This window comes from Pleurodeles waltl, chromosome 3_1 (genome assembly GCF_031143425.1).
Source record: "Pleurodeles waltl isolate 20211129_DDA chromosome 3_1, aPleWal1.hap1.20221129, whole genome shotgun sequence".
Lineage (NCBI taxonomy): Eukaryota > Metazoa > Chordata > Amphibia > Caudata > Salamandridae > Pleurodeles > Pleurodeles waltl.
The window spans coordinates 790,725,328-790,869,506 of NC_090440.1; the positions used below are offsets into that span (position 1 = coordinate 790,725,328).

The window sequence follows — 144,179 nt, forward strand, 5'->3', positions numbered from 1 at the left end:
TTGCCAACTGGAGTGGATAAAGACAGACAAATTGTGGTGCCTCCTCCCTACCTGCCTTCAAAGAAGTTATCAGACTGGATATATTACATTATATTGAAATGAACACTAGAATGATGGAGTCCAATGGTACACTTTGGGCACCCTTTAAAACCATGATCTGAGAAAAGCGTATGGCAAACGGACATGGGAATCTGAAGTCCATAGGCACATGGTGATAAAACTAGGGCACAGCTCCAAATCCTCAAGGCCTACTATCATACCTAGTGCACTGATAAAGCACTACATAATATACACTCCAAGCTCAAAGAACTCAAACATGAGGCAGTTAGGGAGATAGATTTTTTCTCAGTAAATATGCTGTGGCACGCACATATGGGGAGGGAGACAGACTGGGACACATGCTAGTGCTGCTCCAGAGACCCAACCATGTGGCCACAACTATAGTCTCAATTGAGATTTCTGATGGCCAAACAGTATATGCCCCTGATGAAATAATGCAATAATTTACTTAGTACTTTACCACCTCGTACAAGTCTGAGACCACCCATACTGTGGTGGAAATTATCCAGTATTTGGAGAGGGACACTTTAGCGTGGGTAGAGAGACCTTATGCTCACCGATTACTCTGGCCGCTGACCAAATAGATATTAAATCATTAAAAAAATTACAAGGCTCCTGGCAGTGACGGACTCACCTGTGAGTTCTATAAGATATGCATAGATTAACTTTTGTTAGTGCTACTAGTGGTCTAAGAAGAGGTATTGACGATGGGATGCCTCCCCCATATGATGCAGGAGGCAACTGTAATTACCCTCCTAAAAGCTGACTAACCCCCATGTTTTCTGTGGTTTGTACTGCCCTTTGTCCTTACTCAACAGACAATCCTGGCAAAAATTATTGCTGCAAGATTGCTTCCACTACTATATAGAATAACACTGATGGATTAGTCATTCTTTATTTCCCGCAGATCCGCTGCAGATAACCCGCAAACCTTATTTACAAAAACCCATCAAATAAAACCAAAGTTGGAGGCTGTGGCGGTATTTCTTCATGCAGCCAAGTTTTGATTCTATAGCCAGGTCATTCCTCTTTACATCCCTGGGTCGAATGTGGTTGGAGAGGGATATGGTAGGATGGATTTGGCTGCATACACTTGGCTGATCGCAAGAGTAAGAGTGAATGAACAGCTGTCTACTCCCATATCTATACAGTGAGGCATGCAGCAAGCCTGCCCACTGTGACCAATCTTGTTCGACCTGGTGATGGAGCTACTGGCAAGTATCCTGAGAGAGGCACATGGCAAAGTAAGCATACAATTTGGCAGACGTAGAACACTGGGGTCACTTTATGTTGATAATATTATGCTATTGATCAGGAACCCCGGAATTTTTTTTAAAACCCCATTATTAGAAACATTGTAACTTTTGGGGGCTGGTCTGGCCTAACAATAAATTTGGATAAGTCAGTTATGATGCCATTGACAGAGTACAAAGAAGGTCATGTTTGACCATACTTTGACCCAGTCCAATACCTAGGCATATATTATCATCAAGATAGGCATACTACTGCACAACAATTATATGGTTTGTGTATGGAATAGGAATGATGAAGATGGTACTCCTCCCACAGCTGCCCCACATCTTCCAAAACCTACCAGTACCACTCACCCGAACTATTTTAAGTCACTAGACACTCAGATGGCGCAACTCGCATGAGCGGGTAGGCCCACCAGAAGAAGCTGAAAAATGATGCAACTGGATTATAGGTGTGAGAGGGGATTCAGTTTCAAACGTTGAACTGTACTATTTGGTGGTGCAGGGCAATATGAGCATCACTGGTTTCACAACACTAGACAAGTACCACATCATCAGATGGAACGAGGACTGGTAGTTCCTCGCCCCTGAAGACGGCATTCCTCGAGACCGCCAATGGGCCCAGGGTAGAAATACACTCTGTGGAATTAACAGCGTGGTCAGGACTGGCGGCTATCACTGGCGCTCATGTGATATACTCACCAGGACTTCCCCTATTGAATAATCCACAACTGGAGGTGACATGCGAACCAGTAGCCCAAAATAGACTGCTCGCGAGGCAACTCCACACATATACAAAAGAGGGCTTATTCATCACATTGCAGGCCTACAAAGATTTGGGGGATAACGCCGCCCTAGACATATTCATTTACCACTGACTGTCCAGATCAGTTCGGGAGCCCTACACAGAGTTCCCAGCTGAGACAGCAGAATGGAAGTTGTTAGACCACTCCTCCTCCTGCCGACGTCAAAGGCCGATGTGCTGCGCTGTGTGCATGCCTGTAGGTCCGGGCTCGTGCCTGCCGGTATGCCCTTAGGCTGTGTGCCTCGCGCTGTTCCATGAGCTACGAGAGACGAATATCGTGACGGCAGGGCATTTCCGTGCACGTGGTTGGGCGGAGTGGGGGCCGAAGGAGTGCGAGCCTTGAAGCCCTGAAGTTTGTGGGAGTGCGCTCCGGTACTTAATTGGAGTTCGGAGCTTGGCATTCATCAACTGGCCACCCCCTAGCGTGGTGGCATTATTGTCAGAGCTCACCGGGTAAAGGGGAGGTGGCGGCGGCGGCAGTGGCGGGGCAGCACTATACAGATGAAGGCTATAATTGCTAGAGGAGGACGTAAATTATGTATTTTGTGAATTGTTAATTTTAAATAGCAGCCACATGCTTCGCTGTGCACGAGAACTACCTAAGATGTCCCCTTTGAAAAAACGTGTGAAAGATATAGAAGAGAATCATATGGGAGCCAGTGGTACTCTAGCAGAGGGCAAAGCGCACTTATCAGCAAAATCTCTGGTGGTTTCGATTAAAGATTTTGTCGGGAAGCATTTTAAACCTCCTGTGCTAACAAACACGAATCATGTTTCTACCTTAGACGGAGGCTCGCAGGAGTTGTTGGAAGTACGGGAGAAGGAAATTTTGGACCTTTTTGGAACCCCTGGCGGGATTTGCCCTTGGCTTTCCTCCTCTCCATGTATGTTCTGCCCCAAGGGGCTGAGCTTTTCAAGCTCCGGTGAGGAGTCCAGGTCTGAAGAAGGCCTTCCTTCAAGTGAGTTAAAATCTGCGGATGGGCAGCCGAAGGGTGGGCAGCTTGGAGCACCTGGCTTAAGAGACTGGGGACCCCAGGATGGTAATCAAGGGGCTTTGCAGACATCCGCAGCAAATGTTGATTCTGTACTATCAGGTCCTTCACCAATGTTGGATGTCCTCCTGCTAATGCAGAAACATTACATGGGCTATTTGAAGATTCTCTTACTGCAAATAAATCCATGAGAACAGAGGCTGGACTGTTAAAAGAGGTTTTGTTCGAATTAAAAGCAATGAATTCTTGTATCCCTCATTGGTAAGACAGGTACGTTCCCAATCTGTGAGTAAGGAGGTACCACTGGGTCAAGGGGAACAGGGTTGTCCATCTGTATATGTATCTAAAAGGCCTATGCTGGTGGGTCGGGTACGCGCTGGTGTTTGGGTCAATAAAAGGAACTTGAGATAAAGACCTCCTCCTAAAGTCCAGACCAACACAAGCTCAATCAGTGCAGCCTCTCCCCTAAGAGAAGCAGCAAACGATAAGAGACGTAGGTCTAGAGAAGAGGGGGGCATTGAAAAAGATTAAACGTAAGAGTCCGATGGGTCCTACAAAAGCCAATTTAGCGTATCAGGGCTAAGAGCAAAGGTAATGGCAGACAACGGTACTAATGGAATGAAGCTCTTCTGCCAGGGAATAAGGAGTCCTAAGAAATCTGAAGGCCAAGTACTGCAAACCTCGGGCATACAGATGAAGACTCAGTACAAGATAGCGTATATTCTATCTGTAGTGTGCCTGGGGTGCAATACGTGTATCTGGAGGTGACCCGAAAAGGGAAAAAAGCTAGCAAATGGAAACCATTAGATAGGTCAAGTATTCTGTCAGTATTCTCATCTTGTAAGGTACTAAAGGAGGTTGTGTCAAGAGATATTGAGTACGTAGCCTTCGTCCAGTCCAAAGTAGGAAGAGAAGTAACAAAAATTAGTTTTTGTAGATCTGGTATTAGAGGCTAGTGATGCTCTTAATAATCTAGGATTAAGAATAGTGCAGGTAATTGAGGTAGAACCTCTCAGGTCAGAACTTCCCCTGCTCGTAAATCTTTCAGGCCTAAATAAGGAACAGCTACATCTGGTGATGGGGAGAAAGCAGGGGGGGGGGGGTGGTAAGCTGGTCCCAACCCCGGGTGGTGGGGTTTAAACGTGGTGCCCTAAAGGTAACTTTTCAGTTTCAGCCAAGAGAGAGAGTGATAGATCAGATACCTCTGGGTATTAGGTTTACATGCTTAAGTTTTGATAGAGAGAGTGACCTTTCCTGGGAAGGAGAAGTAGATTAGATAGTTTCGCACCCACCAGTTTGAGGGTTGTCTTCTGGGATGTACGTGCATTGGGGAACTTGATAAGATCGGCAGACCTCGCACAACTATGAAAGCAGGATGACATATTTTGTTTCCAGGAGACTTGGTTGGTGGGTGATATATTCCATCAGAGTGGCTAAATGCAGTTTGTCAAAGGAGGCACCAAGACGGGGTCCGGGAGGGTGCGAGGCGGACTTATGACACTAGTCTCAACCAAATGTTATAAAGGGGCAAGAATTATTGAGGCAAGTTGTGATTGGCTTCTAGTTTGTTCATTGAATCTTTATGAGGGCTGCTTATCGCAAAATATGGTAATTGTAGCGAGTGTAAACATAAATCAAGAGGCAACCTAGAAGAATATGTGGGAGGAATTCTAGAGGGATCTGGTGGGTTTGACAGAGCTCCTAGGGGGTCCCACGATTCTCCTTCCAGGGGACTTCAACCTTTGTCTCGTTCCTTGTCAGGTGGATACTAGGGCCCCAGATTTATTAGAGAGTTATGGAATCCCCAATGCAATTTTCCCCAAAAGTTTTCAATCCAAGTTTGAAGGGGAAATTACATATGATCTTTTTGAGTTATGGTTTATATGCTTAAATGGCCGTTTTAACGGGGATTCACCAGCAGCACAAACGTTTTTTGTATGGGAACCAGCAGTGTCCAATTGAGTATAAATTTATACAGGCATAGTTCTTTGATCTTTGTATGGAATTTAGCGTGTTAGGTATAAGGGGTAGTGATCACTAGGAGCTACAAATGGACATAGCGACAGCACCAACACCCAGGGAGTGAGTGATACCAATGGTAGTAGATTTTCCAAAACGGCTGACAACGAGGATAGATGAAGTATACATGGACCAATTGAAGCAGTATCAATTTACCCACGAGACAGGCCATGGTAGGACTGTGGAGAAATCAATCTTGGTATGGTATTCTAAAACCATTGCAGAAGTAGTTGACCGCTTGGAACCAGTAGTGAGGCAATGTAACTAGAAAGTAAAAAAGGATCTATCTTATCACCCTTCTAAGCGGCAGAGGTTTGATGAGTATTGTGTATGTGCCAGAAAGGAGCTAAGAAAGGCAGGAAGGGTGAGGCACTCTACGAACTCCCTAAATGTAAATGAGGCCTATTATTGTAAGAAAGGGGAGTACGTGGCTCTGCTTAAGATAAAGAAGCAGGCCTCCTACCGGTTGAATTGGGTCCTTATGATCAGGAGCCTACAGGAAAAGGATATGAGGAAGTTGGTCCAAAAGGGTTGTGGTAATGCGTCCTCACCGGCAAGAAGTATGGTCCCAGAAACTGACTGGGTAACCTTTTTAAGCAATATTTATAGGGCTACAGAGACAATAGCAAGGGGAAGTTGGCCAAATGTGGGGGAGAAAGTTTTGGAGTCCTTTTCTGTTCTTTCCTTAACCAAGTTGATAAACTCCCTAAATTTAACAAGAGCAGCAGGGCCAGATAACTGGCCAGCTATTGTGGTTAAGTCAAACCAATGGGGTGGGCAATGTTTTTTTCAAAAGTTTTTATAGCCATAACCAGGACAAGTGCATTCCCAACTAGCTGGAAGGGAGCAGTAATCAAACCAGTATATAAAAAAAGTGAAAGGAATGTACCAGAGAACTATTGTTTGATAAGCCTGCTGGATGTAGGTGCACAACTATACTCCAAAGTCATCCTTAGTTCCCTGAAGAATTGGATAGAGGGCAACAGAATTGTATCAATTGAACAGGGGGCCCGAGTTCTCAACTATAGATCATTGTTTTAGTCTGTGGGCTCTGGGGCAGAAGGCGAAGGAAACAACTGGGAGTTTATTCTGCTGTTTTGTTGATTTTAGCTCTGCTTTTAATTTGGTAGCTCGGAGTATTCTCTGAGCTAAATTAAAGCAGCAGAAAACCCCCCAATGCCTATTGATGATCCTGCAGGAATTGCACTCGGAAAATTGGCCCCAAGTGGAACTTGATTTGTAAGGGACCCTTCAAGAAATAAAATACCTTTAAGTAATGGATTAAGGCTGGGGTATTTTGGCACCTATGCAGTTCTTCTTGTTCCTAGTTGACCTTCTGGGAGTCTTGGGGGAAACTCAGTCCTGCTCACTTAAAATAGGGGGTATACAGTACATGCCATGCCTACTCTATGCAGACGATTTGACAATATAGGCAAGCCTCCCAAGTAGGCTAGCAGAGAAAGCTGATTAGATTTAATAATTATTGTGAGGCCAAAAAATTAAAGGTGAATTTGAAAAAAAACAAAGATAATTCCCTTTGGGAAAAAAAGCCACATTGTTTAAATGGCTGTTAGGTAATAGTAGGGTTAAGGTGGTATCATCCCACAAGTATTTTGGTATGACATTTACAAGACAGTTGAACTGGGCCCTTCATAAAGAAATGGTAGAGATGCGAGCAGTAGCAACGATTGGGGGCCTAGTCTGTTTCAAGAATGTCTCCACTTCTTACAGCTTATTATAATGCAATGGTCCCTATTCAATGTCTTTATGTGGTAGAGGTATTTTCTCTAAGCTCAAAGGGAAGTTGGGAGAAATGTGAGAATAAGTGTTTTAAAAAACCGTTAGCCCTCCCAAAGAGTGCGATGAGTCAGGCTATAAGACTGGAAGGGGATTTGCAGGCAGGGAAATATTTAGCTTATAAAGCAACTCTGCGATTTTGGAACAAACTTTGGTCCTCAGAGGGACACAAGATATCAGCCTTAAGTGCTGCTGAGATAGGAAGGTGCAAGTTAAAGTGGGCAATGCAGGTCAGAAAAAGGTTGGCAGCTATTGCGAAGGCCCTAAAAATTGAGAAACTTAAGATAATGGAGACCTCCCATCTTTCGAAAGCTGAACTTAAAATGGCCTGTAGAAGAGATTCTAGATTGGCTGACATGAAGTATGGAAGGATCAGGCCCTCTGCCAACTACATGGTAGAATCATGGGAAAATAGGAGGGCATTTCTGTACTTATCAGCATTTCCAGATTCCCAGCTCCGCTCGGCCCTATTAACATTTTGGTTGGCCTTGAACTTCCGTTATTTAAAGGCTGAACATTTTCAGCCTTTTTCAATGCAGAGAATAATTGCACATGTGGATTGTGGTATAAAAATTTCAGTGTTCATCTGATGATTGATTGTCGTCATTATAATTGGATTCGCCGTTTGATTTTAAAGCCATTGTTTATAAGTTATGATATATAACATAATGAGGCACTTGCACTTTTGTTGACTATGGAATTTTCAGATATCGCACGAGCCATAGCAAAATGTTTTAAAATTTGTTTGGACCACTGATGTAAGAGGATTGTTTAAGAATGTTAGACTTTTAAAGGCCGGTGTGCTTGGGGAGAACTGTTTTATGTACTAAACGTTGGGTATTAAAATTATAACATGTATTAAGAAGTATGGAGGGGATGGCGGTACTGAGGTAAATTAATTAATTTTATTTGTAAGTATATTTAAAGACTGTGTCTAAACATTAAAAAATGAACACTGTTGACACACTGTGTTGTTGCATGTACTTCCAACCATACTGATCTCCTTGTTGTATACCATAGCAATGCAGACTATTCCTGGCATGGAAATACAATGGACGAATTGGAGCTGAGACCTAGAAGAAGACATGAGGGATGTTATATTGCTGTACACAAAAACAAAAAATGTGCTAATGGTAGACACCCATTGACGCACTACAAATATCTACATCGGATCAACCACACCCCGCTTAGCCTATTTAGGAGAGGGCTTGGGACAGTTACTACATGCCACAGATGTAGAGGCCCTGATGGGGAATTTCTGCACTTAGTGCAGATATGCCCTATAATCCGCTATATTCCTGGAATTTAAACTATGATCAAGAACCAAATAATTAGGTCACCACTGGTGGCACTACTGGGGTACGTGTGAGATATTACTAAAGCACATAGAAAGTTTTCTGTGATTGCACTGTTATTAGCTAAGCGAAGGATAGCTATGTGTTGGGGCAGAGGTAGATCTCCTAAAAGTGAAGATTGGGTATACAACATAGAATGGTGCAACACACAGTGAAAAAACTAGAGTGTCCTACTGCCACAGCAATCAAGACTCCGAGATATATGGGGTCCATTGAGACAGTACCTACTATCAGAAGGGTGTAACCCAGACAGCAAATGGACGACGGTAAGAGTATCCTTGGTGGATTATATTAAGCTTTATGTAAACATTCTAAGAACTAAAGGCCTGATTTATACTTTTTTAGTGCCGAATTTGCGTCATTTTTTGACACAAAAGCGGCGCAAACTTACAAAATATAACTGAATTTTTTTTAGACCACTGGAATGAGGAATTTCTATGAATTTGTGGTTACCAGCAACCATTTGCAATGTCATATTTTCGCAAATATAAAAATCTTTTCAGCCTCTGAAAGTACAGAAGGAGAAGCATAGCAATACAGTATTCTGAATCTGGAATTACAAAAATAGCAAAGAAAAAATACAAGCATTTACAATGCAACGGGTCTCGCGTTTGCTCATGTTAGAGCTGATCGCGTTGTAAACTCCTAACCCGACTTTTCACCTATCGGGCAAAAGTGCATTTATGTACATAACCCGAAAAAGTGAAATTAACTATGTAAAGCGCTCGACTTCTGCCAAGCGAGATCGCGCTTGTAAATTAGAGAAAAAGAAGTCCACGAGGTGGACAGAAAACAGCGAGCCTCGCATGTTTTTTGTACTTGGTCGCTGCGCTCGAGGAGGGCTAGCCACTGGAAAAGGCATGACGTATGCCTGCCTTCGACTAATGAAAGCAAGCAGATTTTATTAGGGAAGCCCACGAACCAATAAAAAACACTGATATGAAGTTGACAGGGCTCCGAGCCCTTTTCTAAATACAAAAGAGTCTTGCTGCGATACGCATGCGTGAGCGCATGCAACGCAGGCTCGACCCTAAAAAGACAAAGGGGTTAGGATAGTGTTTCTATATTAATAGGAGGGCATTTGAAAACTATAAATCAGGAGAAAACTGTGAAAAAATTAGCTTTTTGTGCCAATGGTATTTGTTACAGTAGATAACATATAACCATTACACAAGAAAAAGCGTCCATTCGTCCTTTAAAGGCTTGGCCACTCCTATTCATAGTGGAAGCCATGCCTATGTGGTAGCCTTAGTGATAACCAAGTGTTTTAGAACAGCCAAATTACGCATTTTCGTAGAAAAATTCCACAACTAGGTGTGTTTTTTTAAAATAAGTTTAGATCGAAAACTTCATAAGGCAGACATAAGCGGTAAAGTTCAAGATTGCAGTTCAAGAAGACAGAAAAAGATCAAGAATGTTAATTGAACTGCAGCTTAAAAGGTGCAAGGGATGTGTGTCTCATGCTCTCTATTACTATGCCGAAGGCTACTGCCTAAAACCACTTGGCAATTGAGAGGCCTGGGTACTGCAGTCCCCACTCATGAAGCCCAGTTACATATTTCTGGTGTGATCTCCAATACAAACCTGGAGGTGCAACCTGTGGTTCTAAAGCTTTTTAGGGGCTGGAGGACACTGCATTATCTGGAAAAAGAATACTTTCCTACGTGTTGAATAGTGGAGCAGTGATGTGCCACATGAAGAGGCAATGCTTTCATTTGTGGCACAGACATTTAAAAGTTAGCTAATTACAGAACTCAGATTTTAGCTCATTGACAAATCCATCCTTAAAGAGGCAAGGCTGGACTGTCTTTGAGAACATAAAACCAAATTCCTGGGGACTGCAGCCTGGTATGTATACTTGCTCCCACTGACTAGGTGTGGTAAAGACCTGCCCACATATATATTTTCAATGTTTGTCACATGCTGATGTCGTACACACAGTCAGCGAAGAGACTTTCTCACAATGTGGGCACAAAGGTGCACTGGAAACCCCTACACAGAGTAGATTTCGAGCTCGTTTGAAGGCTCTTCATTGCAATTCATTATGGGTTTTGAAACCATCTGGTGACATGACCAGCTACGCCAGGCTCCTTTGTTGGTCCTTTTGAGGATGGCAGGTTCAGCGTTTCAGCTGGTAAAGCAGTACCTATATGTAAATATTGCTACAAAGCTGGCAGATCAGTTGATGGACAAGGGGGGTTGTGCGTAGGAAGAAGATTAGTGATTCCTTGAGCTAGCTTGATCCCATTAACCTTCATTTTGTTCTTAAAAGAATCCTGAGCAAAAGCAAATAGTTCCACCGTTTGCCATGTAGTACATTTAGCAGCCCACAACCTTGCTCTATCCATTCTATGCGAGGCTAAATAACTAAGTCTAGGATCAGACTCAAAGTATCAACAGCCTAAACCATGCTGTCCTGTTGCCATTTGCCAGGCCTCTCTTCCAGGTCTCTGAGGTGGACTTATCCTCTGAGCTCAAATGTCCAGGTTCTTCTACAGGTCTCAAAGTCATATGTAAATGAGGGAGAGTACATCTGGCAGTTCCCTAGCTTCTTCAAGATTTAGTTTGTGCTGTGTAGGAGAAAGAATTGCAGACTGTTGTGAATAGGGAAGAGGAATGGCCTGTCACTGTATTCTTCTAGGCAAAATACTAAGAACAGCCAGAAATTGTGAAAAGGTGAGCACTCTTCTTTCATACTAAAATGACACAAAGGCAGAGGAGACATATCTCACCGTCTGGTAGCACACCAATTCTGGTCCAAGGACTTAACTGACACAGAGAGAGAACACCTAGCAAAAGACTAATCTGGCGGTGAGGCAGATAAAACATACATCCCATACAGCTGGGGCACTGAGTCAGTGGTGTTTCACACACTGAGAACACACTTACACTGCAGTGTGTCACAATACCTCTACCCAACAAGGAATTGATCCCATCATTCTAAAACAAGATATAATGGCTTATTTCTTTCAATAAAAGAGCTGCTACGGCCAGCTAACTAGAGCCCTGTGTTAAGGAGCTTTTGAATAATGAAAATTAATACAATTAACAGGTTGAAATAACTTGTAGGCCTTAGACAAAAAGCCACATTTTAAAGCAAATGACAGCACTAGGCTATCACATTTACCTGTATTAGGTTTGAATAGCTGCAGAATGCACTTTTTACAGAAGTTGACCTAGGTTTAGAATGTGAAATGCTAATTTTCAGTAAAGCTGACAGGTTAAGAAATGTCTGAATTAATGAAAAGATGTTAGATTTGACCTTCCAATAACCTTGTTTTTCATAGAATTTAAGAATGTACTAAAAGGTTTAGTTTAGGTTCCAGAGTGTTTCTACATGAACATTGGTTTAGTCAACTGAAATACTTGAGAAACATGTGGTCTAATAAAGGGATGTAAAGGCCTAATCATGAACTCTAGTGTTCTTGTACCAGACTAATGTTGGTAACTCTCTTGAGTTTCTACAAAATATTTCATTCTAATGTTGATGTCTGTAGACTATTGATATTTGACTGCTTAGACAACAGGAATGTTCATGTTACCATGAAGACACTGCAAGCTGATTGGATGAGCACATGGAAGATGAAGATAACTTGTTTCAAATGTTTGATATGAAAAACTTAGAGCGGAGGGAGACTTTTCCAGACTTCTCTTAGATCTCTGCAGAGCCCTTTGCTGAGACGCTTCTCAGATTCATTCTGAGAGACCCTTTCATTTTTCTGCCTGAATCTATGCTGCTACGACACTCTACTGAGTTTGTTGAGCCTCTCTTTATGGGAAGTTCAGTTTTCATTGAGATCTGATGCTAAAAGCTTCATGCTTTCATCTCTTGATGTCAGAGCTCTTTATGGGTTCTAACTGACACTTTTCGCCAATCTTAGGATAGGGACTTTTCCTTTATAGACAGAGCTTAAATGCTACCATTCTATTATTAATCATTTATGATTGCTGTAATTGATCTAATCAAATTGATGAGATATAATATTGATTCTTCTAACAAAACTTCAATAAACATTGAGACTTTAATAAAGCTCTGAAACTCACACCAATTCTCATCATTGACTCCGTAGAGATTGAAATTGAAACTTTGATGACTAGTTGATTTGATTTGCAGCTTCCCTATTAATTCTCACATAAGGCCAAGGTCTGTTGACCTAGCCCAAGTAAGTGGGGACTTCTGATTTGATGAGTTGGTAAGATTGCATAGTAGACCAAATATTTAACTAATGTCCCCACTCCACCACTTATCTCGAACTTCCCCTTCATTGGCAAGATTATGGAAGTGGTGGTAAAATGACATGGCAAGACTTCGTAGAATTGAATGTACTTATGCATGACAGACAACCTGGTTGCAGCACAGGGAATACTGAGGGACCACACTTTTTGACATTAAGAAGGATCTGCTGTCCTGCCTGTAATCAGGTCTGACAAATCCTCCTTGATCAGTGCACTGTGTATCACACAGTGGATCACATAATATTACTGGAGGGCCCGGAAAAATACACATCTAGCTGCAACTGAGGTCCAGTAAGGAAAACATGATCACACATGCCAGATTTAACCAAAAGACCTATGAAGGCAAGTCAATCTACGTTGTCACCAACACTACAAAGTGTCAATCAGCATTTTATAAAAACAATTTCATAAATAGAACATATATTTTAAACACTGGGATGGGAAGATTTGAGATGAAAACCGTAACCAACTGCAGGGCCCATCATTTGCACTGTGAGACATTTGATGGAATGTCCTGTGACCCACATGGAGACATTTCAAAATCGAAATTAGCTGCCCGGCTTCTAAAGTCATCAACCTAACAACTTAATGCCCACACAATTAGCTTGCAGTCCTTAAGAAACAAAGACTCACTCTAGGTTGAACAACCAATTAAAAATGCTTTGAAACAGTCCTTTACTAGCACAACAACCAGTATCTGGTGCTTACTACCGACACAGTTGAGAACTCAACCATCTGTGCTGGCACTGGAAGGGATTGACAACATTTATTTTATCTGGATTATTTTCTAATTTGCCCTGGTTTATTATTACAGATGACTTCTCACAAAAGCTGATTTACATTTTTGCATTGCTCATTTCCCCTACTGCCCCTACACACACACCACATGCAATCATCTAGCTCATTAAAAGAGCATAGACCTATCCTCACATTCAAAAGGATCAATTGAGAAATCACAAACAACAGATTACGCTGCCTTAGCTAACGTGGGTTCAGTGGAAAGCCACAAACCTCAAACTTAATTTGCCTAGCACAACTGGAACACTTAACACTCACAGTGATTAAATTGGAATGTTACAAAATAGTTCCTTTGTCAGCCCCATTATAGGGGGAGACAGTCTCCCTACAAATATACCCAAACGTTTGCGGGTTAGTATATGGTCTGTCCATCCCACCTTTCTCCAATGAAGACCATGTGTTTGTTAAACCCACATACACAACCAGCAGTCCACCAAGAACTGAAAGCACTAATTGGCAATTAAATATTAAAAAAACATGCATAACCTAAAATGTTGGGGCCTCCAGCCAAGGTAGGTTGAGGGGCCCATGAGATTTGCCCACCCAAGGCATAACTTCTCTACAAAAGGTGTTCCAGTTTTTTTCACAATTTCTAGTTGTAACCAATTGATTTCCTGAAGTTCAAAAAGGTACACACACAATAGCATAAGACTCCAGGGAAGTAAATATCTGTAGTGCATCAGGTGCAAGGCACCATGGGTCTTAGGGTGTGGGGTGGCTGCTTTTTACTACCATACCAGGAGAAGGTAGCCAATGTCCTTGCTTGGAGTAAGACTCGTGGCACCCTTGCTATGCCACTGCACCGTTTTTTCACATTTAGGAAATTAAGGGACAGTGTATGGGTGGTAGATTTTATTAGAAATAGCTCTTGTGCTGTATCATATTGGCACTCATGTCTATGTTTCTTTAGCCCTTCTATATACATGCAAAGACAAAACATTCATTCATTTATCTACTGAAAACACTCGCATTTTAAAATGTTTCTGTGCCCCCTCCTCCAGGGACCCCTAAAATTCTTTATCCCCCCACACTGCACTTACTCACTATCCCCAAGCAGTCCTAGATCTGTCATACTAGAGCATGAATCTGCACTCTGTTTACTTCCACTAGTGAATGTTCCGAAGTGTGAGCGTATGTCCCTCTCAGATGTAGCTCTAATTGGACCAGGGTCAAAGCTGATTTGCATATGGCTGGGTCCGAACTGGAATGGCATGGGTAGCAAAAAACAATGGATTTAGGCCCAGATCTCTGTACTGGGGGTGAATGTTTGACATTGTTCAGCATTCTCTCCATCACTTGTTCTTTTTGCATTTGTTGCCCTAGTGGGAAAGGTATACCCAGATGTGGGTCCTGTGCTCCCCATGCTGTTGAATTCAAGCTAGCCTGGCTGAGGAGTGGTGATACCCCGAAACTGGTACCAGGATGCTTGTTTCCAGTCTAGAGGAGACCTGACCTGGGAGTTCGGGCTGGACTGTTCCCATGGGGAACAAGGTCAAAAGTGATTTGCATATGGTTGAGTCCAAACTGGAATGGCATGGGTAGCAAAAAACGATGGATTTAGGCCTAGATCTCTGTACTGGAGGTGAATGTTTGACATTGTTCAGCATTCCGTCCATCACTTGTTCTTTTTGCATTTCTAATTGGACCTAGAACATAGGGGCTTCACCACAGCAGGCACCTAGGTAACCCAGGATGAAGTGCTGCACTCTATCAGCCTAGCACAGGCTATCTTATACCAGGTGAATGTCTGACATGGCCCTCAGCATCCTGTGGAGCACTCCTGCTCAAACCCCAATACCTCTGTCCTTCCATTAGTCTGAGAAAGCACCTATGGGAGTGAAAAGGAATGTGCCTATCAATCCCAGCGGGTGCAGACAGTGCCAGGGGGGAGAAAATGTCACCCTATTAATTTTGTGCGATTCTCTTGGACATAGTATGCCTCCAAAAGACGACTTTTATATTTTACTCCCTGCACCTGAAAAACATTCCCTGCTACACAGAAGTGCACACAAACACACATGCACATCCCGCTTGACGATAATTTCCTATCTCTTTATCTGCCTTTCCCTTTCTCTAATACCCAGGTTACCCCGCTTTGCATCATCCACTCCTATCTTCCTACCCAGCAAAAGCCTTTTCAAATAGAATTAAGAGTGGAAAGAGCAACTCTTTCTTGGTCGTGAAACATTTTTCATTTCAAATGTGTATTTTCCAACCACACATTTAGGACACTCTGATGCATATTTTAGTCCTCGATTGTCAACATGGGTATTTCATCCATACCATGAGGCTGGATGAGGGTCACATATAATTTTGATCATGTTCTCTGAATAATCAAACAAGTAAATTTTTTTATAACAAACCGGTTGCATGCTTTTTAATTTCTGTCTTAGTTGTTGCCCAAGTTTTATTTTCTATTAGACAGTGGATATTAAACTTGCTGGGGCTGATTTGTATTGTGCTACAAAATGAAAGAAAAACATTTCTGTTCCAAGTAGTATTCCTCTAAACCCCTAAGTACAGCAGAATCAGTTCTATAGTTTCAATAACCCAACATTGGGTTGGTTCATGTTACTATTTTTTTAACTATAGATCAACGATATACTAGTTGAAGAGTTTTTGAGACAGTCATTTGAAATCGGTGCTGGTAGAAGCTGGTGATCTCTGAAGTTGGTGGGGCACAGTATCTACCCCTTAAAGCATCAAAGCTCTCCTATGAGAATGTTTTTAAGGGTAAAATTGGCTATTCCTGTATTTTCATAGTATTCCAAGCAAGCATGAGCCTTCCCGTTAGTGGCATAGCTTCACTCCTACTAAAATACTTTTGAGGAAAAGGTGGAAAAAGATGCATTTTTTTCAGCTTCTAGATGAAAGTGCCCAATCACGTGCATGTAAAGGTTTTACTGCAATTGAAAGTGCTAGGACAACATTTTGCGACAATTCTGTTTCTATATATTTTCTACTGAACATACATCCTTCAGGTAGATAAAAGTTCATAAGATTAGAATTTTTTTAATTGAACGAATAAATGGTCTCAGCTTAAAAAAAGCAAAGCAATTAAAATATTTTAAAAAGCTCTAAGATCATTAGGATCATGATTATAATAATTTTTCAAATGAGAATCTTTGATTTTTTAGGGGCTACAAATAGAAAGTTATATAAATATGTATGTATTCCTGAAAAAAACAAAGGTTACAGGGGCGTTATAGTCAGGAAATAGAATTTAAAGAAAACATAGAAATTCACTAAAACCCAAAGGTTACAGGGACATTATAGTTAGGTTCTGAATTTACTTGTACAAAACCACAGAAATTCAGCAGTTATAGTTAGTTATTTTAAGTAACTATAACTCTCACCCTAAGATAACTACAATTCCCGCCTCCACCATGCACAGTTTTTTCTTCAATAATTTGACTGCTGTTTCATTTATATTTTTAATGAAGTTATAGAAGTTGTCCTAAGTGCTGTAATATCTGGGGTAATTGGCATTGCATGGCGAGGGCGCGAGTTATAATTACCCTAGGGTGTGAGTTACTTGAAATAACTAACTATAATTGCTGAATTTCTAGGGTTTTGTATGAGTAAATTTAGAAACTAACTATAACGTCCCTGTAACCTTTGTTTTTTTCCAGTGAATTTTGATGTTTTTTTAAGGTAAAGATACTATACCTTAATCCAACAACCACTGCACACGGCCTTTGGCCATGTGCGACGAGGGTTAGCTGCAGGGCCTGCAGCCAATCCCCTATAACCACCCAAGCCCACGCAGTGCACGTCCGAAAGGTCTGTCTGGGTGTGAGAGTGGGTGCGTGAGGGTCTGAGTGGTTCTATGAGTGGATGTGTGATGGTCTGAGTAGGGTCCATGAGTGGAAGCGTCAGTGTCTGAGTGGTCTGTGAGTGGGTTTATGAGTGTCTGTGGGTCTGTGAGTGGATGCATGAGGATCTGAGTGGGTTTGTAAGTGGGTGAATGAGGGTCTGTGAGTGGTGGTATAAGTATCTGTGAATGGGTGCATCAGTATCTGAGTGGGTCTGTTAGTGGGTGCATGAGGGTCTGTGAGTGGGTGTATAAGTGTCTGTGTGGGTCTATGAGTGGGTGCATCAATGTCTGAGTGGGTCTGTGAGTGGGTCTGAAAGTGGGTGTATGAGTGAGTGGGTCTGTGAGTGGGTACATGAGTGTCTGAGTGATCCTATGAGTGAATGATTTAATGTATGAATGAGCCTGTCAATGTTTATTTTTTTTTTAAATGTCATCCTATTCACGAATTTGTCGCAACATTACGGGTGGCGGCCACACTGAGTATCGTGACATATTCACGAATGTCACACATTGTGAAAAAAAATATTTTACGGTCATAGTGGTCATTAGGGACCCCTATATCAAACCGCTGGGGTCAGGGTACCTCCACCCTGAACCCTTATGCCACTTTTTATTTTATTTTTCAACCCTGTGGACTGCGACCCATAACCTAAAATGGTGGTCCCAACTTTCTGGTCAGGTTACAGCCAGCCAATCACAGCATTCCTGTTCGTGCGTGCATTCACAAATTTGCTGTGACCACTGCAAAAACATTGCGATGGATACACGGCCCTAGATACACAAATTTATTTTCCCTTTAATTTCTCAAAAACTGCTGAATGGATTTACACCAAATAACAAAGAGCACAATCTGCAGAACACAATCTAGTTTTCTGCCAAATTTGGTGTAATTCCGTCCGTCGGTTTGGACTGTGGTCGTGTTCAAAACTCCTATGGGAATTGACATGGGAAATGCATGGTTTTTGACCACCCCTTTTTCTCAGCCCCCGCTTGACGGATCACACCAAAACTTTCCATATGCAACAAGAATCATGAGCACACGTTTTTTGGAAAATTTTGTGAAGGTCTGTCAAACGACGCCAAAGACATAGGCAAATCAAAAAATACTTTTTCCATGGAAACATGGTCCTAACTGTAACTACCTACTGGTGACCGCCAGTAGTTTTTTTACACATTTATATATATATATATATATATATATATATATATATATATATATATACACACCCCACACACATATCCTTAAAACTCTGCCAGTAATTGTGGCTTTGCGAGAGCAGAATAGATATGTATCACTCATAGCCATAAGGTTTTGTGACATCATTGAGAGGCGCCTCGGATGGGAGCTTTAAATCATCGAGGCACAAGGGTTCGGTCTCTTTTTCTATCTGCTGCACTCCAGCTTACCGGATCAGACACCCACCCACCCACTCCTAGAAGGCAGAACTGCTAGTAACGGAAAAAGTGGGCTACCAAAACATTTGTTCTCGTTTACTGAACTGACCCCATGGAGGTGTGTTGATTTGTGTTATCACTTTGCAGGTAGAGGGTGGACTGACCTGGTAGTCCTGGACCTTTCTGCCCTACCCCGGACGCCTGGAGTTAAACATTTTGGGGGAGGAATTTGTTTGGTGACAGGTACCCCGGCAGAGATGGAGTGCTATGCGGTGCCCTGGTGTATGTGTTGGTATGGAACTGCAGGTATTGCCCATCACTCTATGAGAAGGAGGAGAAGTTGGTAGTAATCCCTGGGATGTCCTTTGTTGATGGCCTGGGTGATGGACAAGGAATAGGTGCCTTCTAGCACTATGCATTCTGGGGTGTTGCGGTGTAATGGAAAGCGGAGACGTTTGTATGCTTTTTCTAAATGCAGAATGTCAAGCAAATGCCTTTATATACTTAAATATCCATACCGTGACCAATATTAATAGATGGCCTAATGTGACTAAGGCACAGGTGTAGCACCAGGAATGTGCTATTTGCACACTGACTAGTGTACAAAAGGGAGTTTAGTTTGCAATGAGACCTATGTACCAATAGCTTTTATCGCAAATTATCTATTCGCATAGGGTTGCATGACAATCTGCTAATGATTATTGATTTGTCTGCTCACTTTTTGTAACCCCTGTGAATGGCTACAGGGTTGAATCTGAAAGTCTGAAAGGGACAGCAGACCACCGTCCCTGCATTTGCTTTTGAAAACAGGAAACGTAGCTCATATCCATTAAAGGCATGTGTGCTAATTTAAAAAAAGAAATATTTTCTATTTGGGAAGATGTAGGGTGAGCACGCATTGGTTCTCTGGACCACTTCCTGCCTACCCACAAGGCCACTGTCATGATTCACTTCTTCCTCTTTGTGAATCAGTTACCACCCCATCTCGTGGGTCAGTAGCTCATCAGTGCTTTGCAACCACAGTCGCAATGAGACGGTACAGCCGGAGCTGCTGACTTAGGAACTGGGCCACTAGGTTTGTGTCCCTGCATCAGCTCAACATCCTGTGATACTGGGCAAATCTCCTTGTGCCTAAAAAAAGTAAAAAAATGAATGTACCCTGGGTAATGTAACTGCTGCGCACGTAAAGTGCGTCAAGATTGCGCTATATAAAACTCCAAAAATAAACCATTAAGCTTTCCTTTCCAAATTGCCCTCTGAGGATAGATGCCCCGTTTATGCCCCTTGCTTTTAATGATGCAGAAATTATTGCTAAAGCCCTTTTACAAGTAAAAAATCGTTTTCCTACTTGTGAAATGGCTTTTGTACATTATAGCGAGTGCTTTTGCTGTTGCAAGCTCTGTGAAGTTGTGAATCGCAGGGTTTGCAACTGCAAAGAACTTTGGGCCAGATGTACAAAGCTTTTTGAGAGTCATGAGACTGTGACCTCGAGCCACATGTATGCTGTCAACAGACAAACTGTGCATGCTCTAGCCCGCACAGAGCATCGGTTTAAAGCATGTAATTTTTGGTATTTGAAGTGCTCCCTTTGTGTGCTTTTAACTTGTGGAAGTGTTTCCCTTTATTTAGAACATGCGTTCATATCACTATACTTAGAGGCATGTATTAACAGTTTTAATAAATGCCTCTCACTATAGTGATATTAACTGATGTACTAAAGCAAAACTATCACGTAAGCAGCGCCAGGATTGCTGTGGAACCTGTGCTGGTGTCCCAGTGAATGCTGGGACACCACATGGTGGGAAGAGGAGCGCGAGGCAGCAGGAGACAGAGATGGCAGGAAGATACGTTTCCCCCCCCCCCCCCCACCTCTGTCCCCTTCCCCCCACCCCTCTTCTTGAGATTTGCAGCCGCTTCCGCTGATACTGAGAGGCATTTAAATGCCTCTCTGTATAGTGATATGAACAGATGTACTAAAGTTAAAAAACACCCGCATGTTATAAGCAAACACAAGAGCACTTTTAAATATACCACTTCTGGATGTGTGCATCCTGAACTAACATACTTAAATGCTTTTAACACACAGGAGCGTTTCACTTTAGTACACCAGGTTGTATTACTATATTGAGAGGCATGTATTAAAACTGCTAACAAATATCTCTCAGTATTGTGATAACAATAAATGCACTAAAGCAAAACACTCCCGCATGTTTAAAGCATCCAAGAGTCGCTCCTCTTTTTAAAATCCCACCAGCGGCCCCTGGATAAACCAAACTCTGGTTGTTTGCATTAGCGCACCTTTCTATACCCCGAGCACCGTTTGTTATTTGGGACTGTCATGTGATTTCCGGACTGTTTTAAAATACTTAATAAACAATCTAAAAAAATAGATTTACCTTTATGACTAAATCATACTTCTTCATAATTATAAGTAATCTACAACACCAATTGACAGTTCCCTAACCTAGACAGAGTCCTGCCTGGGCATTAGAGACGATGTGTATTTCAATCATCCAATCTAACATTCCGTGTAGTGGTATCCTACCAAACGCCATACACCCGCATCAATTAGTGAGATGAGGCAGTAGTTCAGGTTTGATTTCGATGTCGTTATGGATTTTGATGGTTATGAAAGCCTTCCAACTGTCAGAAGTTAATTGTATCTGCCCCACTGCATTAAACATCTAATCAAAGAGCTACTATCCAAATTGCTAGATGTTCAGAATACGGGCCAGAGGCAACACAGTCACAGTAAGGTGCATTGCCTTTGCTATATGTTTTCAGAATAATTTCTACCTCTTTTAGTGTGAGAGCGTACAGTGTGCTAATTTAATCTTTAGACTATCCAGCAACTCAATATTTATGTTCAGCATAATTTATACATACTTTCTGTGACTGACTATACTTGCCTCTGTTATTTTATATTTCATGATATGTGACGTTTTGTTTATTTTATGTTTTCTTATGTTTTATGTTTTGTCTTGTGTTTTATTGTTTGCGTTCTTGTATTTTTTACAGTTTGTTTTATATTATGTTTTATGTATTTGGTTTGCTTTAATGTGGCTTAGCTTTTGTCCTGTAATGTTTTGATATGTTGCTATATTTCATAGCTTGTTTATTTTATGTTTGTTGCATGTTTTATTTGGTTTATAATTTGTTGTATTTTTTGTTTTATCTTATCTGCTATGTAGTGTTGTTTTATGCGTTTAGTATTGCTTTGCTATTTTATTATGTCATCTGCACTTGCATAATGCTGACAACCATTTTCATGGTATAATAGTGCATTCTCCCTGCACACTTTTTATACCGAATTAGTAGTTTGAAGTTTTTTGGCTTTTGTGAGACTCTAATAGGGCATATGTACATTGTTTAGCTTACAAGTAATATGTGCAAGTTAGTGAGATGCACAATGAGTTTGATCCAGGGATATTTGTAGAGTTGTATATGAATAGCAGTATATACTAAAGAACTCTATCATTTGTATGTATTGCGAGGTTGGTTGACTATTTATTAATTGGAGTAAAGTGTTTTGTATCTAAGCCCCACAGTCCCGGTGCGAAAGTGTGATGCATATGTTATGCACAAGGCACATTATTTATTTGTGCTAGATTTAACAGAGTGGCTTTGGTATGTTTTTGTGATGCATGATGCTGTAGCCATGAGAGAAAAAGCACCTTTTAGGTCATTATTGACCAGTTGCCAAAATGCACAAGCATCATTAACATTTGTGGTCTTGTAGATCTTACATGTCCTTGATACACCTATGGGTGGATAGCTGAACCCAGTTATTGCTCCACCAGCTTTTGGGCTCTGATTGAACTATCCTTCACTCTCACACATTCTGTATCAAATGAAGACATGTTGGGTTTTAAAATAGTCTCCTGTTTCCAGTTAACGCAGACTTTGACAAACTTAGCAAAAGGTTGATCTGTTCTTAAAACGATTTCTGATGAGCCAATTTTTTTGCTACAGAATTCCGGGATACATTCTATTACATTTAGGACGTATTGCTATTTTCTGTCAGTTTGATAACATCACACCACTCACTGGCTGACTTGTTCTGATTAAAGAAAGTAATCTTCAGTAATGTAGCAGGGGATTTGCGGGCCTGTTATTCCAGGGATAACCTGAAATTCAATCACTTGAGGTCAGAGTTTGTTGGTAACCACCAAATAATCAATGAGTGAAGACATTCTTCTATGCTAAAGGTAAACTGAGCTAGAACGTCTCTGTCGACTGCTCATAAAGCTCTTTAAAGATGTTAGATTGCATTAGCATCTCAAGAAACTTCCCTGCTTTTGATGTTTTGCATTGAGCTAAAATGACCTCTGGTATATTTAGTATTTCAGACTTACAACCTACATTATTTATATGCTGTCCTGAGATGGCACCATTAAAACCACACAAACAGTATAACAGGAGCCTCAGAGTTAAATTTGCCAGGAGAGAGCCTAGCTGACATAACACAGGTGACATTCTCTTTCAATCCCTGGGTTACACTTCTTAAGATGAGCCCCAGTGATTCTTCTCAGTGTAATCATAATCAAATATAGGTTGTTTAACAAGACACTGTAAGCTGACCTAACCATGCACTCGCACCTAGTCAACAAGACACCTAATATCACACCTTTTGAATAAGATGTAGCAGGATTGAGATAACTTACATATCCTTCCTTGTGGACACCCTCAATTCCCCACTTTTTACAGTAGGCAGCAGATGAGATGAGTTGCTGGGTATTCCCAGCAGTGCAAACCACCCGTAAGCAACCTCTCAATTCGTCTTTACTGATAGAAAATGGTATACTCTTTTGAGGGAACAGCAGCCGAAAAGTTGGGCTAACTGGCCTGGGGGAGAGTTCTGGCATCCTAAACAGGACTCCAGAATGTCTATCAACCATATATTACAACTGATGATTGTTATCTTCTTCAATGGCCTTTATACTGTTCTTTGCTGACAAGAGTTTTTTCACTGCAGAGAATTTGCAATGTCTACACCACTTGTTCCCAACATTTTGACTTCTGTGGACCCCCACTTTATCATTATTGGAACCCGAGGACCCCCACTGAATCATTATTGGAATCCGGGGACACTCCACTGTGTCATTGCTGAAAGCTGGGGACCTAATCTGTTAATATTATTTAATTTTGTAAGCAGTGGTGGATCCCCTGAAAAAGCTTCACGGACCCCCAGGGGTCCCCGCACACAGGTTGGGAACCACTGGTCTAACACTGGATATTTACTTCTTCTCCCACCATGGATCTGTGTCCCCCATAACAGCAATCCTTTGGCCAATACATGGGTCACTGAAAGTATCTTGATCATGCCCCAGTGTACTGAGGAGGTGTTCTCAAAATCAGGTAACTGCACCAATACCTGGCACAATGATCAATACACAGCCTCTCTTTTGGCCAATCCTGTGTTTAGCTTTGTTTTGGAGTGGGGTACATGATTCTCTAGCTTTAGGAGGATGACTTTCAACATTAGGGCCTGAAACAGTCATACCTGCTGATTCAAGTTCATTTTTACATGTCCCACAATCCTAAATAGTGCATCAGGAGGATTCAATATCAGATAAGAAATGCGGGCAATCATGATCTTGGGTCACTTTTAGTTCATTCTTATCATGTCTTGAATAAGTGTGCTCAGCAGAATTGCCCCTGAGAGAGGGCTTCATTGCTCGAGAGCCTAAACCCCAAATAAAACGCACACAGTCTAGGCTCCTAGACTGCCACCTTTTCCTTATGGTGTTATTATTCATTTTACCCCTCGGGAGTACCACTTGCACTCCTTCACCTCTCCCTCTAGAGGAGGGCCTCAGTTTACGGAGGCTTTTACAGTTCTTAGATATCCCTTCAACCATACCTCAAAGAGGCTCAGATATTGATGGGAAAACAGTAGAGCAATAATGTAGCTCAAGTGATGGTGATGTTAAAAACAAGACATTTTGAGGAGGATGAGTGTGTCCATTAGTCATCCGACAGTACTTCAAATTAATTACAAAACGCAAAGCTAATTTCAGGGCCTCGCTAATGTAGTCTCACCTTTTATCAACAGCCTCATGTCTCCAGCTCTAGCATGGAGGGAGTTAGGGTGTAATGTTAAGGGGGCAGTCATTCAGGCGACAATACCTGTCATCAAGGGGGACATGTGGAGTCCAAGACCCCACCCATGGACTGTCCTAACCAAACATTGGAAACAAATCCATTCTATAACATGCTTCACCGTGCCTTAAGTTCAAGTGGTTGGATGTCATGTTATTTGGAGGGGCCAGGATAGGAAGCAAAACTCAGCTTTTTCTGTATTTTGACTGGTGCAGATGGGCCCATCCTTGTCCGAGGTGCGAGTTGACTCATTAAATTGTCTGGTTTAAAAACTACAAACACCTGCCCCTAGCACAAGATGAGATCAAAAGTCAGAGAACTGCACCCTGGGCAATGTAACATTCTGGGTCCAAGAGCAGCAGAAGTAGTAACAGGAAGGACAGAGGTCTCACTTCTTGAGGCATGCTGCCTCTGCAACCCAGATGGTTTATAAGCTCAAGGACCTGCCGCTTACAGCAGAAAGGACGGAAGCAGTAAGATGGTCTGTTGAGGCAACCAGTGGTAGTCACCTGTCCTCACCTACCTTCTATGCATTTGGCCTAGGGGTGCAGAGACAGTAGCGTGGAGCAGCAGAAGCCTTTCCTCTTGTCACATGTTCTATTTCATACGTTGGTGCTCTGGTGGGAAGTGACTAGTATTCATGGAGTCCTTGGTGGCCTTCTCTAGGTCTCAGGTAACAATGCCCCGAGTAATCAGTAAATAAGTATCCTGTAAAGAATGATGCTGTAAAGACATATTTTGTCAGTGAAGAAGAGACCCAGGTAGTGTTTTTTTTTAGACTATGTCTGGAGGCGTGCGTTCAAAATAAACTATTTGGAGAAGAGTGTTAGCAAAATGTCTCTCACAGTGGAGTTAGTCTTAGTAAAAAGTAATGCCTTTATTTTAAAAAGTGCCTGAATTAGATATGACTGGAAGGGGTTTACTGAATTGGACTGGACCTGAATTGTTTGGACTTTCACAGGGCAATGAACTACAGGAGCAATTTGTTTCCGAGACAAACACCTATTTGGTACGTCCTCATGTCCTGCATGAGATGAAGGTGGAGAAATTTAGAAACTATCCGACTGCAAGACATACGTAAAATATCTGCTAAATGTCTTAATTATCTGCAAAATTTCTTCATAGACATGCCAACATTCTATTAGTCACCAGAAACTAAATCACACTGCCGGTTGCTTTTACAAAGAGGTTATTTGTGTGCAATCTAATGGAAACATTGGCACAACTTGTAGTTCTTTTCCCACATTTGAAAGCTTGAGGTGAAGATTACTGATCCACATTGGAAGAGTAATAGTTATGGGCTATCTACTCACAGCGTTTGATGGGATGGTAAAGTTACTGATCACCCTGATGACCTGATGGTTTGGGAGTACACTGAGTGGTTGGTTATCTATGCCTTGGAGACATGGAGGGGTCAAATAGCACATTTTATAGCAGGATCCCTATTTTTAAGTCCTCTTGGGAGGGGAATATGTGTTAAGAGCGTCACGTTTGGCACTCTTAAATATGTAATCTGCAAGCCCAGTAGGGTGGGCAAAATGACAGGTTTGGGAGCAGGAGTAAAGTAATTTGGGTGTGCAGGTCATACTGTCCCAGTGTTTTGCAGGGGAACACAAAAATAAAGATGGAGAAGAACGCTGACCGGCAGGAACGCAGGGTTACGGATAACATGCCCACGGAGTAAAAGCCGGATCTGCAATGCAGAGTCCAGTTGTACTATCGTATAATGCCTCAGCGAGGGCACTGAGCTGGCCTGACTTCAATTTAAGGAGTAGACCGCATTCAATAGTTCTAGAGCGAGCAGTAGTTTTATAGACTGGTTTATTCACTGGCTGTTGTCTTTGGCGTTGGACAATCTGAAAACTGTTTTCCAACTTTACTTTGAACAGAAAGGGATCTGCAACTTGAGTTCAACGGTTATTCATTTTCTAATGCCCAAGCAGTGCTTTCACCCTAGTGTATTACTTGTGGAAAACAGGGCTACTCATTGCCAACGGGCATAACAAAGGTCCCACAGTCCCCACGGTGTTGGGGAGGGGTGGGGGAGCGAGTTCCAGGCCCCCCCGCAGCACAGTACACTGTGCAGGGGCGGCAGGCCCCTGACTGGTACCAAGGGGAAGGAGGCCCACCTACAGATACTTTGCAGGGGGGGGCTTTACGTTTCGTTCTACCACTGTCACTGCCCTTATTGAGAGCTTTACAAACGTAATCTTTGAAGAATTTAGTGCCACCTATACTTTCATTCAACATTACATTTGACTATAAAGAAGGGAATATTGATGCTTTTCAGTTTGCAAATTACGACCTGGCAGAGAACTCTAAATAAAGGTCTGGGCTAAACATCATAACAGCACAGCGTTCATCTGTATCCAAACCTTACTGCTCTTTTTCGTGCAAGTTTCTTAATATCATTGTCTACTGGAAATCATCATTTTTGTTACAGAGAATATGAACTGACTCTAAAAGGATTACCAGAAAGACACCAGAAAGATAGCAAGATGTTACAAACTATGAGCAACTATGAGCAACTGTGAGTCGAGGTTACCGAGCTGGACCTACAGTCTGGATCAGGTACGGGAGTGCGAAGATGCAGATGGATGAAGATTGGTGCACTCTGTCTCAGCATGGCACACCTGAGCAAGATGGCACCGAAAACAACTCCACAAGTGGCAGGGCCTCTGTTGCCCCAGTTTTGTGGTTGCCTGAACTAAACTGAGATGGGAGTGTGGGAGTTAAGTATCCAATAACTGTCTTACAGGGAGTTTTACTGCCTTTGAATGGTTTATTTATTAGGGGTGGCTAGACAGCACAGCTCTCTGAATAACCTTACCAATTCTTTAACATACAAACACAGAGTGGGCTTTGGCTCCGACTCACAGGGTTATCTCAGTCTCTCTCATGTACTGGCTCCTGGGTATCTCATTCACCTTCTATGTATTGAATGCATTAGAGGTTATTTTCCATCTTAAGACAGACAGAAATAGAAGGCCCATGTTTTGGGTTTTTGCCTTCCCTGGACCCAGGCCTGGCAGTACTTGGCTTATTTAGATAACTTTGACAAAGACTTCTAAAGTCACACACACTGTAAGCACTTGATGTCCCAAGCAACTGGAATACTGCCAAGAGATTAACACAAATTCACCCAGGTAGGGGAAAAAAACGACACAGTGGCTGACATCCAGTGTACCTGTCACCTGAGACAACTTGCTGACCTCCAACTAGGTGGTGGGAAGCATTCCCAGGAAGGGGAACAACCTGTTCTGCTGGAAGGAGAAGATGTGAACTCCTCCTGACGGGATGGCCCAGGAGTGGTGGCCACAGATAGTCCAGCTTCAAAGAGGCTGCCGCCTCTGAGGGACAAATGTGAGTTACACCTTAGCCTGCCCAAACCTCTGTTTAGGTAGTCAGACTGCCACCTCCACAAGAGGAGGAAACCCATTGCAGAACCGGTTTTCCAGGGAGGGTGATTAATTATACTGGCCCAACTCAGGGGAGTGTTCATAGCTCTGACCCAAGGAAGAAGGGTCCTCACATTTTGGATTTGGGCAGAGAGATACACTGTGGTTTAGTGGCAACTACACAGGAAATTATTTCAGAAGAGGTAGGGTTGCCATGTTGGAATTGTAATCCCATTAGCTATGGAGTTGTCCCCACCCACAAGCTTGAAATTGAAATAAAAGTGGCACCCCTGGCTTCCAGCCTCAGAACACTGCTGGACCTGAAAAGGCTAGAAGAAGAATTTCACCTGCTGAACCTCTGGACTGCAGAAAGAAAAGCTGCACCAAGGAAGATTATGCCAGCTGCACCGGCTGAACCAAGTCAAGACTTGCCCCCACTTGTGCCGATGACCAGTGAGTGGATTCCAAGGTCTAGTTGGCTAGCCTCCTGTTAAGCTTCAGGGACATAAAAGCTAAAGAGACCTGCACCTGCAAATTGCCCAGATGACAGATAGCTACTGGTCTTGCCCTGGACTCCGCTGGTGTAACTGTGAGATCGAGTCCTAGCCCCCAATAGGTGACTCCCAGGTCCAGAACCCTTGGCTGGTGCTAGAGTGTTCTGTTTTTCCCTACAATACTGCAACTTGCAAGCCAAAGGCGAAAGCTAACATTTTTGGGCACCCAATCTGAGGAGCATAGACTGCCATAGACTTACCAGTTCATGGGTAGCCTCTAACGCCATCCAGGACCAGGGCTTCACCAGACCACTTGGTTACATTTGTCCATTGATGTTGAGCCCAGCATCGGATCAAGCTGCATAGGACCCCGCCAACCTCCCCGTCGACAAGGAAAAGAATCAGAAAAGTTTCAAAGTGTGAAGGTAAAATGCTGACCACGACTAACCCAGTAACTGTATCCAACTCAGACTTCCATTGTAGGTGGTCTGAAACTTTGACTTTTCCCTGAACCCTTGCATTCGAGACTCATTGACTACTGCTAAGAGTGAAAAGCAGTGATTTACAAACTTTTTTGGAGACAAAAGCATTGATTTATGAAACTCTTGCAAAAACATAACTCCAGTTTCCCCTGCCTTTTTTATGTTTTTGGTGTCTATGTAAAGATAAAAATAGATACTATTTTTATGAATTGGTGTGGGATTTTTATTATATTGTACTTTTGACTTATTGACTGTTTTGTTACTGATAAGTGCATTACAATTGGTTTCTTTTCAGCTAAGCCCTACTGCTCTATCCCACAGCAACCACGGACTAAACTAAGGTTTGATTTAAAGAAACTTAACTGGACCTGATATTGACTAGTGACATTCTTACTTTGTGAAGTCTCACACCCATCCCAACTAATAATCCACTTTCTCACACCAATGTTGCCAGTAACTGGGATTACCAGCAGAATCGGGAATCACATGTTCTGAGGGAATATTGCACCCCCAATATTTCCCCATGTACATTTCAGCAGGTAAAACATGCCAAAAATCTATGCAAGTAAAATAAGCCAGAAAGTGAGGAAAACATATAGGAATCAGTGCAGATACATTGGTTATTCCTCATTCCAGGCAAAGCGATTTTTAATTGGGAAAAACTATTTCACCATGTAATTACCAGTTCTCCACAGAATTGGTAATCCCTAGGTGTGGGAATTTCGACCTGATCACCAGCCACTTGTAATTGCACCGTCAGAGCTTTTCTAGTGCGAGGTCACAATAACAGATAAGGTGCTAGGCTAAATGGCTTCCCCTCACCATTCGCGGTATGGTCACTTAAACCACCACTAACCCGACCCATCTTCCTTTTCCCCATTAGCTAGTTAGGATACTTAGATACAAGATACAATTCTGTAGTAGATACCTATCTATCTATCTATTTATATCTATATATATATATTCACTGAAAAACAAAGGTTACAGAGATATTATATTTAGGCTCACATTTCACTCGTACAAAACTAGTGAAATCCAGTAGTTATAGTTATCTGAACTAACTATAACTTACACCGCCGAAATGCACTGCTTATGACCTCACATATTACATCACTCAGGTTCCTTCCTCTTATTTATATGATGTAAGTGCTTCTTTGTTTTGTGGAGCTGTCCTCATCTTCCTCAGTATCATGAAAGTGCCACCAAAATCGGCATGAAACGTCCTGGGATGGGGGTGCTTGGTAAGCTTGGTAACCTTGGTAAGCTGTGCATCATTCTGGCAAAAGACGGTAAGATATATGCATAGTACTAAGGGGGCAGGGAAGCCCGCATAATTATTAGAAGGGGAGGCAGCGTGGCTCCCCTCTCTGGGCCAATTTTGGCCCAAGGGACCCCATCCCCTGATGCCCACCACAATTCCATGGGGGAGGTCACCCGCCCCCCCCCCTTCCCAGGTGGATTTTGACCCCCGGGACTCCATCCCCCCAGGCCTTACCATCGGGCCCTGGGTGCCTAGGTCCCAGCCAGGGCACCCATTGTGCTAAAGGACTGCGGAGGTCTTGAGACTCCTGCGGAAGCTAGCATTAAAATTGCACACAGAGACCTGTGCGCAAGAACAATGATTTCATCTCTTTCCCTACGTTCAGGGAAAGAGATGACACCTCTGCTTCAAGCGGGTGGGAGCACTTTGACAGCTACCGCCTGCTGGAACCAGAGTGTTCGCCAAGCAAAAGCAAACAGCTATGTCTTGGGGCTGGGTCAGTCCACCCTAAGCATTTTATTTGTATCCCCGGATAGGTGGTAGTCCTCTGGGTTCTGCGCAAACCCCCATATTTTAAATGTGTAGCCCCGGGGAGGTGGTGATTCATGGGGGTTCTGCGCTAACCCCATCCTTTCCCCTAACTATAAAAATTAGCCCTGGGGACTTGGTGGTCCCTTGGGCATTTTTAATCCTTTGGAGGGAGGCCCCATGTGCCCTTCAATTTTTTTAAATATTAAACCATGCATGCTCCAGGGCCCTGGCCCACCCGGGGGCTACAATTAAAACAAGCGTGGGAGCCCACGTTTTTTTTTTGAATTTTTTTATTTAAAAAACACTTTTGCCACTAATGAATTCGCAGCAATCTATTTTTTTTTTATTTTTTTTAATTAAATGCTTTTTTTGCCCTGCCAGGCTCCCTCTGTGACCCCAAGAACAAAGCTTGGGGGTCAGGGTATTCCAACTCTGCCCCCTTTTATTTATTTTTCTGTTTTTTAATGGGACTTGGCTAAAGCCGTGTCCCAAGATGGCTGTCAACACTTCTTGGTTGAAGTGTTGTCAGCCAATCAGAGCTCTGCATTCCTCTGCATGGGTTCATTATTTTTCGCTAAGTCGTCGCAGAGGAACTGCGATCAAAGATATACCAATTTGAATTTCCTTACATTTCTCAACAACTTCTGAACAGATTTACACCAAATAACAAAAAGCACAATCTGTGAACAAAATCCACCTTTCTGCCAAATTTGGTGTAATTCCATCAAGCGGTTCAGGCAGTAGTCATGTTCAAAACTCCTATGGGAGTTAACATGGGAAAGCACTTTTTTTCAACCATCCTTTTTACAGCAGTTGTCTTATGAATTTGCTAAAAAGCCATAGGCACCTCTCAACTATTCCTGTACTTTCATAGTATTCTGAGCATGCGGTTGTCACTTGGTAGTTATACTTAGGACATGGGTGGTCATTCTGACCTCGGCGGTAAAAGGCGCCCACCGCCGGTCAGAAATCCTCCATAATTCCGCTGCGGTCGCGGTAACCCGCCACGGTCATTCTGACCCGCAGCAGCCAAACCTCCGAAAATCCGACAGCCACAACAGACCGCCAGACCAGCGGTCGGCGGAAAAGTGGAGGTGACCAAACCTCCACCGTCACGCCAACAGAAATACGCCCATGCCATTACGACCCACGAATCCACGCGGCGGTCATTCAAACGCGGTTTTCCATTGGCGGTACACACTGCCGCGGTCAGAATACACACAAACGAACAAAACTCAGCCACATTGGCCGATTTGAATTCCACACACCTGATACACATACACACATCACTCCCACACACACAATACAATATAAAACACACACCCACATCACCCACAAACCCCTACGACCAAAAATTCAGAAAGAAGCACGAGAGACACATCATCGAACACAGAATACCATCACACAGAGGCACACTACACCATCACCCACACAATATCCACACACAAAACAACACACACCACCACACTCAACACACTTAACTACACATACTCCACCCCACACATCATACACACCACTCCATGGCACCCCAAAGACAGCCCCGCTTCTCAGACGAAGAACTCAGGGTCATGGTGGAGGAAATCGTTCGGGTAGAGCCCCAGCTCTTCGGCACACAGGTCCAATACACCAGCATTGCCCGGAGGACGGAGCTATGGCAGAGGATTGTCGACAGGGTCAACGCTGTGGGACAGCACCCCAGAAATCGGGAAGACATCAGGAAGCGATGGAACGACCTACGGGGGAAGGTGCGTTCCATGGTATCCCGGCACAACATCGCCGTGCAGAAGACTGGCGGAGGACCCCCACCTCAACCCCCACAATTTACAACATGGGAGGAGGAAGACTTGAACATCCTGCATCCTGACGGCCTCGCAGGAGTCGGCGGAGGAATGGACACTGGTAAGTTGAAGCTTCACTACTGCTTCCCCCCCACCTGCATGCAAAATCATACCCCAACCCTCACCCCCATCCTCGAACCCACCCTCACCCCCACCCCCATCCTCACCCCCACCCTCACCCTCACCCCCACCACCATCCTCACCCCCACCACCATCCTCACCCCCACCCCCAGCACACCTATTCCCTGCCAATGTCTCACCATCACAACCCACACATCCCAAAACCTAGGCCTGCATGCGTCCACTAAGCATGGACACCCATCACCAAAGCATGCCCAATGCATATACACATCCCCCCCACAAGCCACCCTCACCAAAGCCCCCACACACGAATGCCAGCACTTGGGGACACGGGAACCCACAGATACACCCATATGCCACACATTGAAACTATAACCATACCTCTATACCCCTGCAGGACCCGACCGCCAACACACCGCCACGGAGGGCCCAGAATTCTCCACACCCCCCACCCAAGAGGCCGTCAGCGATGACAGCAGCTCTGTCGACCTGGACACCGATGACCAGCCTGGACCATCGGGGACCTCTGGACAGTCGGTTCCCCTCAGACAGCCACAGGCCACCACAGACCCAAACCCCTCTGGGAACACCAGCACAGCTCCCACCCAGCGGGCCCATGCCTCTGTCTCCAGGGCGTGTCAATCTGCGGTGTGTCTACCACTACAGGGCACCCAGGATAACCCACCACCCCAACAACAACGGGGACCTGGGGGCAGTGGTAGTGGGCACACCGGCCAGGGGGCAGAGGCCCAGGGAAACAGGGCAACTCGGAGGGCAGCTGTGCGACAGGGGGGGGACGGGCCCAGGGAACCCACTCTCCACGAGGCCCTCACCACCATCATGGGAGCATACAACCGCTCCCAGGAGACGATGGCGACGGTACTGGCCCGGTTCCAGGAGATCCAGGTACTGCAGGAGGAACACTATCGGGGGTACAGGGAGGACATCAGAGCCCTCACCTCCACCCTGGTTACCATGGTCGGGCTGCTGCAGGACCTCATCAACACCAGGACGGACACTCAACACCAACAAAGGGCCCCTGCCACTAGCCTGGACCAAGAACAGCCAACCACCTCCGCCGGCGCTAGTGGTCAGGAGGCCCCCGCACAACAGCAGCCCACCAGACCCCCACCTCCTGCAGGAGAAGAACCACCCCGCAAGAGGGCCCTGAGATCTCGCAAGAAGACAGAGTAGGATGTCAAGACCCCCGCCAGCAAAGGATACCACCTGATGTCATCCCACTGTCCCACATTGTCACCCTGTCCATCCTTGAACTGCCCATGCTCCATCTCTCCACAGGCCTCTGGACAATGCACCTGTGTGACTGTTACTCTGGACTCTGCCATGGACATTCCTTCACCATAGCCCCCACCCACTTGAAACCACCCATCCCATTTTGAGCACTTAAATAAACACCCATTTAGCACAAAACTATCTGGAGTCTGGCTGTGATTTCAAAATATTGTAATTGACATGACATTGCAAATATGTCCTTGTACATAGTGAAGTCAACAAACAGCTGCCACAAAGCTGTAGTCCATGGGGAAACGAAGCACAGGACTCGTAGTGGGGACCCCAGATCTGAAATAGGGAGGGAAAAGCCACAACTCAGTCATCATACACTGGGGCAAATAGACAGGCAGCAGAGATGCAGGAGAGTAGTTCACATTCACTAAATTATGTTTGAATTGTTACCTGTGTCCTATTGGAAGTACTGTTCAATGATTCTGTCCCTGTTGTCTGTTTCAGCCCCGTCGTCTTCCTCCTCGTCACTCTCCACAGGTTCCACAGCTGCCACTACACCACCGTCTCGACCATCCTCCTGCAGGAAAGGCACCTGGCGGCGCAAAGCCAGGTTGTGAAGCATGCAGCAGGCCACGATGATGTGACACACCTTCTTAGGTGAGTACATTAGGGATCCACCTGTCATATGCAGGCACCTAAACCTGGCCTTTAGGAGGCCAAAGGTGCGTTCGATCACCCTCCTAGTACGCCCATGGGCCTCATTGTACCGTTCCTCTGCCCTGGTCCGGGGATTCCTTACTGGGGTCAGTAGCCACGACAGGTTGGGGTACCCAGAGTCCCCCAATAGCCATACACGGTGTCTCTCTAGCTGCTCCATCACGTAAGGGATGCTGCTATTCCTCATGATGAAGGCGTCATGCACTGACCCAGGGAACTTGGCATTTACATGCGAGATGTACTGGTCAGCCAAACACACCACCTGGATGTTCATGGAATGGTAACTTTTTCTGTTCCTGTACACCTGCTCCCTGTCTCTTGGGGGAACCAAAGCCACATGGGTCCCATCAATGGCACCAATGACGTTGGGAATATGTCCAAGGGCGTAGAAATCACCCTTCACTGTAGCCAATTCGCCCACCTCAGGGAAAATGATGTAGCTCCTCACGTATTTCATCAGGGCAGACAACACTCTGGATAACACCTTCGAAAACATGGGCTGAGACATCCCAGAAGCAATTCCCACTGTTGTCTGAAATGACCCACTTGCCAGGAAATGGAGTACTGACAGGACCTGCACCAGAGGGGGAATCCCTGTGGGTTGGCGGATGGGGGACATCAGGTCGGGCTCCAGCTGGGCACACAGTTCTTGTATAGTGGCACGGTCAAGCCGGTAGGTCAGGATAATGTGGCGTTCTTCCATTGTCGACAGGTCCACCAGCGGTCGGTACACGCGAGGATTCATCCGTCTCCTCGCCAAACCCAGCGGACGGTGCCTAGGAAGGACAACATGGAGCACAGAGTCAAGCAACCCACAGGTACGTACTCACAGCTTGCACAGTAAACGATTCTCTATGCAGTGAATGGCGTGTCTGAGTGGCTATGCAAGGCCTAGGCCTGTGTGACGCAGTTGAAATTGAGCCATGTGGACCCTCGAAATGGCGGCTGCCTGACCTGTGAAGTGTGACAATGGGATGTGAGGTCAATGCGCTGGCGTGGCACACCGCGGCGGTCGGCGGGCGAAGACCGCGGCGGTCGGCGGGCGAAGACCGCGGCGCGAAGCCGCATTGGTTAACATTGAAGCCTATGGGTTTCAGGAGCCAATGGCGAAGGGCGCCGGCGGTGGCGGTACGCCCCGCCGCGGTACGCACCGCCGCGGACGTGACCGCCATTTCCAATCTACTTATCCACTTGCGACTTGAACTTTCACAGGAGAGGACCTATACTGCAAGTGTTGCTGTGACCTCGGTCTGGAAGGGACAATGGCTGCTGCGACTGGGGAAAGGGCCCCTGCCTTCACAGGAGAGGAGTTGGAGAAACTTGTGGATGGGGTCCTCCCCCAGTATGCGCTACTCTACGGTCCTCCAGACCAACAAGTGGGTTTGATTCAATATGGATTTGGGGCCACTGGCTGGCTTGGGGGCCTGCCGGGGGGCCTGGCGGGGGGCCTGGCGGGGGGCCTGGCGGGGATGGGGGGCATGTTGGGCCTGGCGGGGGGCCTGGCGGGGGGCCTGGCGGGGGGCCTGGCGGGGATGGGGGGCATGTTGGGCCTGGCAGGGGGCCTGGCGGGGGGCCTGGCGGGGATGGGGGGCATCTTGGGCCTGGCGGGGGGCCTGGCGGGGGGCCTGGCGGGGATGGGGGGCATGTTGGGCCTGGCGGGGGGCCTGGCGGGGATGGGGGGCATGTTGGGCCTGGCGGGGGGCCTGGCGGGGGGCCTGGCGGGGGGCCTGGCGGGGATGGGGGGCGTTGGGCCACTGGCAACGATAATGCAGACAAACTTGAACGTGGTATTTCTCCCTCCCTGTACGTGTCACATAGGTCCGCGCCCATGAGAAGATCGGGATTTGGCGTGCCATCGCCAAGGAAGTCCGGACCCTGGGGGTCCACCATCGACGGGGCACCCACTGCCACAAGAGGTGGGAGGACATCCGCTGCAGGACCAAGAAGACCGCCGAGTCTCTGCTGGGGATGGCCTCCCAACGTAGGCGGGGTGCCTGCCGTCAACTGACCCCCCTGATGTTCCGGATCCTGGCGGTGGCCTACCCTGATTTGGATGGGCGCGTGAGGGCAGCACAGCAGACACAAGGGGGTGAGTACAAGCATCATCTACTCTGTTGTCGCGCAGTGGAGGTGTCTGGGTGGGAGAGGAGGGCTGTGGGTCCCCCTAGGCCAGGGCGATATCTGTAGGCTGGGCACCCCCGTAAGCCCCTGTGTCCCCAGCCACCACCCTCAGTAGTGTGTCAGTACAGCCATCCCTGGGCCGTGTCATCCATGGGTGCAGTTGTCAACTCTAGGCGTGTAGGGCATGTTCCACGGAATGCGTAGCGGACCCCAAGTGCGCAACTTAGTGCAGGGGGCATCTGTGTCTGTCATGTCCGCTAACTGTACCGGTGATCCATGTACTCAAAATCTCTTTATTTCTCTCTCCCCCCCCCCTTTTTGTTTGTCCTTCTGTGCTTGTGTGCATCAGCATCATCAGGCGGAGGAGAAGTGGCATCGGGGCAGGAGGGAGCTGCATCTCACATGGCCCAGGAGGGCCATGCCACAGAGTCTGACTGGACCAGTGAGACGGAGGGCGAGGGGAGCTCCACGACGGGGACGACTGGACCCTGCAGCGACACGGACACGTCCTCGGAAGGGAGCTCCCTTGCGGGGGTGGCACCATCCGTGCCCCCCGCCATTACAGGTACAGCCGCCACCCAGCGCACCATCTCCGCCCTCCCAGCAGCCCCTCAGCGTTCGCCCTGTGCCCGCTCTGCCAGGAAGCCGGGAATCTCCTTCGCCCCAGGCACCTCAGGCCCTGCCCCTCTTACCCCCGCTGCCCTCAGTGAGGAGGTCATTGACCTCCTCCGAACGCTCATTGTTGGGCAGACTACCCTTTTGAATGCCATCCAGGGGGTGGAGAGGGAGGTTCATCGCAGCAATGCGTACCTGGAGGGCATTCATTCGGGTCAGGCTGCCCATCAGCGATCGTTCCAGGCTCTGGCCTCAGCACTGACGGCAGCCATTGTCTCTGTCTCCTGCCTCCCTCTACTAACTCCCTCCTCCCAGTCTCCTGTTCCTCTGCCTGTCCCACCCACACCATCAGACCAGCCTGCACACACCTCAACACACAAGAGCAGCTCATCCAAACATAAGCACCACAGATCACGCAGACATTCACACAAGCAACATTCCGATGCAGACATGCCAACAGTCACTACCACCTCTGTGACCCCCACCTCCTCGTCTCCCTCCTCCCTCCCTGTGACGTCTACACTCACACCTTCATTCACCTCACCATCAGCCAGTGTTTCCATCACCAGCATACCCTCCACTCCAGTCCGCACACGTGCAGTCACCACCCCCACTGCCATTTACACGTCCCCTGTGTCCTCTCCCACTGTGTCTGTCACCCCCTCTTCCACACCACACAAACGCAGCCACCCACCCACCCAACAGCCATCCACCTCACGACAGCCTCCCGCTCCTGCACCTGCACCCAAAGACAGCAAACTTGTCTCGCCTACAACCACATCCTCTCCCTCCACTCCCATACCCACTGTACCTTCCACTCTCCATTGTCCCAAGAAAATCTATCTCTCTACTGCTACCTTCTTTCCTGACCCTGAGCCCCCCCCTCCTTCTCGTCGGGGTAAAAAGAGCACCTCAGCCACCACCAGCCCTGCAGCCCCCTTGACAAGGGTGCAGGGGTATTGGAGCCCACCAGCCCGCAGGTCTGGATCTTCGCCCAGCAGCAAGGGGACAGCCAGCCCACCCCCTGGGAAGAGGAGCAGAAGGCAGAAGGGCCGCCGCCGGAGCCCGGATTCGATATCCCCCCAGGACACTAGCCAGCCACCGTCAACAGCCACAACTCCAAAGGGAGGAAAGGGCCACAGACTCCCGACTAAGGAGGGCAAGGGCAGCAAGGCGGAGAAGTCAGGCAGCAGGCCTGCTGCCCATGGAGGACCCGTCGCAGCTGCCCAGGAGGAGCCTGCAACCCCCATAGCCGCTGCCCCGGGAGGAACCGGCACAGCTGCCCCGGGAGAGCCCACCACCCCCATAGCCGCTGCCCAGGGAGGACCCAGCCCAGCTGGCCAGGAGGGCCCCACCACCCACAGCCCAGGTGGGCATTGAAGGAGCACCATCCCCGCTGCCCAGGAGGGCACCACCAGGCAATGAGCAGTTGGCCATAGAATGGCCGCCGTCTCCAGCACCGCTCCGCTGGGGCCCGCCGTCTCAAGAACCGCTGAACTGGGCCCTTCAAGGCAAGAACCGCTGAACAGGGCCCCGCCGTCTCCAGCACCGCTCCGCTGGGGCCCGCCGTCTCAAGAACCGCTGAACTGGGCCCTTCACGGCAAGAACCGCTGAACTGGGCCCTTCAAGGCAAGAACCGCTGAACTGGGCCCCGCCGTCTCCAGCACCGCTCCGCTGGGGCCCGCCGTCTCAAGAACCGCTGAACTGGGCCCTTCACGGCAAGAACCGCTGAACTGGGCCCCGCCGTCTCCAGCACCGCTCCGCTGGGGCCCGCCGTCTCAAGAACCGCTGAACTGGGCCCTTCAAGGCAAGAACCGCTGAACTGGGCCCCGCCGTCTCCAGCACCGCTCCGCTGGGGCCCGCCGTCTCAAGAACCGCTGAACTGGGCCCTTCAAGGCAAGAACCGCTGAACAGGGCCCCGCCGTCTCCAGCACCGCTCCGCTGGGGCCCGCCGTCTCAAGAACCGCTGAACTGGGCCCTTCACGGCAAGAACCGCTGAACTGGGCCCTTCAAGGCAAGAACCGCTGAACTGGGCCCCGCCGTCTCCAGCACCGCTCCGCTGGGGCCCGCCGTCTCAAGAACCGCTGAACTGGGCCCTTCACAGGAAGAACCGCTGAACTGGGCCCCGCCGTCTCCAGCACCGCTCTGCTGGGGCCCGCCGTCTCAAGAACCGCTGAACTGGGCCCTTCACGGCAAGAACCGCTGAACTGGGCCCTTCAAGGCAAGAACCGCTGAACTGGGCCCCGCCATCTCCAGCACCGCTCCGCTGGGGCCCGCCGTCTCAAGAACCGCTGAACTGGGCCCTTCACGGCAAGAACCACTGAACTGGGCCCCGCCGTCTCCAGCACCGCTCCGCTGGGGCCCGCCGTCTCAAGAACCGCTGAACTGGGCCCTTCAAGGCAAGAACCGCTGAACTGGGCCCTTCAAGGCAAGAACCGCTGAACTGGGCCCCGCCGTCTCCAGCACCGCTCCGCTGGGGACCGCCGTCTCAAGAACCGCTGAACTGGGCCCTTCAAGGCAAGAACCGCTGAACTGGGCCCCGCCGTCTCCAGCACCGCTCCGCTGGGGCCCGCCGTCTCAAGAACCGCTGAACTGGGCCCTTCAAGGCAAGAACCGCTGAACTGGGCCCTTCAAGGCAGGAACCGCTGGCCCTTTGGCAGACGTGGCAGGGCAGGATCTGTCTCGGGCAGGGCTGCAGGATGTCCTCTGGCCAACATGCCTCCTCCAGTGGCAGTGGAGTCTGTTATGGACTGCTTGGACTGTGGCTTTGCTCTCCCCAGGATGGCCCAGTGGGCAGGCCACCCACTGTATGGACTGTATGGACTGTGGCTTTGCTCTCCCCAGGATGGCCCAGTGGGCAGGCCACCCACTGTATGGGATGTTTGGACTGTGGCTTTGCTCTCCCCAGGATGGCCCAGTGGGCAGGCCACCCACTGTATGGACTGTATGGACTGTGGCTTTGCTCTCCCCAGGATGGCCCAGTGGGCAGGCCACCCACTGTATGGACTGTTTGGACTGTGGCTTTGCTCTCCCCAGGATGGCCCAGTGGGCAGGCCACCCGCTGTATGGACTGTATGGACTGTGGCTTTGCTCTCCCCAGGATGGCCCAGTGGGCAGGCCACCCACTGTATGGACTGTTTGGACTGTGGCTTTGCTCTCCCCAGGAAGGGCCAGTGGTCATGGAGTCCCCTCGTGGATCTGGCGTCGTGTACTCAAGTGGCTGAGGTGCCCCCCCTTCCCTTCCCCCTGAGGTGCCTGTCCTTTTTTCTTTTGATGCCCCTGCAGTGTTCTCTCCGTGGAGTTCTTGTCGTGGGACTGGGCCTTGCCCCTTTGCTCAGGACCCCTGTGGTCCACGGACAGTGGTTGGACTACATTTAGTAGATGTATATATTTTGTACATAGTTTATTTATTTATTTGGATTACTGCTGTCCATTTTTCAATATATCTGCCCGTTTGAGATCTCTTCTTTTGGTCTTTGCATAATTTCGGAAGGGGGGGGTTTGTGGGTTGTGACAGTGATCTGTGGGAATGCATTGATGTGTGTGTTGTAGTGGGTGTGGGTGGGTGGGTGTGTGCCGGTAATCTTTGCCCTCCCCTGTGTCGTAGGTGCAGTACTCACCGATGTCTTCCGCGCCGCCGGGCGTGCTCCTGGTACAGGAGCAGGTATAGGAGTGCGGGGATGACCTGCAACTCGGGTTCCATACTGCCGGAATCTCGCGTGGTGTATGTGGAGATGAGCGTTTTCCCGTTCGTAGTCTGTTTCCGCCGTGTTTTTATCGGCGGTGCTCCCGCCCCGGAAAAGGTGGCGGATTGGTGGGTCGTGATAGGGTGGGCGGTACATTGTCTGCCGCCTGGCTGTTGGCGGGGACCGCCGCGCTGTTTGTTTGTTCCGCCGTGGCGGGCGGAGTGTTAATGCGGCGGGCTGTGTTGGCGGTTCCCGCCAGGGTCAGAATTGCATATTTTGGACCGCCGGCCTGTTGGCGGGTTGGCCGCCGCTTTATCACCGACCGCCAGGGTCAGAATGAGGGCCATAGTTTCTATAGAAAAAGTGTTTTTTTGTTTTGCTGTTAACTTTGGCATCGTTTGATAAATCTTCACTAAATTTTCCAAGAATATATGACGCTCACTTCAGTGTCTGTCTGGAAAGTTTCAGGGTGATACATCAAGTAGGGGGTGTCGAGAAAAATAGATGTCCAAAAACGCTTTTCGCCCATTCATTTTTCCATAGTGATTTTGAAGAGTGAATGCGCCCAAACTACTGGACGGAATTACACCAAATTTGGCAGAAATGTAGCTCTTGGTCCAGAAAGCATTCTTTTTGTTATTTGGTGTAAATCCATTCAGTGTTTTTTAGAGGAATTAAAGAAAATCCAAATTTGTATATTTCTACCACTGAGATCTGTCTGGATGCCAACACTTCAGCGAAGTCCCAGAAAAAAGTGGAAAAAATCAGAAAAAAGGGCCATGGTAGTGTCACCCTGACCCCTTAGTTTTGGTGCTGGGGTCCCAGAAGCCCCCACCCAGAGTAAAAAAAAAAGTATTTTTTTTTATTTTTTGCTGTGATTCACAGAGGATCTGGCAAAACTTACAAAAAAAATGAAGTGCGTGCTCCCGCGCTTCTTAATTCTGAATCCCGGGTGGGCCAAGTCCTGGGGGCATTGCTAAATTTAATGCAAGGGGGGCTGCTCTGCTTCCCCTTGCAGTCCTGGAGACCTCCACCTCCCGGGGCTTAAACTGTTATGTGTACGGGGACCACCATCTCCCCGGGGATATATTTAAATAGAGTCCTAGGGGCCACATGGCCCTCCCGCAGCCCCGGGGACCACCTCCTCCCTGGGACTATAATGCCCTAAGGTAACTATTCGCCATGCACTAATAATTACCCCACATAATACATCACTCATGACATCTTTGATACCATCATTGATAATATCAATGTAACACTTGCAGTAAAATTATTTAGCCGAAAACTATGCATGGCGGGGCACGAGTTATAGTTACTTGAGATACCTCCAACTATAAAAGGTGAATTTCTATGGTTTGGTATGTGTGAAAAGTGAACCTAACTATAACGTCCCTGTAACCTTTGTTTTTTTAAGAGAATTTCTATTTTTTTTTTTTTATTCTAATTCCTAACTATAACGTCCCTCTGACCTTTGTTTTTTCAGTGAATTTCTATGATTTTTTGTTACCTGTAAAATGTGAGCCTAACTATAACGTTCCTGTAACATTTGTTTTTTTAAGTGAATATATATATATATATATATTCCCAGCTTCCCTCTCCCTGTGGTGAAAGAAAGCGAGGCCGCACCCCCAAGTGGCAAAATTTCTGTTTATTCAGGAAATAGAGTCGACTTCCGAACACATGCGTTTCGGTCACCAGGACCTTGATCATGGGCTATTTTACAGCAGTCCTACAACACTTTTTATTACTTTTTCCCTTTCTATTGATCGTGTTGTGGCACAAAATCTTTTCACCATTGTGCAAAATATTTAAATTATTTTTTATATTTCCTCACATGAGTGAATCAATTAAAAACACTGTGTGGAGCTCAATTCAATGGTGCCCGATTTCAAATTTTTATGGGGAATTTTGTGTTGCAAAGATAATGCTAAGTATGCCACGCACAACTCTTCATTTTGTTTCTTCCATGTTTCTATCTGATTGTTCAGGAAACAGTTGAATTGGCAAACACACCCTTAAAGTGCTTTCAAAACTAAATTGACTGTCATTAGACACGAGCTACTGAAACCATTCAATTAGCTTTTTGTGCACTCTGTAGCAGTTCTGTCTTACAGTTTCGAATGCAATGCATTGTGGTCTTTGTAGATGTATCACAATTCATTCTGGGGTTTTAAGGGTCCCTAATGCATTTCTTTCTCACTATACCAGGATTTTATTTCAATGCAATATTGCTAGCTAATGACATTTTATTTTTAATAACCTTCAATGGGTATGGTGATTGTCATTGGTTATGATTACATTGTCTGAATTTAATTCAATTGATTTCTTCCTCAAGCAAACCCTCCCGCTCTCCCACTTTCTCATTATAGATAGATAGATAGATAGATAGATAGATAGATAGATAGATAGATAGATAGCTAGATAGATAGATAGATAGATAGATATTGCCTAGTGGCAGTCACCACTAGGTAGTTATAGTTAGGACTTAGTTTCTATAGAAGATGCGTTTTTTTGTTTTGCCTATAATTTATCATATAATTGCAATTCTGACACACCTAGCCCTGCAGTGCGGATAGTAATGCAAAAAACTATAAACAATGTTGCCTAAATTGGCTCGACCGCTAGGTCATTGAACGTGGTAATTAACTAGACAATGTTGAGCAATGGTGCACTAAGCTTGTTTAGAAACAGTTTTTCTTAGACCGCAGCAGCCGATTATATAATTTTAAAGGAGTAAGAGCACGTGGATGGCTCCTGCATGCCGAGAGAAGCACAGTCTGAGCCCGAGGCAGTCTCTGGATGTCACAACATGGCTTGCTAACAACAGCTCTCACCGCAGTGTGGCTAATCAGGTGATTGTTTAAAGAGCTGTGCACAAACTTTGCTGCAAGCATTTGCACTCAAAGGTTTTAGGCACTCTCTTCTGCATTGTTTGAAAATAAACCAGCCCAAGGTTTAAACCTGTTCCTTCTCTTCTGATTGGATGGCTGGTAGTAATTCGCTTTTTGCATAACATTTTTACTTTCAACAAGCAACCACTTGAATAGTATTAACCTCTAAATAAAATAAGATGTTTCTGTTCACGACTCAAAGCAATATGCATGTTTTTATTGAGATCACACGTGTGTACTTGCTTCTATAACTGAATCCGTGGCTGCCACGCTCAATCTGATAATCCAATTGAAGCTCTGGAAGAGGCGTTAAACACATATTGAAACAGAAATTTAGTTTATGTAGCACTTACTACTCCTTACAAGGCGTTGAAGTGCTTTACTGCATGAAGAACGCTTCTAGGGAGCCCAAACTAAGTGGGCAGTCCACTGGAGTTAGTCGTGCATGCTAAAGGAAACCATTCCGTTGACACACAGTTTCTTTGTCGTACATTCGTGACTTAAGTGTGATCATTTGAGGGAGCTGTGTGAGAAGTAAATGATTTTAAAAAAGCTTCGAGACAGACATGACATTTAGAGTAGTTTGTTTACAGAAGGGGCTTATAGAATGGAAGGAGAGGTGCATTAAAAATAAAGAACGGAAATAGCAATTCAAGGTAATTTTTTCATGCAGGATTTGAAGGGATGTAGCAGGCGGAGTTGTTTCTGAGACAGCTCGCAATCTGAGGATGTAAACGTGTGGAAAGAAACTGCTTTGAATTCTGCTCTAAAGGAAAGTGTTTTAAAGATGTGGCGGATACTTGCCTCAATGAAAAATGTAAGTCCAACACTTGCCGAGACCCTTCACCAGGAACTGTGAGGCAATGCGACATTTAAGCCCATCCCAGTGCCCACGATTACAATTTGACATCGCCCCACTGTCTGCAATGCACCCAATACTTTCAAATCCGGAACGACCCCATGTGTACCTTTTACAGCAGTATATTCAATACCGTAAATCATTGCTGCAGTTTATACGGATACGTTTACATCATACATAAACAACACATATATATATATATAAACAGGCTATGCAGAGCACCCACCAATTTAAAATATAACAAGACAGCAGATAATTATATTACAGCAATCAAAACTCAGTGCATGTTCATGTGACCAACTCACCCCCTGCTTCTGAAGGTGCTGTCCCCTGCGTCCGCCTGAAGAGCTCCGAGCCCCACAGAAGAGACACAATGCACAGAATGGATGTGTCTGAGGTCACCTTGACCCTTCAGCATCGAGCTTGCCCCTCAGGCGCTGCACAACGCAGTACTGGGGCGGGCTCCATGGCACACTGTGGGGCCCAGTGAGTCTACGCACGCTGCTGAGGCATTCTGTGAAGAATGCCGGGGGTCTATATGGCATACTGCCGGCCCCAGTGCTTAATTCGTGCTCGCTGTTTCTGGTGCTGAGCACCTGCACTTATTTTTAAGGGCCGGGGTTTAATCTTTTGCCTCACTCATTTGCTGAAAGTCAATACTGCCTAATCAAATCAATTTGTCACACCCAAGTAAAACATTATGCTTTGGGGGTAAGCTACTATGCTTTTCCTAAAACATTACTGGGCTCGTTAATGCAATATTGCATTGCAGTTGCATTTTTATAGCACTTCATGCCAGTTGCAAGGTGCAAAGCGCATTACTGGATGAATGGCATGCTACACTATTGTTAGAAGAATATCAGGTTGTAGTGTGGACTGTGGGTGGAGTGTTTTGGGGTAATTTGTGTTGGCTATAGTGGTGCAGTTACCCTGACATCATGCGTTGCATGTCTTAATTCTGAGGAACAGACTGACTGCAGTTTAAGGCACAGAGAATTTAAATCTGTGTTAAGGTTCAGTTGAATGTGTCAATCTGTACTGTCTGTTAAATGCATGTTTTTGCTTAATTAGTGTAGTCACATCCTAATCTACTGGCTAAGGGCAGACCTTTCTGTCACTGTCATTGAAGTGGCTTTTTTCTGCCTCTTGGCAGTGGATGCCATAGTTGATACTTCTAAGACCAGTCTGGTGCTTCATCCTGGTGGTATTAGACACAGCCGCCTAGCATTGATTTTCCAAAGACCAAGCCCTAGAAATATTGCAATATTGAGAATTTGGTAGGAAAATGCTGTATTTGAATTGAATGGACATTGTAAACAAGGTCAACTAAAGTCTTCTAGTACGCTATCCAATAGGAAGCCATATGCCTTAGAAGGTGTTTGATTTCTTGAGCCAAGGCAGCCTGGTATGCATGTAAAGGGACCTGAATGTCCCATAAAGTGGCATAAGAGTGGTCTCAATAGACATCTATTAAACTTGGAGCAGCTATAAAAAGTGTACTGAATGGACAGAAAGTCTGATTTCCACTGACGTTTGTGCAATAATCACTTGATTTCAAGTGATGATGGTGCGAGAAAGAGAGAGAGAGAGATGTATGAACACAGTAAGGCCCCCTGACCTCTGTTCACAGCCTATCTGAAAGAGTTGGGTGCCAAAACTTTTCAAGGCAGTTGATGAGCTGAGTATGATGGACGAGTTTCTTGACTTTTCTGCATAGACACTCTCAAAATATTTGTACCAGAGGATCTGGAGTCTTGGTAACAGACTTTCTACCAAACAAAATGCCAGGGCTGAGCCCTAGATCTAAAGACCAAAAGCAGGAGTGAAAACAAGAAAACACACAATGTACTTGTCAAGGTAAGACTAGTTGCAGATTCATTTGACTTCAGAGGCAACTAGGTTTGACAGAGTGCACGACTTGACCAACTGCAGGGATTGAGGGACTAGCAGGATAGATGTCTGCCCGATGCATAGCAAGACGTGCTGCTACGTCTTGCATAATGGAGGGGTGTTCTGTCAGTGTGACGTTGCAGGCTGGTAGTACATATCTAGTTGAATGGCTTAGTCAATAGGGCTTGGCCTCCAAAAACAGGACTACTACAGACAGGAAGAATCAAGGTAGCAAAAGGACGATTAAAATCATTAGCCAATAAGTGACGTGCTTTTCTGTCGAAGCTTCTGAGTTATAGTTGCTGCTTTCCTAGGTGGAGGTAGACAGAAGTGTTCTATTCATGCACATTAACCTGCTTAGATTATTGCAGTACATTTGTGTCAGAAATCTTTGCCCAGCTACAGATCAAAGCAAAAGACAACGGCCAGTCTCATTCTGGGTGTGTTAAATCCACGCACATTTCCTCCCAAGCCATTTCACAAATTCCAAGATAGTCCAAAATGGGCTGGCTCTACCATAAGACAAATCTAACCAGTTGTCCATTGTCCCAGCAGCAAGAGAAAGGAGTGGCTAGGTTGTCTCTACAGCAGCACAGATAGTCCCCTTGCTGCAGGACGGCAAAGGACAAAAAGGCCACTTTGCCAAGATTGGTTTAAATCATTTAGTTAGACCCTAAGCGGTACTTTGCCATTTAAGGTACACCAAGGGTTTCAATTGCTACCTCAGTGCAAACCTTATTAGATTTGGTCACTGATATTTTCAGATTAGAGCCTGAATGCTCCAGGGTTGTGGCACCAAATAAAGGACCCTTAAATTGAATAGTTACCCTGCTAGCATGTGCTAGTTTTAATAACTTGTTTGTGCCAGCTATCGTTCAATTAATTATTATTAACACGGTATCAAAAAAGGCCACAATGGTCAATCATTATGGTCTCTCTCTCTCCCTCTATCGAGGGGGGGGGGGGGCGGCGAAGGGGAGTAAAGGCGTTTACTGTTTTCCCACAAACGTGTGTTAACAAATAAGAATACAAATGTGTATTCCAAAATCACGTTTGGACTAGTACTTTACTATGCAATGTTAAGATAAAAGCTCACATTTCATCAATAGAATATCCTCCATCAGCTTTGACACTGCTTCACAATCAGCATTAAAGGGAGGATATGGATTTCCGTGAAAGGACCCCAGCAATCCCCACGACATACCTACAGCCCCCCCACCATGAAAATCCGCACGGTCAGATTAAAACAGGAGACAATCCTTTGTTAACTAATCCGAACCAGCAGATTGAGCGATCTAAGAAAAGATCTCTTTTATTGTGCGTCTTTACACTTTCTAAGCTATAGGTCCAACCCGCGGCTCATCGACATAAATCAGCACCCACATTAGCAGCTCACAACTTCCGCCCAATTATTTTGTCATTCGAGTGCGTCACCTTGAAAGCACAGAACATCCCCCATGAGGCTGAGAACATGCTTCGTGGGTCAGGATAACAGCATTGCCACTTGAACTAGCGTTTACAACCACCACTGACAAGTCGCTGCCAGCACAGCAGAGACCTCTCCGGCTAGCCGCGCGAGGAGGGGGCGCCGTGGGTCACAGACGATTTAAGGCACGGGCGCGCCAAGGTGGCAATTGCCCAGGGTCCCCACCTCCCAAGGGGCTCCCTGGGAAAGTGAACTGTCTGTTTCACAGTCTATTTCTCCATATCAGCCTCTTATGTGTTAAATATCGTTTGGCACAGGGGCCTACATTAGCAGAAAATGGGGAGCTGAATGTAAATCTGTTCCGGACAGGGCCCTTTAAGTATACCTTGCGCTAGGCCCCCAAAATCCTTAAACTGGCACTGCCCTGGGTGTATGAAAGATAACCGCTCCCATTGCGGTCTCGTTCTCAGCAGAAGAGGGAGGTCTCGCCTGTGATACGAAGGCGTGTGCGCGAGGTGTAGCGCTTCCGAAGCTCAGACTGTCACACTGTCGGCGCCTTCTTCAGTGCCCCATGACATGAGCTTCCTTAGTCGGAGAGACGGAGGTGCACCTGCGCTTGGAGACAGAAAGGTGTTTTTTGTGCTAATGCTGTCCCCCAAGCCACGCCCACAACGCTTTCAAGTAATGTGGTATGGTGGGGAATGCCCAGACATCTTTCTTTCACGGAGGTTGTCGCCCTGCTGAAAACAAAGAAGTGAGAACGTGCCTTTGTTTACTACAGGAAATCAATGTACGTTTACCATTAATAAAACTAAACAGCTACACCACGTGCCGCCCTCCATTGAAGTTCAGAGAAACGGATATTGGTTCATAGCTAGGCATACAAAGGTCTGGACTGGGGTGACCCATACTTCAACGCTCGCCTGCTTGCTCATGTTAATTGCACGTCTGTATCCCGAGCTGCGCTAAGAGCTGTAACATACAGTACTTGAATGTTTAAGGCCCTGTTTACATTTTAAAGATAGTAAGTGACAGCACTAGCTATACCAGAGCTATAATTTCACTCGGCACCAGTAATTTTATACTCCTGAAAACTTACTGCTAAGGCAAGATTATCAACATAATGTGTTTTAAGGCTTGTTTATTGCCCCCCTTTCACCTTATATGCTCTCACATTTCTATTAAGGGTACTCGCCACCCTTTGTGTAGTCATCTTTGCTCTTCCGCGTCTACTGTTGACACTCCAAATTCTTGCCTAAAATCTTAAACCAATATAACTGCTCTGGCTTTAGCCTCCAGCGTACCCATGTGGGACAGATTTTGTAGTGCCTGCAGACACGGCATGTTGCCCCTAATTTAAAAATGGCAGTCAATGGTTTCCTAAACTCTCCCTGTGGGACAGCAAGACACCTTAAACACAGAAACTTGTTTCTGGTAGTACTCTGTCAAGGAACACGGCAGTCGGTGTTACAGTGGCGGAAGTACCGCCAACAGGCTGGCGGTACATACCGCCCCGCCAATGTACCACACCGCCCGCCACAGCGGTAACCACCACCGGGCTGGAGGCTACAGTCTCCAGCCCGGCGGCCGTCAGTAGCCCGTCTGTGGGAATATGACCCCGCCCACCCCCATGGTTTCCATGGCTTTCTTACCGCCACGAAAACCATGGCGGTAGGCACTATCAGTGTCAGGGAAATCTTTCCCTGGCACTGATAGGGGTCTCCCCCGCCCCCCCAGAGCCCTCCCCCACCCTCCCACATACAACACCCCGCGACATACACGCACAGACATACACACACACACATATACCCGCATTCACCCATGCATGCATACATCCATGCACACACACATCCACACACACTGACATACATACAACCACACACGCATTCACACAACACAACATACACGCACATCCATTCATGCACACAAGCCTTCCACACGCCCCACACCCGCATGCAAGCGCACAGAAACATACACCCCCCCCACCCACCCACACACACACAGCACCCCCCAGCCCCCTCCCCTGTCAGAGCACCCGACTTACCTGCTTGCAGGGGGTCCTCCGGCAGGAGACGGGGAGGGGCGCTGCTGCCAGTAGCGGCATCCGCCAGCAGAACACCGCCAGGCCGTATTATGAATCATGATATGGCCTGCGGCGGTCTACTCGTGTGGCGCTTCTGCTGCAGAAGCGCCACCTTATCGCCGCCATGACCATAGCCGGAATTTCACCAGCCTTCTGGCGGAATTCTGGCTAAGGTCATAATATGGTGGTCGGCTGGTAGCCAGGGAGACGGTCTTTTGGCAGCCGTCGCCTTGGGGTAGGCGGCATTTACCGCCTATGTCTTAATGAGGGCCATATTGTTAAAGTTCATTAGCGAAGAGGGAATCTGCAACAGACAAATTCACATGGTACTAATATTTCTTCTACTAAACTTTAGCAAATCAAAGAGTTTAAAGGCACCACAAACCTTCTACCCCCAAAAATATAGCTGTCCAGGAGGTGTACGGTTCTTTCTCAAACTCCTGGCTAATACCTGTGCTCTTTCCTGTTAAAACAAGTTGCATCAGTAGACCTTGTATCGGCTTGTCTGCTCTTTGCAAGGTTTCATTCATAGCAAAGATCTCAATCAGCCAGTTTTGCTTACTCAACACACTCTGAAACAATGCCTTAAACACTGGGCCTTCAACTCCAGTGATTGACACCCCAAACTAAATTACAGATAAATCAGAGATTCTTTCGAGGAGAGAGGTTGATGAAAAAATCCCTCTAAAATCGTAACATTGTGCTGGATTTAACCATTAGAGGTCTTCAATAGGAGACTCCTTAAGCATTCCCCATAAGTTAAGTTTGGCCACAGTTTTGCTATTGTTACTGCAAATATTGGCTTAACGAGTGTGTGTGAAATTTGAAATATTTTAGGGGGTAAATTACTGTTTTAAGTTTTACGGAATGACATTTCAATTGTGTTATCTAGTCTAGCCAAACATCTAGGCTATTGTTAAATGACCAACACTCCTAGCATATCATCTTCCAATCATAGTCCATCTACATCCAAATGTCAAAACCTTTGTTTTTGTTATATGGACCACTAAATTATTTCGCTTGTGTTAGAAATAGGGTTCCTGGTTGACTAGGATAGGCACCTCAGCCAGGCAGGGACCACCACTCTAATCAGGACAAGAGAGCTACACACCCAAGATAACCCTTGCTCACCACCTCGGGAACTTGGCTTGAGCAGTCAGGCTTATCCCAGAGGCAATGTGTAAAGCGTTTGCACAACACACACAACACCAGTGACACAATAAATATACCACAAGAAAACTCCACAATAGGTTATATACAAATAAACTGTATTGCACAAACCATCATTAGACCAAAAACAACATGTATCAGTAATATCCTACTACACAAGCAGTTGTCAGAACAACACACAGGTTACTAGTACTCCTCAAAAGCAAGCAGTAGTCAGATCAGCATTATTACGAAAATAAATGCACAGGTCACACCACACATTATCATGAGTCCCAAAAAGAAACATTTCCATAGGACTGTGTCATAACAACCCTTTATGGAAGAGAGATTACTGCGCATAGAAATACACCCCATGAAACAACATCTGTGGTCATGTCACTAGGGGACACAAATGACATCTAATGCAGCAAATAATGAGTCACATCTCCTCTGGAGATCTGAGGGGCGAATTGCCAGCTCAACCTCCTTAGATCCGGTGCCCCTGCACCTCCATTACCTTGCAGGCAGGAAATAAGTGTTGACTCGGTCCCCCAGGAACCCTGTGGCTTTTACTATTCGGTGGGGGGATGAGGCATAACACAATCTGCTCAGAATGGGAGCTCCCGTGCTCCTAATACTCTACATGAGATGCTTTTCCTCAGCAGGACAGGGCCTCCGTCGAGGTCGCCACCCCGGGCCTGTGAGGGGAATTCAAACCAAGGTCCCTGTCTCCCTGAGGGACACCGCTGAACGGGGGGGGAGAGAATTCACATGCAGCTCCGTTGGTGGTACTTCCACTCCTCTTTTAGGGGAAATGCAGCACTCTCAAAAGCGAAGCCCTGGTTCAGAGGCCCACACCTGACACAAAGCCCAACACTTGGCTACACAAAGGAGTGTCCGGAGCTAGCGGCGCATGTGTCTAGGTCATCTGAGGAAGGCACTGCACTTCTCTTGGAGCTGGGGTGGTCAAGAGGCTCCACACAGGAATAGGCATGGCCTCACTCTGCAAATCCACAACAGGAGTGAGTGCCGGCTTGCGCCCTGGGGGCACCGGCCAGTGCGCACCTTCTCTGCGCTCCGTAGAACCTGCCGGCGGCCGCTGCCGCAGGTCTCCTTCTCCCTGGCCCCTCTTTGGACTAGTAACACCGGGGGATAAGCACCACCACCGCAAGGGGAAGCAACAAGGGGACCCACGTGAGGCGGCAAGCCACTGAAGTGCTCACCAAGCACTTCCTCTTGTGGTACAGCGCTCACCTTGCGCTATCAGTGGGACCTACAACAAGAGATTACAATGGTAATAAAAAATCCACCTACACCAGTAAGCAGCATTTCTCATTACCATTCCAACCACACAAAACATACTCACGCCACCCTTCATAGGTCATAAAATACCACTTAACCATATGAAAGGGCATTCCTAACACAACCCTAGGAGAGAGGTGGCACTCCCAGCAGTTTTTCACTACCAGGACATGCCACACAATAAGGCACATGGCCTACCTTTTACCTACACAGCACCCTACTAAAAGGCCTACCTCAGGGATGACCTATATGTAGTAGAGGGGGAGTTCCAGGCCTGGCAAGTAAATTTAGATGTCAAGCTACAGTAAATTGCACACACAGGCCCTGGAGTGGCAGGCCCGAGACAGGGTTGAAAGGCTACTTCTGTGAGTGGTGCAAGCTGCCCACTAGTAGCATTTAATTTACAGGCCCTGGGTATAAGGGACTTACAGGTAAATTAAATAAGCCCACCAGGTGTAAGTCAATCATACCAAACGTAGAAGGGAGAGCACATGCACTTTAGTACTGATCAGCAGTGATAAAATTCCCAGAGTCCTAGAGCCAACAAAAAGATATCAGAAAAATAGGAGGAAGGCAAAATGTTTGGGGATGACCCTGCTAAAAGGGCCAGGTTATAGCAGTACAACTGTAACAACTTCTGCAATCCCACTGCAATATTATCTAAAACTATAGTATAATCGAGATACTGAAGCACCTTTGGTGTCAAGAACTCAGTATTCATGGAAAACATCCAGCCTTTTTAAGTCCTAGCCCCAGGTCTTCAGCTTATAGGCAACACTAAAAAAGGGGCCAGCACACCCTTTGCTTTTCCACACAGTGTGTGAATATCTTTTCATAAATGCCCTGATTCAAGTCCAGTTTAGCATGTTTTTGTGTTTTCACATCTAGGGTCTGGATAAAATGTATCAGTAGTTTGGACGTACCCCATCCAGCACGGTTTTAACCATGAATCGGTTCTACACACCCCTGTTGATGCAGCAAGTATGAAAGAGTTCCATCTTTACATATATGGAGGACTAAGTCGTAACAGAGAGGGCCAAAGGGTTATCAAAGAAACAAATGTCCAGGTGACAGCCTTTATGATATCTGGGCAAATGATTTGTCATATAGCTTACTTCTGTAATTTCTCCAACTAAAGGTACCATGGACCAACTGTTTTTAGGTCTCACATAAAGACACTGTATTGTGAACAGTACCATACTTACAGTGGGCTTTGAGCCAGCCAGTTGGTTGGCTTACTTAGTTTAATTTGATTGGTTCCTATTGGATGGCTTTCCTTCTTCTTGTGTTTGTCCTTCCACTGGAGCACAACTTCTAGGCCATTCTTTTAAATGGATGGCGTGTGTCGTTCCACTGCTTACATTCATTGGACCATATTTTTCATCCCCTCTCCCTTGTGTGCCACACCTCCTTCCACAACCCTTTCCTTTCTCTCGGTATTGCCCCTAGTTAGAATGGCCTGACAGCTCCAATTTGCTATAGGACAGCTCCATCTTTTTTTTGGGCGACAACCAAACTGGAACAGTAAGTTAAATAAAAAGCCAAACCGGCCACTGTTTCATGATGCATGTGCATACATCTGATTACGATCAGGCCAAAAGCCAGAATAGGACCACTGCCTGCTCTGAAAAAATGTTTCCAATGCCATTCACAAAGGGGAAGGGGTCACTGGTGGTAACTGTGATTGCTCTGCAACTGCGTTCGCGGTCACAAAGCAATCCTGCATCGCGCTGCAACTCAGTAATAGGAAGGGGAACACCCCTTCCTATTTGCGACTCGCAGTCCCGTTTTGCAAGTCGATAACCAGGTTACCGACTCGCAAAATGGGAATAGGGCATTGCGGTGTGGGTTTTCCGCGTCACAAACAGCGAAAATCGCTGTTTGCGATGCGTAAAACCGTTGCTACATCTGACCCTAAAAGAGAAAAAATAATGCAGCCCTGTTTTTTTGTAGACGTGCCTGGTGCACTCACCTGGTGCAAGCACGCATTCAAAATGAGGTGGCCAGCCATGTTAATTTTTTTTTTTTTTTATTCTTTAGCCATGCTGCTCAGTATCAGGGATGCTGTGTTGCATAGGTAAAACCACTGGCAAAGCCAATAGATTCCAAAGGCGAGAACTATTGGCTTTGCCAATACTTGTTCTCGACTGTACCCGACCTATAGAAATAGTCCAAAATAAAATAAATTACAGTTGTACCAGTTTTGAAGGATAGACTACGTTGACGTGGGCTCATATGTAACCATTACGAGTTGTTAAATCTTCAAAACAGTCTGAAATAATATCCTAAATCAAAAATGTGAATGCAGTTTTGTAAGAATGTATAGTAATTTGACTGAAAAATTGCAGCATAACTTGTGGCCACTAGATCTGGATTCTATGTCAGGACCGGAGGCTTCGGATTATGCTTTCTCTAACTTTACTGATAAACACAGCAGCCAATAAAAACAACAATTTTTCAAAACTACAAGTCCCATGAGCCTTAGCCCACCAATCATAGCACGAGCACTGTCCATAAATATCCAGAACTCTATAGTCCTTCCTCTTTCTTTGCTGCTCCAGCAGCCAGTTAAGTCACGCGCGAAATGCTCGAATAATTTTGTTGTATTATGGTAGTATTTCATTGTAAAGCAACGCGCTTAGCGATATCGCGCTCTATTTGTCTTGTGCTAATGACCTGGAGCGTTGCTCCGCCTTTAGTGCCATAAGCGAATGTGTAGTGTTTATTGTGCAGCGCGAACTTCGGAATTGTTCTTGTTACTTCGGGGATACTCCGGAGCCTTCAAATCCTTTTCTTTAATGCCCATCAACCTTTCTACCCCACCGATGTGGAGCGGGAGCAGGCCGTCAGAACGAGCGCTCGCTCGTTCAGAGGAAGCAGTCCTCTTTTGCTGCCCATGCGTGCGCACGCGCATTGGAACCGATCGGAGGCTTCCGACCTGCTTCTTTGCGGCGTGAACACGCGGGCAACATCTCCTCACTGCAAATCGGCCTCAGAGCGCCCGTAGGGGCTGAAATAATACTTACAGAGCCTGGCTCAGGGGGCATATGTATTTATATATATATAGAGTCAATTGGAATAATTCTAATAAAATTGGGCAGGTGGCTCCCTCCACTTGAAAGCTCTTTCCAAAGGAAAAAATTGCATACCTGCTCAGGGTGTGGCCCCCCCCTGTCAACTCCTCCTATCAAAGACTTGTTCACTTATTCTATGATGGCGTACTACGCCAATGAGGAAGAGCAGTATGACGAACTGCAAGAGGCACCCTCAGAGCATATTTTGGAGGAAAGATTGGTGGAAGCACTGGGTTACCATGTGCAAGATTCCGTGAATTGGGCGCTTATCCAGGCCCTCAAGCCATTTACCCAACCTCTGTCCAACTTCGCTAGAAGAGAACTTATGGGCGAGAGTAGTCAGCAACCTCGCTCGCAAACCGAGGATTCCGGTGACGTGTTGGGTCTTAAACTGCAGCGATCAGGTGGCACCTCTTCTGCAGAGATTTGGTCACAAATGGCAACCTCAGTGTTGCGTGACCATGCTTATGGAGGATTTCTTCCCCCTCAAACTTCGCCTTCCAATCCTGCGCAACCATCTTCCCAACAAACCAGTTACCACGATCCTTCGTCTTCAAAATCAGATTCGGATGAATCACAAGCGGATCCTCAACCGCGCAAAAAGCAGCGCAAAGCAAAGCATACTACATCTAATGATGACATCCCGCACGGCAAGAACCTCATATTCTCTCCGGAGGATATCATTCACCCTCGCTCTACTGAGTGGGTTCCTCAACAGGAGGTGGCAAATTACGTCCAAGACAGGCTGCGCAGAAGTTTTGAGAAGGAGGTACGCAACACTCTTAGATCAGAGTGTCCCCGCCCCTCCCTCCTAGGCAAGGTAGCGGACACACCAGAACTGGATCCTAACATGGCGACCTTCCTCCGTAAATTCGCCAAGGACCCTAAAAAGGGTTTAGACCGTGCCTGGAAAGGTTGCCAGGACAAATTATTAGACATATCCGGCCCGCTAACAAAAATTTTGGATTTGGCTGTAGAATCCAAGGAAACGGAAACCCCTTTAGATACGGAAGCGATTCTTCAATGGACCCAGAGAGCAATCTGCCTTCTGGGGAACGCAAACTGCGCCATGTCAACGGAACGCAGACGTTCCTTCCTCATGCGTTTAGACCCAAAGCTCGCTGAGTTGGCCATTAACGAAGCTGGTCCAGCGGCTAACGGAATGCTCTTCGGCGATAAATTTATTTCAAACTTGAACAAATATGTAGCTACATTCACAGCCCTCGATAAAGCCCAATCTAACATCAAAAAAGTCTTCAATAATGCTCTTTTTATACGGGCCGGACGCTTCAGGGGTCGAGCGCCAGGCCGTAGATATCAGGCCCCGAGATATGCATCCCAAGGCAATAGAGGAAGCTATTCAAACCAAGGCAACTTCTACCCCAATCGTTATAGAGGACGAGGTAGAAACTCAAGAGGATATCGTGGAGGCAACTCCATTCAGGACAGCTCAAATTCAGGTGAGAATTATTCTTCCCTCAGAAGTAACACTGGGGGGCAGGATTCAACTGTTTCTCCCGGCTTGGGAGTCCATTACTCAGGACCCTTGGGTTCTCCAGTCAGTTCAGGGTTTTCAACTAGAATTTTACGATTCCCCAAGGCAAACGAGTCCTCCTATGCCTCTCACTTTTTCCCGAGCAGATCACAATTTCATAAAAGAAGAGATTATGGCGGTCATTCTGACCCTGGCGGTCAAAGACCGCCAGGGCGGAGGACCGCGGGAGCACCGCCGACAGGCCGGCGGTGCTCCAATGGGGATTCCGACCGCGGCGGTAAAGCCGCGGTCGGACCGGCACCACTGGCGGGCTCCCGCCACTGTACCGCCGCCCCATTGAATCCTCCAAGGCGGCGCAGCTTGCTGCGCCGCCGAGGGGATTCCGACCCCCCCTACCGCCATCCAGATCCCGGCGGTCCGACCGCCGGGATCCGGATGGCGGTAGGGGGGGTCGCGGGGCCCCTGGGGGCCCCTGCAGTGCCCATGCCACTGGCATGGGCATTGCAGGGGCCCCCGTAAGAGGGCCCCTACATGTATTTCACTGTCTGCTTCGCAGACAGTGAAATACGCGACGGGTGCAACTGCACCCGTCGCACAGCTTCCACTCCGCCGGCTCGATTCCGAGCCGGCTTCATCGTGGAAGCCTCTTTCCCGCTGGGCTGGCGGGCGGTCTGAAGGCGACCGCCCGCCAGCCCAGCGGGAAAGTCAGAATTACCGCCGCGGTCTTTCGACCGCGGAACGGTAACCTGACGGCGGGACTTTGGCGGGCGGCCTCCGCCGCCCGCCAAGGTCAGAATGAGGGCCTATATCTCTCATTCAAAAAGGGGCAGTGGTGGAAACCTCACCCCATCCTCGGGGTTTCGCCAGCACTATCTTTTTGGTTCAAAAGAAGGGCGGCGGATCCAGACTGGTCCTAAACCTAAAACACTTCAATTCCTGGATGGTGTATCGCCATTTCAAGATGGAGGGCATTCACCTCCTCAGGGATCTTTTAAGGGACAAGGACTGGATGGTAAGGCTAGATCTCAAAGACGCCTATCTCTCAGTCCCGATTTTTGCACCTCACAGACGGTTCCTGCAGTTCCAATGGGATTCCCAGTGGTTCGAATTCAAGGTGCTCCCTTTCGGTCTCTCCTCAGCACCCTGGTGTTTCACCAAACTCCTTCGCCCAGTGGTACAATACTTAAGAGAACGAGGGGTGCGCCTAATTATTTACCTGGACGATATTCTCATCATGGCCCAGGACAGAGATCTGGTGCTGACTCACCTCAATTGGACAATAAAATTGCTCCAAGACCTCGGTTTTATCCTAAATTCGGAGAAGTCCAACCTGATTCCTTCACAGAGTATGGATTTTCTGGGGTTTCAGATAGATTCTCTGGCATCATTATTAATTCTCCCGATCACCAAACGGAACCTAATCAAGAAAGAATTGAGGAGAGCGCTTGCCTCTCCGACTATATCGTTGAGGACACTAGCCCGACTTGTCGGCCTTTTAGCGTCATCCATTCAGGCAATTTTCCCGGGGCCTCTTCACTACAGAGCCCTTCAGAGATTGAAGATTCTTCACCTTCAAAAAGGTCTTCAATATTCAGAGCTAGTTCCCCTCTCGGAGGAAGCCAGGACGGAGATAACATGGTGGTTAGATCACATGGATGCGTGGAATGGCAGAGCAATTTTCCCTTCCAATCCGGATGTAGTGATCGAATCGGATGCCAGCCGGTGGGGCTGGGGGGCTCGTTGCGGTCCAGTGGAGACTGGAGGCCGTTGGTCCCCGGGGGAACTATCTTATCACATCAACTGCCTGGAACTCCTGGCGGGATCGTTCGCCATCAAATCTTTAGCTCCCCGCAAGGCTCATTGCTGCATTCTCCTGCGGATGGACAATGTCTCCGCGGTCAGATACATCAATCGCCTAGGAGGGACCAGATCTCGTCTCCTGGCGGAGATAGCGAAGGAATTCTGGCACTTTTGCCTCAATCAGAAAATTTCGGTAATAGCGGAATACATTCCGGGTATTACCAATACAACAGCAGACTGGAACTCTCGTTTCCTTCGGGATGGCAGCGACTGGAGGCTCAAACGGAAAATTTTCCTAGCTCTCCAACTTCGGTGGGGGACATGTCAGATAGATTTATTTGCATCCCGTTTGAACAGTCAGGTCCCTTGCTTCTTCAGTTGGAGGCCGGACCCTCAAGCGAAGGGGACGGACGCGTTCTTGCAGTTATGGCTGAAAGACCTTCTTTATGCCTTCCCTCCTTTTGTGATGATTCCTCGCGTTCTGGCGCAAGTGCGTCGCCAACGCTCGGAAATCATTCTAGTGACCCCGTGGTGGAGTGCTCAACCATGGTTCCCTTCCGCAATGAACCAGTCATGCGACTTTCCGGTGAGGATCCCGTGGTCGGTGGACCTTCTTTTAGATCCATCGAACAGTTCTCATCCTCTGATCCTTCAGGGACTGTTAACTCTGATGGCATGGAGACTTTCAGGAGAAGATGGCAAGTGCCGGGAGTTTCGGACTCAGCATTGTTTTTCTTATCCCAATCTTGGGCTCCCTCCACTCAGAAGAGATACGAACAGGCCTGGAGGAAGTGGATACGTTGGTGCGACACAAGGAGTGTGGATCCCTTGGGGTCAGAGATTCATGTCATAGCCAATTTTTTGTCAGAATTGGCCTCTCAAGGTTTAGCTTATAGGACAATTAACAATTGTCGTTCAGCCCTGTCAGCAGGACATCCCCATATTCAGGGCAAGCCGGTAGGAGAGCATCCCTTGATTTGCAAGTTGCTTAGAGGCATTCGCATGGTAAAACCTCCTCAACCTAAGTATACCTCCTTATGGGATGTTAACATTATTTTACGTTTCCTTAGAAATTGGCCGGATAATGACGGGCTAACTCGCAAGCAGTTATCCGCAAAGTTGACTATGCTGTTATGCTTACTCTCCTGCAGAAGGGTCTCAGATGTTAGAGCTCTGGATTTAACAGGTAGAGTATTTACTCCTAGCGGAGTGTCTTTTTCCATTTCTAGACGTACAAAAACTGCATCCAAATGTATTTCATACCCATCCTTTCCGCATAACAAGAAATGATGCGTGGTTCAATGCTTGAAGAGTTATGAGGATGCCACTAGAGAATTCAGGCAGAATGTTTCGGGTCAGTTGCTGATTTCCTTACAAAAACCATTTAATCCAGTCACTGCAGCAACCTTGGCTCGTTGGGTCAAATGGTTATTAGCCGAATCCGGCATTGACATAAGTGTTTTTGGGGCTCATTCGGTTAGAGGAGCTATGGCCTCCAAAGCTTTTGCGACAGGAGCCAGACTTGAAGACATTATGGCTGCAGCTGATTGGTCAAACGATTCCACTTTTAAAGTTTTCTACCACAAACCTATTGTGGACGTTGTGTCGGAAGTAGTTAATAGACTTTGAACTAGCATAATCCGAAGCCTCCGGTCCTGACATAGAATAAAAAAATTTCTAGCTATCGCGTCAAGAATTTTAAATTCTATTAAGGACACGGAGGCGAGGATTATCCCACCCAGTTGTACATTTATTACATTGATGTGATAAAGGATGTATTGTAATTTATGTCATTTATATGGTAATTGATTAAAATTGGTTTAATTTAAAAACGTGAATTATGTACCCTCCCATGATATCTGATATTAGTTGATTGTTTTGTTCTCACTCAGGGACTCCCAGCACGACATCGTGAAAGACTTCAGAGAAGCATCGTTAATGCAGTTATCTTTCAACTTTGGGAGTTATTTTCAGAGATCTGGCATGGATTTCGTTATCAAGTTCCGCAAGTTTTCGCATGTTTGATCTGTTTTCCCGCAAAGAAAGAGGAAGGACTATAGAGTTCTGGATATTTATGGACAGTGCTCGTGCTATGATTGGTGGGCTAAGGCTCATGGGACTTGTAGTTTTGAAAAATTGTTGTTTTTATTGGCTGCTGTGTTTATCAGTAAAGTTAGAGAAAGCATAATCCTCGCCTCCATGTCCTTAATAGAATCTAAAATTCTTGACGCGATAGCTAGAAATTTTTTAATCCCACAGCTCCCAGGTCCAGCCCTGAACTCATGGAGTGACTGTACTGCTGACGTCAGTTCGGCCTCTCCCTGGCCCCACCTCATCCTATTGCAACTCGTCTGTTACTAGCCGTGCTCGAAAACACATTTAGAAAATGGGCGTGGCACTGAAGCCTGCAGCGGAAAATGTGTGAAATGAGCTCAACATTCTTGGAACAGCAGGCCTTTTGTCAGATGCACAGAGGCAGTGTTCCTGCTCTCAAAAGCGACAGGTTTAAAAAGGCCGCACTAACAGTTCAGTAAATAGCTCATTTAATTTCGTTCAATTGCAGTTATTATGTAATGATTTTAAGAGGCGCATTTTTCAAAAGGGCGTTACGTTCCAATGTTATTCCCGTTTCTGTGGTTAGTTACCTTGCTGCAGATCGTGCGCCAGTGAGAGCTTTCAACTGGGGGACGGGTGGGGCGGGGAGGGTGAACATGGGGCCCCTTTACATTCAAGATACACATTAGAACAAACTGATAGCCTACCGTTTACCCAAAGACTCGCGACCTTGGCAAACTCACAGGATTATTCTTTCACAGTTCATTATCAGGCTGTTAGTCCAACTATTTGACTGCAAGGACATAAAACCACATCTCCAGATGACAATGATTTAAACAAATGAAAGCTCAAGGGCACTTTTGGCGAAGGGGCGTGGCCCGGGCTTGGTCGAGCATTCACCTTCATTGAATGAACTATGTTCAGACTTGCCCTGTCAGGAGCGCATGTTCGACTCCAGTTAGTAGACTTGCTTCAGACGAGGCAGGAGTAATCGTTCACCCAGTTTTGAGGTCTGGATTTACAGAACTGTCAAGCTGACCTTTTGCATACAGTATACTTGGAGGGGACTTTGGGTTTGGCTCTTTCAATCTTTCTTGCAAGCTTTCTATTTTTTTAATTTTTTACAAGCTTTGGCTTGAGACTTTGTCGATCACATCCTGGCTAAGCCTAGAGGAGTAGTTCGCTCTCACCTAATGCTACTGGCTGTTGGGGTGTATTTTCCACCTCATATCATGAAACTGCATAAGGGACTACTCTACAAACATAGACCTCTCTGCCGCATCTGCTGGCTCTCTTCTGCCCCTCCCTAATTAGGGTGACCAGACGTCCCGGACTTCACCAGACAGTCCCGGTTTTCAGGGGACTGTCCCTGTGTCCCGACGCTTTTGCACATTTTAAATAAATGTCCTGTTTTTTTAGAGAATGGTCAAGTCATACTGCGAAGCAGAAATGAAAGGTAGGCGCTCAGGTCCTGCCATTGCTAATGTTAACGTAGCCTTGTAATTATGTGTGTGTACATATATGTACTCGTAAATGTGTGAATATATGCACACATTTACCAGATCTACAACCCTAGTGTGCGCACGTGTACACACACACACACACACACACACACAAAAAGGTATGCAAAAAACAGGACAGATACAGAAGTTATAAGGCTATACATTCCTACTTTTTTGTCTGACCTGTCCTGGTTTTTGCTTCTCAAAATCTGGTTACCCTATCACTAATTCCATAACACGGGTCTCTCACTCTTCCTTCCTTTTGTCAGCCATTCTCTCTCTTTCCTCTCTCCTGCCCAGCGCTTAATTTGTCAATAAAAATGTGCCAGTGCCCATAGCCCTGCTCTTAAACACATGGCTATTGCAATTAAATGTGTGAACACGGAATACTGAAGCAGCGTAATCCTGAAGCAATCACGGGCCTCTTTAAACCATTTTCAGCCACTCCCTGCCACTTCAGCTCACTCTTGCAGCTTTCTGCTTTCTCCCTTTGTGACACTTTTACTTTTTCTCTTCCTCCATCTTTCCCATATGTGTCTTTTGCTCGCAGTAAATGCTTGAGGCAGAAAAAAAAGTGCCAGCCCTAAAAAATAAGTGCCAGTGCACAGCACCGGTAACAACAAGCACAAATTAAGCACTGCTCCTGCCACTCCCACCTTCTCCATGCCTTTTTCCTCTCTCCCATACCTCCTTCTCTCTCCTGTGTGTTACTCATCCCCCTTTCCACCAACCCCTCTCATTACTCCTTCCCATCCCGTTGTCTCTGCGCTGTGTTCTCCTCATTTGCTCTGCCTGGTACCCTCTCATTGGTCCCTCCCTGCCCCTTTCTTCTCTGTGTGCTCCTTACCCACACTCTCTCATCCCAACCTCCCCCATTACAGCTTGTCATTAGGGCTGCATGGCTGGATATATTTTTTCCAGAAACAAAAGACTGTCTATATTGAAGGCTTCCTCGCCGTCAGTTCAGTTGTGTTTTTTTCTGTCAAATGAAGGTTGAGTAGGAAGAGAACCATTATTATAGTCCTTCCTTTCCAAATCAAAGGAGGGCTAAAATGAACGCCCTCTTGCCAACTGAACTTAATTTGCCCTGAACAAAAACAAGACGGTATCAAAGGCAAGGAATTCTTCAATATAGACAGGCTTTCATTTTGTTGTCTGGCTTGCAAGTGCTTACGGTACATGCATTACCACCTTAAGCTCCAACCGAATGGCTTTGCCAATACTTGGTGTTTTTTGATGGCCCTCAAACCTCACAAAACTCCTCCAAGTCCTCCAAGAGGGCAAGATGGGACGTGCAGTCAAACTCTGTTCCCTTTGAAGGAGAGGAAACTTGGTGAGTGCCTGGACAATTCAGGCTTTATTCCAAGGGACACCCAGGGGAACAAATAAGATGGCAGTCAGTTAGAACGTACATCACTGGTCTTTGGGTCCAGGAGCCTGCTTCTCTAATATGACACAGCCATAAAGGAAAAGTCATTCCTTTATTTGCATGGAGTCACACACTTTTGTACCAATGTAAAATGTATTATAGAACAGACCACACAAAGGTATTCTGTATAACTGAAGTGCCCACAGATTCACTTAGAATGCAGGAATGATGACCCCCATGAAACCAACATTCGATGGAACAGGTCAGTTAATAGATTTGAGTTCTTTTAGAACTCCTCCAAATAATCAGGGGAGATTTGACATAGATTACAATCCAAGCATGGTAACACTTGAGACCCTGAGCTTAACGTTACAGCAAGTGCCCGGTGTAATAACAACATTTCATTACAAGGTTTGACACCTCAGCAGTTAACTGAATGGTTGGAGAAGTTGAATAGCATGCAAGGAGATTCCAGTGGAGGAAGTGCACTGAATTTGACCACGCTTAGACTAGAAGCAGAATACTTACTTGAGGGAGCAATGGGTTTAGACAGAATTGATTCATAGAGAGAAGAGGAGTTACGTTATTTGTGCAAACTGATTACTATCAAAGCAGGAATAGTACATCAGAAATTAGCAGATCTTGCAGAAAAATATGACGTAGAAATTGAGAAAACAAAACATTTAAAGAGAAGTTACAGCTTAGAGTTTGACTCAAAGGACTTTGAGGACATGAGAATATCAGGAATGAAAATTCACATTAGGGAATTAATACAGAGCATTCAGACATGGGGAGCATTATATAAGTGTGAAGGAAGATGGGTGAAGAAAAGAGACAAGAAGAAAAGAGATTTTGCAAATCTTGCCGCAAATGTGCAGCAGATTGACAATCTACTGAAAATATTACTAACGAGAGAGATTCCTGGAGGGAATTTTGTTCATGTCCCTTGGAGCAGATGTGACATAATATTGTTTACCAATGATTATCCCAGGTTGAGTGAGAAGCCAGTGGAATGGTACCAGCAAACGGATAGGTTTGTGAAGCTTGCAAAATGTCTGTGAAAGGATTTGAACACCCTGTTAGAAATAGTAGTTCCAGCAGATTTATGGGTCGAATGTAAAAGGAGTGTAGATCGGCTGACAAGAGAACCTCAGAGAGATCCAGCTACAGGTGCACCACCTCCTGAAGTATAGTACTATTACTATAAAGTGACTGAATTTTTGAAAACGAGAATTTCACCCACAAATATTGACTGGCAGAGAATAGACAGGACAGCTAAGGAAGGAAAAGAGTCATACATGCCTACTATGAGAGGTTGTTGCAGGGATTCATACATTACAGTGGCACAGAAACAATTGAGCCGAAAGACATGATTTATTTTGTGTTCAGGTTTGTTGAAGGATTCAAACCTGAAATTAGCCAGATGATTAAGAGCCATTTGATTTGTTGGCAAGCGAAGCCAATTGATGAAGTGTTGCCATGCGCAAAGTACTGTAGTGACAAGACTGAGTTGAAACAGAGAAAGTTGAAAGAAAAGGTAATGGTGATGCAGATTAAAGTGGCACAATCAAGAATGCAGGGAAGGTTTCCACAGCAGCAGCAGGGAAACGTGTGGTTGCAGAACCAGGTGAAAGGTAGAGGTCGTGGTGGAGTTGGAAATGTGAACCGTGAATACTGTTGTTATTCAGAATGACGTGCAAGGGACAAAAAGGATGTTACCTTGTCACGCTTTCTGAGGCCTCAGACATTGGAAGCAGGAGTGTCTGATGTTAAGTCAGGAAGGTGTTGTTCAGCAGACGAACAAAGTTAATTATTTTCCAAATATGAGATGACCAAGAATGTGAGGTCAAAATCCAAATTTCCAAAATAATGTGAACCAGGTGCAAGGTTTTCAGCCTGTGCAGCCGATGCAAATGCCACATTTGCAGATACCCCAGTCACATCAAATGGAACCCCAAGTTCAAATGGTACCTAGGCAGAAAATCCAGATACCTCAAGCCCCAATGGAGCAGCAGCAGGGGATGCTTCCTCAGCAGGTCACAGGTCAAAGGCTTAACCAGAGTAGTAACAAATACACCAATACCCATTACACAGTTAGGATGAAGCGAATGGTGACTGGGTGAGTGAGAGTTCAGATGAGGAATGCGTTTTAGCAGCTTCATTAGAAGTAGATCAGAAAGGTCCATACATGAAGGGAAAAGTGATAGGTCACAAAGTCTCAATTCTAGTTGACCCAGGAGCTACACACTCTACAGAGAGAAATGAAGAAGTGCCAAACGTACCCCTTTCAGGGAAAACAGTACAGATCGTAGGAGCTGCAAACCAGTATTTGACAAACCAGGTTAAAATTGGTAACTTTAAAGGATTACACAAATTTGTAGCTTGTGCCTCAAGTCCAGTATCCTTACTAGGAAGAGACTTGTTATGCAAAACATGATGTTTGATTACTTGCTCAAACAATGGCATTGCCATCCAGACAAACATTGATGAAGATGACTTGCCTACAGGAACAAGTTGTGACACAGTGAATGGGGAGTACCCTTTGATCAGTTTCTTTCCAGTTTGTACAATACAAGATCTTCCTTCTGACTTACAGAGAACAATTAAAATGAAAGTGTGGGAGTTTTCAGGGAAAGGCATTGGTCTATTCAAAGGAGTTGAGCCAGTTAAGGTCCCAGTCAAGCCAAATGTGATTTTTTCCCTAGATACCCCAATACCATGTGACACAGGATACAATTTAAGGGATTGCACCCATAATTGCAGAATTTGTAAACCAAGGTGTTTTAAAAGAAGTATTGAGCAGCCCATGTAACTCACCAATATTGGGATTGCGAACACCTTGTGGGAAATTTTTAATTGTTCAGGATTTGAGGAAAATAAACAATATTGTGATTTAATGTTGTCCTGTGGTGCCAAATTCAGCAGTGATATTGTTTCAGATCCCATGCAATGCTCAATGGTTCACCATAGAGGACCTGTCACAGACATTTTTTACTGTATCTCTTCTTGAGGATAGCCAATTTTTCATCTGTTTTAAATTCTTGGATCAAGGCTATTGGTGGTGCAGAATTCATCAAGGGTTTTCAGAGTCACCGTCCATGTTCAACCAGGTCCTGAAAAGGAACCTGGAATCGTTGGAATTGCCTTTCCAATCGGCGTTAGTCCAATACATTAATGATTTATTGGCTGACAAGAGAAGCATGCAAGTATGATACTATTGCCTTACTGAATCATTTGGGAAAGAACAGACATAAAGTGTCCCCAGCAAAATTACAGTATTGTCCAACAGAAGTGAAATACTTGGCACACCTAATCGAAAAGGGAGCTAGGAAAATTTCCAGAGAGAGGATTACAGCCATATTACAGATTAATCCCCAAGCTACACAGAGAGATGTCAGAATGTTTTTGGGCATGGTGAGCTGTTGTTGCCAGTGGATTCCTAACTTTTCAATCACTTCTAAGCCATGGCAGAAGCTGACTCACAAAGAATTACTGATCCCTTAGTTTTAGACCAAGCTTGTGTGAAAGCCTTTACTGAATTGAGAGAGAGTCTGTGCAAAGCTCCAGCTTTGGGAATGCCTGACTACACAAAACCCTTCATGTTGTTTTATCATGAGCGTGATGCATGCTCTTTGTCTGTTTTGACTCAAGTCCATGGTGGTGTAAACCGCCCAGTAGCATATTTGTAAGCTACTTTGTACCCAGTTGCAGGAGCACTACTTGGCTGTTTGCACACAGCAGCAGCAGTTGGATTGAGCCTCACTCAGAGTGAGAGCATTGTGATGGGGCATCCTTTAACTGTTAAGGTCCCTCACTCCATTGAAGTTTTGCTTACCTGATCCAAGACCCAAAATCTAACCAACACTAGGTTGACCACATACGAGACTGTAATTTTAGGTTCTCCCAATGTAACTCTGAAAAGGTGTGCAGTGCTTAACCCAGCAACTTTGCTTCCAAACGAAATGGTTGAAATTGATAAATTAAAGGAAATTGAAAATGACTGCCTGGAGGTGACTGATTTGTGCACAAAACTGAGACCTGACATTAAAGATACTCGATTGGAAGAAAATGACCAAATTAGTTTTGTTGATGGTTCCTGGTTAAGAGATGGGAACATGAAAAGCAAGATATGCAGTGTGCACAATTTCTGGTATACTCTAAGCTTCTTGGCTTCGGGAGTATATTCTGCACAAGTGGCTGAGCTGGTAGCCCTTAATAGAGGATGCCATGTCTCTGCACAAACTAAAGCTTACCATTTATACAGACAGCCAGTATGGATTTTGGAATAGTTCACAGTTTTGGCCGGCTATGGTCACAGAGAGGTTTCCTGACCTCTTCCAGTTCACCAGTTAGAAACGGTGAAAGAATCCATGATTTGTTACAAGCTTTACAAATTCCCGAAAAGATTGCTGTGGTGAAATGCAATGAACACCTGAAATCACATGATTTTGTGTTGATGGGAAATGGATATGCGGATCAAGTTGCTAAGTTTTGCGCCCTGAATTGTATATCCTTCAAGGACAAATGGAAATTGTTACCAGAGGAAGAAATATGTACCAGTTATGCCCTAAATGTGATTGACACTTGGGAAGATTTGAAAGCGCTTCAGGATAATGTTGATAAGGAGGAAAAGAAAACTCGGGTAAAATTGAAATGTGTTCAGTGAGAAGACAATGTTTGGGTGTCCGGGGAGGGACAAGTGGTTTTACAAAATAATTTGTTGACTCAAATGGCCAAATGCTATCATGGTCAATCACATGTTGGGAGGGATGCCATGATTCGCACATTTAAACAGTTTTGGTTTTAATCCTAAATTTAGACATGTGGAAGCATTTTGCCATCATTGCATTATCTACCAACAGATGAACGTGGGTAAAAGGACTGTGGTTAATATGAGCCACATTGGAAGAGTAGGAGGTCCATTTAGCAGGGTGCAGATGGATTTCATTGAGATGCCTGTGTGTTGAGGATTGAGATATGTGCTGGTGATTGTTAGTATTTTTAGTCACTGGATTGAAGCCTACCCCACACGAAAAAATTACAGCCTTACAGTAGCAAAGTTGTTGCTTAGAGAACTAATACCTCGTTTTGGTTTTCCGGTCTCTTTAGAATCAGATAGAGGAAGCCACTTCAATAACGAAGTAATTAAATTACTATGTTCAGCTTCAAACATTGAGCAGAAGTTGCATTGTAGTTATCGCCCTTAAGCCTCAGGAATTGTTGAGGAAAGGAATGGTACCCTGAAGTCAAGAATTGCAAAGATGTATGTGTCCACGAATCTGAAATGGCCAGACGCACTGCCGTTAGTTCTGATGAGTATGAGAAACACACCTGTCAGAAAAAACGGACTGTCGTCACATGAAATCCTCATGGGCAGAGCAATGCGATTTCCAGCAGTTCCTGCCAATGCTTTTGTAAACATAACAGATAATATGGTGTTGGATGACTGCAAGGGTCTTGCTGATGTGCTTCGCTCTTTCTCTCATCAGGTGGAGGCCACAACTGTGCAGCCATCCCAAGACCAGAATCTCAACCTAAGAGCTAGAGATTGGGTTGTAATCAGAAAACACGTTAGGAAGACTTGCCTGGAGCCCAGGTGGAAAGGGCCTTACCAAGTTGTACTGTTTACTATTACTGGTGTGAAGTGCGCTAGACTTCCGAACTGGATTCATGCTAGCCATACTCGGAAAGTACCCTGTCCTTTAGACAATGAAGAAGAGTTGTTGAGAGTACCAACAACGTCCAGACAAACTCCAGAATCAGAGAAGGAAGCTGGAGGATCGGAGTCAGGCTCTGAGCAGGCCAAAGACAGTGTAAACACTCCTGTGAGAGACAAAGCGGAAGATATACAGGAGAGTGACATTGAACAAACCTCAAATGAGGTAGCATGAGAGTCTAGTCAGAGGAGAGCTCTCCCAGAAGTAGACGGTCTTGAAGGACAAACAAAGCAAACAACAGACCCTGAGGTGGAAGGAACTGAGGTGGATCAAAGCCAAAATTATCGGACTCCTCCGGAACCAGTTGCAGGTACATCAAGTGAAAATTCTGCAGAACCAAGAGAAGTTACAAGTCCAACACTGAAAAGAGCACTGACAAAAGGTACACGAAAAGGAGAGAATTGGTCTAAAGAGCAAGAGAAGGGAAAAGACTCAAGCATGTTGTCAATAATCGAAGAAGCAATAGACACAACACGAAAAGAAGACTTGAGTGATGGAGAATTAAGTGGAGATTGAAGATTGAAAAGAATGCGAATTGCAAGCAGAAGGTACGTAGGTCCTAATTGGGCTATGCAATGACAAGTAATTGGCAGGGTGAAGTTTTGTCTTTTTGTTTTGATCAAGAGATTCCAAGTCAATATTTTGGTATGTGAAGGAGATCAATTAACTGAACTTGGTAAAGTTGTGAAACTAAGAAAAGTGAAAAAGATTGAACAATTGAAAGTAACTGGTAGAGACTTTTGAAATAACCTGATTTGACAAGCTGCTAAATCGATTTTGACCAATTGCCGATTTTGACAAAAGTCCTGGAGAAGAGACAGAAAGCTGTAAATAACTGCTAAAGAAGACTGAAGATTTTGTTCTGTTTATTTTGCTGCATAGTTATATTTTTCCTCTTCTACTTTTTGATTCTTTACAGATCATGAGTAACCACAACCAGCAGGCTAGGAACAATAGGTTCCGTAAATACATAGGTATTGGTTTGGCGATTGTGTGCATGATATTGTGTTTGGTATTGATTGTGAGTATGACTTTTCTTGATAGGGTTGTAGCTAATCATACCTCTGCTTTAGACACGACTACTACACTTACAGAATTATACAAATATTTGCACATAAGCCGTCCATAAGGAGATCTTTCTTCTAATGTTTTCTATTGCTTACTAGATGAGTATGTGGAAACGATGAATGCGAGAGATAGTTATGTTTGTACGCAAATTCCTTCGTCAGTAGAGGAAGGAATTACTTACCACAGTTTGCCACTAACCTACGGAATAAGTTGCAGTCATCTACAAACAAGATTCTATAACCAAGAATACATTCAGTATTTATACTCAAATCATGATTTAGGATTTCTGTTTGTTCCTATAATTAAGTACCTGAGTAGAGTAGCTAAGGAAAATAATATAGAATTAGTGAGAGTTTTCTTTGAGCCTACATTGACATTTGGCACAGCTTACGCACACAGGAACAACCTGACATGCTTGCTAACACCAGTAGAAAAGAGCTTTTTAGATCAGACTGATGACAGGAGAAAGGCATTGGAGGAGATGTTAGACAAGGGCTTAGAGAAAAGAACGTTTAGAAATGACTATGCATTTAGCAAAATAAAGACACAATGGAAATTAGCTTGAGATGCACAACACGTAGGAAAGCTTTGTGTATATAGCCCTAAATCTAGAACTGACGCATTGTTTGTGGGAACGAGTGAATGTAGACGTGTTTCTATTCCAGAGTAAATGGACTTTAATGTTAAATGGACAAGACAGCAATTCCAGGGGTTTATTACATCTGTAGATCAAATGCGTATTATCGTCTTCCGAGAGGATTTTATGGCACATGTTACTTGGGGGATAGTTTTCCCAAAGATTTATCAACTTGAGAACCTGAATACGGTACCTTAGATGACTGATTTTCACATTGCTAGACCTAAGAGAGAATCTTATTTTGGCATAATTATAAATATATTTGGAGCCATAATTCCTTCAGGGGAAGTTATCTTACATTCTTTGAAAATTCAAAAGTTGTCTACTATTGTGGATAACATGCTGACTAATGTTTTAGGAGCCATGATCCTAATCGATACAGAAATTGCTGCAGTAAGATCTATGACTCTTTAGCACCTCCTTGCATTAGACATCCTTTCAACAAAGGAGGGTGGAGTTTGTAAAATGCTGAACTCGCAACATTGTTGCACATTTATCCCTAACAATAGTAAAGAAATTAGAGGCTTTATTAACAATCTGACTAACGATAACGCTGATTTAAAAGAGTTGGAAGAACCTGGAGTTTTGGAAAAGGTTGGCAAAGGTTTTGCTTCTGTGAGAAAGTGGATGGGCAACCTACAGAAAGGGATAATTTTAAAAACAATACAGATAATATTGATTATTGTGACATATAATTGGAGCATGGGGAATTTATACATTGTATCATATGATTAAAATGAAGAAATTGAAAATTGATCAGAGGAGGTAAGAAATTAAAATGGAGAAGTACTTTAGAGAAAATTTGAAAAGGGAAAGAAGAATTAAAAGTTACAGTGAATCCAAATTTTAGGTAAACAAATTTGTATTGAATGTTGTAAGGTGTGATGACATATTTAGTCATCAGAGGAGGTATTATGAAAACTGAATTAATTTCTAATGATTTCTATTTATTATGGGTTAAGAATTTGCATGGAATTAGGCTAACATAGAAAATAATGTGTGATTTGGAAAATGTGCCCACTTGAGTGGCCGTCATTGAATTCGTAATGCTTTTTAGTGGATGCATGCTATTATTAGTTGAAGTGCATGTGTGGAGAAAAATGTATTAGTATGTCATATTAACAATTTCATGTTATGTATTTGTTTTATTAACTTTAGGCCATAAGTTGCAGAGGTTTGGGCCTAGTCTGCAAAACCTCATGTCAAGCTGCAATGTTTAATAAATAGTGGAAAATGTATTGTACAGCTAGATAATTCATGCTTTCATTGTTCGTATTGCGCTCACCAAACGATTTGCAGATGTCTTTAACTTTTTCACGAGAACTGCATGCTAGAATGTCTTGTACTAGACAACGCAACTGTGTAGATTTGATGTGTGAGACAGCGATGTCCCCATGAACCAACAGTGGATGCACTGACTGAAGTATGGATTGTAACACAAGAGTTACTCGACGAGTCTGATGATGTGAACAGGAGAAGAGGAGCCAATCATCACCGTGTGAAAGGCAGTTTAGTTATATCTTGGATTTGGGGTTTAATTTCTTTTGGGCTAACTGTAAGCGTACGATTTCCTGACCAATGACAATGTGTAAAGATTCTTTAGGAAATTCTAACTTAGCCTGACTCCAGAGAGGGGAGAGGGTTCTTTTCTATTCTGATTTTCCCCATAGTGGTTCTGTTTGAGGAGCTGAACAGTTCCTGTTGACTTTATTTTCTAACTATGACATTATTGCTTAAATTGCTATTGGTGGATGCTGATCCCTTAAAAATTGCTTCTTAAAAATGGTTCAGATAGCTTAGAGCCCACTGTGTCTGAGCCATTCCCTTTCACTCTCTGTTGCTGAAGCTGACCAGACGGATGTCCAACTAACGAAGAGAATCGCAGCTTGCCGATCCATTGAGGAGCGGTATAACAAAATGCTATTGTCCTTGTTATTGGTTTTCGTACCTTAATTTCTAGGTACCAACTGGTATTTTGATAGAGCCATAGTTAAATGTTATCCAAATTAACGTTTGACTAAACTGCTTTTGCATGAAGTCCAAACATGCTATGCTAATTGGAGGGTTAGTTAGTAATCCCAGTGTTGACAAATGTTATTAACTAAGAATTGATCTTGTTCACCTGTTGAATCTAGATGTATGTCATTTCTATAGCGCAGTTATTTTTGCTATTAATTTGTACTGTGACTATTGAATGCTTAATTGTAAATGCTTTGGTTAAATTGAGATTCTTTAGAAGATTTGGTCAGCCAGTTTTATTCATGTATGTTTATCATTTGGTTTTGAGACTAATTTGCATGACGTTAGCATTGTTAGTATAGGGAAATAAACTTTCTAACTTTTATTGAAGATGTGATTTTTCATGGGCACTTGGGTCATGGTGCGTAAAGATTATTGACTCCAGATTAAATGTTTGCTTATTGATTATGTTGAAAGGATTGTCGTTAAAGGTACAACTTATAGTGGAATCACTCCAAGCGTAGTCAAAAGGTCCATCGAACCTCTAACACGTCCCCTTATTAATTCAACTATAAAAGAACAAATAAGGTCACATGCGCTCACAGATCCAATCCATGCCATGAAGCACACCACGTCCAGCCCACAGCCAAAGTACTGCGAGACCATCAGTGACAGGGGCGGCCAGCTGGGCTCTGCAGCGACGGTCAGGTGACAGGTCAGGGGTGGAAACAAAAGACATGACACCCTACTGGAGGCGACGTGGTCGGGTCCGCACAAGGGTGGGGTTGGCACCGGAGCAGTTTCCCTTGCTCAGGCAGTGTGATGTAGCTGTGTAGCATTCCACAGGTAGGTTCCTGAGTAGTCAGGGTGACCAGAAAGTACTAGCGACCTCGGCATCCCATGCTGGATGCAGGCACCTCGTCTCAAGAGGCGATGTTGATCAGTGTGTTGGATATTTGCCGGATTTAAGGGGCATGACTTTGAGTTACGTTAAAGAGCATTCACCATCGTGGCCTTTCAAGCTACGACCCCCACCACACTTCTATGATGATCACAATCTGCCACTTTGTCCGAAATGTCATGTTATTTGCACCCTAAGTGCATGCATTCACATTGTGGCACAGTGCTCAACTTGTCAATGAGCTTGGCCAGAACTGAAATCAATACCTTACTGTAAATCATAAAGTCACCTCTAATTATGCCCCCCATTCCTAGTAGATGTTCCATTTTGTTATTTGTCCAGGAAATTCCTCACTTGTTTGGTACCCCATGCCATACACTGGATGACATAGCGATGAAAACAGACCTATTCACACTTTTTGGGCAAAGCGAACACACTGAGCAGCTTTTCCCCAGGGCCTCACAGTTTACAAGGAAGTTGAAACTGCAATCATTTAAATTAAGTAACCTCTGTGGTGGCATTCTCATTATGGAACTATTATGTCATGGGTGACTGGAATCTTAAGGCCCTTCGCATATATTTTCCATTTGGACATATCATTTCATATTACTTCATTGGGTGGCACTTGGCTGGAATCTTAAGGCCCTTCGCATATTTTCCATCTGGACCTATCATTTCATATAACATCACTGGGTGTCACCTGAATATACCACCACCGTGATGCCCCCAGCCCTGCTAAGCAAAATCACTCATCTCACCACCATTTACTTTGCAGCAATATCTAGAATCCCCTTTTATTTAAGGCACTCTGCAGCATCCTGAAGTTGCCACTCAGTTGCAAGGGCCGGCCTGAAGAGCAACTGAAATGTTGAAAAGGGAAGTGTTGTGCAAATGCCAAACTCTGCTAGAAGATGCACAGTGATGCCAAACTCCAGCAGTGTCTGAAGGTAAATGAGAGGGAGCTCTCAGTTATAATCGGGAATCAACCAACCAGTTGTATGTCTATCAGGACACATTTGTTTCTCCATTTTTGTTGAAATTATATTTCCCTATATTTATTTTAGCTAGAAAATATACATTTACCTGCATTCATTTGATGAGGTAAGTGTACAAATGACAGCACAAGCCCAAAATCACACCCATAGCAGGAAATCTGGAATCAGTACTCCTGTTTACAGCCGGTCTCCCATCAAGAAGGGACAGCTGTTATTAAGAATTGCCTCTCAACAAGGTGGGAAGGTTGTCCCTGTATACACCCCCTCTCACCACCAACATGGTGGGGGAACTGCCTCTGGACATAGCTGTTCTCTCATCAAGGTGGGGGCACTTTCTCCTAGGTAGAGCCCCTCACCGGACAAGGTGGGACCATTGCCCCTGGGCACAATCTCTCTCTCAACAAGGTGGGACAGTTGCTCATGAGCGCAATGATAGTATTTCCATTGTCAATCTATCAAGTAATGTACCATCAAAAGAACAAATAAGTGTGTTAGGCAAGGGCTTTGGTTTTTGTCTGTCTGGTCATTGTAATATGACTCAGGTACATATAGACTTTTTCAAATTCTTACGACAACTAAAGCTTAAGAAATTCTTTAGAGAAAAAAAAATAGACCGTGTGTTGAACAACCAAATGCATTACCCAGCACACATACGATTAGGAATATTAATGACATCCAAATTATCCTTAGATACCAGTGGTATTGTTGATATGAACGTACAACAAGTCTTGAGTGATTTAGATATTCAACAAGATTTATCACTATGTAGTGGTTTTAAACCAAAATCCATCTTCACACCTGTAATGCCTAGTGATAATGTCATAGATATCTTCAATAAATTGGTTGTTGATGACTTAAATAAATTAGAACAAAAAATACTTGTTGGAAAATCATACATTACACATAATACAACCAAAGAAAAAAAATAGGCATTACAGAATCTGTGCAATAATCAAACATTGGTTATCAAAGAGGCTGATAAGGGAGGGAATATAGTTATCATGGATATATCTGACTATGTCAATGAAATTGATCGACAGATGGCTGATGGAACATCATATACTAAATTGATAAATAATCCACTACCCCGTATTGTCCGTGACTTGGAGGTACTACTAAAAGGATGGTTGGAAGAATGTTTAATATCGGATTTGGAATATAAGTATATCCTTAATAAACATCCTAAGGCACCATGTATTTATATATTGCCAAAGATACATAAACACAAAACTACTCCCCCGGGTAGACTGATTATATCAGGTATTGATTCACCAACTGAAGCACTTTCGAAATACATTGACAGTTTTCTGCAACCATTTGTAATAAATTTACCCTCATACTTACAAGATACACGTGATGCCCTGATAAAATTAGAGGACATCATTTGGTCCCCTGAAATGACATGGGTCACAATGGACGTTAGTTCTTTATCTACATGTATACCCAAGATAAAGGGTTTGCAGGCAATTCAATACTTTCTCTCCAATTGATCAGCTTCCTTTTTGGAACATACGGACATGTTACTCGAAATGATTGATTTCATATTGGAAAACAATGTTTTGATTCATGAAGGTACATGGCTCTACAGGCACAAGGAGTAGCTATGGGTTCACAATTTTCACCATCATACACTAACCTATATATGGGCCTATATGAGAAGACACATATTTGGTCGAACGGTCCCCTGAATCTCACTGAACATATCTTCTTTTGGGGAAGATATATAGACGATATATTAATGATTTGGACGGGACCAGAACCAACATTACTAGAATTTTTGACTTATATCAATATAAATGACTTCAACATAAAAATGATATATGAGTACAACAAGAAACGAGTACAATTTCTTGACTTGGAAATATTCATTGAGAATAACCAAGTTCATTCAAGTCTATACCGTAAACCAACTGCGTGTAATGCAATATTACATGCAGCAAGTTCTCATCCTAAAACTCAAATAAATGCCATCCCCTTTGGGGAAATGATCCATGTAAAAAGAAACTGTAGTAAGTCAGAGCTTTGTGAACTAGAATTAGACAAACTGGAGAATAGATTTATTCACAGGGGCTATTTGGAACGAACTATTAAGGTTGCTAGAAATAAAATCAATAAAGTGTCAAGATCTTCCCTCCAAAAAAAACAAAACAAGAGTAGAGACTTGTCATCGCAAAAAATAATATATTTTTGTACACCTTATAGTCAGAATAGCCAGGATATCTATAAGATTCTTTCCAAACACACATACAGATGATATGTTGAAACAAATACTACATTCCAGACCAAAAATGATTCATTAAAAAGGAATTACCATTAGAAACTTGGTGTGCAGGAGTTATGTGCCTCCAGTTAGGGTAAAATTGAAAACATGGCTTCCTACTAAGCCAATTGTTTTTTTTAATTGTAGCAAGTGTAATATGTGCAACATAGCCTTACACAAAACTCTTACGTTTAACTTCAGTGGCAGTAAAACATATAGGATTTTGACTTTCATCAATTGTAATACTAAGTTTGTAGTCTACATATTGTTATGTGAGTGCAACTAAATTTACGTAGGAAGTTCCATTCGACCTCTGAAGGAGAGGGTTCAGGAACATATGCGTGCTTTAAGGAACAATGACTTGTCATCTCCTATAGTTCGTCATATTAATAAGGACCACCCTTTAACAGAGATTCCTAAATTCACATTTATGGGTATCAGTCAGACCATGTTGCATCCTAGAGGTGGAAATCGTGAAATTGCACTCAGAAGAAGTGAGGCAAAGTGGATTATCAGACTTAGAAGTATAGAATTTCGCATGAACTTGGATCATGAAATGCATTATTTTTTATGAAGATGCAGTATATCTCAATTAGGATTAGTTGCCCTGTGTCTATAATCATGTTGTATAATATTCATTAGATTATTCTACTAAGTGACTTGTTGATTACCAAACACTATCATCTCAGTAACTAATGAATCGAATCACTCATTAACACAATACGGGGTGTGCATGTTTTCAGCACTTTGACTGCATCTTTTCTTACAATTTCTTTTTCTTTTGTCTAATACATGTGTCTGTACTGATGCATACAACAGGGAACTTCACTATGGCTATTTAATTTCCAATATTCGTTTCGATATGATCTGGGATATACATTCAAGACTTACGAATCCAGTTCAGCAGATAGTGTTATCTTCTGCTGAAAAGGTTCAATTGGTAACTATAACTCTTTTCTGTATACTTTTACACAATTCCGATTTGGAACAGGTTTATCGCTTTCTCCTTTGGAGAGTGGTTAATGAATTTGTAAACCTTTTTGGAATGTTGAACAAAGTGCAATTAATTATTTGGAGATGGTGCCTAAGGAGTATACATGGGATTTATTAGATGCGTCTGCTTGAATAACATGAGATCGTGTTGTCCCTCTTTTGTTTTTACTTCATTACATGGTTGCTTGACATTTTCTTTAGACATGACGTATAAGGGACACTGTGCGTGGTATAACGATATGGGATCAGAGATATTTGACAGCATGTCGCTGTCCTGTCTCTAATTCTTATTTCAGTTCATAATATTACTAGGCGGTTTGCAAATCGCTGGCTCTTACTTCATAACGCCATGGGTGCGAAGACAAATATTGATTGAACTATGTCGTTAGAGTAGAATAGTTTTCTCGGAGCCATATTACATTGACGTTTGGCTGTCTCACATCAAAGTTCTGCGACTATTATTGTCATGTATGGGCGTGTCAACAGGTGTAGTAATGTCGTAAAGCATACTTTAAGATGGCGCACGTGATGATAAACTTGCAGGCCACTGGCGCTTATATCTATTTACATCAGATCGTGTTGTCGCTCTTTCATTTCCTTTCCCTATATGAGGGTGGATAATGAAAGGTTACGAGTTGCTGTTTTTTGGTTCAGGCATGCTGTCGGTTTGTGAGGGACGCAAAGAAAATATAAACAGTAATGACATGTACATTTTGACAATGTTGGAGTCTGTTGCTTGGTGAAAATACATTCAATCGTTTCTAGTTATTTGGATGGTTTACCACATTATTAATACATTGGTTTATTTCTATAATTAATATACGTTACCCTTTGCTTCGACTCTGGATTTCTATTGGGAGTTTAAGTCAACATGATGAAATATTACCATACAGTTAGACTGTTGGTTTGTTGTGACATCAGATTGGGACACTAATATTTATTAATAGCATTATTATTTGGCATTTTTTAGAGTGACTCCGTGTGGGAATTATGAGGAGCCTTTCAAGATGAGCGGCTTTCCGCATGGTTTTGTGTTCCGGTGTTTATATAAAGATAAATCATCATAAATATCAACTTACGTATACAGGTCAGTTGTCAGAGTATGTTTAAGGTCTGGGGAAGCGCTGTGTGATCTCTGGAGGCGGGGCAGGAGCCCTTTAAAACTTGTTCGCGCTCCCGCCGTCGCGGGAAGCGCTGTGTGATCTCTGGAGGCGGGGCAGGAGCCCTTTAAAACTTGTTCGCGCTCCCGCCGTCGCGGGAAGCGCTGTGTGATCTCTGGAGGCGGGGCAGGAGCCCTTTAAAACTTGTTCGCGCTCCCGCCGCGCGGGACGCGCGCGGGCGGCGCCCGGGCGAAGCCCGGGCCAAGGGCGGGCCCGTCCTGCGCCCGTCAGCGGCTGACAGAGGCTGGGCTGGGCCACCCCCCTAACATCTATCTCCCAAGAAGGCCATATTGTACTCAGTCCCTTTTGCTAGTTCCTACTCTGTCTCCCCAGTCAGCTGCTCCATTTAATCTGACACCTTATCATTTAACCCTGCACCTACACTAACATCAGATGGGCAAAAGGAAAGCAATAGAGGCAGGGGCCGGGGCAGTACTAAAAGCCAAGCGAAAAAGGCATAAGCATGCTGCTAGCAATTGCGTTATGGATAGAATCGACTCTCTCCTGGGCGAATGCAACGGAATACTAACTAGCCCCCAGGGAAACATTTCTATTGCAACTGGGGAGGGGCCCACTTCAACTAGCAGGAAGGAAGGTTCCATGAAAATCGCTGAGATTTTCATGAAACGAGGGCAACAAGTTACTGACACTACAGGGGCGGGTGAAAGTAGGAACGTTATCACCCACGCGGCCCCCTCCCTAGCAGAAGACCTACCACTTGCCATCAACGATTCCATCCAGCTCAGTAACCGCTTCAATCCCCTAACCAACCTCCCTGAATCACGCGACGACATCAACCCAGACACCCTGGCAGATGGGCCAGCAGCAACCAACACGCACTCTCCCCATGTAACCCCACAGCATATCGAATACATACAAGCTCTAAGGAAGGAAGTCACAGAACTCAAGCATATGGTTAACTCATTACTTGCAATAGTAAAACAGCTAACCCACGCAAATAACACGACCACCAGTAACCTTGCCCAAAATCCAATCCTATCAGGCATCACAACAAACTCGCCCAACTCCTCTGCTTCTAGCCACGCTGGCCCTCACCCTACCAAAGAAAAGACCATGAACTCCCACCAGTCTCCCCTCTTCCACAATTTAGGCATAGGAAATTCACTAGACATCTATCATAATACCCTCAAACCCATGAGCAACACTGCCTCAAAATACTCTACGCAACCTGCCACTGACCAGTCCCATTTAGGTAATATAGTTCTAATGGTTAACGTTCCCAAGTTAACCACATTGGCGCACAAGGAAGGGGTAGACTCTATCAAAAACAAGGCAATCCACTGGATTCGCCATGTTAGAGGCTGCCGATCCATAATACGTGAGGACCTAATTACCGTAGTACGACGGCCAGATCCGGGAACTCACTTTGATATCCTAAAACTGACACTCAAGAACAGGACCATGGCGAACAATCTGGTGGCCCTAGACGCAAGAACAAGCCCACCTGCACACTCACGCATCCGGTTTAAACAGCCCAGGTCACCCACGCTCCACGAGGAACGCCCGAGTTACCACCCGGCAGAAAACCTATCCCCTCTTGGTAAACATGATTGACTCACAGCTCCACCTAAAATCTATGCAGGCAAACCTTGCAACCTTCCAACATCCATCACCCCCAGATCCTCCTTTTACCCCACCACTGTCTGTCCATGTATTCACCCCCCTACCCATGATACCGCGACCATTTCCGGCTCACCGAGCAATCATGACAACGATGCTCCACCCATCTTGCAGGCACATTGCCCACCAAACCTAGAGCTGCTGTCTAGGCCCGCAAGCATCTCCTTGATCAGGACCAGGCCTGTTCCAACAGAGGAACATCACCAACCACCACAAACCTCACGGGCAAACATTGGCATCAACCCATCCCTGCTCCCCCAGCCACATCTGCCAAACCAACCCCTGACAGCCAACCTCAAAAACCCCGGGCACTTAGGTAGGACAACTCAGTCACAATCTGGGGTACGACTTGTCTCATGGAACGTGGCAGGTCTGAAACCTATTCTTCCCCTTCCATCCTTCTCCTCATTTATTGACGAACATGACATATGTCTCCTACAGGAAACATGGTCACTCGACCCACTCTTCCGAACAGGCTACTCAAATTTCCACATCCCCGCTGTGGCCAGCACGAGAGGCAGGCCCTCAGGGGGTCTGACCATCTGGATCAAAACATCACTTAGCTGCCATATATCACAGCTACCTACCGCCTCTCCCGACCTGTTAGGCCTTCGTCTATCCTTTGGGCCTGACTCTGTGGTGAACATCTTTAATATCTACGCTCGAGGGGTCAGGGGGGGTCAAGTCTCCAAAACCCTCTGCGCCCTCGTAGCCCTCTTACAAAATTATCCCCGCCATCATAAAACCATTGTGGCTGGGGACTTCAACGTCACATTCGAACCCCTTGACTGGGACGATCTCAGGTCCACCCGCGAGGAAGATCAAGTCTGGTCTATCCCCGCCCTGTCCATTGCACCCATCAAAAGGTGGACGTCGGTTGCGATTCAGGTAAAATCATTGACCATGGAGTTTGGACTCAGGGCGCTAAATGGCAGAACTAATTCAGACACCAACGGTAGTCACACATACAACAAAACGAACCACACCAGCAGAATCGATTATTGCCTATTCGATATAAGATTATGGCCTCTAGTCATCGATATGACAATCATCGAAAGGACCGAAAGTGATCACAACCCTCTTTCTGTCCACACATTAGCCCTAGGTAACCTCCCAGCCACGTCTAACCCCGCAGCAGTAGCACCCGAGGGTATTAACCTGGCCAACAACAAAAGACACCTAAAATGGGTCAATATTGTGGCCCGGCCCGCACTCATCAATGCTGCCAACAACACCCTAAAATCCACACTAAGGGACCTAGAGGCAGGTTCAGCAACACCCCACCAGGAAATTAGCTCAATCCACACCTCCTGCTTTAGGGATATCGCAACCCACTTCTCAGCACCCCCAGCCCACGACGACAAACGACCCAAAGCCAGGCACCGCTGGTTCAACAAAACGTGCCGGTCCCTAAACAAGCGCCTAGTTCAAGCCATTAAATCCAAGGACCCCATCGCCATCCGCGTAGCTAGGAAGTCCTATAAATCTGCAATATGCATAGCCAAGCGTGATCAAGATAGCAAATGGTGGACATCACTCAGCGACGCTGTGCGCGAGAGAAATTATAGTCTGTTCTGGTCCCTGGCAGCGCGAGGCCCAGAAACCAGTGGTTTGGACATCACAACCAATATTGCCCCAAGAGACTGGATAGCCCACTTTAGTAGTCTGTACTCCCCTGATCATGATAGCCCCACCTCTGTTTGCACGGGCCCCCTCCTATTTCACTCGTTAGCACCAACCACCGCAGCACCCCTGTTGTTCTCCCAAAGTGATATAACTTACTCTCTAAGCACTCTAAAACGCGGCAGGGCCCCTGGTTCAGACTGCGTCCCAGCAGACCTATTCTCAACAGACCTAGCATCCTGGTCAAGATATCTCACCATTCTAGCTAACGCAATAGCATCTGGGGCGCCAATTCCCGACTCTTGGAAAGTGGCCATTGTTATTCCAATCTTTAAAAAGGGCGACAGATCTCTTCCCTGTAACTATAGACCCATTAGTCTAATTGACTGTGTCCAAAAAGTCTTCTGCCACTGCCTCCTAGGGAAGATAGAAGAATGGATAATTGACCACGATATCCTTAGCCCCCTCCAAGCCGGTTTCCGAAAGAAGATTTCCACCACTGATCAAGCCCTCAGATTCCTATTATTATATTGGAAAACAGTGTTCATCGGTAAAGGCAGCCTTTATGTAGCTTTCGTGGATCTCAAATCTGCTTTTGACCTAGTACCTCGCAACAAACTGTGGGTCACTCTCTCTCGGATGGGAATCCCGGAACACATCCTTGCCATTTTGATACGACTCCACGAGGACAACTACGCACAAGTCAGGTGGGGCAACAAGGGCCAACTTACCGATAGAATCCACGTCTCTAGGGGTGTGCGGCAAGGTTGCGTACTTGCCCCGACCCTCTTTTCCCTGTACATCAACGAAATTGTCCCCTCCCTCCTCAGACTGCAGGCTGACGCACCTTCACTTGGCACACAAAAAATCCCAGTCTTACTCTTTGCCGATGACACTCTCTTGATATCTAAGACCCCTAGTGGTCTAAGGAAACTCCTTGCGTGCTTCGAGCATTTCTGTTCATCCCAGGGACTCGAAATCAACGCAACGAAAACCAAACTAATGACCCTTAATCCCCACAGATCTTTCAAAGGGAAATTTACTCTAGAGGGCTCCTCACTCGAGAAGGTGGGCATTTTCAGCTACCTGGGCATAACACTCACTGACAACATGTCCTGGAAGCCACACATAGGAAAACAAGCCCTTAAATTAAGACAAACAACTGGGGCTCTACTAAAAAACTTCCACCTCTCACACACAAAACCTATTCGCCCAGCATTACAATTATACGAAGCCCAGGCAGTTTCCTCAGCGCTCTACGGGGCTGAACTTTGGGGTTATACCAAAACCCAAGACCTAACCACCGCTGAAAACAACTTCTTAAGAAACCTTGTGTCCCTTCCGCTAAGCACCCCACTGTTCCCTCTTTTCAAGGACCTCGGCATCAAACGCATTGGTCACAAAGCCCGCCTGCGACCTCTGCTGTACTGGCGGCGTCTCTGGACCACTCCGGAACTTGTCATCTTCACCGAAGCTCTACAGGTCATCCTAAAAGCCGACCACCTGCACAGAATCCCCTGGCTACGATCCATCAAGGATTTACTCCACTCTATCGGGCTCGATGATCTCTGGAACTCACCAGCCACGTCAGTCTTTCCCTCGAAAAGCGAACTAAAGAAACTTTACTGGCAAAGGGCCAACAACGAAGACACTCGGGCTGCACTCCACACTACATTATCTTGTGACTTTGCCAACCTAAAAGAGTCATGCAAGTACGAAACTTTTTGGGACCTAATCACGGCCCCAAGGGAAAGGAAACTGTACTTCCAGCTCCGCATTGGAACACTCCCATTAAGACTTTTCACCAGCAGCTGGTCAAACAACGAATCCACCGCATGCCCTGCTTGCAAAGCCCCCGTGGAGAATCTCCCTCACCTCCTTTTTGCATGCCCCGCGTATACTGCCCCCCGTAGGAAATGGCTGGCCCCGGCATGCAGACTACTGGGAGCACGCTGCTCTGCGCTAGCTCTGCGAATCCTCAGATCAGACACCAGACCAACGCTAGTGATCGCTATCGCCAAATTCCTCGGAGCTAGTTGGCTTATTAGAGGGAAAACTCTCCTGGACAAAGACTCCAAATAAGACTGTCCCAACATCCTGCAGAGTGCATTTCACTTCATTTCATTTTTTCTAATTTCTTTCCATTTTATTCTATCTCATTTTTATTCCATTTTAATTTTTTATTTATATTTCATTCCCTTTTATCACCATATTTACCTGCAATTTTATTTTATCATGTGCATTTATTTGTATTTATTACTGCTCGCGCTTTTTTGGCTCTTGTAGCCGCAATAAAGCTTCTTTGAATTGAATTGTTTAAGGTCTGGCAGTATCATTAACTCTTAGGGCTACAAGTCAGAATTTAACCATTATTTACATATTTGTAGGGTATTATCAGAAGTATATGGAGAGATTTTTCGCATAAGAGGTATTTACTATACATCTAAAATGTTGATCAGAGTAGAACGTTGGCAATTATTAAGTTGCATGTAAATACACAAAGGTTAACTTTAGGTACTAGTTGGTTCTTTTCTATTCTCAATCACTTGGTATACTCATTTAGAGTGTCTTGTGTCTGGCTCTTTTATCTCACATATGTGGTGTACACTATGGTATGTGGCTTGTCTTTTTTCTTTTAGAATATCTTGACGGTGACTAACTTAACACCTTAACTAATATAGAGGTCATTAATGGAACAAGATGATTTAATTTTCATTATGTTGGATGTTTTTGAGTTATGTGGTTTTTTAACTATATTTCAATTTATGTTACTGTCAAATCAGCCTTGATTAAGTCCATAATAGGACAAAACACGTGTTGGCTGAATGTTCTAACTAGGCTGAATTCCATAACTACAAGCAGCATTTCCCCTGGCTGGACTATACCATTAGACGGAACTTTATAACCACAAGCAGGATTTTTTTTTTTTTTATGGACTCACCATGGATTCTTTTGTTTGTTTTTTGGATTTTTATTTTTTGACTTTTTGTGTTAATAAGTGTATTATGAAGTCTGTTTTTTATCTGTTGAATAAGGTGCTTAAACGTGTTGTTTTCTATATTGATTGTTAGTCTATAGTTTTGGAATTGCACTATTTGCCTTTGATTGATTGTAGTTATTTATGTGTATTTATACATCTATTAAAAATTATATATATACATTTGCCACATATAAGTCATTGTATATATTCTCTTCAGAATTATCCATTATATTTGACAGTACACTATTTAAATGTTTTGAGTGCTCCACAGGATGTTTTTTATATGACTGCATTTACTGGTTTAAGTGTATCTTATCTCAGTATACGTATCAGGCAACAAATATGTTTTCCTGTGTATAAGCACCTTCTACTACTTTTGTTACTTAGTATAGGAGTATGCGGCCCTAGTAAGGTTTTTTGTTGCCATATTTATAGTATACAGTTGCTCCTGGGTATAGCCTTTCTCCCATCAAGGTAAGCTAGTTACAACTGGAGTATACCAAAACTAATGAGAGGGGAGGGGAACTCATTGGTGGGAAAAGGCCCTCAGTTTCCCGGAACCAAAAGCGGAAGGTGTCTCCTAAAGCAAGCAGTCACCATGCCCTGCTCCTTAGTGCTCTCTAGGCACACAGCCCTCACCCACATGCTAATCAGGTAGCATGTTTCATCATCGGGTCCTCACCTGGTGAGGTACTCACCACCAGGTGGGCTCAGCCTTGCAGTGGAAGGGAGCACCTTGATATTCACTCTAGCCTTAGTGGGATCTTAGGACAGAAAATTATTACAAATATCTCCAGGGAACCCTAACCCAAATCTTTAACAAGAATGGCCCTGTGATATGTTTAAAAGTATTACATGGCAAAATGAGGCATTTACTATGCCAGTGTGTCTATACTAAGTCAACATGTTTCATCTCCTTCACAAGATGTGCAGATTTCATCATGACCTTTAAGACCCTTGTACTCCTAACCTACACTGAGCAGAAGTTATACATCCACACGCATTCTATGCAAGATCAAGAGGGAGCTACCCAACCCTCCTTAGTAGGATGATTTGATTACACAACTGGATATTATCCACTTCAACAACATAATAAAAGAGAAGGGACAGAGAAATGGGATTACGTATGTATTAGAATATGGATAGTTTAAACAAAGGAACCTGTGCTCTGCACTTATATGATACCATACTCCTGGTGTGAATTAAGGTACCAAAAACAACTAGTGTTCAAAAGGCCATGCAGTCATCTCATTGTCCAAGGTATTCACACATTGCATCACATATCCACACACAAAGAAGAGAGTAAGTACATGCATGTAAGCCATCAGGATACAAGTGTAATATATTGGGGGTATACGTGGCAACAGGGATTATCTAGGTCTCATGGGAGCAAATGCGGGGGCTTGCTGGGATCAAAGGTCGCTCTCAGTAAAAACATGGGAAAAATAGCCTACTTTACTAGCAAGCAAAGAAGAATAAATATATCAACCGATGGGCCAAGGGTCAGGGGCATTAATTAATTATCAGTATTTTTGCTGACCGGCTTTTTTCGCAAAAGATCTCCGGCAGAGAGCCCCCTTGTGGGGCCCGTCAGGCATTGCAGTGCTGGCCTGACGAGGAGCATAGCCCTATGATGAAAGATGTCACCGAAAGGTGAGTGAGGGCTCTTGCTTCAAATATTTTTGATTTCTAGCAAACTGCAATTTTTAGAGACATTTTGTATGGAACTGTGTATATCTTTTTGATTTAGACATTGTTGGGAGAAATACACACAGGACCAGGACTTTGTTTCCGAACCTCCTTTGACAGCCCCCCCTTTTTTGTTGTTTGATGAAGCATTAATTACTGCACCATTGCACAGCGGGGACTTCCCAGCCTAGCTCTGTGAACCACATCTCTCGAATGTGGGGGAGAAGCAGCCTGAGCTAGACCTTAAATAGTGCAATATGTGTTCTGATGATCAGTTACACCTGGAATTGTTCGAGAAAAATGGCTCCCAGCCGGCGTGGATTCTAGTGGCCATCTTGTAGTAGGTTTAAGGGCTATTTCTATCCCTATTCCCACATCCAGGTGCAGCATTGAAAGACAAAATGCATTGCCCGAACGTTACAATCTTGACCCACAGAAGGAATCGCTAAGGAATCAAAATGTGCAGAAGAAGGATATAAGTATATACGCAAACAAGAAGGGAAGTATCGAGGCTAGACCGCTGTATTCGTTGGACCGCCCTAATGAGTGAGGATGAGGTGGCTTTCTAAAATTATGGGCGGACCTATATAGGCACATGTTGGGCAGGACCGCGGATGTAACTAATCTGTCTTGAAACGCAGGAATGGGGCATCTAATACTGCTCGGTACAATATCTTAAATTTATGAAAGCACCATAGTAGTCATTCAGAAGATTAAAAACACTTTCCTGTCATCTAAAATAGATGGAAAGTGGCTAATACGGAGGGGCTAACTCAATGTGACCCCAAGACAAAAATAAAATCAAGAATGTGAGCCCATGTGCCAATGGAATGTCCATGTGCCTCTGATATGTCTCCCTAATAATCTGGATATGTACACTGTGAATCCTTATCTAACAGTATATCAGAATGTGAGCCTATATGGATTAAACTAGAAACCCATATGTATTAGTTCAACTGGGTCCATGGAATCAATGTCATTGTTCAAACCAGGGATATGTGTTCCCAACTTGTATATCCAACGTTGTTCTTTTTCTGGAAGCGGTTTCTTCAAATCAATATTGGTTTGGTGAGGCTATATGTGTTCTATAACAATCCAATGAAAATCATTGGCAGTGTGGTTTTTAGAAATGTAATTTGTGGCCACTTTTATGGTTGTGGAGCATAGCCACCTCTCTTTTCCTTGTCACACAAACACTAACCTCCATCAACAAACAAACTACATAAGTTTCACTCCTGTTTTCCCTTTGTCCCAGTAAAAAAAAACACATATCTACACCCTGCCATGCTCCCCATACATTTTCACGCACCACTACACACCGGTATCCAGCCACTTCTCACCCCATCCCATCTAACTGCTTCAATCGCTCTTTGCCACCCCACAAATGTTCACCCCACTTGCACTTCACCTCAGCAGCTCTACCACCTCACCTTCCGTGCTTCCTCCCAGCTTTACACAGAGGAACTCTTGCTAACTCTATTGTCTCCCTCTTTTTTCTCAATCAATTCCTTTCCCACCACAGCATGCTAAACCTGTTTCTAAAATACCACCTTCCTCCCACAACCTTGTTATACTCTCTCATCTACTTCAACACCCAACTACCTTTTCTAACATTTCCACCTTCACCCACCACTCTCTTTGTACATCCCCTATAACAATCTTGGACTCTAATCCCATTTTACCTCTTCGTAATCTTGTGTTTTCCTTCCAATCTCCTGGAAATCATCAAACACATCAACCCGCAAAATCAACTTAAAAAAATTAATCCCCACCACCAGATCCTTCTTATACATTGAAACTTTATAACACCTAATTGGAAAAATTCAGACTCTTTCCCCCACTAAATTCCATCGGACAAGAGCACAAGCACTTACTCTAACATTACTAAACCACTTATTTACCCACTTACTCTCTATATATTTTTAGTCACTCACAATCTTCCTCCTCCTCATCATCTATCCCGCCAACCATTAAGCAAAAATAGACAGAGCACAAACTCACCCATCCATACCTCTCATCAGTTGCAGAATTCAGAATGCTAAAAGTAGATTGTTACTGTCCGCCACCATGTCTTACTCACACCCCATTCACTTTCAACAAATGCAAAAGCAACACAAATATTATCTGTTAGAAACTGGGTTGTTGGCTGCCTGGGGTATGAGCCCTGGTCAATCAACAAACAACAATCCTAGTCAGGGTAAGTATCAGGAAAACCCCAAATGAACCTGTGCTCACCCTCTGGTAGCTTGGCACAGAGCAGTGAGGCTTAACTTAGAAGCAGTGTGTAAAGTACTTGTGCAATACTTCAAACAGTAAAATAATGAAAACACCACACAAACAGATTCCACACCATGTTAGAAAAATAGATCTGAGTTTAAGGAATAAAACAAGACCAAAACAACCAAAATACACTAAGTAGAAATTGAGTTATGAATTTTTAAAGAATAAACTGTAAAATAGCGCTTAGAAGCAAGAAGTGCCACCAGAGTGGGACAAAGTCAAAAGTTCAGGCCAACTGCGATGGAGAACGGACAGGCTACAGGGACCCAGTTGGGCCCGCTGACCCAAAGTACCTTGAGTTTCTGAGCACTGTGTTGGTTCGGAACCGTGCAGTAGAGGGGATGCGTTAATTTTCTCCATGCAACAGCAGTGATGCAGCGGTGCCGAGGTGCGGCAGAGTTATGGTGCAAGTTCCTGCGGCATCGACATCGAAGATCCAGGTGCCAGGATGTGCAATGCGAAAATCAGGGTCGAGAATGTCTTGTGCATTCAAAGCAATGCATTGTTTCCAATGATCTCAGAGGCTGCGATGCAGAGTTTCAGTGTCGGCATCAAGGCTGCCATCGACAGAGATCTGAGGACCTTGCACTGGGAAAAGCGTTGCAGTGGCGGTTCCCAAGGCAATGCACTGGTTCTGTACAATGCAACAGCCGCAATCAATTCTGCTCCTGCAACACAGGAGGCCTCGGTTCTGCTGGAGCAAACACCTTAGGCCCACTTCTAAAGGTCCAGGACTGGGGTGGCACCACTCGGCAGGGCAGACTCACAGATGGAAGTCATTTATGTCCCTAAGATTTTAGATCAGTAGGCCAGCTAGCTAGCAGTTGGAGTCAGTCTGGGTTCAAGTGATGCAGGTCCAGTTCTTCTCACTGAGGGCACGGGAATGGCAGGCAGCAAGGCAGCAGAGCAAGGCAGGAGTCCAGCACAGCAGCAGTCCAGCAGATTGGCAGTCCTTCAGCTGCACAGCAGTCCTTCTTCCGGGCAGAGTATTCACAGGTTCAGAAGCATATTGAGTATGTGGTGTCAGAGGTCCAGTATTTATACCCAGTTGGGCCTTTGAAGTGGGGTAAGCTTCAAAGACAGGCCTTTGAAGTGCACAGAGGTCCTGTCATTCCTGCCATGGCTCCAGACTCACTACAGGGGAGTATGCAGCCCTTTGTTGTGGGACAGGACACAGCCTATTCAGGTGTAAGTGAGGCTGGGTCCAGCTCCTTGCTCCCTTCCATCCTCCCAGGATGGCCCATCAGTTCATACCTATGCTCCCATTGTGTGTTGCTGTCTAAGGGGAATATACAAAGCCAAGCTGTCACCCACCCCAGACAAGTTATCAGAGACAGGCAGCAACCACCAAATGGCTAAAGTCCGAAAATGCCATCTTTCTAAAAGTTGTATTTTCAGAATTGCAATTTAAAATGCGATTTCACCATAATTTGTGACTTTAAATTGTTATTCCAAAGACAGCAAACTCAAAAGATTTATCTCTTCCAGATTGTGGATTACACTTACAAGTCGTAATAAGGTAATTCCAATGGTATCCTATGGAAGAGATAGGCCCTGCTGTAGTGAAAAAATACTTTGGGAGCTTTTCACTATCAGGACATGTAAAACGTAAAAGTACATGTCCTGATTTTTAGATACATTGCAACCTGCCCTGTGGATTGTCCAGGGCCTACCCTAACCAGTGCTAGAGACCTAAAGCCAACAATTTTGTTTTTAATCCAGTAAAAATAGGAGGAGAAAGGTTGGGGATGACCCTGCAGAAAGTGCCATTTTCCGACATTATCACACCTTCAAACTTTGCATCACCCTAGAACACAACTGTACTCAACTTAATTTCAACACAACACCGAAATGCAATGATCCACCAAAACCAGTTTTACAAAATATTTTAAGTCAAACTCACCCTCCCACCAAGACTGTACAAAATCTATAATAAGCCTTTTTGGGCACAACAGTGATTTCCAGGAAAGCCACAATGATAATACCCTCAGTTTATCTACTCTATCTACTCATAATCAAGAGGAAGGAATGTTGGTCAACAATAATGACAGATCAACAGAAAACTCAAAGTATGATACCAAGGGCAAATAGGACCTAAACCTTTTCTTACTAAAAAGCAAGCTACTGTTATGTTGTTTGCTGATGAATGTTCATTCAATGAGCAAAAATAAATTCAGTGTTTTTGACATAACGACAAACACAAAACTGGACATATTATTCATCAGAGAAACTTGGTTTGGAAAACATATGGTAGTAAGACTTGGGTGGTCATTACAACCCTGGCGGTCGGTGTTAAAGCGGCAGTAAAACCGCAAACAGGCTGGCGGAAAAAAAAATGGAATCACGACCATGGCGGAAACTGCCAACAAAGACAGCCACTTTAACACTCCGACCGCCACGGCGGTACAAACAAACAGCGTGGCGGTCACCGCCAACAGACAGGCGGAGGACAATGTACCGCCCACAGTATCACAACTTACCAATCCGCCACCTTTTCCGGGGCGGATTCACTGCGAACAAAAACACAGCGGAAACAGGAATTCGAAGGGAAAACGCTCACCTCTACACACCCTACGAGGAACCAGGACGCAATGGAACCAGAGCTGCAGATCCTGCCAGCCCTCATCTTCTTGCTCCTCTACCAGGAGCACGAACGCCGGCGGCGAAGACCACGGTGAGTACTGCCCCTACGACACAGGGGAGAGGGGAGGGAACAAACAGGGAGACACACACGCAATGCGCAACACCCCCACCCCCACCCTCACCCACGACAACACACACACTAATACATATTGATACATTACAGTTACACCCCGCACCCCCCCTGAAGAATGCAAAGACCAAAGAAATTGAGTGTAACCATTGTAAATTATAAAAATCCAGTACACAAAAATATATATATATACACTATTAACAAAATATACACCAAGAATATTAGTCCAGGTAGTGCTCCATTGAAGTCCGTGGAACACTGGGCCCACACGGTATGGGCGAGGCCCACACTCAATCCCCGAACATGACGGCGAGAACACTGCAGGGGCATCAGATAGCAAGAAAACAGGCACCTCAGGGGGAAGGGAAAGGGGGAGCACCTCAGCCGGTTGAGTGCACGACGCCAAATCCTCGAGGGGGCCACATGCCCCCACTGTTCCGTCCTGGGGAGTGCAAAGCCACAGTCTCTCAAATCTCTACAGTGGGTGGTTTGCCCACTGCTTTATCCTGGGGAGTGCAAAGCCACAGTCTCTCAAGTCTCTACAGTGGGTGGTTTGCCCACTGCTTTATCCTGGGGAGTGCGAAGCCACAGTCTCTCAAGTTTCTCAAGTGGGTGGTTTGCCCACTGCTTTATCCTGGGGAGTGCAAAGCCACAGTCTCTCAAGTCTCTACAGTGGGTGGTTTGCCCACTGTTCCATCCTGGGGAGTGCAAAGCCACAGTCTCTCAAGTGGATGCCTTTCTCCACTGGTTCTGGAGGGGGCTTTGTGCCCAGAGTGCTTCATCCTGACAAGGACAGAGGTAGTGGATGTAAATCTCCACTGGTTCTGGATGGCGCTTTGTGCCCAGAGGGCTTCATCCTGCCAAGGTCTGAGGTAGTGGATGTAAATCTCCACTGGTTCTGGAGGGGGCTTTGTGCCCAGAGTGCTTCATCCTGCTCGTGACAAACTCAGTAGCGTCAGTGCCCTTGTCGCTCATGGGCCAGAGGTGCTTGTGGTGGCGGTGCCCTGTTTAGCGGTGCTTGTGGCGGCGGTGCCCTGTTCAGCGGTGCTTGTGGCGGCGGTGCCCTGTTTAGCGGTGCTAGTGACAGCGGTGCCCTGTTCAGCGGTGCTAGTGGCGCCGGTGCCCTGTTCCGCGGTGCTAGTGGCGGCGGTGCCCTGTTCAGCGGTGCTTGTGGCGGCGGTGCCCTGTTCAGCGGTGCTTGTTGCGGCGGGGTCCTTTGCAGTGACTCAGCTGCTGGCGGTCCTGTCTGGCCCAGCGGGGCTGGTGCTGGCGGAGGTCTCCTGGGCAGCAGGGCTGGTGGTGGTGGCCTCCTGGGCAGCTGGGCTTGCGCTGGCGGTGGCCTCCTGGGCAGCGGGGATGATGGCGGTGGCCTCCTGGGAGCGGGGATGATGGCGGTGGCCTCCTGGGCAGCGGGGAGGATGGCGGTGGCCTCCTGGGCAGCTGGGCTGGTGCTGGCCTCCTGGGAAGTGGGGATGATGGCAGTCGCCTCCTGGGCAGCTAGGCTGGTGCTGGCGGTGGCCTCTTGGGCAGAGGGATGATGGCGGTCGCCTCCTGGGCAGTAGGGCTGGTGGCGGTCGCCTCCTGGGCAGCTGGGCTGGTGGCCTCCTGGGCAGTGGGGATGATGGCGGTCTTCTCCGCCGTGCTGCTCTTCCCAGACTTGCTGACTTTCTTGTGGCCCTTCCCCACCTTGGAAGGTGTCGCAGCTGACTCCACACTCCCACCTGTACCCCTGGGAGCGGCTTTGGTGGCTGAAGTCTTCCCCTTCTCCTGCGGGGCACTGGCCACCTTTTGATGCTTGACAGGTGGGGGACTGTCCATGCTGTGGCTCAGTGCAACACTGGCTGCCCTGGTGGCCGGTGCACTCCAGATTCCGGTGACTACAGGCACCACTGGTCCCGGAGATGTTGTGGCTGAGGTGCTAATTTGGGACCTGGAGAGTCAGGCCCTAGGAGACGGACGGGGTGGGGGAGGTGTGGGAAAGAGGTCAAGGTTGGACAGGAAAAGTTTTTGGGGAATACTGGGACGGGTAGCTGGAGGGGTTTTGGGAGTGGAAGAAGAGGTTGTGGTTGTAGGAGGTGTTTGTTTGGTGACTTTGGGTGAAGGTGCATGCGTTGTGAGGTGGATGGCTGTTGGGTGGGTGTGTGCCTGCGTTTGTGTATCTTGGGAGGTGGCATCACAGACACACTTGGAGAGGACACAGGGGACGTGTGAATGGCAGTGGGGGTGGTAACTGCACGTCAGCGGGGTGTGGTGGTGGGTGTGCTGGTGATGGAAGTAGTGGCTGTAGATGAAGTGCATGCAGGTGTGAGTGTATATGAGACTGGGAGGGAGGAGGGACACAAGGAGGAGGGGGACACAGTGGAGGCAGTGGATGTTGCTGTGTCTGCATGTGTGTGATGCTTGCGTGAGTGCCTGTGGGATGTGTGGTGCTTATGTTTGCCAGAGCTTCCCTTGTGTGTTGACGTGTGTGCATGCTGGTCTGAAGGTGTGCTTGTGATAGGCTGAGGTAGAGGGGATTGGGTCTGGGTGGAGGAAGTTGGAGGAGGGGTCTAAAGACAGGGACAATGCCTGCCATCAGTGCTGAGGCCAGAGTCTGAAAAGCTCGCTGAAGGGCCGCCTGACCAGAATGAATGCCCTCCAGGAATACATTTCTTTGTTGCAACTGCCTTTCTACACCCTGGATGGCATTCAAAATGGTAGACTGCCCAACAGTGAGGGACCTGAGGAGGTCAATGGCCTTCTCACTGAGGGCAGCAGGGGTGACTGGGGCAGGGGCTGAGGTGCCTGGGGCGAAGGTGATGCCCATCCTCCTGGGTGAGCGGGCACGGGGCAAAGGCTGAGGGGCTGCTGGGAGGGCGGTGTTGGTAGGGGGGGTGGCGGCTGTACCTGTAGATGTGGGGGGCACAGATGTTGTCGCCACCACAAAGGAGCTCCCATCAGAGGACGAGTCTGTGTCACTAGTGTCAGCTCCTGTCCCCGCCGTGGAGCTCCCCTCGCCCTCCATCCCACTGGTGAACTCCTAGTCTGTAGTGTCGTCCTCCAGGGCCATGTGGGATGCAGCTCCCTCCTGCTCCGGTGCCACTGCTCCTCCGCCTGATGATGCTAATGCACACAAAAACAGGGAGACCACAAAAAAGTGGGGACGACAGAAGAAAGACGTGTTGAGTGCATGCATTACGGCTGTCGTTGGCAGACACGACAGACACAGAAGGCCCCTGCACTATGCCGCGCACCTGAGGCCCACTGTTCAATCCCTGGGACATGGCCTACAAGGCTATGGACGACATCTGCACACATGGATGACACAGGAGCATGACTAGGTGTTCTTGGCACTGTACACAGGTGGGGTGGGGTGCCACAGGGTCTGCCAGAACAAGGGGACCTAACTAGCACACTCACCCTGGCCTAGGGAAACCCACAGCCCACCTCCCCCACCCAGACACCTCCACTGCACGCAAAATCAGCAGAATGAGAGTGTACTCACCCCCTTGTGGCTGCTGTGATGACCTCAAGCGCCCATCCAACTCCGGGTACACAACCACCAGGATCTTGAACATCAGGGGGGTCATGGTGCGACGGGCACCCCTCCCACGTTGGGAGGCCATCCCCAGCTCGGCCTCCGCCGTCTTCTTGCTCCAGCTGTGAATGTCCTCCCATCTCTTACGGCAGTGGGTGCTCCGTCTGTGGTAGACCCCTAGGGTCCGGACGTCCTTGGCGATGGCACGCCAAATATCTTTTTTCTGGTGGGCGTTGACCTACATGAATTGTACAGGGTGAAAAGAAAAGTTATTACCAAATGCACTGTCACAGTCATTGGCCCCCATCCCTACCCTTGCCATGATGCACATGCACTCACCGTCGTTTCATGCACGCCTCAATCTCTCCCCCCCATCTTTCATCCACCCCACTCCACACAGGCATAGCCCATACAGCAGGCTCCCAGTGTATTTACCTGTTTGTCTGGAGGACCATAGAGTAGCGTGTACTGGGGGAGGACCCCATCCACGAGTTTCTCCAACTCCTCTGATGTGAAGGCAGGGGCCCTTTCCCCAGATGCACGAGCCATTGTCTCTTCCAGACCGAGGTCACAGCAGCCCTTGCAGTGTAGGTCCTCTCCTGTCGAAGATCAGGTATTGAGTGATTGAAGTGATAGAAAATGGCGGTCACGTCCGCGGCGGTGCGTACCGTCACCTCCGGCGTACATCGTCATTGGCTCCTGGGACCCATAGGGTCCAATGTTAACCAATGCAGCATTGCGCTGCGGTCTTTGACCGCCTACCGTGACGGTGTACAACGCCAGCGCAGTTACCTCACATCCCATTGTCCCACTTTACAGGTCAGGCAGCCGCCATTTCAGGGGCCCACATGGCTTCATTTTTTTTAACTGCGTCACACATACCTAGGCCTTGCCTCAACACTCATACAGGCCAAATTTCGGATTATGATTCGTGTTCTGTGTAAGCTGTGGGTATGTACCTCTGAGTTGGTTGGCTCTGTGCTCGCTGTTGTCCTTCATAGGCACAGTCCGCTGGGACATGTGAGGAGTTGGCGGCATCTTCCGGTGTACAGACCGCTGGTGGACCTGTCGACAATGGAGGAAAGACATGTGATCCTCACCTACAGGCTTCACCGTGCCGCAATCCTGGAACTGTGTGCCCAGCTGGAGCCAGACCTGATGTCAGCTATCCGCCATCCAACAGGAATCCCCCCTCAAGTGCAGGAGCTGTCAGTACTCCATTTCCTTGCAAGTGGGTCATTTCAAACAACAGTGGCCATAGCATCAGGGATGTCCCAGCCCATGTTTTCCAACGTGTTGTCCAGAGTGTTGTCTGCCCTGCTGAAACACATGCAGAGCTACGTCGTTTTCCCTCAGATGGAGGATTTGCCTACAGTGAAAGGAGACTTCCATGCCCTGGGACATATCCCCAACATCATAGGTGCCATTGATGGGACACATGTGGCTTTTGGTACCCCCCGCAGGAGTGAACAGGTGTGAAGAAACCGGAAGAGTTATCATTCCATGAATGTGCAGATGGTGTGTTTGGCAGACCAGTACATCTCCAATGTTAATGCCAAGTTCCCTGGCTCAGTGCATGACGCTTACATCCTGCGAAATAGCAGCATCCCTTATAGGATGGGTCAACTCCAGAGGCACCGTGTGTGGCTATTAGGAGAGCACCTGGAAGCAAGTCAGTGGGAATGGTTGTCTGGGTCTTGGAATATCCCTACAGGTTAGTGTGTGTCTAACAGTTGTCCCTAGCCATTTGCAGGTGACTCTGGTTACCCCAACCTGTCATGGCTAATGACCCCAGTAAGGAATCCCAGGACAAGGGCAGAGGAACGCTACAATGAGGCCAATGGGCGAACTCAGCGGATAATAGAGCGGACCTTGGGCCTCCTGAAGGCCACGTTCAGGTGCCTCCATATGACAGGTGGATCCCTATTCTACTCACCAAAGAAGGTGTGCCAGATCATTGTGGCCTGCTGTATGCTTCACAACTTAGCTTTGCGATGACAGGTGCCTTTTCTGCAGGAGGATGGTCCAGATGGCGGTGTTGTTGCAGCTGTGGAGCCTGTGGACAGTAAAGACGAGGAAGCAGAAGAAGAGGAGATTGACAACAGGAACTTGGTGATCCTGCAATATTTCCAGTGAGACACAGGTAAGAATACAAACCTGCCTACAACATGTACTTTAACACCACTACCTCTCTACTGTCTGTCGTTTTTACGCAGTGTATGGTCACTGAGTTGTCACTTTCCCTTACGATTTCACAGATGTGGGTCCCACAGTATGACATCTGCTTTGTTTCCTCATGGACTAGAGCTGTGTGACATAGGTATGTTGACATTACAATTGAAAGAGCATTTTGGCACTGTAATTGCTAATACACTATTTCGAAATCACAGACTGACTCCAGATTGTTTTGTGCTTCAAGAGGGTTTATTTAAGTGCTCAATATTGGAGGGGTTTGTAAAATGGTGAGGGGTGATGGTGGAGGAATGTCCATGGCAGAGTCCAGTCTATTAGTCTCACAGGTGCATTGCCCAAATGGGCATAGGAAGTGGAGCTGGAGCAGTTTGAGGATGGACAGGGTGACAAAGTGGGACAGAACGATGACATTCAGGGTGGTCTCATTTCTTGGCGGGGGTCTTGGCATCATTCTCTGTCTTTGTCCTGGATCTCAGGGACCGTTTGCGGTGTGGTTCTCCCTCTGCAGGGGGTGGGGTGCTGGTGTGGTGGTCCTGTGGCGGTGCCTCCTGTCCACTAGCGCCGGCGGAGGTGGTGGGCAGTTCATCGTCCAGGCTAGTGTCAGGGGCCCCTTGTTGTGCTACAGTGTCCCTCCTGGTGTTGAGTATTTCCTTCAGCACCCCTACGATGGTGCCCAGGGTGGAATTGATGGCTCTGAGTACCTCACTGAAGCCCAAATACTGTTCCTCCTGCAGGCGCTGGGTCTGCTGAAACTTGACCAGTACCGTTGCCATCGTCTCCTGGGAGTGGTGGTAGGCTCCCATGATGTTGGAGAGGGCCTCGTGGAGAGTGGGTTCCCTTGGCCTGTCCTCCCCCTGTCGCACAGCAGCCCTCCCAGTTCCCCTGTGTTTCTGGGCCTCCGTCCCCTGGACCGTGTGCCCACTACCACTGCCCCCAGGTCCCTGTTGTTGGGGTGGTAGGTTAGCCTGGGTCCCCTGTAGTGGTGGACACACTGCTGATTCACGTGTCCTGGGGACAGAGGTATGGGCCCACTGGGTGGGTGCTGTGCTGGTGTTTCCAGAGGGGGGAAGCTCTGTAGTGGCCTGTGACTGTGTCAGGGGAACCGACTGTCCCGAGGTCCCCAATGGGCCGGGCTGGTCATCTAGATCCAGTTGGACAGAGCTGCTGTCATCACTGTGGGCCTCTTCTGTTGGTGGTGTGGACTTGTGTGGACCCTCCTGTCCGGTGACGTTGGGTAGGGGTCCTGCAGGGGTATAAAAGGATGTTTATTACATATGTGTGTGCCATGGTGTGCAATAGGTGGGTGACCGTGTACCCCAGTGCTTGCATTCCTGTGTGGGACCTTTTGTGATGGTGGTTTAGGGGGGTGTATGGGTATGTGCGGTGGCCATGCTTTGGTGATGGTTGTCCATGCTTTGGTGTTGCATGCAGGGCCTAGTGTTGGGATGGGTGGATTGTGATAGTGGGACATTTGTGAGGAGTTGGAGTGATGGGGGTGAGGGTGAGGGTGGGGGTATGTGATGGCATGCAGGTAGGGTGAGGGATGTAATAGTTAAGATTTGTCTTACCAGAGTCCATTCCTCCATCTACTCCTGCGAGGCCCTAAGGATGCAGAATCGACAAGACCTGCTCCTCCCATGTTGTTAGTTGTGGGAGAGGAGGTGGGGGTCCGACACCAGTCCGCTGAACCGCAAGGTGGTGTCTTGAGACCACGGAACGCACCTTCCCCCGTAAGTCGTTCCACCTCTTCCTGATGTCATCCCGATTTCTTGGGTGCTGTCCCACTGCGTTGACCCTGTCCACTATTCTGCACCATAGCTCCATCTTCCTAGCTATGGAGGTGTGCTGCACCTGTGATCCGAATAGCTGTGGCTCTACCCGGACGATTTCCTCCACCATGACCCTGAGCTCCTCCTCAGAGAACCTGTGGTGTCTTTGCCGTGCCATGGTGTGGTGTGGGTGATGTGTGGGGTAGTGTGTGTAGTGATAAGTGGGGTGATATTTAGTGGTGTGTTGTGTGAGGTGTGTGGAAGTTCTGTGGGTGATGATAGTGTGTGCCTGTGGATGCTTGGTAGTTGTTTGTGGTGTCGCTCTCTGGCCTTCTCTCGGGAATTGTGGTTGTAGGGGTTTGTGGGGTGATGTGGGTGTGTGTTTTATATTGTAATGGGTGTGTGGGAGTGGTGTGTGTATGTGTATCAGGTGTGTGTGTTTCGAATTGTCCAGTGTGGTAGTGTTTTGTAGATGTGTGTGTATTTTAAGCGTGGCGGTGTGTACCGCCAATGGAATACCGCGGTTGAAAGACCGCCGTGTGGATTCATGTGTTGTGATAGTGTGGGCGTATTTCTGTTGGCGTGACGGTGGAGGTTTTGTTTTCGCCAGTTTATCACTGACCTTTGGTGTGGCGGACTTGTGTGGGTGTCTGAATTTTGGCGGATTCCGAGCTGTGGGTCATAGTAGGTGTGGCGGATTTCCGCGGCCGCGGCGGTGTGTTGGCGGTCTTCTGCACGGCGGTAAGCGGCTTTTACCGCCAATGTTGTAATGAGGGCCTTGATGAAGCTTTCCTGTCTGGATTTAAAGCCATTGCCCAAAACTGACAATGAATGAAAGGAGGCGAACTGGCTACTGTCTGTAAGGATACCATAACGTTAATTAAGATGGAACATGAGACAATATAATGCTGTGCAGCCCTAGTTACTAGATGTAATCCTAGCTCCACTTTCACCTATAGCTTCCCCTTGGTATATAGACCTCCACTCAAGTGCAAAGCCTTTACAGAGGCCTTTATGGGCACAGTATAAGCTCTGCCAATCATATATTGTAATCCATATATTCTTGGTGACCTAAACATTTGGTTCAATAACCAAAAATGCCTCAACAAGCCATCATAGCAGGACTCAACATGCAGAAATTATAGCAGATTGTCTCTGGACCAAATACACATATCAGACCATACTCTAGATGTCATTTTCTCCAATCCAATCTAGGACTAATCCCCACTTTAAGGAAACACTCCAGTCAAATGGACCCATCATGACATCATCTTCTTCTCGCTTAAGATCCCACAAACAAATATCAACAGAATCTCACCATGCTGCAGAAATAAACAGACTTTAAAACAAATTAAACATGAAGCTATTGGAATTACAGCTTGCTACAAACACCCAATTGAAGATAATAAACTCTTTAGAGACACTTTTTGGCTTGATGACCTCAGCCTTGGGCATAATAATCTCAAAGAAAACTTCAAAGAAAAGGGAAAAAGAAAAAGAAAGCTCCCTGGGTGAATTAAGAATTTAAGGACAAATCTCAACGCTTCAGCTGAGATGGAACAAATATAAGAACATTCTCAACAAAATATGTGTACCCAGACACAACAGAATGTACAAACAATGCATACAAAATGCCAAAAAATACCCTTCTCTGGCAGAATTTCCAAAGCGAAATGCCCACCCATGGAATTCCACAAATTACTATCAGAATTTGGTAATCCACAAAACAGTCAAGTCCCTCTCCACTCTTTCAAGACTTCTGTATAAAGTGAGCAACACGTTACAAAACCAAAGCAGATATGTTGGACTTGTATCTAGCAATCATAAAGCCATCTCTCGCCACTCCAATTATGCGACCAAAACATTCACTGCAGAAAAACTATCTCCATCTGTTTAATCTTTTAATGAAATTACATGTCCCAAACATGCCAACATTTTAGAAGAGGAAAATGGGAGATTAAAAAAAATAATGGGGAAAATGTATTTCTCCCATTGACTTCCAATAATAGAAAGGCAATTTACTGCCGGAATCAGGCATATTGGCATGTATGGATTGCAGGACCTGGTAAAAGCTAAAGGTCTGCTTAATGCACATCAGATGCATGCTGTCCCCAAAATTTAAAAAAGATTCTTGTACCACCTTGATCATCTATACAAGTCAGAAACATAATCAATAACTCCTTTGCCTTTTCCCTGAGGAATTAAAGAAAGCATACATACATCCATTAGGTAAGAAGAACAACTTGAACTCAAAAGACCCTAACAATTACAGACCTATATCCAATTGAACTTTTGTCAGCAAACCTTTACAAAGAGTATCATTTGCTCAGATCTAATAATTCACTGACAGTACCCATTTACAACCAGTATACCAAAGAAGATTCTGCCCAGACAGAAGCACTGAATGAGCCCCCCTTGCGATTTGGCCACCATCAGCCCGCAAAAATGGCATAGCTGCAGTACTACTCCAGGGTCACTCAGCAACGTTTGATGCAGTGCACCAGATATCTTAATTCTTAGACTTCAAGTAATTGGTACCGTTGTCATCATTTTGTTTGGATTTCTTCTTATCTATACAACAAGACTTACTTGACTCATATACCTTCTTTCGCATAAAATCTGCACAACATAAAAACATTGAGTTCCACAACGATCTATCATCTCACCACTCCTTTTCAACATTTACATGAAATCACTACCCTGCCCAATCAACAGTTTCAAAGTTACCTGCTACAACTATACAGGCAACACATGGTTTATTCTCAAACATAAAAACTCTAAGGACATAGGGGAACAAAAAATCAACAGCTGCCTCTTAGCCATAGAATCACCTCAAATAAATGCCTCAAAAACTAAAATCCTGAATGAATGGAAAAGTCATGATGAGCTAACCTTACTGGATGAACTTTGACCTCTACCAAAAATAGCTAAGGAGGAACACAATTTTGGAATTGTCATGGACCTTGCACTTCACTTTGCACGAATACCCAAGTAGCCAAGCTGTCTAAATCAACCTTTTATGTGATAAAAACACTTTGATGCATTTTTGTCCTCCTTGTATTTTCTAAAAAGTATTCAACATTGCTCATCCTCTCAAAACTGGATTACACTAATGGACTACACAGCATTCCACTCTGTACCATGAGAAGTCTGCATAGTTTTCAGAACTCAGCTGCAAGCCTGCTTCCACATGTAAAGATACAAACTCACATTTCTTTGACTGTTCTTAAGGCACTCGACTGGCTTTCAAATGCAAGAAGATCGTGAAGGCACTGCACTGGCTTCCACTTTTAAGATCTTCTTGCAAGCTATTATGGGTCACTCACACAGTGGTAAAAAAAAACAAATTAACCTAAATTCCTGCACTTACCATGACTTCCTTCTATTGAATATTTTCTCCTGCCACAATATAAGGGCCAGATGTATCAAAGGGTTTTACCCATTCTGTGTCTATGGGAAAATGCGTTGGTACATATGGCCCTAAATTCTTTGTCTGCTCTACCCCTAGTATCCACACCATGCTAAATCGAATGCCTTGTGCCTTTCTAGCGATTCATACACTATTCCCCAGAACATAACATTTCTTAATCTCTTCCTTATTCTCTTCTCATTTCACTGTTCATTTGTTCGGGGAAAACTACTGCTAGTTTTGCTTTTTTCCATCTCCTCTAATGTAATTAATCACCAAAATATTCAATTTCTTACCTAACCTTTTTAGGTACATGTAATTACGCTCTCCAACAAGAGCATAGATTCATGCATGAATATTGCTCATTTTAGGATCACAAGAATAAAAAGTTGTTAACCTTAAACACAAGAATTCCAACTTAATAGATAAATGTAGGAAGTTGGCTCTGTATGCACTATTTCAAAGTAAGGAATAGTATGCACAGAGTCCAAGGGTTCCCCTTAGAGGTAAGATAGTGGCAAAAAGAGATAATACTAATGCTCTATTTTGTGGTAGTGTGGTCGAGCAGTAGGCTTATCCAAGGAGTAGTGTTAAGCATTTGTTGTACATACACACAGGCAATAAATGAGGAACACACACTCAGAGACAAATCCAGGCCAATAGGTTTTGTTATAGAAAAATATATTTTCTTAGTTTATTTTAAGAACCACAGGTTCAAATTCTACATGTAATATCTCATTTGAAAGGTATTGCAGGTAAGTACTCTAGGAACTTTGAATAATCACAATAGCATATATACTTTTTACATAAAACACAATAAGCTGTTTTAAAAGTGGACACAGTGCAATTTTCACAGTTCCTGGGGGAGGTAAAGTATTGTTAGTTCTTGTAGGTAAGTAAACCACCTACGGGGTTCAAATTGGGGTCCAAGGTAGCCCACCGTTGGGGGTTCAGAGCAACCCCAAAGTCACCACACCAGCAGCTCAGGGCCGGTCAGGTGCAGAGTTCAAAGTGGTGCCCAAAACGCATAGGCTTCAATGGAGAGAAGGGGGTGCCCCGGTTCCAGTCTGCCAGCAGGTAAGTACCCGCGTCTTCGGAGGGCAGACCAGGGGGGTTTTGTAGGGCACCGGGGGGGGCACAAGTCCACACAGAAAGTACACCCTCAGCAGCGCGGGGGCGGCCGGGTGCAGTGTGCAAACAAGCGTCGGGTTTGTAATAGGTTTCAATGGGAGACCAAGGGGTCTCTTCAGCGGTGCAGGCAGGCAAGGGGGGGGCTCCTCGGGGTAGCCACCACCTGGGCAAGGGAGAGGGCCTCCTGGGGGTCACTCCTGCACTGAAGTTCCGATCCTTCAGGTGCTGGGGGTGCAGGGTCTTTTCCAGCCGTCGGGATTTTAGAGTCAGGCAGTCGCGGTCAGGGGGAGCCTCGGGATTCCCTCTGCAGGCGTCGCTGTGGGGGCTCAGGGGGGACAACTTTGGTTACTCACAGTCTCGGAGTCGCCGGAGGGTCCTCCCTGAGGTGTTGTTTCTCCACCAGTCGAGTCGGGGTCGCCGGGTGCAGTGTTGCAAGTCTCACGCTTCTTGCGGGGATTGCAGGGGTCTTTAAATCTGCTCCTCTGAAACAAAGTTGCAGTCTTTTTGGAACAGGGCCGCTGTCCTAGGGAGTTTCTTGTTCCTCTTGAAGCAGGGCAGTCCTCTGAGGATTCAGAGGTCGCTGGTCCTGGAGAAAGCGTCGCTGGAGCAGGTTTCTTTAGAAGGCAGGAGACAGGCCGGTAGGACTGGGGCCAAAGCAGTTGGTGTCTTCTTTCTTCTTCTGCAGGGGTTTTCAGCTCAGCAGTCTTCTTCTTCGGTAAGTTGCAGGAATCCAAGTTCCTTGGTTCTGGGGAACCCCTAAATACTGAATTTAGGGGTGTGTTTAGGTCTGGGAGGGCAGTAGCCAATGGCTACTGTCCTTGAGGGTGGCTACACCCTCTTTGTGCCTCCTCCCTGAGGGGAGGGGGGCACATCCCTAATCCTATTGGGGGAATCCTCCATCTGCAAGATGGAGGATTTCTAAAAGTCAGAGTCACCTCAGCTCAGGACACCTTAGGGGCTGTCCTGACTGGCCAGTGACTCCTCCTTGTTTTTCTCAATATCTCTCCTGGACTTGCTGCCAAAAGTGGGGGCTGGGTCCAGGGGGCGGGCATCTCCACTAGCTGGAGTGCCCTGGGGCATTGTAACACGAAGCTTGAGCCTTTGAAGCTCACTGCTAAGTGTTACAGTTCCTGCAGGGGGGAGGTGTGAAGCACCTCCACCCAGAGCAGGCTTTGTTTCTGTCCTCAGAGAGCACAAAGGCACTCACCGCATGGGGTCAGAAACTCGTCTCTCAGCAGCAGGCTGGCACAGACCAGTCAGTCCTGCACTGAACAATTGGGTAAAATACAGGGGGCATCTCTAAGATGCACTCTGTGTGCATTTTTTAATAAATCCAACACTGGCATCAGTGTGGGTTTATTATTCTGAGAAGTTTGGTACCAAACTTCCCAGTATTCAGTGTAGCCATTATGGAGCTGTGGAGTTTGTTTTTGACAGACTCCCAGACCATACACTCTTATGGCTACTTTGCACTTACAATGTCTAAGGTTTTGCTTAGACACTGTAGGGGTATAGTGCTCATGCACCTATGCCCTCACCTGTGGTATAGTGCACCCTGCCTTAAGGCTGTAAGGCCTACTAGAGGGGTGACTTACCTATGCCACAGGCAGTGTGAGGTTGGCATGGCACCCTGAGGGGAGTGCCATGTCGACGTAGTCATTTTCTCCCCACCAGCACCCACAACCTGGCAAGCAGTGTGTCTGTGCTGAGTGAGGGGTCCCTAGGGTGGCATAAGACATGCTGCAGCCCTTAGAGACCTTCCCTGGCATCAGGGCCCTTGGTACCAGGTGTACCAGTTACAAGGGACTTACCTGGGTGCCAGGGTTGTGCCAATTGTGGAGACAATGGTACATTTTAGGTGAAAGAACACTGGTGCTGGGGCCTGGTTAGCAGGGTCCCAGCACACTTCTCAGTCAAGTCAGCATCAGTATCAGGCAAAAAGTCGGGGGTAACTGCAACAGGGAGCCATTTCTTTACAATAAACATTGCATATGAAGGTACTAACAAAATAATCAATGAACTAACCGCTAACCCTGAGTTGTTCCAGAGAAGTGTGCTACTTCCTGAAAAAAAGTCCTTTATGCCTCATCAGGGAAAGTAAGTACTATACATATGCAAACACAATACAATAAATACAAGTATTTGGTTAACCCAGAAGGTCTCACCTGTGACACTGGGTCTATGCCAATTCTTTTATTCCATTGTTTATGGGAAAACCTTTGAATGGTGGCCACCTGAGCGAACCGTTGCATGTGCATGCATGGCAGTTATCTTTCAGATGCATTTGTTATAATTTTGGTATAATTTTAAAAAGAATCACTCCAAGATGTCTGCCATGCATGCATATATGTGCACTCGGACGTTGGTCATTATAACATATACCATTGAAAGAAGAAGTGTGTGTGCATGCATGCACATAGCCATCTTTTTGTTTTAGTTTATTGTGTTAATTTACTATTCCAAGAATGAGGACGACCATTTGGTGTTTAGACAGAATATTGGAAACAAAAATATTGTGGGACAAAATATAGTGTCAAGAATATCGAGGACAAAAATATCACATGAAAATTGAAGGAGAAGGAAGCTGAATGAGAGAGTAAGGGTTGCAGATGATTGGGCAATAACTGGTAAGCACGAGCACACAGAAAGAGCCCATAGGGTTAAGTAAGAGAGACAATCACCTGTGAGCTGAGACAATCACCTGTGAGCTGACCTAAGATGTGATTAACAATGGCTGAAGCCAATGCCTACAAAAGGAAGAAAAAGAGAAAAACAGTGGCTTGAACTGGGCTTTCCCAAAACCCACTCCAAGTATATGTTAAAGTATTAGATATAATAATTGTGTTGATAAAAAACAACTAAATCTGCCTCTTGCTGAGGCCTTAAAATAAAAATGAGTTTTCATTCCTGTTCAAAGTCTTGTAAAACTCTAAGAATCACACACTTGGTCGGAGTAAATACAGTAAAACTGCAGGGTTGAAAACAAATGATTTACATCTTGAAAAGGGTAAAATGTGAGTTTTATAAAGTGATAAATCATACACTAAACGCCACTCCTCATAACCCACCTCTCTCATTTCAGCTTCTACCTTAGTCATGGGGAAATTACTTGATAAATTGTGCCTCTGGGGGTGTGATGTTGTCCTTTGATGTGCTATGTGCACTTTGTCCTGATGAAATTTAAAACAAATGTTGGCGAACTTTGCAAAATATATTGTTTACCCTTTAGACACTTTTTAAAAACGTTTTGGCCATTCCTAAACCTTTGCACTGCTAACCTTACAGGGCTGTCGAGAGGCTTTAATAGACATCAGATAACCAAATGTAAACTCCACCGGGCAAGGGCGAAGTACAGGTCTCACATGTTGGCGACCTACTGGGATAGTCAGTTGCATAACATAACATAACATAACATGCAAATGCATAACAAATACCCCTCCTGTGCACGTCAAAACACAGAAATCGTTGTGCAATCAAACTTGTTGCTGAAGGCTGAAAATTCTCTCGTACATAACTCACACAAGGCGCTCTGCATAATAATGTGGAAAGGAAGCCCTTCTTTGGCGCTTGCAGCAAGATCGTGCTGCTGCTGAAAGCAAATGTGCCTAAATGGTTGAGTTGTATTTTGGAAGGAGGGGGAGGAGAGGATAGTGGAGGCTATGGAAGGGTCAATGTGAGAGGAGGGCCTCATGAGGGTCTGTACTGCTTCTCGGAGAGGGCGGAAGAGCGAAAAGTTATTTTTGTTTAATGGGCAACTCACCGGAAATCTTGATGCTCACTGCTCTTCTCTTGATTCCTTTGTCTTTCTTAAAAAAAAAACTGATTTTGCAAAAGCCTGCCATTAAAACAGCAGGTAGCACAGGGGAGGGATGGCCAATACGGCAAGCAGCATTGCGGCAGTATCTCAAGCAAACAGTTAGCCGCAGCAGAGTGGCAGGAGGGTATTCACTGATTCGAAGCAAACATTTACAATTTCGGTCCAGATTCTCTCTCTCTGTGTGTTGGACTTATAAAAACCTGCATTGAAACTAATCCAGGCAGTGGCATGGCTTTAGTCACACCTGCCTGATCTAAACAAACTAGGCAAACTAAAAAATAGTCCGGCCAAAGTAACCTAAATGCCCAGAGGAGAAATAACACATGTAACAGGGCCAGTCGCCACGGGCGTGACCAAAACAACAAAATGAAGGACAAAATTGACTGTTTGACCACACAAAAGAACCGGATTTACAAAGACACATGAAGGAACAAATGAAAAAGCAGAGGCGTGCCGAAAGCCCATACGGTAGACACAGCACGTCTCGAAGAGACAGCGCATGCGCTGTCTAGGCAAGACCTAAAAAAACACACCATCCAAACTTGGTGACATCTTAACAGGAAATTAACATAAATTTTTGCTATAGGTATATTTTAAAGGCAAAGAAGTCGTTGGAGAGTCTTCTTAGTACAAATGTAAACAAGTATTGCCTGCAGAGCACTGGCATTACAATTTAGTACAATATACTACCTGCTTTTATCATCTGCATGGACCATACCTTGCTTTTCTCTGTTCAATATTTTTTCAACAGTCATCGCTTGATAAATGCTGCTTGTAGGGGGACCACCTATTACTCTGGCCAGTTAGGTAGCAAGTTCACGGCTGTGGGGCAATCTTGTGGACAAACATTCTGAACAAAGCACTACTTTTGTGTTACAACCCAAGAACACCAGCTACATAAAACCAGAAAATAAGGAGTGGCAAGTGTTTTGTTAGTCTGAGCTTTGTGTTATATCTGCAACTCTTTTGATTGTATAATAAAGGTGATAAGAATATGATGTTATTGAGAACATGAATTCCTCCCCTACTCTAACTAATCTCTTGCCGGATCAGAAATCACCCACACTATCACTTACCTCCCAACCACTGGTGACTGGTAAACTTTGAAGCAGGTATGTTGCAAACAGTCATCCCATATTGCACCAAACTAGAGTAGTGAATGCGCTAAATCGATGTAGTGTGACCTTGGGGTCTCAATTCCCAAGAGTTTATATTAAAAAATTTTAACCAAATGCCACATTTTCAAAACCGGCTATATATTATATCAATAGGCCATTGCTTTCAAAAGCATGACTTAAGGGGAATTTATGAATTATACCAAATAATAGCAATACTTCAGAGCTCGTCATCTTACTTTGGTACATTATTTCTCTGCAGCAAGTAATTTACATGTCCATCACCCCAATGAACCAGATACAAAATATGGGATACACAACAGAAGAATATGTAGAATATAACTAGGAGTGCACAATACATATTGCTGTTTTTCCAAAAGAAAATGTACAATTCTTAACTCGTATGCATGCAGGATGTACATCAACTCTGATCCTGCACAGCGTAAAGTGCCACTTAATAAAGTTTCAAAATCAATGTGTCAGAAAATGAAATATGATCAGAATTGGTATTTTATGCCAGATTACTGCCTATAATTATGCCATAGCTCTTCCATTCTTGGATCATTTTTTACTAGTGTAAATGTTCTAAGGTGGTGCAAGAAACATCTGTGTAGTACTCAGATACCCTCTAAACCAGAGCTGCTATTAGTGCATGTAAGATGCTAGACTTGTCCTCCTGAAAGGTGAGTAACAAGTCATGTAGTAGACATGCAAGATAAGCATGGCAGATAAAGATTTCAACATTGCACTTTTAGAATCATCACAATTTGACTAGAAAAAGTAGAGCAATCAATGTGAGTAGATCATGTTTTGGAAAAGGCATTACATTGTCAAATGAGTAATGTTTCAGGGAAATTGACACTCTGCGGGTCATTACAACCCTTGCGGTCGATGGTAAAGTGGCAGTAAGGCCGGCGGGAAAAAAATGGAATTATGACCGCAGCCACTTCACCATTCCGACCGCCATGGCGGTGAGAACCGCTGGGCTGGAGATTGCGGTCTCCAGCCTGGCGGTCATCACTAGACTGCCGACGGTATCAGGACCCTGCATACCGCCATGGATCTCGGGTGGTTGGGAACCGCCATGAGATCCATGCCGGTAGGCACTATCAGTGCCAGGGAATTCCTTCCCTGGCACTGATAGGGGTCTCCCCCACCCCTGCTACCCCCCACGAATCCTCCCCCAACACTCCCCACCCCCTGCCACCCCCCCAAAGGTGGCACAACCCCCCTCCCCACCCTGACCCCGAACATGCACATATACACACCCCTACACGCACACCCCCCAACATGCACATATACACACCCCTACACGCACACACCCCCAACATGCACATATACACACCCCTACTCGCACACATACACCCCGACAACACACACCCGCACACATACATACAGACATGCACACCGTCCGACCCGCACACATTTCCTATACACACAGCACCCCCGCACGCATACACTCACTCACCCCCTCTACACTCTCACACGCACACCCCCATGCATGCACACAACAGCCCCCCACCCCCTTCCCTAACGGACGATCAACTTACCTTGTCTGTTGATCCTCCGGGAGGGGACGGGATCCATGGGGGCAACTCCGCCACCAGAACACTGTCACCAGAACACCGCCACACCGAATCATGGGACGTGATTCAGTGGGCGGTGTTCTGTTGACGTGGCGGTGGAGGTTGAGCAACCTCCACTTTCCCGCTGTCCACCAGTATGGCTGCTGGCAGCGTTCCGTACGAAAAAGGACGGTGGCCTGCCAGCGGTCATAATACGTTGCGCGGAAGACCGCCACCACTGGCGGTCTTCAGCACGGCGGTACCTCGGTGATCTTGCGAAAAGACCGCTGAGGTCGTAATGACCCCCTAAATGTCCCAGGTTATTGTAATCTCTGCCCTGTTCATTGGGAGAATGCACAAGGAAAGAAGATAAAAGTCCTACTGCACTGGTGAAGCCTACCCACAAAAGATGTTCCACCACTTTCTTCTTATGATATCAGCTGCCATCAAAGTCACTGTCAAAGCCCAGCTCACCTGAGTTCTTGTTCAGTTCTGATGGAGGTTGAAGACAATCCGACCCCACCCTGAAACTGCTTGTTCCAGCACACTAGTTTTTAACACAGTGCACTAAGAACAGAAGCTCAAGGGTAGGGGGGAAGTGGATAAAATAAAAAAGAGAGACAACACCGTTCTTGCGTTTCCACTGTTGAAGTGCTGCACAAATCTGCGGCCCTTTCTGACTTCTGTAGAAACTGGTGCCTAATGAAACATAAACAAAGAACAGATAAGTGCAACCTATTCCTAAATGGGTTCCTGACTATCCCTTTATTTATTAGAAATTCTCTTCTAAAAGTACCTCTTGGATCCTGGTCTCGAGTTTCCAGGTTTGGAATGTGTTACTGCTCTGGGATGTGCTTTCTATTACTGTAAAGCTTCTAAAACATTAAACAAATACCGTTATCAGAATTACCAATATCAAACATTCATCTTAATATAACTAAAGCCTAAATTCCCAATAGCAGACTCACTTTTCCCATATCTCCAGAATCTTTTGGAAAACAAATACTGTACTTTTACATCAAAATACAGCATGTAATTTGTGCAAGTCCTTGATTTACTGTTTGCCTTGCTGTTAATGGTTTCCACTGTTCGATTCTTAAAAGTTCCATAAAAAAAAAACAATGTTTGTTTCACAAAGCTCCGCAAGGTATTCTTGCAACAAAGAGCCTGAATCACAATGTTCGTGGAAGGTATCTTGCTTCAAACCGTCCACACACGAATCCAGAAATTGTTGTCAAAGTTCCTTCAGGTAATAAAAAGTTTTGCACTTACTTGTTGCTGGCAAGAGATACTGATCAGTCTAACCTTGTCTTCTTTCCCTTTTGCAGGTTGTTTGTAGGAGAGAGGCTGAGGCAAGGAGGAACCGGAAACCAGAAGAAGGAAGAGCCAGCAGCTGCGCCCATTGAAGCCAATGAAAGTCTGTAGAGAGCAGGAGTGCCAGCGCCGAGGGATCTGTTCTCAGGTAAGCGGGCGGTAGACGAGCACAAGCACTGGGTGAGGCTCGGGGGCTGCCTTTTATAGACAGGGCTGGGTGTGGTTCGAAGAGCTGGGTGTGGTTTGAAGGGCTGGGTGTGGTCCTCACATGCTGCACATGTTCTTGAAAGGTGAGCAGAGCTGGGTGTGGTTTGAAGGGCTGGGTGTGGTCCTCACATGCTGCACATGTTCTTGAAAGGTGTGCAGAGTTTCAGTTATTATGCAAATGAGTTGAATTAACACATGGCCTAGGGAGGAGTGTTTTAAAGAAGCCTTGGTAAAAGCAAGGCCCAATGTGTAAACAAAACAGCACATTAAACAACATACACAGAAGCCTAAGGGGGGGGGGAAGGTGAGATAACAAGAAAGGGTTTGAATAGTAAGTTTAAAAGGGAGCTATTACAGAACCCACTAGTGCAGTGAGAGGGGACATGCTCTTTGCTGTGCACAAACCCGAACAGTTGCCCCCCTCAAAGGCCCTCCTACAGGACGGGGTTTTCCTGGGTTTTTTAAATAAAACCGTCTAATCAGCTGTGGGGCATGTACATATGATGCTGGTTCCCATGAATTCTCAGATTCATCATATCCTTTCCATTCTACTAAATAAAACAGACGTCCACTAATTCTTTTTGAGTCTTTTATGCTTTTCACTTCATATTCTAGATTTCCCTTAATTGGTATGGGTGGAGGTGGTGGTTCAGGTCGGGTTTTTGGGTTGTACGGCTTAAGCAAGGACACATGGAATGTAGTATGTACTGGATATTCTTTTGGTAAATCTAATTTTACTGTTACCGGGTTTACTATGGCAGTTATACTAAAGGGTCCAATGAAACGTGGTTGCAGCTTTCGGGATCCCTCTATGTTTAGGTTCTTTGTGGAGAGCCATACCTTGTCACCAATTTTATACATTGGGGCCTCAGATCTGTGTTTGTCTGCTTGTCTTTTCATGCTTTCCTTGTACTTTAATAAATGTTTCCTGGCTTTGTCTTGTATGTCACCTAACCTCGTTAGTCTATCCGTTACTGTAGGCAACAGGGACTCTTCTAACAAAATGGGTATAGCTCTTGGATGATACCCCTGCAAGAAATAGAATGGTGAGCAAAGTAGAGCTGAATGCTCAGTATTATTATAAACAAACTCCGCTACAGGGAGAGCTTCCAACCATTCACTAGAATAATCAGCCAATAAACAACGTAGCGTTTGAAGTAAGGTTTGGTTCAGTCGTTCAGTCTGTCCATCTGTCTCTGGGTGGAAAGCAGTGGATAATGCCACATCTATTTTCAGTTTTTCACATAATTTTTTCCAAAATCTAGAGTTGAACTGGCTCCCTCGATCTGACACCACTTTGCTTGGCAAACCATGTAAACGCACAATTTCCCTTATAAAAATATCGGCAAATTCTGCCGCCGTGGGTAATTTCCGTAATGGTACAAAATGTGCCATTTTAGATAAAAAATCCACTATAACCAACCTGTTGTGAAGGATTTTACAGGTGGTAAGCCTACAATAAAGTCTACGCTCACAGTGTGCCAAGGTTGCTTGGGTGTTGGCATTGGTATTAACAAGCCGTCAGGGGCCTTATGAGAAGATTTATGTCTTGCACAAATTGGACAGGTAGTGACAAATTGCTTAACGTCCTTTCTTATAGTGTCCCACCAAAAGTCTTTTTGCACATTTTCCAGGGTTTTTACCCAACCAGGATGACCTGCCAACGGTGAGGCGTGATGCCAAATTATCACCTGTGTTTGTAATTCAGAGGTGGGCACTAACAGCATGTTGTCGTGATACAATAAACCTCGTTGTATTGTGTTATGGGAATCCTTTAACCAATCCTGAGGTGCTATTTGCATGTGTGCATTATATAGATCTGTGATGAAATCCTTCTGTTGTACTGGTGCCAAAAACTTTTGGGGAGGAATAATGGGTTCTCCTATTTTATCTTGTTTCATGTCTGAGGTATGTCCGTATCTAGATAACACATCAGATTGAATTTGTTGTGCACCTGGTCTATAGGTTATAACAAAGTCAAATGTGCTAAAAAAAATTAACCAGCGCATCTGACGTGGTGTTAGTGCTTTAAGTGATCCAAAAAACTGTAGGTTCTTATGGTCAGAAAAGATTGTAACTGGGTACTTGGCTCCCATTAAATGATGCCTCCATTCTGAAAAGGCTACTTTGATAGCTAGTAGTTCCCTTTCAGCCACAGTGTAATTTTGTTCAGCTGGTAATAACTTTTTGGAATAGAAGGCTATAGGATGTAACTGGCCATCTACTATATCTCGTTGAGAGAGAACTCCTCCTAAAGCTACTTGTGAAGCATCCGCTTCAACAAAAAAGGGCAAGTCAGGATCAGGATGTTTCAGAATTGGGGCTGAAGTGAACTTTTGTTTTAGGAGTTGAAAGGCGTGTGCCGCCTCATCAGTCCAAAGAAATCGTTGCCCTTTCCGCAACAAGGTAGTTATTGGGGCCGCAATGTCTGCAAAATGTGCAATAAACCTCCTATAAAAATTGTCGAAACCCAGAAATTTCTGAATATCTTTTACAGAGGATGGTTCTGGCCAATCAGCAATAGCACTGATTTTCTTTACATCCATAGTTATTCCTTGAGGTGACAGGCAGTATCCTAAAAAGTCCACCTTGCTGACATTAAAAGTACACTTTTCTAACTTAGCAAAAAGATGATTTTCTTTTAACTTTGATAATACTGCACGAACATGTTGGGTATGTTCTTCTGAGTTCTTAGAGTAAATGAGGATGTTGTCTATGTATACTATGACACAAACGTCCAGGAATTCGTGTAGGACCTCATTTATAAAGAACTGAAAGGCCGCAGGGGCATTACATAACCCAAAGGGCATTACTGTGTACTCAAATAAACCAAACTTTGTCTTGAAAGCTGTCTTCCACTCATCCCCCTCTTTTACTCGGACCAGGTGGTAAGCTCCCCGCAGATCTAGTTTAGTGTATACAGTAGAATGTCTTAATTGATCCAACAACACAGGTATTAGAGGAAGAGGATATTTATTCTTTATTGTAGCCTTATTTAGTCCTCTATAATCGATACACGCGCGCAGGGATTTATCCGGCTTCGGGATAAAAAAGAGTGGAGATGATACCGGAGATGTGGAATGACGGATGAACCCAGACTGTAGTAGGTCATCTAGGTAGGTTCTTAAGTATTTGGTTTCTTCGTCAGTCAAAGCATATACTCTGTTATTAGGTAAAGGGGCCCCTGGGATAAGATCTATACGGCAGTCATAAGACCGATGTGGGGGCAGCACACTAGCCTTTACTGGATCAAAGACGTCTTTAAAGTCAGAATATTCAGGAGGGAGACTTGGTTCATCTTGTGTAACACTAGCACAGTGTAATACTGTGCTCTGTTCTGTACCTGCTTCTTGATAGCAATTGGTTCTACAGAAAGAGGAATCCAAAGTAACAGTTCTATTCACCCAGTCAATTTTTGGGTTATGAGTTGTTAACCAGGGTACCCCGAGAATCAAACCAAAATTAGGAGTATCTATCAAATCAAAGCTAATCACCTCTGTGTGCCCGTTCTGACAGACCATAACAAGTGGACTTGTTTGTTTTGTGATTAATCCAGAGGTCAATTCTGACCCATCCACTGCACATACTGCTTCTGGACAAGGCTTTAGGCACATAGGAAGTCCTAAGTTTTCAGCTAACTTATTATCCACAAAATTTCCTGTCGCGCCTGAGTCCAGTAGGACAGGGAGAGAATGCCTCACTTGGGTAGTAACAATTAAAACGACCTGAATTATGAAATGTCTAGGTATGTGCGGTACCATGAAGGCTGCAGCATTAGAGGTCTGATTAAAATGTTTTCTCGAACAAGTAATCTCTCCCCTTGTCGAGCTTAATCGTTTCCCGATTCAGTTGAGGAGGTGGAGGAAACAGCACCCTTTTGTGGAGTTTTAGGCTTTACTGGACATTCTCTGGCAAAGTGACCTGCCCTGCCACAATATAAACATAATTGAAGTTTTCTCCTTCTTTCTTTTTCCTCTGATGTGAGTGGACCTCTGAGTGTCCCTATTTGCATAGGCTCAGGTTCAGGGAGTTTATTATCTGTGTCTTTCTTCTCGTGTTTAATAAAAGTTAACCGTGATTCCAGTTTGTATTTATCTCCCTTTCTTTCTCCTAGTCTATGTTCTAATTTCACAACTAAATCTACAAAGTCCGAATAGTCTTCTGGCCAATCAACGATATGAGCCAGCGCGTCTTTTAACTCGTCTCTCAAACCTTTATAAAAAAGGGAGACACGCTTTCCTTCTGGCCACTGTGTCTCGGTGAGTAAACGATTAAAACTAGTGAGATAGGTCAATAAATCCTTGTTACCTTGTTTAAGATTTAAAAGCTCATTATCACTTGCCTGCATGAAAGTGTGTTTTGCAAAAAGGCTGGTCATGGTACGTTTAAATTGATTCCAATTATGGAGGATGGGATCATCTCTATCCACGAAAGGAATTGACCAATTGGCTGCTGTGCCACCCAAATAAGACAAGACGAATGCCACTTTCGTAGCATCAGTAGGGAACTGTTGTGGCTTACAAACGAAGTGTAATTGACATTGATGGATAAAAACATGGAATTTGTTACTATCTCCATGAAAACGTTCAGGTGCTGCTAAGGGCACAGCATTAGGAACATTAACAGTAACCTCAACTGGGGGAGGCAAAGTTGTATGTTTTGATGGCGCCCCTGTCTCTGAGGTGGTTTTAAACAAAGGCGTAAAAGCTGTGTTCCACTGAGATCCCCTAAATTTATACCTGCTTAAATCCTGTTTTAAAGAGGTATTCTCCATCTTTAATCTCTCTATTTCCTCTTGCATATGTTGTAAGATGCCAGACACTGATTCATTATGAGCCAAGTCCTCATTTAGGGCCTGCGCCATATCCGTGACGTCAATGCCCTCTATTTCTTCCCCGGTATTCATCGTCCACCAGAACTGAAATTTTTTAAGGCTTGTGCTTCTGTCAAAGCCCAGCTCACCTGAGTTCTTGTTCAGTTCTGATGGAGGTTGAAGACAATCCGACCCCACCCTGAAACTGCTTGTTCCAGCACACTAGTTTTTAACACAGTGCACTAAGAACAGAAGCTCAAGGGTAGGGGGGAAGTGGATAAAATAAAAAAGAGAGACAACACCGTTCTTGCGTTTCCACTGTTGAAGTGCTGCACAAATCTGCGGCCCTTTCTGACTTCTGTAGAAACTGGTGCCTAATGAAACATAAACAAAGAACAGATAAGTGCAACCTATTCCTAAATGGGTTCCTGACTATCCCTTTATTTATTAGAAATTCTCTTCTAAAAGTACCTCTTGGATCCTGGTCTCGAGTTTCCAGGTTTGGAATGTGTTACTGCTCTGGGATGTGCTTTCTATTACTGTAAAGCTTCTAAAACATTAAACAAATACCGTTATCAGAATTACCAATATCAAACATTCATCTTAATATAACTAAAGCCTAAATTCCCAATAGCAGACTCACTTTTCCCATATCTCCAGAATCTTTTGGAAAACAAATACTGTACTTTTACATCAAAATACAGCATGTAATTTGTGCAAGTCCTTGATTTACTGTTTGCCTTGCTGTTAATGGTTTCCACTGTTCGATTCTTAAAAGTTCCATAAAAAAAAAACAATGTTTGTTTCACAAAGCTCCGCAAGGTATTCTTGCAACAAAGAGCCTGAATCACAATGTTCGTGGAAGGTATCTTGCTTCAAACCGTCCACACACGAATCCAGAAATTGTTGTCAAAGTTCCTTCAGGTAATAAAAAGTTTTGCACTTACTTGTTGCTGGCAAGAGATACTGATCAGTCTAACCTTGTCTTCTTTCTCTTTTGCAGGTTGTTTGTAGGAGAGAGGCTGAGGCAAGGAGGAACCGGAAACCAGAAGAAGGAAGAGCCAGCAGCTGCGCCCATTGAAGCCAATGAAAGTCTGTAGAGAGCAGGAGTGCCAGCGCCGAGGGATCTGTTCTCAGGTAAGCGGGCGGTAGACGAGCACAAGCACTGGGTGAGGCTCGGGGGCTGCCTTTTATAGACAGGGCTGGGTGTGGTTCGAAGAGCTGGGTGTGGTTTGAAGGGCTGGGTGTGGTCCTCACATGCTGCACATGTTCTTGAAAGGTGAGCAGAGCTGGGTGTGGTTTGAAGGGCTGGGTGTGGTCCTCACATGCTGCACATGTTCTTGAAAGGTGTGCAGAGTTTCAGTTATTATGCAAATGAGTTGAATTAACACATGGCCTAGGGAGGAGTGTTTTAAAGAAGCCTTGGTAAAAGCAAGGCCCAATGTGTAAACAAAACAGCACATTAAACAACATACACAGAAGCCTAAGGGGGGGGGGAAGGTGAGATAACAAGAAAGGGTTTGAATAGTAAGTTTAAAAGGGAGCTATTACAGAACCCACTAGTGCAGTGAGAGGGGACATGCTCTTTGCTGTGCACAAACCCTAACAGTCACCATCGATGTGTCCATCAGTGTGACCAGTATGGGAGAGCTGGCAATTCCCATGAATAAATCCTCCCATTGTGATCCTAACCACCACTCTGCCCCTCTAAAGACCCTTCCAAACATGGTAAGGGATGACTGACACCATTATTGACTGGTCGTAACCCTCAGAGAACATGGGCAGCTAAAGCCCCCTGTGCATCCAGAAACCCCAATCACAGAAACATTCAGGCCCCTTACAACCCTCCTTCCTGTGTCTCCCCAAGAAGGCCATAGGCAGTACTCTTATTCTGAGTATCCATCCCCACCAGGCCATCACATCTCTCGAGAAATGGTACCACTAACACATGATGGGGTGGGTGGGCAAAGGTAAAAGTAAAATCATGGAACCTACACAAGGAGGAACAGGGGTGATGGTGCGGGCATGAAAGGTAAAGTTAAAGGAAAAATAAAATTCCTGGTTGCCCTAATTTGTCCTCATTCAGCCACCAGATTTCCCCTGTGGTGTCCTGGTTGCCCTTGCCTCCCCTAACATCCTCTTTCTCTACTCACAGTGAGGGTGCCATATTCCATCCTGCTCCTGCCCCACTCTTCTCTTCACATATGAGCATAGACTACGGGCAAATCCCTCTTTCCCTGTGAGCAACTATTCTTGTATGGTCCCATGAAAATACTTCTGCTGTCTTCAGACCTGTAGTGTTGTAGTAGATTGGGAGGGGGGAGAGGTGCCCCATTCAACCATATTACCAGGCACCAAAAGAGGAGTAAAGCACCTAAGAACATTGGGGGCCGGACAGGTTAGTTTGGTGCAGGGCAGCTGTATTTAGCCCAGGTCCAAGATGGCCTGAGACATGCAGAGAAGATCCCATAGTTAGAGCCCTGAAAAGGGTTGCTTTGCTTACCTTATCATCCCACACAGCTCTCAACTTCACAACAAGACTACTTGCATTCCAACACCAGCACTAGGTAATTGGTCCTGCAGTACTGCCTTTTTTATGCCTGGAGTGGAGAAAGCCCCAAAGATTTCAGATGGTGCAGGATGGCAGTAGAGAGAGAGATATGATCCATGATCTGGTGATCATGAGAAGGGATATGATCTAGTCCATGATCTGGAGACCAAGCATGAGCTTTGAGCAGGGCCACAGGAATTATGCGATTGTGCTGCTGCAGCACGTTTCGCATTATTGTAGGTTTGTCACGTTTTCCCCATAATCCATTACCTGCCACATAATCTGCAGATTTTAGATGCTAGCTCAAAGAGTTCAAAAGTTAGTAAAAATGCAGCAACACGTTGCCGTGCAGTGGAAGGCTTTTTACAAAGTTTGAGTGGCTTATTGCTGTATTTGGGTGTTAAACCGGTACTAATGAGGTACAACTAGTGCCCAGACTGAGTTGACAAGTTTAACAAGCATTTGCACTGAAATAGGTCTCGCATTTGTGGGAGTTAGGTCTATTGGCGTTGTAAATAACAATGTATTTTACGTGTTTTGGTTTGGAGGCCCGTCGCAGCAGGAGAGAGGCCACAAGACCAATGTCTTGGGAGTGTTTTTGCCTCATTCCCACAGACTGGCTCTGATACCCTAGAGATGCAACCCTTTCTAGTGTGTTTACCTAAACTTTTATAACACCAAACACGCCACAAAGAGGTACCTTTGTGGCATTTAACCCGGAGAAGGAGGTGTTCAAAAGAGGTAGGAGCTAAGAAAAGGGGGCAGTCATATATTTCTGTATGTTAAACTTTCAAAGGAATTATTCCTTTATATTGGCAATACCAACCTAACTTTTAAAAACATTGACTGTATACAGAGAATAACAGAAGAGGCAGCTTAACTGAACAGGAAGCTTTGAATGTGTGCAGATTGGTGAAACAGCTTCAGTGGTAGATGAGCCGACAGGATAGGTTCCAGAGGTGCGACATCTGTGAAATTGGGTGAGTGTTTTGAATTGAAATATAGAAGGGCTGGCACTCTGTATTCATTTAAAGCATTGCCTTGGGTTAATAGTCTCATGACAGTCCTCGGCTTAGGACTGGACTCAGCAGAACGGATACATGTAACTGAATCTCCTGGGCCTTGCCGGTGCCTTTTTAGTGAATACATTTATATACTGGCTGATGGTTTTGAAGTGCAAATTTTCTCTGTTGGGGTGGCTACTCCAAATTTGAAGACTTGTCCTTGCCATCTGGACCATTCAGAGTAGAGTGGGAAGCCTGGTTTTGGATGATAGAGTGTTTTTTCGCTTAGACCAGTGAGGCTCCTACAGGGGTGTTCCATTGGCATTTTTTTGTGCTATGAAAAGGAATCAAATGTATGTTTTTCTTGGAAATCCAAGTTAGGTCCAGAACCATGTCAGAGTTTCTTGACAACCACCTAAGGTAAATTACATAAAAATGATTTATATGGAACTTATTTGCACAGTGGTTACTCTGCAAGCCTGGCATGGATCCTGCCTTTCCAGTCCTTAAATGGACATGCATGTTCTATAATGTGTTCTAATAACCTCAACATATACCTATAATACATAAGAACCACAACATAAAAATGAAATAAAAAAGCTGCTGTGCAGTGCACTGCTTCCTGTGTTACCTCGTGTTCTATAAATAGGCCACACACCCTATCAGCTCATGAGCTCACTGATGCCTCTACTCTCAGAGCGAGGAGAATGATGAGAGCCCCAAAACAAGCATTTCAAGCAAGTAGAAAAATCCAGTGTTCAAAATATTTGAAAATAAAGGCCTGTATTTATACTTTTTTAGCGCCGCATTTGCGCCGCTTTTTGGCGCAAAAACGGCGCAAACCTACAAAATACAATTGTATTTTGCAAGTTTGCATCGTTTTTGCATCAAAAAATGATGCAAATGCGGTGCTAAAAAGGTATAAATACAGGACAAAGTACTTTAGGCCCACATGAATTATGAAGTGAAAAGTTACCCAGCCCGAAGAGTTATGAAGCAGCCATGGCTTTGCAGCCGAGCCTCAGACATGCAAAGACATGCAGCTAGCAAATTAGGACAAACTTCTGTGTACAGAAGCAAATAAAACTGTCTGACCACAAATCACTGGATTCATTCTAAATGGCAAGTTAAAATTACAGAAGCGAAACAGTAACATAAATATTCACAGGAAGGTGGGGGCATTGGGCTGCCACCCGGCCTGGAGTCATGGCTCCTCCAGTTATGTTCTACGCTTGTGTGTGTGTGTGGTTTATTTTAGACGCAAGGGGCCACATTCACTAAGAAAATCTACAGTCTTAAGTTTACTCCTACATTAAGGGGGAGATTTTCGATTCTGATTTGAAATTCTCGAAGAATTCCAGATGTAGTCCTGAGAGCTTGCAACAATCATAACGTTTCAGAAGTACTCATAGTCATAAGCAGCAACACATACATAACTGCTCATGGAAAAACAAATTCATGTGAGAAAGAATGATTACTAAGACATTTACCTTTTCTAACATTTTCCCCATTTTCCAAGGAGAAAATGTGTTTCCCGGTGGAGAAGCCATATCTCCTACAACTCCACAAATTTTAGGAATGTTGCCCCTCATTCTGTTACTGAGAAATGATTTACTCCTATCTGTACAACAGTTAGGGGGTGATTCTAACCCTGGCGGTCGGTGTTAAAGCGGCGGCCAACCCGCCAACAGGCTGGCGGTCCAAAAAATGGAATTCTGACCCTGGCGGGAACCGCCAACACAGCCCGCCAACTTAACACTCCGACCGCCGCGGCGGTACAGACAAACAGCGCGGCGGTCACCGCCAACAGGCAGGCGGCAGACAATGTACCGCCCACACTATCATAACTCACCAATCCGCCACCTTTTCCGGGGCGGGAGCACCGCCGATAAAAACACGGCGGAAACAGACTACGAACGGGAAAACGCTCACCTCTACGCACTCCACGAGGACGGAGGACAGCATGGAACCCGAATTGAAGATCATACCTGCTCTCGTCTACCTTCTCATCTACCACGAGTACGAAGTCCGGCGCAGACGACAACGGTGAGTACTGCACCTACGACACACGGGAGGGGGAGGACGAAAGGTTACGGGCACACACATATGCGACCCCCCCCCCCCCCCAATCATGTACTCACCAATGCAGAGCACCAAGTCACAGTGACACCACCCAAACACCCCTGAAAAATGCTAGGACATGATCATATTTGGAATAAATATTTATGTACCAAAAAGCTCCAGAAAATTAGCGTACAACCATGAAAGATATCCACAACAAAACTAATGACATACACATCAGTGTATGACTGAAGTACCAAGTCCTGCACATCCTACCAATTCAGCATGTCCGTGGGCCAAAGTCTTGAGAAACAAGGGCAAAGCCCACACAGGAGACCTGAGTCCTTTGGAGAGAACACTGCAGGGGCATCAGATGTAAAAACTACAGGCACCTCAGGGGGAAGGGAAGGGGGGGGGCACCACAGCCACATGAGTCCACGACGCCAGATCCACGAGGAGCCACCATGCCCACCTTTCAATCCTGGGGAGTGCAAAGCCACAGTCTCTCAATGTCTCTACAGTGGGTGGCCTGCCCACTGTTCAATCCTGGGGAGTGCAAAGCCACAGTCTCTCAATGTCTCTACAGTTGGTGGGCTGCCCACTGTGCCATCCTGGGGAGTGCAAAGCCACAATCTCTCAAGTCTCTGCAGTGGGTGGATTGCCCACTGGACCATCCTGGGGAGTGCAAAGCCACAGTCTCTCAATGTCTCTACAGTGGGTGGGCTGCCCACTGTTCAATCCTGGGGAGTGCAAAGCCACAGTCTCTCAATGTCTCTACAGTGGGTGGCCTGCCCACTGTTCAATCCTGGGGAGTGCAAAGCCACAGTCTCTCAATGTCTCTACAGTTGGTGGGCTGCCCACTGTGCCATCCTGGGGAGTGCAAAGCCACAGTCTCTCAATGTCTCTACAGTGTGTGGCCTGCCCACTGGACCAACCTGGGGAGTGCAAAGCCACAGTCTCTCAATGTCTCTACAGTGGGTGGGCTGCCCACTGTGCCATCCTGGGGAGTGCAAAGCCACAGTCTCTCAATGTCTCTACAGTTGGTGGGCTGCCCACTGTGCCATCCTGGGGAGTGCAAAGCCACAGTCTCTCAAGTCTCTGCAGTGGGTGGATTGCCCACTGGACCATCCTGGGGAGTGCAAAGCCACAGTCCATCATGTGGATGACAGTCTCCACTGGTCAAGGAGGAGGCATGGTGGGCACAATGAACCATCAACGGTGCTTGAGACGGCGGGGCCCAGCGGAGCGGTGCTTGAGAGGAAGGGCCCAGCGGAGCGGTGCTTGAGACGGCGGGGCCCAGCGGAGCGGTGCTTGAGACGGCGGGGCCCAGCGGAGCGGTGCTTGAGAGGAAGGGCCCAGCGGAGCGGTGCTTGAGAGGAAGGGCCCAGCGGAGCGGTGCTTGAGACGGCGGGGCCCAGCGGAGCGGTGCTTGAGACGGCGGGGCCCAGCGGAGCGGTGCTTGACAGGAAGGGCCCAGCGGAGCGGTGCTTGAGAGGAAGGGCCCAGCGGAGCGGTGCTTGAGACGGCGGGGCCCAGTGGAGCGGTGCTTGAGACGGCGGGGCCCAGCGGAGCGGTGCTTGAGACGGCGGGGCCCAGCGGAGCGGTGCTTGAGAGGAAGGGCCCAGCGGAGCGGTGCTTGAGAGGAAGGGCCCAGCGGAGCGGTGCTTGAGACGGCGGGGCCCAGCGGAGCGGTGCTTGAGACGGCGGGGCCCAGCGGAGCGGTGCTTGAGAGGAAGGGCCCAGCGGAGCGGTGCTTGAGAGGAAGGGCCCAGCGGAGCGGTGCTTGAGACGGCGGGGCCCAGCGGAGCGGTGCTTGAGACGGCGGGGCCCAGCGGAGCGGTGCTTGAGAGGAAGGGCCCAGCGGAGCGGTGCTTGAGACGGCGGGGCCCTGTTCAGCGGTGCTCTTCTGCACCGCGGGCCCTGTTCAGCGGTGCCTATCTCCACGGCGGGGCCCTGTTGAGCGGTGCTCTTCTGCACCGCGGGCCCTGTTCAGCGGTGCCTATCTCCACGGCGGGGCCCTGTTCAGCGGTGCTCTTCTGCACCGCGGGCCCTGTTCAGCGGTGCCTATCTCCACGGCGGGGCCCTGTTGAGCGGTGCTCTTCTGCACCGCGGGCCCTGTTCAGCGGTGCCTATCTCCACGGCGGGGCCCTGTTGAGCGGTGCTCTTCTGCACCGCGGGCCCTGTTCAGCGGTGCCTATCTCCACGGCGGGGCCCTGTTCAGCGGTGCTCGTCTGCACCGCGGGCCCTGTTCAGCGGTGCCTATCTCCACGGCGGGGCCCTGTTCAGCGGTGCTCGTCTGCACCGCGGGCCCTGTTCAGCGGTGCCCATCCAGCAGGTCAAGGGAGCCAGACCTGGCCTGGACTCCCTGTTCAGTCGCACTCGGACCGTGACGTATCTGGACCCTTCGGGGACGGACTCCTGGCCTCCTTAGTGTCCTCCTTCCCAGCTGGGATGTGGCATGTGGGGTCCACCTTCTCCGCGCTCCTGCTGCCCTTCCGCTCCTTTGATCGGGCTCTCGGGCCCTTGCCTCCCCCAGATGGTGTGGGTGGTGAAGTGGCCGCACATTGCTCCTTGGGGGCAGCCCTGTCAGTCCTCGCACGGCGGTCCTCTTGCCGGGGGGGGGGCTGGACGTGTCCTTGCTGCAGCTCGATGTGTCACTGCTGGCAAAGGGTGGGCTCCAGAACCCAGGTACAACAGTGACACCCGAAGCTGGGCTGGTGGTGGCTGCGGTGCTCTTGGGACTCTTTGAAGATGGATGGGGGGGGTCATCGGGGGGAAAGAGGTTAAGGTTAGCCAGGAAAAGTTTTTTAGGGCCAAGGTAAAGGGTAGGAGTAGTGGAGATGGAAGTGGAGGTAGAGGAGGTGGTTGTAGGAGAGTCAGGTGTGCTGTCATTGGGTGAAGGTGCTGGTGCTGTAGGCTGTCGTGAGGTGGATGGCTGTTGGGTGGGTGGCTGCCTGCGTTTGTGTGTCTTGGAAGAGGGGGTGACAGACACAGTGGGAGAGGACACAGGGGACGTGTACATGGCAGTGGGGGTGGTGACTGCACGAGTGTGGACTGTACTGGAGGGTGAGGTGGTGATGGAAGCACTGGCTGATGTTGGGGTGCATGCAGGTGTGAGTGTAGACGTCACAGGGAGGGAGGAGGGAGACGAGGAGGAGGGGGACACAGGGGTGGCAGTGGCTGTTGGCATGTCTGCATCTGGGTGTTGCTCGGGTGAGTGTTTGCGGGATCTGTGGTGCTTGTGTTTGGATGAGCTGCTCTTGGGTGTTGAGGTGTGTGCAGGCTGGTCTGATGGTGTGGATGGGATAGGCTGAGGAACAGGAGACAGAGACAGGCTGGAGGCAGTCAGAAGAGGGAGGCTGGAAACAGGGACAATGGCTGCCGTCAGTGCTGAGGCCAGAGCAGTGAACGCTCGTTGATGGGCAGCCTGACCCGAATGAATGCCCTCCAGGTACGCATTGCTCTGTTGCACCTCCCTTTGCACACCCTGGATGGCATTCAGAAGGGTCGTCTGCCCAACAATGAGCGTCCTTACCAGGTCAATGAGCTCCGCACTGAGGGCAGCAGGGGCAACAGGGGCAGGGGCTGAGGTGCCTGGGGCGAAGGAGACGCGCGCCTTCCTGGGCGAAGCGGCACGGAGCGAAGACTGAGGGGCTGCTGGGAGGGCGGGGCTGGTGCGCTGGGTGGCGGCTGTACCTGTAGAGGCGGGGGGCACGGATGTTGCCGCCACCCCTAGGGAGCTCCCATCCGAGGACGTGTCGCTTTCGCTGCTCTCACCAGCGGTCCCCGTCGTGGTGCTCCCCTCGCCCTCCGGATCACTGGTGCCCTCGGTGTCTGTTCCTGGGCCCACCGGGGCCTTGTGTCCTGCAGCTCCCTCGTGCTCCGATGCCATATCTCCTCCGCCTGATGATGCTAATGCACACATGCACAAGAAGATGAAGAGAAAGGGTGGGGGGAGAAAAAAGAAGACCAGGTTGAGTGCATGCAATGTCAACACCGTTGGCGGAGAGGACAGACACAGGTGCCTAATGCACTAAGCCGCGCATTCGGGGTACACTACTCAGTACTACTGACTAAGACAACAGGCCAAGAGACGTCAAACGCGCACATGGGAGATGCTGGACCTTCAATGGCTGTACTTGTCACCCTACAGAGGTGGGGGCCGGGGGCACAGGGCCATGCCTAAGGGAGAGGACTACACTACAGAAAGCGCCCTGGCCTAATGTCACCCACAGCCCTCCTCCCCCACCCAGACGCCTCCACTGCGCAGAAAGATAGGAGAATGTGCTGATACTCACCCCCTTGTGTCTGCTGTGATGTCTTAAAGCGCCCATCCAATTCAGGGTAGGCCACCGCCAGGATCCGGGACATCAGGGGGGTCATGGTGCGACTGGCACCCCTCCTAGGTTGGGAGGCCATCCCCAGCAGTGTTTCTGCGGTCTTCCTTGTTCCGCGGCGGATGTCCTCCCACCTCTTGCGGCAGTGGGTGCCCCGTCTGTTGTGGACCCCCAAGGTCCGGACTTCCTTGGCGATGGCACGCCAAATATCGATCTTCTGATGGGCGCTGACCTATTAGACATGTACAGGATGGAAAGGAGGAAATCATCAATGGCCTGCATGTTAGATGTAATTGCCCCCCCCCCACCCACTTTGCCATATGGCACATGCTCTCATCTGTCGGGCGTTGCACTCCTCATTCGCCCCCCACCCCACCCCACCAACTTACATCCACCCCAATCCACACAGGCATAGCCCATTCCATTAGCACCCGGGGTACTCACTTGTTGGTCTGGAGGACCGTAGAGTAGCGCATACTGGGGGAGGACCCCATCCACGAGCTTGTCCAATTCTTCAGACGTGAAGGCAGGGGCCCTTTCCCCAGTCACAGCAGCCATTGTATCTTCCAGACCGAGGTCACAGCAGCACTTGCAGTATAGGTCCTCTCCTGTGGATGATCAGGTCTCGAGTGATTAAGCAGATAGAAAATGGCGGTCACGTCCGCGGCGGTGCGTACCGCGGCGGTGCGTACCGCGACCGCCGGCGCACTTCGTTATTGGCTCCTGAAACCCATAGGCTTCAATGTTAACCAATGCGGCTTTGCGCCGCGGTCTTCGACCGCCTACCGCCACGGTGTGCCCCGCCAGCGCAGTGACCTCACATCCCATTGTCCCACTTCACAGGTCAGGCAGCCGCCATTTCAAGGGCCCACATGGCTTAATTTTGACTGCGACACACAGGCCTAGGCCTTGCATTGCCACACATACACACCTTTCAACCCATTGCCATTCTTTAACTGTGCAAGCTGTCTGTACGTACCTGTGGTTTGGCTGACTCTGTGCTCCATGTTGTCCTTCCTAGGCACCGTCCGCTGGGACTTGGGATGAGAAGGAGGAATCCTCGCGTGTACCGACCGCTGGTGGACCTGTCGACAATGGAAGAACGCCATATAATCCTTCGATACCGACTTGACCGTGCCACTATCCATGAACTGTGTGCCCAGCTGGAGCCAGCCCTGATGTCCCCCATCCGCCAACCCACAGGGATTCCCCCTCTGGTGCAGGTTTTGTCAGTCCTCCATTTTTTGGCCAGTGGGTCATTCCAGACCACAGTGGCCATGTCATCTGGAATGTCTCAGCCTATGTTTTCAAAGATTTTGAGCAGAGTGTTGTCTGCCCTGATGAAACTCATGCGGAGCTACATCATTTTCCCCGAGGAGGGTGACTTGCCCACAGTGAAGGGTGATTTCTATGCCCTTGGACATATCCCCAACATCATTGGTGCCATTGATGGGACCCATGTGGCTTTGGTACCCCCAAAAGACGATGAGCAGGTGTACCGAAACAGAAAGAATTATAATTCGATGAATGTCCAGGTGGTCTGTTTGGCTGACCAGTACATCTCCCATGTAAATGCCAAGTTCCCAGGGTCAGTGCATGACGCGTATGTGATGCGAAATAGCAGCATCCCCTATGTGATGGAGCAGCTACAGAGACAACGTGTGTGGCTAATAGGTGACTCTGGTTACCCCAACCTGCCGTGGCTACTGACCCCAGTAAGGAATCCCCGGACAAGGGCAGAGGAACGCTACAATGAGGCCCATGGGCGTACAAGGAGGGTGATTGAGCGAACCTTTGGCCTCCTGAAGGCCAGGTTTAGGTGCCTGCATATGACTGGTGGATCCCTAATGTACTCACCAAAGAAGGTGTGCCATATCATCGTGGCGTGCTGTATGCTTCACAACCTGGCTTTGCGACGCCAGGTGCCTTTCCTGCAGGAGGATGGTCCAGATGGTGGTGTTGTAGAAGCCGTGGAGCCTGTGGAGAGTGAAGAGGAGGAAGACTCTGAGGACGACACAGACAATAGGGACAGAGTGATACAACAGTATTTCCAGTAACACCCAGGTAAGAATCACCCACGCCATTTCACAATTGCTTCTAGCCTCCTGCATCTATACTTTCTGTAGTTCCCCACAGATGTTTTTTATTAATTTATGCCTTTCCCTTCCCTTCTCAGTGCTGTCTGACTCAGTACCTGACTTCTGCTTGGTTCGCCCATGAAATACAGCGTATTGACATTGGTATGTTGTCATGACTAATTGACAGGACAGAAATTGAACAGTAATATGTTATCCCTTTGTTAATAATACAGCATGACTCAAAACAGGTTTGTGTGCAAAAAGTGATTTATTTACAGTGCTAGATACCGGTACATGTGATTCTAAGGGTGATGGGTGGGGGTGGAGGAATATCCATGGCAGAGTCCAGTTCTCAGTCTCACAGGTGCATTGTTCTTTTGCCTGTGGAAGGATGGAGCATAGGCAGTTCATGGTTGGACAGGGTGGCAATGTGGGACAGTGGGAAGACTTGAGGGGGTATGTCCTTCTGGCGGGGGTCTTGACATCCTACTCTGTCTTTTTCTTTGGTCTCAGGCTCCTCTTACGGGGTGGTTGTTCTTCAGCAGGAGGTGGGGTTCTGGGGGGCTGTCGAGGTGTTGGGACCTCCTGTCCACTAGCGCCGGCGGAGGTGGTAGGCTGTTCCTGGTCCGGCCTAGTGACAGGGGCCCTGTGTGGTGCACCATGGTCCCGCAACGCGTCCTCTATCCTGTGGAGGGCCAGGACGATGGTCCCCATTGCGGTCCCGATGATTCTCAGCTCCTCCCTGAAGCCCATGTAGCGTTCCTCCTGCTGTGCCTGGATCTCAGTGAACCTGGCCAGTACCGTCGCCATCGTTTCTTGGGAGTGGTGGTAGGCCCCCATGAGGGTGGTGAGGGCCTCTTGGAGGGTGGGTTCCCTGGGCCTCTCCTCCCCCCCCTGTCGCACAGCAGCCCTCCGAGCTGCCCGGTTTCCCCCGGCCTCTGTCCCCTGGCCGGTGTGCCCGCTCCCACTGCCCCCAGGTCCCTGTTGTTGTTGGGGTGTCGGGTTAGCCTGGGTGCCCTGTAGTGGCAGACACACCGCTGATTGAGCTGTCCTAGAGACAGAGGCATGGGCCCGCTGGGTGGGAGCTGTGCTGGTGTCGGCAGAGGGGGTCGGGTCTGGTGTGGCCTGTGTCTGGGTGAGGGGAACCGACTGCCCAGAGGTCCCCGATGGTCCGGGCTGGTCATCAGGTTCACTGTCGACAGAGCTGCTATCCTCAGTGTGGGCCTGTTCCGGTGGTGGGATGGACACTTCTGGACCCTCCTGGCTGGTGTGTTGTCGTTCGGGTCCTGCATGGGGTAAGAGAGTTTGGTTATTGTTTCTGTGTGTGCAATAGCATGCGTGTTGTGGGTGCCCTTGTCCCCCAGTGCAGGCATTCCCTGGAGGGAGGTGTTGTGAGGGTATTTAGTGGGGGGGAGGGGTTAGTGCAGTGGTCATGCTTAGGTGATGGGTGCCCATGGTTTGTGTTGGCATGCAGGAGTTGGTGTTGGGATGGGTGGGTTGTGCTGGTGAGACATTGTCAGGAAGGATGTGTGCTGGGGGGTTGGGGGTGAGGGTGGGGGTGTGGGTTGGCATGCTGGTGGGGTGTGGGGGATATAGTAGTTGAGATGGGACTTACCAGAGTCCATTCCTCCGGCTACTCCTGCGAGGCCCTGAGGATGTAGGATGGTCAAGACGTCTTGTTCCCACGATGTAAATTCGGGAGGGGTGGGTGGGGGTCCGCCGCCAGTCTTCTGGACCGCGATGTTGTGCCTCGAGACCATCGACCGGACCTTCCCCCGTAGGTCGTTCCATCTTTTGCGGATGTCCTCCCTATTCCTGGGATGCTGTCCCACCGCGTTGACCCTGTCCACGATCCGCTGCCATAGCTCCGCCTTCCTGGCTATACTGGTGTGCTGCACCTGCGAGCCGAAGAGCTGGGGTTCCACTCTTAGGATTTCCTCCACCATGACCCGGAGTTCTTGGTCGGAAAATCGTGGATGCCTTTGGGGTGCCATGGGGTGGTGTGGGTGAGGTGTGGGATGGTGTATGTGATGAGGAGTGTGTTGGTGAGTGGTGCTTTGTGCTACTATGTGGTGTGTGTGATGGTGTAGTGTGCCTCAGTGTGTCTTCCTTTGGATTGTCTGCTGTGTCTCTCTCTCCTTCTCTCAGTATTTGGGGTCGCAGGGGTTTGTGGGTGATGTGGGTGTGTGTTTTATAGTTGGTTGATTGTGTGGGAGTGGTGTGTGTATGTGTATCAGGTGTGTGTTTTTCAAATTGTCCAATGTGGCTGTGTTTTGGTGATGTGTGTGTATTCTGACCGCGGCGGTGTGTAGCGCCAATGGAATACCGCGTTTGAATGACCGCCGTGTGGATTCGTGGGTCGTAATGGCATGGGCGTATTTCTGTTGGCGTGACGGTGGAGGTTTGGTCATCTCCAGTTTATCGCTGCCCGCCGATGTGGCGGGCTGCAGTGGAGGACGGATTTTTGGAGGTTTGGCCGTTATGTGTCAGAATGACCGTGGCGGTTGACCGCGGCCGCGGCGGTGTTATGGCGGTCTTCTGACCGGCGGTAAGGGCATTTTACCGCCGAGGTCAGAATCACCCCCTTAGTCTCTAAACTTTCCAGGCTGGGAATTTTTATGAGTGGTTACCAATTCATACATTTGTCAGTGTGCACAAACTCTCTCTGGCATCCACACTGTGGAATGCAAACTCCACACCCATGAGAGCAGATTTACTCCAACCTAATGTTACATAATACAGGTGTTATAATATGTGTGTGTAAATTGAGTTACTAGCGCAAATTCATATTCCACTTTTGTAAATCAAGCCATTTACACAAGTAAGTAGAACCTATGCATGCAAATGACTGTGAATTGGACAATGAGTGCTATGGAGCACATAAGCCCAACTTCCTGCTTCCCGGAAAATCATTTGACAAGTAAATCTTATGACACCCAATTAGGTGCTAGGAATAGCTTGTATTCAAAATATAACTGCAGATCAGGATGTGGACATTGATCCAGTCAAGGGTGGCCACTGATCATGTAGTGTTGTGGCACTGGATACCGCAGTTGTGGTGCACTGCGTAAATGAGAAATCACACAGCCTTTTCCACCTGGCAAGCACCTCTGTATAAATTCTAATATTGAATACAATATCCTGAGACATGGTGAGGCACATTCCACTCCATTGTTTTTAGCTTGTCTGTGCCATTAATGGATGGGACAAACCAGTTGAGGATTCAATCAATCAACCAGAGTTTGTAAAGCACAACTACTCACCCATAAGGTTCTCAAGGAGTTAAGGGGGTTTGCCCTCTGAGCTTCAGTCAAAAAGCCAGGATTTAAGGTCCTTCCTGAATTAGGGTAATGATGGTGGCTGCCGGAGGTGCACGAGTAGGTTGTTCCAGCTCTTTTCTGTGAGGTGGTCGAAGGATCTCCCACCAGCTGAGGTCTTCTGTATGGGGGGTACAGTGGCTAGTGCTTGTTGAGCGGAGTGGAGGGGTCTGGTGGGATAGTAGAAGGTGATGCGTGGTTAAGGTAGGCGGGTCCTGGGTCGTGGAGTGCCTTGTAAGCGTGGACGAGGAGCTTGAAGTAAATTTTCTTCTCTATAGGGAGCCAGTGGAGGTCTCTTATGTGACTGGAGATATGTTCACGGCGGGGAATGTCCAGGATGAGTCTGGCAGAGGTGTTTTGGATGTGCTGTAATTTCTTGAGGTTCTTCTGGGTGGTACCGGCGTAGAGGGCATTGCCATAGTCGAGTCTGCTGGTAACCAGGGAATGAGTTACGGTTTTGCGGCAGTCCTTTGGGATCCATTCGTAGACCATCAGGAGAGGTTGGAATGTGTGAAAGCAGAAGAATGCGACTAAGCTGACTTGGCGGGTCATGGTGAGCGATGAGTCCAGGATGACGCCGAGGTTGCGTGCGTAGTTTGTTGGGGTAGGAGGGTGCCAAGGGTTGATGACCACCAGGAGTCTTCCCAGACTGATGTTGATGGTTCAAGGATGAGGACCTCTGTCTTGTCACAGTTGAGCTTAATGCAGCTGTCCTTCATCCAGGCAGGGACGGTTCCATCCTGTTGTGCTCTTCTTGGCAATAGTGGGATTTTCGGTCAGTGAAATGATTAGCTGGGTATTGTCGCCGTAGGAGACGATGTTCAGTCAGTGCTCCCTGACAATGGATGTGAAGAGTGCGGGTCTCAGGTAGGAGCCCTGTGGAACTCTGCAGATGATCTCCATAGGTTCTGAAATGCAAGGCTGGAGTCTGACTCTGTGTTTGGCCAGACAGGGAGGAGCGTATCCATTGTAGGGCCTTTCCACGGATGCTGGCTGCGTGGAACCTGGAGCAGAGGTGTCGAGGACTGTGTCGAAGACTGTGTCGAAGGTAGGATGAGGGCTGCTGAATGGCTGCAGTCCTTCCTGTGTGCCGCCTCCCCCCGGGTAGAGTCTCCTGGAACTTGCTGGTCCCCAAAACTTTGCAAACTCTTTGGGACTCCTGCTTGCATTTGCCAGTGCTTTTTGGTGACCTTGCTGGTCATTAACCCTCCTACAATCTGGCGAACATCAGGGGACAGCTTGTGGGGGACTCCTGGGATCTTCTAAAGCTCCCACCTGCACCACCTGGCACCTCCAAGGGCTCTGGACTCTATACCCTTCCTTTGCAGGTCCTCCATGTCGGAATCCATCTCTGAGTTTCACGTTCCTCGTTCACGGTTCGTGACAGCAGCTGGACAATCTGAGGCATCCACAGTCTTCAGAGAGAGCCCCTTCTCCCCTCTGCATCTGGATCTCTGGTATAGGTACTCCTGTCTTCTGCGCATCCTGGTGTCGGGGCACTCTCCATCCATCCTCTTGCCTGATGGTTTCCTCGGGGTCCACTGGGAAGGGTCCTGAATTCCACAAATTCCAACCACTACTCCCTGTGTTAGTCTATGGGACAACTGGGTGAGTAACTACCTTACCCCTGGTTGCTGGAGTCACTTACCTGTGCTCATGTAAAGTGCTTTAATACCTTTGTATCGAGTTCGCATTAACTGAACTCTATTTGAAGAGGCCCAATTTACATCCAAAGTCTAGATGTTTTTTGCTATCAAACTTGAGACCGTGAAGTTCTTGGGTCTGGAGTCACAACTCCTTTTCCACCTTTTTGCTATCTTCTTGCCTGGAACTAACGTATGTGCTTGGTTGGTGACTCTTCGAAGGTTATCAAGAGCATGCACTGTCACCTAGTGTTAAACTCTACTCAAGCCAGATGGTTAATGCACCCACTGCAGAGGTCTTGACAGAACTAGAATGTCACAGATTACAATCCTGACTTAGGTTTTTCAACTCTTCATCTATGAAAGGTTGATGCAAATGAATTAGAGCGATTTTGTTAAAAATGGCACCTGCTTTGCAGTGCTATGAAATGGCAGAACTTGTACTACCAAGCGCTATTTAAAAAAAAAAAATGTTATTCCCAGACTGCCTCAACACACACCAGACAAAGAACCCTAGGGGAGAGGATGTGGTGTGAAGGCCAGAGCTGCCGACTTTGGAGCTGGGGAACATGGTTCGAGTCTCCGCACAGCTCAACATCCTGTGATTCTGGGCAAATCACTTAATGTCCCATTGCTCCCAAAAATGAATGTGTTCTTGTGCAATATATCCATGTGCTCATGTAAAGCGCTGTAATACCTTTGTATCGAGTTTGCGCTATATAAAACTGCAAACATAATAAATAAATAAAGCGCTCCACTATCTTCGAGTTGAGTTTGCAGTACATAAACTGCAACAAATAAAAAACAAAAAGACCCCACAGACTTCACAAAGAAACAGCAAGATTCCTGAAAAAGATGAAGAAACAACATACTGCCATGAGCACCAAGCAGTGAGGTCAAAGGAAAATAAATAGTGCACCACACGAAGGTACATGGCCAATCATGAAACAGGGTCATTCTCAAAGGCTGTAACAAAACAGCCTCAAGGTGGGACAAATGTAAAGGATTTACCAACTACATCAAGAGATTTTTGAAAGCGAGCCCAGGAACAAATTAAAGTGCTGGGCATGAGATGGGCCTGGTTAAAACCCACAGAATAGATTACAGCATGGCAAGAAGAGCAGCACTTGTGCGCTGCTATGCTCGACCTAAAAATTAGTAAATATTGAAGTAATACTGACACAAAATGTCCTGCATAATGCAGTATAATTTGCATTTCTTGCTGCATAATTCACTCAACCCTGCGGCATAATTTGACTCTCTGATGCTGGATAATTCCAGTGGCCCTGACTATAAGTGCACCACAGAGCTTAGACGGTCCACAGAGTAGGATGGCATCTAAATATACGAGTGTGAAAGACAAGGTAAAAGCAGACCTGCCAACTTAATAATAATACATTTTGCCGTGTGAGATGGGGACATACCCTTCAGGGGATGCTGGGCTTTATGTTGACATCGGTCTGCCCTGTTGCCCTGCCCCCATCGACCCCCTTACCCCTCAAATAAAATAAAAAAACACAATGGTTACTGGGGTTGCAACCAACGTCCTGGGGTGTTTTCACTCCTCTGCTCATGGGTCTCCAAACAGGAGCTGGAAACCCACACTGTTCAATGGTTTCCAGTTCCTCTTGCCTGCCACCATGTGCTTCTGGCACTGGGCACCATGTGAAGAAAGCCAAAACAGTGTGACACCCTGTGGTAATGTGTGTGATTTGGCAGGTCTGTGAAAGAAGCATGTGAAGAACTCATTGGAGTGAATCAAAACAGACCGTGGAGTCTGTACTTATCTAACAATCTCCAAACTAGAGGTGGGTGGAACTCACGGAGTTTCACTTTATGGAATTTTGTGGAATTATATAAAAACTCAACGAGATTCCAAGTGCAGAAACTATGCAGCTTGTGCTGCAATTTAGCGCCAGTAGTGCAGCAGCGCTGAAAAATCAGCACAAATGGCACCAAGCGTTGCGCAAGAGCATGCGCCCTTTCAAATTCATTTTGCTGCCTCTTGAGCAGAAAATCTGCGTGAGCAGCAGCAAATCTACCCAAGCGGCAGCCCTCTGACTGCGGTCACTTGTGACCGCCCACATTAGAAAATCGCGCTGTAGGGAGCCAAATCTTGCTCACATTTTCTGGACCACCGTGTGGGAAACATTCCACCCTCCAAACTCCTGCACTACCCTGGGAGCAGGAGAATAGCTTCAGTTGCCCTATGGTCTGGGCTCCTAGACCATAGGGGAATCTTGGTCTTCTCCTATGAGGCAGGAGAAGACCAAATTATCAGGCAGGATTTGCTAAATTAAGTGACAAGAAAAGGCAAATTATGCAGACTACTACAGCGCATTTTGTGATAGTATTACTTCATTGTCTTGTTATTTTTACACATGGTAACACTGTTTCAGAAAAGAGGTCACCCTTTATCATCATTGGTAAATGCTTTACGTTTGTCCCTCCTTGGGGTGGTATTGTTACTGCCTTGCAGACTGACCCTGTTCCATGGATAATTGCTTGATTGCCGATACGTTTGACTGCGAGTAAACTTCTTTTGCTTTTTGAATCTCTCCTTCATGCTCATGGCAACCATGGCGCTTTGAATCATCTTGCTTATGTCAACCGTTTTACTTTTCATTTTCAATTTATGTGGCAAGAAAAGTCTAGTTAGGAACTTACAATGCTAATAGCTCTAACTTGAGCAAACGTGAGAACCATTGCATTGCATTTGCTTGTTTTATAATATTGCTCAGTGTGCTTGCTTGCCAATGGTACTGCACAAAAAGACTAGTTTCAGCTTAATATGCCAGTTTACCAGTACCCATATTGCCCCAATTATTTATACATTATTTGCACATTGATAGGACATAGTCACACAGCATTCAGCCAGGGATACGTTTTTAGGCCAGGTTCAAAATGCCACAGTTATATTATATAGATATAACTAGAATTTGCATTCAAATTTCACAATTAGCTAAACATTGCCACGGCCATTTCTCAATGCTTAAAGTTTACCACGAGTGTCCTTTGTAATCTTCAGCCTGCTATCTACACCAGCCTTGTTTACTAAGTGGGATTGGTGAGTAGTAAAATTCGGCTGAGATAAGAATAGCCCAGCAGATCACCTCAACAATCTGGAAGATGAGACCGAAGTGCCTGTGTGTGTCTGGTTTCACGTGTTTTACTTTTCTACAGAAGTCTGTGCTAAGGCCATGCATAACCAGTCTAACCGGTTCTGCACAGGGGGGATAATTAGACGCTATCGCTTGATAGCAGGACCTGCTTTTGGAGACATTAGCCATCAGGCAATGTTTGTGGCTTAACGGGCAGTGCTGCCGACCTTGGAACTGGGGTTCGAGTCTCGGCGTCGGCTCAACATTCTGTGATTCTGAGCAAATCACTTAATCTTTCCGTGCCTACCAAAACAAACGCGTCCTTGTGTAATACAACTGGTGCTCGTGTGAAGCGCTCCACTACCTTTGGTTCGAGTTTGCACTATATAAAACTGGCAAAAAAGTGGAGTCTCCCTCCTAGGTGAAGTTCTTTGTGTGGTACCACTCTCCTGGCAATCACTGAGTATGTATCACACCCATGTATGTTTGCAGCCACAGTCCCTGGTGTCTGATGATGTTCTCTGGTGTCATTAAGCCACTATTTTCATTTGTACGTATTTATATATGAAGTGCAAACAAATGCCAGGACCAAACCAACCCTACAAACACCATTCATACACCATACACAATAATAAGCACGGCCAAAGCCAGTAATTCCGAGTTTATTGTGGCAAAACATGCTGTGTAAGCACATTAAAGCCAGAGAAGGACCCCAGGGCGCACAGTGCTGCTTCTAAAACAGTCCTGTTTTCCTTTGTTTTCCAAATAAAGAAGGCTATAGTTGTAAAGTAGTTCCTCATGTAGTTCAATGCAAGCAGTCAAGTGGACTCAGTCGCTTATATGCATCTGAGCAGGCAACAACATTTGGTGAGAGAGGTATTCTTCACTGGGCTGAGCCAAGATGTGATTGACAAAGCCAAAGCCAGTGGCTGAAAGAGGCTGATTGAACAAAGCCAATTGTTTAAAGGTGCTGTACTTAGGTCCAATATGTGTATATTGTAAACAAGTATATTCCGCAACTGCGCGGCCAAAACCGAGACCTAAAAACAATATTTAAAAAATAGAGGGTGCAAAATTAAAAACAAAAATAAAATGAACAATAACACTACCATGAGTGAACCTACCAGGTCACAGAGATGGCAATACTTTGTTTTTTTCTGATGCAAATGGTGGGGACATTTTTGCAGTTACCACACTCTAAACCATAGATACTCAAGATCGCCTTGACCTTTACATGCGACCGCTCTGGGCTACAGGAGTACAGGGTTGCTGTTCACACGATCGTAAACAGAAAGGCAATCTTTATTTCAAGGTTAACTGGTGAAAAGGCAAGGAAGTAACCAGGGAGTCCTGAGCTTTACTTTAGAAGCAAGTTCATTTTTAAAGACATCTTGCAGCAAAAGTGTAAAAATATAACAGTCACTTCAAAATTCAAAAAGTGTGTTAACATGCAGTCCATTTCACCTAAGTATAATTTATTGTATCAGTACAATGAGAAGTATTCATTTAAATGTGATAGTTTTCAAACAAGAATTTAGAAACATACATTTTCGCCTCTACCTGACAAATACGCCAATAGTGAATTAAACAAGCAAGTCAGATGTTATGTGCACTTTTTGAGTGATCTGGGTTCCTATTATAGATGAACAACATTATAGTTTATTAAATCAGACACAGGTGCAGATTTGTATGATGCAGACCCTGAACCTAAAATTAAGCAATTGACTAGGATCACACAATTTGTAAAAGTGGGGAAGCCAAGATTAATCCCAGGTTTTCTAGTTTAATATTGCTCAATTCAGCCACTAGATGTACATCCTTCGCTACGCCTGGCAATACTTAACCGCCAGCCCTCCCAAACCCTTCTCCCGAACACCATTCCTCTGGCACTGATGCGGCCCTCGGGCACATCACGGACCAATCTTTTTGGCCCCTGGGAAAATGTTTGCGAGTACCCATACTCTAAACCTAAGTGAAATACAGCACTAATGAAAAACAGAATGTACACGCATATGCACTGCGGATCACTTGCAATCTTGTTGAGTCTTGTAGGAGGCTGGCCTGGTTTGTAGTGAGTACCAAGGGGCACTTACACTCTGCACCAGGTCCAGGTATCCCTTATTAGTGTAGAATCGGTGTCTAGCAGCTTTGGCTGATAGAAAAGGGTAGCTTAGCAGAGCAGCTTAGGCTGAACTAGGAGACGTGTAAAGCTCCCACGATACCACTGGTGTCATATGCACAATATCATAAGAAAACACAATACACAGATATACTAAAAATAAAGGTACTTTATTTTAATGACAATATGCCAAAAGTATCTCAGTGAGTACCCTCAGTATGAGGATAGCAAATATACACAAGATATATGTACACAATACCAAATTTATGCAGTAATAGCAATAGAAAGCAATGCAAGCAATGTACAGTCACAATAGATTGCAATGAGAGCACATAGGGATAGGGGCAACACAAACCATATACTCTAGAAGTGGAATGCAAACCACGAATGGAACCCAAACCTATGTGGCCTTGTAGAGGGTCGCTGGGACTGTAAGAAAACAGTGAGGGTTAGAAAAATAGCCCACCCCAAGACCCTGAAAAGTGGGTGCAAAGTGCACGTAAGTTCCCCAGAGAGCACAGAAGTCGTGATAGGGGAATTCTGCAAGGAAGACCAACACCAGCAATGCAACAACAATGGATTTCCAGACGAGAGTACCTATGGAACAAGGGGACCAAGTCCAAGAGTCGCGATCAAGTCGGGAGTGGGCAGATGCCCAGGAAATGCCAGTTGTGGGTGCAAAGAAGCTGCCACCGGATGGTAGAAGCTGTGGATTCTGCAATAACAAAGAGGACTAGGAACTTCCCCTTTGGAGGATGGATGTCCCACATCGTGAAGAAGCTTGCAGAGGTGTTTCCGTGCAAAAAGACTGCAAACAAGCCTTGCTAGCTGCAAGGGTCGTGTTTAGGGTTTTTGGATTCTGCTGTGGCCCAGGAGGGACCAGGATGTCGCCAATTGCGTGAGGAGACAGAGGGGGCATCCAGCAAGACAAAGAGCCCACTCAGAAGCAAGCAGCACCCGCAGAAGTGCCGAAACAGGCACTACGAAGAGGAGTGAACCGGAGCTCATCCAAAGTCACAAAGGAAGGTCCCACGACGCCAGAGGACAACTCAGGAGGTCGTGCACTGCAGGTTAGAGTGTTGGGGACCCAGGCTTGGCTGTGCACAAAGGAAATCCGGGAAGAGTGCACAGGAGCCGGAGCAGCTGCAAATCATGCGGTACCCAGCAATGCAGTCTAGCGTGGGGAGGCAAGGACTTACCTCCACCAAACTCGGACCGAAGAGTCACTTGACTGTGGGAGTCACTAGGACAGAGATGCTGAGTTCCAGGGAACTCGCTCGTCGTGCTGAGAGGAGACCCAGAGGACCGGTGATGCAGTCTTTTGGTGCCTGCGGTTGCAGGGAGAAGATTCCGTCGACCCACGGGAGATTTCTTCGGAGCTTCTAGTGCAGAGAGGAGGCAGACTACCCCCACAGCATGCACCACCAGGAAAACAGTTGAGAAGGCGGCTGGATCAGCGATACAAGGTTGCAGTAGTCATCTTTGCTACTTTGTTGTAGTTTTGCAGGCATCCAGAGCAGTCAGCGGTCGATTCCTTGGCAGAAGGTGAAGAGAGAGATGCAGAGGAATTCTGATGAGCTCTTGCATTCGTTATCTAAAGAATTCCCCAAAGCAGAGACCCTAAATAGCCAGAAAAGGAGGTTTGGCTACTTAGGAAGGAGGATAAGCTAGCAACACAGGTAAGAGCCTATCAGAAGGAGTCTCTGACATCACCTGCTGGCACAGGCACTCAGAGCAGTCCAGTGTGTCAGCAGCACCTCTGTTTCCAAGATGGCAGAGGTCTGGAGCACACTGGAGGAGCTCTGGGCACCTCCCAAGGGAGGTGCAGGTCAGGGGAGTCGTCACTCCCCTTTCCTTTGTCCAGTTTCGCGCCAGAGCAGGGCTGGGGGATCCCTGAACCGGTGTGGACTGGCTTATGCAGAGATGGGCACCATCTGTGCCCATCAAAGCATTTCCAGAGGCTAGGGGAGGCTACTCCTCCCCAGCCCTGACACCTTTTTCCAAAGGGAGAGGGTGTAACACCCTCTCTCTGAGGAAGTCCTTTGTTCTGCCTTCCTGGGCCAAGCCTGGCTGGACCCCAGGAGGGCAGAAACCTGTCTGCGGGGTTGGCAGCAGCAGCAGCTGCAGTGAAACCCCGGGAAAGGTAGTTTGGCAGTACCCAGGTCTGTGCTAGAGACTCAGGGGATCATGGAATTGTCTCCCCAATGTCAGAATGGCATTGGGGTGACAATCCCATGATCTTAGACATGTTACATGGCCATGTTCGGAGTTGCCATTGTGACGCTATACATATGTAGTGACATTTGTATAGTGCACACGTGTAATGGTGTCCCCGCACTCACAAAGTCCGGGGAATTTGCCCTGAACAATGTGGGAGCACCTTGGCTAGTGCCAGGGTGCCCACACACTAAGTAACTCAGCACCCAACCTTTACCAGGTAAAGGTTAGACATATAGGTGACTTATAAGTTACTTAAGTGCAGTGGTAAATGGCTGTGAAATAACGTGGACGTTATTTCACTCAGGCTGCAATGGCAGGCCTGTGTAAGAATTGTCAGAGCTCCCTATGGGTGGCAAAAGAAATGCTGCAGCCCATAGGGATCTCCTGGAACCCCAATACCCTGGGTACCTCAGTACCATATACTAGGGAATTATAAGGGTGTTCCAGTATGCCAATGTAAATTGGTGAAATTGGTCACTAGCCTGTTAGTGACAATTTGGAAAGAAATGAGAGAGCATAACCACTGAGGTTCTGGTTAGCAGAGCCTCAGTGAGACAGTTAGTCATCACACAGGTAACACATACAGGGCACACTTATGAGCACTGGGGCCCTGGCTGGCAGGGTCCCAGTGACACATACAACTAAAACAACATATATACAGTGAAATATGGGGGTAACATGCCAGGCAAGATGGTACTTTCCGACACAACCCCCCCCCCAAGCGAAGGACAATAAGACTAGCCATGCCCTGATGAGTCTTCATTGTCTAAGTGGAAATATCTGGAGAGTCCATCTGCATTGGAGTGGGTACTCCCAGGTCTATGTTCCACTGTATAGCCCAATCCCTGTAGGGATGTGGACCACCTCAACAATTTAGGGTTTTCACCTTTCATTTGTTTTAGCCAAAGTAGAGGTTTGTGGTCTGTCTGAACAATGAAGTGAGTGCCAAACAGGTATGGCCTCAACTTCTTCAGTGCCCAGACCACAGCAAAGGCCTCCCTCTCTATGGCAGACCAATGCTTTTCTCTAGGGGTCAACCTCCTGCTGATAAAAGCAACAGGTTGATCCTGGCCCTCAGAATTAAGTTGTGATAAGACTGCCCCTACCCCTAATTCAGATGCATCAGTTTGGACAATGAATTTTTTGGAGTAACAGGGGCTTTTCAGGACAGGTGCAGAGCACATGGCCTGCTTCAGCTCCTCAAAAGCTTTCTGACAGTTAGCTGTCCACAATACCTTTTTAGGCATTTTCTTTGAAGTGAGGTCATTAAGAGGGGCTGCTATGGAGCCATAGTTCTTTATGAACCTCCGGTAGTACCCAGTGAGGCCTAAAAAGGCTCTTACCTGCGTCTGAGTTGTAGGGGGAACCCAATCTATGATACTTTGGATTTTCCCCTGAAGAGGTGCAATCTGTTCTCCACCTACAAGGTGTCCCAGATAAACCACTTTCCCCTGCCCTATCTGGCACTTTGAAGCCTTGATAGTGAAGCCTGCCTTTTGCAGGGCCTCTAAAACTTTCCACAGGTGGACCAGGTGATCATCCCAGGTGGAGCTAAAGACCGCTATATCATCTAGATATGCTGCACTAAAAGCCTTCAACCCTTGCAGGACTGTATTCGCCAACCTCTGAAAAGTGGCAGGTGCATTTTTCAACCCAAGGGGCATTACTGTGAATTGGTAGTGCCCTCCAATGGTGGAAAATGCAGTTTTTGCTTTAGCATCCTCTGATAACTTGATCTGCCAATACCCTGCAGTCAAATCAAAGGTGCTTAGATACTTGGCAGATGCCAGTGTATCTATTAGCACATCTTCCCTGGGTATAGGGTGAGCATCAGTTTTGGTTACCTAGTTGAGACCTCTATAGTCTACACAAAAACTCATTTCCCTTTTCCCATCTTTGGATTGAGGCTTTGGTACAAGTACCACAGGAGAGGCCCATGGACTTTCAGAGTGCTCAACCACTCCCAGTTCAAGCATTTTCTGACCCTCTTGTTTTATGCAGTCTCTGACATGGTCAGGCTGCCTATAGATCTTACTTTTGACAGGCAAGCTGTCTCCAGTATCTATAGTGTGCTCACACCAAGAAGTGGTGCCTGGCACAGTAGAAAAGAGTTCAGAAAACTGACCCAGGAGATTTATGCAGTGGTCTTTCTGCTCAGCAGTAAGACAATCTGCCAGTACTACACCTTCCACTAGAGAATCTTGTTCTGTGGAAGAGAAGAGATCAGGGAGAGGGTCACTCTCTTCTTCCTGTCCTTCATCTGTTGCCATGAGCAGGGTGAGATCAGCC

General features: G+C 46.4%; 1 long non-coding RNA gene across 1 annotated transcript; it reads left to right on the forward strand.

The window, feature by feature from the left end:
• Positions 1 to 2,462: 2,462 nt before the first annotated feature.
• On the forward strand, positions 2,463 to 73,759 carry LOC138284626 (uncharacterized). The gene is made up of 2 exons (XR_011201432.1): positions 2,463 to 2,647; positions 69,483 to 73,759. It is a non-coding gene; the product is annotated as an uncharacterized lncRNA (long non-coding RNA).
• The last annotated feature ends 70,420 nt before the right edge of the window (positions 73,760 to 144,179 follow it).